The sequence below is a fragment of the Cervus canadensis genome, chromosome 21 (assembly GCF_019320065.1).
Source record: "Cervus canadensis isolate Bull #8, Minnesota chromosome 21, ASM1932006v1, whole genome shotgun sequence".
Lineage (NCBI taxonomy): Eukaryota > Metazoa > Chordata > Mammalia > Artiodactyla > Cervidae > Cervus > Cervus canadensis.
This window is the reverse complement of record NC_057406.1, coordinates 39,435,424-39,579,602: the sequence shown is the minus strand read 5'-3', so window position 1 is coordinate 39,579,602 and position 144,179 is coordinate 39,435,424. Positions and strand designations below refer to the sequence as shown.

Genomic DNA, 144,179 nt, shown 5'->3' with positions numbered 1-144,179 from the left:
ATTAGCTTTTTCTCTGAGTGCCAACGAATTAATGTTTCAAAGTAACAAATGACACAGCCTAAATAAACTAAACCTTATTACTGAAGGTTGCGGAGTCACCCAGTCCGTTTTTATGGCAACGCTGGTTTGAAGTATTCTGCTCCTCTGAGTCCTTTCGGCGGAAACGGTGATTTCTCTCCATCGGACAGTGAAGGATGGAATCTGGAGGTGAGGGGCAGAGGCATGCCTGCACTTCAAAACTGCCCACCTAAGCCACCAAAGGCTCAAGTTCGGTTTAATTGGCAATTCCACAAAGGGCTCTCTGCGCTTTTCGAGTGATCCAAATCACCTGTTCAAGGTCACGCCAAGAGTTACCGGCAGCAATCAGCAAGGTCGCGTAGAGCTGCGGAGTTCGCGGCCGGCCGGCTCTCGGCAACTCAGCGGGCCCACCTGGTGGCCCGCAATCTGCGCAATCGCGGGGAGAACGCGCCCTCTCGCGACGACTTCTAGCCGCAGCTGGGCCTGGCTCAAACGCCCCCGGCCCCGGGCGGAGGCCGGCGGCGGCGGGGCCCGGCACCGGAAGGAGGAGGTGCGCGCGCGTGGGGGCGGGGCGCACCTATATAGGCCCCCCACGGCGTCGAGGGCGGGCCTGGGCTAGAGCGGCTGAGTCGGCGGTGCGCCTGGTGCCGCAGACGCCGCCTGCGAGGGCAGGGAGGGGAGAGGGAGGAGGCGGGAGGAGGAGACACGAGTGCGGGGTGGCGCCGGTCCACCTCCGCAGCTCTCCTGGCTCCCGCCGGCTTTCGAAGGCGGGCCCGGGCTGCGGCAGCGGCGGCGGCGGCGGCGGCAGCGGCGGCAGCGGCCTCGGCGGCCTGCGGAGGTGAAGCCAGGCTGCGGCTGCCTGAGTCGGCGCGGCGGGGGCAAGTGGCCAGCCGGCGAGGGTGGGCCGGGTTGGGCGACCGCTGCCTGGAGTGCAGGACGGCTCGGCATCCTTGGGGCGCGGCTCTGGAGGGCAGGTGGCCCGTGCATCTTACCGCAGATCGGCCTCCCAGAGGCACCTGCAGAAGTGGCCCCGGCCCGCTGCTTCGGCGTCCTGACGACTGTGGGAGGGCGGGGGTCGCTGCCCTCGGGGGGCCGAGGCCCGCCTCGTAGAAGCGCCTCCGGTGCGGGCCTTGCGGGGGCCTGGGGCCTGTTTTGTCCTTGCTCTGGGGATGCTCCTCAAGGGGAGTGGGGAGAAGAGCGCGGATTCGCGGGGCTGGAGGGGGAGCGAGGGCCACGGTCGGGGCGGTGTAAGGCTCGCCAGGATGCGCCCTTAAACTGGTTGACTTGTGAGTGGTTATGGGTTAGTTTAAACAAAACTGAACATCAGCTCGAAGAGGTCGCAGCTTGAGAGTACCTCGCTCCAGTGTCCTGTAGTCCAGTGTCCAGCTTGCCTTGTAGGCCCCAGACCAATCAAAGGGAAGTTAGCATTCTTGTTTAAGAAGTTTCTCCGCACTTAGTGAAAGAGAGCTCTGAAAGAATTGTCTGTGTTTGGGATTTTTTATTAAATGTGGCTGTTAGAGATTGGGGTTGGGGCTGGTGGTGAGAGATAATGTGAAGAGTTTCGAATGGCTGGCTGCCTTGTCCGGATGGGGAAGGCTTATTTTTTGTGTGTGTCATCACTTGACCATGGAAATTATTCAGAATGTGGGTCGCCCTCAGCTCTGAAGCCGCTGTTTGATTAGCAGTTCTTCCTCCCTATGTGGGAAATTGAATTTCTGGAACCATCCCCTATGTTGTAGATTTTTGCCTACGCAAAGGCGCCAGCGCTTGGCACGAACTGCCTTCAAGGTAGTGAAATGAAAGTACATTATTTAAAACAACATTAAGTTTTGAGCTCACTTCTGTGGAAGAGAATTTTGGGGGGCGTGGGTCTAGGCTTTTCAGGGAATTTAAAGCCTGCAGTCGTAATTTAGTTTTATTCCTAACTTTTTTTCCCCCTTCCCTCCTTCAGCCTCATCTGTTTCAATGGTGCAACTCTCTTCATCTCCTTTTGGTTACCAGTCACCTTCAGGCCATTCAGAGGAGGGAAAACAGAGGACAATGAAGTCAGCCAAGCCCCAAGTGAACCACAGTCAGCATGGGGAAAGCCAGCGGGCGCTGAGCCCCTTGCAGTCTGCCCTCAGCTCTGCTGCCTCTCCTTCCCAAGCATATGAGACATACATTGATAATGGACTCATATGCCTTAAACACAAAATCAGAAACATCGAGAAAAAGAAGGTAACTTTTTTCCCCCACCCAGCCCTGTATATACACCATGTTAAATTAGAGTTAAGGAACTTGCATTTTTACTTTCTATCAGGGCTCATAGGTATTCTTCCTAAAGATTTCTTTCCTGAAGATTTAAGTAACCTTGAGGTTTAGCTGACTGAAAATGTACAAGTAGGCTGAACACTGACTGTATTAAACACTTTATATTTGATTTGCCAGAATAACTGAATAAAAATATTCTTCATAGTAAAATTATTGTGCATGCTACTGTTGAAATATTTGAAGAGGTAGCTACTTTAGGTCAGATTAATTCCTTGCATGTAGTGTTAATATTTCTTTGCATAAATGAATAGTATTCTTTTTTTTTTTTTAGCTTGTTTTCCTTGTGACTTTCTGCAGCAGTTGATATTGCAGTATAACTGCTGCAGTCATTGGAAGCTTTTAACGATGGCAGAGCCAGAAGATGTTTTAGCACTGATTTTGTGTGTTGCTAGGTGATTGTTTCAGATTGGTTGGTGAAAGCATTGTAGAGAGCCTTGTAAAGATATGAAGGTTGTAACCAGCCTGATGTGACAGTAAATGCTGATGTAAAGATCCAGATCATTCCTCATTTCCTGAGTCATGTAGCCTGTGAAATGGTACTGCACGTAGCTTTGTTGTGTCATGATTCTCTTTTGCTTGTGATAGTAGGTGAGTTACTATCTAGACTGAGGAACTTTTGAATATTTCTATGCCAAGACCTAGTTAAATCTAGGAAAGTTGCTTTGATGGAGGAGGGTGAAGAGATTTTCAAGAGTTTGGTTGACCCTGTTCCTTTTCGTTCCCATTTCCCCATCCCCCCCACCCCCACACACTCTAGGAAAGTAGTGAAGAAGGGCCAGTTACTGGTAGCTTCTCTGTAGCCTTAGTTCTCACCAGTTGTCTTTTGAATGCATGCAGTTGATCATGAGCATGATAAGGTGAGTGTGCCTGGGTCAGCACAAATCCCCTGCCACTGTGGGAAGTTAGAGTCAAAGCAGGATCTGTTCTAAGCGGGATCTTTTGATAGACTCATTAATGTCTTATCCCAGGTGGAGGAACTACATATATATGTGTAATATATATATAATTATACTCTTCAGCTGAACTAGAGTACCTCTTTAATTTTGAATACCAATCTGGTCAGTACTCATACATTTGTTTCAAGCTTCTGAGAAAGTGTTTTAAAGCTATAAAGCCAACATAGAAGGTGCCTAAAATTGCTTTTAGAATACCATAAAGGGTCATGTCATTATTTGGACAATAAATGCAATTTATTCGTCATTTATTTCCTTAAATATCAGATTTTTTAAAATGAAAAATGGCTTCAAGTTGAGGCTACTATAATTCTAGAAAAAAAAAATATTACATTTCTGTACTTCCATTAGGAAGTTTCATTGGACAAATGTTCACATAATTCAGCAGGTAACCATTTAAGCAGGCCTTCTCAGCCTCACAAACACTATTGCCATTTTGTGCTGGATAGTTCTTTGTTGTGGGGGGCTGTCCTTTGCACTGTAGGATGCACTGGAGCATTCTGTAGTTGCCTGGCCTCTACCCACAGGATGCCCACTGGCACCCACTTCCTCCCTCCATCCCCCGAGTGTGCTGTGATAGCCGGAGATACCTCCAGACATTGTCATGTGTCCTTGGGGGACAAAATTGCCTCTGATTGTGCACCATTGGGTTGGGGCATATGATTTATTTGTTAAACCCCGATGTGTCGTGTAATCTAGTTACAGAGGCCATTAAGAGAAAAAGGGTTTATTACCACTTAACTTTTGTAATTCCAGACTAGTGTTGATTATGTGTAATATTTTTTTTTTCCTGACTGGAACTCATCTATAATTGCCTCTTATCTTGTACTAAAATGTTATTCTTATAGATTGGTAGTTTACTGCAAGAACTTTGTTTTCATGAGAAACAGTCTGGTATTTAGTTTGTTTCAGAACTTTGTATCAGACTGTGGTAAATACAAGTTTCTCTTTTGTAGCTCAAACTGGAAGATTACAAAGATCGCCTGAAAAATGGAGAGCATCTTAATCCAGACCAGTTGGTAAGTGGTTTATGATCCTTTGATCAAACGTATTTTCTTAGTAAAACTTTAGATGAATTTGGGGGAGACCAAAGAGCAGGAGGAGAAGGGGATGACAGAGGATAAGATGGTTGGATGGCATCACCGACTCAATGGACATGGGTTTGGGTGGACTCTGGGAGTTGGTGATGGACAGGGAGGCCTGGCGTGCTGCAGTTCATGGGGTTGCAAAGAGTCGAACACAACTGAGTGACTGAACTGAACTGAAAGATTTGATAGGCTAAAAGGGAAGAGTGAGAGTCCACTGGGTTTTTCCAAAGACTTTGTCTTCACCTATCAGGTCTTATATCTTTGACTTTACTTTTGCACTAGTAGATAGTATATGGATGGGGGTGTGTGTTGTCAAATAAGAGTGAAGATGTAGATAATCACAAAGAGTTAACATATGGATTTAATTAAACTTTCTCTAGAGTGGACTGAAGGAGAAGAGCAGGGAATCACCTAGCTTTCTACTATTTACTCACATATTCTAAACCTGACACCTCTTTGCTCTAAAATGTAAAAGGGTAACTACTACAGCTTGCCTTGGTTTTTTCTAGTTGCTTCTCCTTAATTCCTTTGTTGATATCGCCGTGCTTTTCTATTATGTATTGCTGTGTTCCTTCTTAGGAGGCATGTTTATCTGATAGATATCAGGCCTTTAAATATTCACTGTTTATGACAGTTAAAAATACTCTTTACGTTGCCCATGGTATACCTAGTAATTACAAGTTTTATCTAATGGGATGAAGGAGAGTTTTTACAATATGGAAAATTTTAAAAACGCTTTATTGATGTTTGCCTTTTTGATCTGACCACACTTCCTGTGTGACAGCACAAAATTAAAAGTTATTTCATCTAGCATGTGGATCTATTGTCTTTTATGTTATTTAAAGTCTTTGGTTGTGAATCGCAGGTACTTTTTCCTTGCCATGTTGGCTCTTTGTCACTGACCTAGAATTTTTGTGATGTAGTGAATTACTGTTTTGCTGAGACACAGATTTGAATTGTCGAGTTCTGAGAATGGTGTGCTCAGATGTCTGGTGAAAGGACTTAGCTGGACATTCAGCGTTTCAACACGGTTTTGTTTTTAAGTAGTCATGGTGTGTTCACTAACTTTTAAAGTGACGAAACCTCTATCTAAACACCCTTGGAGAATGTGTTCTGTTACATGTTTTTGTGTTTTGTGTTTGGGGATGGGAATGGGGAGGCTGGTGATTCTCATGGTAGCTCTCTAAGAAATGTTGAGGAGCTCCAGCCAGGTAAACTTTAATCTCACTAGTCTGAGATACACAAGCTGCTATATGTTGCTTCTGTAGTATTAACTTGGATTGCTTGAGGGATACCTGACAAACTCCAAATTTATATTATCAATAGAGCAGTTCTCTGAACTCTAGATTCCTATGTCCAGTTGCCTTTTATTTTGCTCCACAAAACCTGTTCTCCTTTTACCTTCACTATATCAGTTAACAGCCTGATTTACTAGAAGGATGGTATCACTCAAAACCTTGGAGAATTTCTCATTTTTCTCCTCGCACCTTGTGTCTAGCCCATCAGCAAGTGTGTGGTCAATTCCTCCTTCAAAATAAATTCAGAAACAGACCATTTCTCATAAATTCTGCCTCTGCCTTCCTGTTCCACACCGCATCACCTTTCATCTGCATTACTGTAACAGCTTCCTTACGAGTTTTTCTGTTTGTGCTCTCCCTCCAAGTCTGTTCTTAACACAGTAGCCTCAGTGCGTGTGTGCCTGTATGTTCACTCAGTCATGTCTGACTCTTTGCGTCCCCATGGTTGCTGGCCAGCCAGGCTCCTCTGTCCCTGAGGTTCTCCAGGCAAAAATACTTGAGCAGGTTGCCATTTCCTTCTCCAGGGGATCTTCCTGACCCAGGGATCGAACCCATATCTCCTGCATTGGCAGGCAGGTTTTTTACCATTGAGCCACCTGGGAAACCCCAGTAGCCTCTGTAGTTCTGTTCAAAAACGAGTCAGATGTCAGTCCTCTGCTCAGAAGTACCCCCTGTTGGTTCCCATCATGGTGCAGAATGTCCTGTGATGTATAGTAAAGTGTTAGTCACTCGTTTGTGTCCGACTCTGTGCGACCGCATGGACTGTAGCCTGCCGGGCTCCTCTGTCCATGGGATTCTCCAGGCAAGAATACTGGAGTGGGTAGCCATTCCCTTCTCCAGGGGATCTTCCCAACCCAGGAATTGAACCCGGGTCTCCTGTATTGCAGGCAGATTCTTTACCATCTGAGCCACCAGTGAACCCCAGAATGGCCTGTAAGGCCCTACAAACAAGTTATGCTCCCCACTTCCTTTTACATTTTTATTGCATTTCCTACACTTCTCTCTTGCTGGCTTCATCCCAGCAGCACAGGCCTCCTTCTGGTCCTCGCATATCGCAGCCGCACTGCTACTGCAGGGTTTTGCTGTGCTTTTCTTACTGCCTGGGGTGCTTTTTCCCCAGATGTCTAAATGGCTCCATTCCCAATCTCCTTCAGCTTTTTCTTTGAAAGTCATCTCAGTAAGGCCTGTCCGGACAACACTCCTTTGCTCCTTCCCATGCTTTAATTTTCTTAATAAAAGTGCTTCTCTGACAAACTAAAGTTTTATCTCTTCTTCCCTTGCAGTGTCTGAGTTCTGTTAAAGTAGAGATTTTGTCTGCTTACTGCAGTTTTCCTAGTACTAGAATGGTTTATTGCATATGGTAGGTATTTAAATAACTACATATAGATTTACTAAATGTAAAATGATTGAATATTAGGTTTTTAGATGTGATTATATAGTTAGCAGTACTTTTGAGAAATGTCATCTCGTACAAGGAATATATACTTCAGACAGAAATTTAGAAAATGCAGATAAGTCAGAAGAAAAAAAAAATCTATAATCTGAGCCCTCAGATACCTCTTGTCAGTAGTATAGTACTTAATTAAAAAGCCCTTAAGTTTAGTTTTTTAAAATTGGAAGTAATTCACATAGTTTAGAAATTAGGAAATGTTAAAAAAGATGTTTTTTCTTTCACCCTGTCCTTCCTCTGTTTGATACTCATCTTATAAAATAGTGATTCTGATAAATTGCTTTGTATCTGTCCAAAGTTTCTTTAAGCCTATATACAGCTTAGCTTAATATAGGTACTTTCGGGGTCTTTTTTTTTTTTGGCAGTTTTAGATTCACAGTAAATTTGAGCAGAAAGTGGAGAGAGTTCCTTGACCCCACACATGCACAGCCTTTTCCACTATCAGCGTTCCTTACCAGAGTGGTCCATTTGTTACAGTTGAACCTACCTTGACACAGCATCATCACTCAAAGTCCATACATTACGTTGGGGTTCACTCCTTGTTATTGTACATCCTGTGGGTTTTGACAAATATAAAATGGCATGTATACTGTCATGGTAACACACAGAATAGTTTCACTGCCTTAAAAATCCTCTGTGCTCTACCTATTCATCCTTTTTTTTTTTTTTTTAATATGGTGTCTGTTTCCACAATACTTTTAAATCATTTAAAAGTGTTCATTTAACTTGCTCATTTCTGTGATGTAGGTCCTATTGTCTTTATAAGTGCTTGAAAACTGAGATGAGAACAGTTAATGGGAAAATTGCTGGTAAATGAAAAGCTGGAGAAATGGGGGAAATGGAAGTTTAGTGTTACAAAAAACGAGTTGTTTGTAGAGCAGGAGGGTGCCTCTGTGTTGAAATCTTCTGAGAAGTTAACCAAAATGAGAGCTATACAAGATCCACAGGTTTAAAGGATGGGATTGACATCACTGACATTCAGTTCAGTTCAGTCGCTCAGTTGTGTCCAACTCTTTGCGACCCCATGAACTGCAGCATGCCAGGCCTCCCTGTCCATCACCAACTTGCAGAGTCCACCCAAACCCATGTCCATTGAGTCGGTGATGCCATCCAACCATCTCATCCTCTGTTGTCCCCTTCTTCTCCTGTCCTCAATATTTCCTGGCATCAGGCCAGGACAGTTCTGATGGAATGGTGGAAACAATCCAGGTTTATAAGGGCTGAAGAGAAAATGGAGACTGTGTAGACATTTTGAAATTTGTCTGTGACTTGAAGGAAGTGGTTTTCAGAAAGGCACTTTTTATTTTTCTTGTTTAGGTTGGGGGAGACTTGAACTTAAGTGCTGGTTTCAGCATCAACAGAGAGGGAGAGCCTTAAGACATTAAAGAGAGAATCATAGAGTAAGGTCTCCTGTGAATGCAGAATTGAATAGGATCCAGGGCACAGGTAGAAGGATATCTCCTTTGCTGTATAAACAAGGAGAGAGAGAAAGGGTGGATCCACATCTAATGATGGGAAGTTGAGTTAATATTATTTGGGAGCAGATATGAAGGGGTATTGGAGAAGAAAATGGGAGCCCACTCCAGTGTTCTTGCCTGGAAAATTGCCTGGCGGCAGGCTGTCATCCACAGGATCACAAAGAGTTGGACATGACTGAGTGCACACACACACACACACACACACACACACACACACACACACACAAAGGGGTATTCCTTTCTAGTTTCACGTCCCTTTGAGGACTGTTTACTATGGTTATGTTACCTGTGCGTTCTTGGTTCTAATATTTGAACTGCCTGTTTTATTAAGAAATATGTAGTCCATACAAAATACTGCATGTAAGGTACAGCGCCTAATAAGGCAAGTGTCAGAACCCACTACTCAGCTCAAATAGTATATTAGGAACACTATCGAAGCACCTTCCCTGAACTCCTTCCTGTAACCTGACCTTGAACTTCCCCCATTCATTCCCTTCCTTATGTTTGAAGAGAACTTACTGTCCTTAAATCTGTTAGGGTTACTTTTTTTGAAACTTACAATAAATGTTATACTGTATATTTTGCAACTTATCTTTTTTCATTCATTACATTTAAGATTTTTAATTTGAGGCAAGTAGTTATATTTCATTTGCTTTTCTCTACTGGATAGTAGTCTATAAAAGATGGATGTTTGAGTTGTTTGCGCTTATATTTTGGTAGCCTACTTTGATTGGTCTTACACGTATTAGTAAGACACAGGTGTAAGATTTCTTCAGGGTGTATACTTATCATTGGGCTGTAGGGTACACCCGTAGTTAACTTCACAGTAAAAATGCCAAATTAATTTCCTAAATTATTATACCAATTTATGTTAAAACTATGTTATGTTATAGTACACAGGAATTCTGTTGCTCTATACCTTTACAAAGACTTAAAAGTATCAGATTATTTTAAAGACAGCTTTCTTGAGGTATCGTAAATATAACATTAACTCCTTGTAACTGCACAATTTAATAATTTATAGTAAATTTGTAGAGTTATGCAACTATTACAACAATTGAGTTTTATTTACTTTAAAAAATATTTATTATGTTGGCTCCACTGAGTTTTAGTTGCTACTTGTGGGAACTTTGTTGCAGCAAGTGGGTTTCTTCGTTGTGGCATGCATGAGGGATCTAGTTACTCAACCAGGGTTTGAACCTGGCCCCTGCATTGGGAGCGCGGGGTTTTAACTACTCGACAGCCAGGGAAGTCCTAGCAGTGAGTTGTAGAACATTTCCATAACCCTTTCAAGTTCTCTTTTGTGCTGTTATTTGCTTTCTGTCTCTATAAATTTGTCTTTTCTGGATATTGCATAGAAAGTAAAGTCTTGTATCTGTCGTCTTTGACTTACCATTATGTTTTTGAGGTTCATGCATGTTATAGCATGTATCAGTAATTCATTTCTTTTTGTTGCTAGTCAGAATTCCTGTGTATGGTTATAACACATTTTGCTTATCCATTTACCAGTTGCTGGATATTTGGATTGTTTTTATTTGGGGCTGTAATGAATAATGTGCTGTATAAATTTGCCTTCAAGTCTTTAGGTGGGTATATGCTTTCATTTCTTTTGGGTAGATATTCAGAAGTGGAATATTACACTATTTTAACTGTAGAGGCTTTGTAATATGTCTTTATCTGATTAGAGGAGTTCCCCATCTTGTTCTGTTTCATATTGGCCCTTTGTTCTTCCATGTAGATTTGAAGTAAAGGTCATATAAACCTGCCCTTTCTCTAATTATTTACTTTCGTCATCTGAAATTGCAAAGAAAAATTTGCTTCTTTAAATTTACAGGAATTCCCTAGTGGTCCAGTGTTTGTGACTCTGCTTTCACTGCCAAGGGCCTAGGTTCAGTCCCTGGTCAGGGAACCGAAATCTGGCAAGCCACATGGCATGCCCTCCAAATTTGCAGTATTTCTGTTACAATACTTAATTTGTTGTTATAGGTAATTATTTACAAGTTTTTCCTACCATAGTGTAAATTTCTCGAGGTTGCTTCGTCTGTGATTCTCACTGTGCTACTTGTGTAATATATTTGTGTAGTGAATGAATATTGACAGAGGAATCCTATTGGTTCAGTGCTCTTGAAACCCTCAGGCCTCTCCGATATATGGATAGTCAACTTCATTATTATTATTATGGTTCAGATTTCTAGCATAAAAATTGAATTTTTGAATTTAACTTTATGTAGCTTCTACTAAATACTTTCTCCTTACTTTTTTGGGTATGTGTAGTAAATGTGTGCTGAGTCGTGTCTGACTCTTTGCAACCTCATGGGCTGAAGCCTGCCTGGCTCCTCCGTCCATGGAACTTTCCAGGCAAGAATACTGGAGTGGGTTGCCATTTCCTTCTCCAGGGACTCTTCCTGACCTAGGGATTAAAGCTGTATCTCTTGTGTCTCCTGCATTGGCAGGTAGATTCTTTACTATGTACCACCTGGGAAGCCCATGTGTAGTAAATGGCTAGTTCCTAATGTGTTACATTTCTTCTCCTGTTATCAAGGAGCACTTATTTTGACATATTTGTACTTGGAAATTCACAGAATTGATGTTTTCTTATCTGGTTTGGTAGGAAGCAGTTGAGAAATATGAAGAAGTGCTACATAACTTAGAATTTGCCAAGGAGCTTCAGAAAACCTTTTCTGGACTGAGCCAAGATGTAAGTATATACTTTTTTTGCTTTTCTTAAAACCGGCTTAACTACTGATCTTGAAGAAACTGTTAGTGTCTGATAATGGTGCTTCATTATTGTTCATCTAATTCCTGCTGATTTTTAATTCTGGGAGGTGGGGTGGAGGATAGCTACTGAAGAACTGAATACAAATGTTATCTGAATATGAAACATTGTGAATAAAGCATTCATTATTGAATGTATACTATTTCATTATGGAATTATAGAAATCACTGAGAAATGGAATGAAAACTTTGACAGATTCATTTGTAAAGCATTTTACAATGTGGGCTTGAAAATTTATATAATATTGGCTTGTGTGTTTAGCATTATTTGACATATTATGAAACGTAGAATTGGTAGATCCTTCTTGAGAGCATGACAGTTATTACCAGGCAAATTTATGGTTCATAATTTAAATAAAGTTAAGTGTGGTCTCACTGATATAGTTTGAATTATTCTATATTGGCAATTCAAGTTTTTTTCTCCTATAAATTTAACCAGTAATTAATATGAAGTCTTAAGCTTTCATTAATGAGGTATGCTTCATTGCTTTAGAGTCTTAGTTTTAGAAAGATGGACCTTTAGAGATCCTGTTCTAACAACTGAGGAAATATTTTAGTAAATTCATTTTGGGGTAGGGAGAATGTCTCATAGACTTTTCTACTTTTTGGGTCTTGTACAGTGAATTAAAATTCTCTTCTTCATTCCCCTGGGATCAAAAACAAACAAAAAACACAAAATGTCATTCTTAAGTTGAAGACATCTACCATCTTAATCCTTGTATTATATAATTCTGAATTGCTCTCTTCTGGATGTCTGACTTTTAAAAGGTAGTGTGAAATCTAAAATAGCCTAGTATAGAGATACTTCTTTCTGTTTTCTGAATACTTCTGTTCATGCAACTCTAGGATAATATTAGACTTCATGGCATCTGATATCATGATATTAGATATTCATGGCATCCAGTCCCATCACTTCATGGCAAATAGATGGGGAAATAATGGAAACAGAGACTTTATTTTTGGGGGCTCCAAAATCACTGCAGATGGTGACTGTAGCCATAAAATTAAAAGATGTTTGCTCCTTGGAAGAAATGCTATGACCAATCTAGACAGCATATTAAAAAGTAGAGACATTACTTTGCCAACAAAGGTCTGTCTAGTCAAAGCTACGGTTTTTCCAGTAGTCACGTATGGATGTAAGAGTTGGACCATAAAGGTGAGTGCTGAAGAATTGATGCTTTTAGGCTGTGGTGTTGGAGAAGATTCTTGAGAGTCCCTTGGACTGCAAGGATATCAAACCAGTCAATCGTAAAGCAAATCAGTCCTGACTGTTCATTGGAAGGACTGATGCTAAAGCTGAAACTCCAATAGTTTGGCCACCTGATGGGAAGAACTGACTCATTGGAAAAGACCCTGATGCTGGGAAGGATTGAAGGCAGGAGGAGAAGGGGACTACAGAGGATGGGTTGGTTGGATGGCATCACTGACTTGATGGACATGAGTTTGAGTAAGCTACAGGAGTTGATGAAGGACAGGGAAGCCTGAAGCGTGCTGCAGTCCATGGGGTCACAAAGAGTCAGACACGACTGAGTGAATGAAAAGATATTAGCTTTGTTATCCACAGGGCACTTTAAACTCACGTTCACTTTTTCATTACTTAATTTTAATACTTTCTGTTGGTTCCATGTCTCTTAAGTATTTCTAAGCTATTTCATTATATTTATTTTTTTGGCTATACCATGTGGCATGTGGGATCTTAGTTCCTCAATCAGGGATGAAACCCGTGCCTCCTGCATTGGAAGGGTGGAGTCTTAACCACTTGGCTGCCAGGGAAGTTCCTCTAGACTATTTTATTATTTTAAAAACTTTTTATTCCTCTAGGCTATTTTCAATACAGTGTTTTTAAGGTTTTTTTTTTTTTTCCTGATACATGGGATTGTTTTATCCCTCTCCCAATATGTTGAGTTTATTTAGTTTTGGTCCATTGTGCTAAAAGAAAGATCTTTATGTTTACCTTCTGTTTGGAGGTTTGAAGTATTCAGTTCAGTTCAGTCGCTCAGTTGTGTCCGACTCTTTGCGACCCCATGAATCGCAGCACGCCAGGCCTCCCTGTCCATCACAAACTCCCGGAGTTTACTCAAACTCATGTCTGTCGAGTTGGTCATGCCATCCAGCCATCTCATCCTCTGTCATCCCCTTCTCCTCCCGCCCCCAATCCCTCTCAGCATCAGAGTATTTTCCAATGAGTCAACTCTTTGCATGAGGTGGCCAAAGTTTGGAGTTTCAGCTTCAGCATCCAATGAACACCCAGGACTGATCTCCTTTAGGATGGACTGGTTGGATCTCCTTGCAGTCCAAGGGACTCTCAAGAGTCTTCTCCAACACCACAGTTCAAAAGCATCAATTCTTTGGTGCTCAGCTTTCTTTATAGTCCAACTCTCACATCCATACATGACCACTGCAAAAACCATAGCCTTGACTAGATGGACCTTTGTTGGCAAAGTTATGTCTCTGCTTTTTAATGTGCTATGTAGGTTGGTCATAACTTACCTTCCAAGGAGTAAGCGTCTTTTAATTTCATGGCTGCAATGACCATCTGCAGTGATTTTGGAGCCCAAAAAATAAAGTCTAACACTGTTTCCAGTTTCCTCATCTATTTCCCATGAAGTGAATTATATATATTAAAGTATATTTCTATAATACTTAATAATTTCTGTTAACTCTTTTCTCAGAGTTAACCCTATCAAATTTTAATTTTCTACCCAGGTGTTTTTTTCAGTGTATGATGTTCTTTTTAGATTTAAATCTTGTTTTAAACATCATCCATGTGCCAGGCACTATGGAGTTTGACTATTTTTATAATGAAGTATCTTTCAGCCTATTGGATTTTTTTTTTAAAATGAAGTCTTTGTTTTGTTGGGGTTTCCCTGGTGGTTCAGTGGGTAAAGCGTCTGCCTGCAATGCAGGAGACTTGGGTTTGATTCCTGGGTCAGGAAGATCCCCTGGAAAAGGAAATGGCAACCCACTCCAGTACTCTTGCCTGGAAAATCCCATGGACTGAGAAGCCTGGTAGACTACAGTCCATGGGATCGCAAAGAGTTGACATGACTGTGCAACTTCACTTTCTTTCTTTTGTTAGACCTCTTCTGTGAGATAGCCTGTTTGCAGTTTGTGTAACACTTTCTTCTTTCCCTTCAAATTAGAGTTGGGAGCCTTCCTATTCAGTCCACATCTCTCTGTTTTTTTGATATGAGCTTTGTCCTTTGATGGGAATTTATCATTCAGAATCATGGTTCAGAAAATAAATTTTATGGTTTGGTATTATTGGTTGATAATAATTTACTTCATTTCTTTTTAACCGGTCCTCAACTGAAAGAAGATAAGTAACCTGACTTACTAGTTTCCACATGAATAAGGAGAAATCAGCTGCTGTCAGTGGTTTGCATGATATTTGATTATGACCTGCTTGTTGTTCAGCTACTAAGTCGTTCTGACTCTTTGTGACCCTATGGACTACAGCATGCCAGGCTCCCCTGTCCTTCACCATCTCCCAGAGTTTGTTCAAACTCATGTCCTTTGAGTCGATGCCATTCAACCATCTCATTCTCTGTCATCCCTTTCTCTTGTCCTCAGTCTTTCCCAGCACCAGGGTCTTTTCCAGTGAGTCAGCTCTTCATATCAGATGGCCAGAGTTTTGGAACTTCAGCTTCATCATCAGTCCTTCCAAGGAGTATTCAGGATTGATTTTCTTTAGGATTGACTGGTTTGATCTTGCTTTCCAAGGGAATCTCAAGAGTCTTCTCCAGCACCACAGTTTGAAAGCATTAATTCTTTGATGCTCAGCCTTTTTTATGGTCCAACTCTCACATCTGTACATGGTGGTAGTTTACTCGCTAAGTTGTGTCTGACTCTTGTGACCTCATGGACTGTAGCTTCCCAGGCTCCTCTGTCCATGGGGATTCTCCAGGCAAGAATACTGGAGTGGGTTGCCATTTCCTTCTCCCACAACTGTACGTGACTACTGGAAAAACCATTCCTTTGACTATATGGACCTTTGTCAGCAAAGTTCTGTCTCTGCTTTTTAATACGCTGTCTAGATTTGTCATAGCTTTTCTTCCTAGGAGATCTGGAAGACAACATATTCCTTACTTTATTAAATCGATAAATATTTGAGGTCCTGTCACATGTCAGGGTCTATGTTGGGTCCTAGTGATATACTGGTGAACAACAGAGATAGAGTCCCTGTCATCATGGAGCTGAAGCCTAAGGGGGATGCAGTTCTAGAGAAAGATAAACATTTAATGCAGATAGATACTTTGATAGGGAGGGTTCAGTGTGACCTGAGTGTTAAGAACACCTAACCCAACCCTGGGAGGTGCCTAAAGAGAGATCTGAGGTAATCATGTGATATAGTCCCAAAGTGTCCTCAGCACCTTTGTGTTTTCTTATACCATCATGAGTTTGTGTCCAAAGGAATCCCACTGTCTTGGAGAGCTAGAATTACCACCTCTTTTGTTTCTCCCCCTCTCAAGCAGAAACTGAGTTTGATAAGTGCTGTTGAGGTCCATATTGAGGTCTTGGAAAAAGCTTTGCTCAGCCTCTGCCATCCCTTGTTCACATAACCCCCAACCAGTCTATTTCTCACTCTCAACATTTTATCTTCACCCATTGTCTCTTATCCCTGGCGGTAGTGCAAGTCATAGTTGGCGTTCATACCCTGTAGAAAGGAATTAATAATGCCATGATGAATCTTTTTCCTGAGGTGTTTTTTTTTTTAACCACCATCTTAGTTGATTAGGATTTATGAACATCTTTTTTGTAGAGTTCTGAATCAAAGTACTTTAATTCACTTATAGGAAAAAGCGAAAAGATTTTTTTTTCTGTTCTCTAACTTTTCATACCTTGGAGAATATCCAGTATGATGGAAGCATTACAGACAGAAAAACAGTTATGGGGAGAAAAGACCGTTTAGGTTTCTCAGAGGAAATAGATGGTACTTTTTATTGTTGATATTTTATAAATGAGCAGTCACTTTTGGGACCCACATATTATGTCAGACTTTAAAGTATTATAGTTGTGAGCTTTTGAGTAGACTCTAAACTACTCAATCTATACATACACACATATTCATTTGAGGGAAAACTTACATTCTGCTAATTTTCCGTATGTATTTTGTCAACTAAATATTGGAAGATACAACTCTATCCAGATTGACAACATTTGAAAATATCTCTCAGTTTTGCTTAAAAAATCCCTATGTGCTGTGGCTGTTTTTCTGGTATTTGTAAGACATTTTATTTCTGTTTGGTTTTCAATTCTTCATGTTTTAACCAGTCATTTTTGGTTGGTTGAAAATTAGCCACTTTAGTTTAAATATACTTCCCCTGGAAAATGAGATTAAAAAAACAACCTCAAAATTAAACTGAAGCATTTTCTTAAAATACTTAGCCTAAAAAGGCTTGGTATACATGATATGGAAAAGTAAAACCTTGGGATTATATGGACATTAATGGTAGATATTTTGCTTCTCATGATGATGATAGAGGTACTGGATTCAGCCTGGAGTTGGGAGTCACATATTTGGACTTCCTTGGCTCTATTGCACTGAGACAAACCAGTTTAGTACCTGGTGATTTTGTCAGTTTCACAGTCAGTGTTATATATTAGAGATTTATCATCCAATCTCAACTCTTTGGGATTAGACTTTTGTAGACCAGTGGAGGGCTTTCTAGGTAGCACAGTGGTAAACAATCCACCTGCCAATGCAGGAGACGCAAGAGATGCAGGTTCAATCCCTGGGTCAGGAAGATTCGCTGGAATTGGAAATGGCAACCCACTCTAGTCTTCTTCCTGGGAAAACCCCATGGACTGAGGAGCCTGCTGGGCTACAGTCCACGGGTTGCAAAGGGCTGGACATGACTGAAGTGGCTGAGCAGCGCACACACAGCACAGAGTATAGACTGCTAATATGGATTGTGGAGAGTTGCTCGCTTTAATTAACATTTGTTTTAACAGCTACTTAAAGCGCAGAAGAAAGCCCAGAGAAGGGAGCACATGCTAAAACTTGAGGCTGAGAAGAAAAAGCTTCGCACTATACTTCAAGTTCAGTATGTATTACAGAACTTGATGCAGGAACATGTACAGAAAGACTTCAAAGGGGGCTTGAATGGTGCAGTGTATTTGCCTTTAAAAGAACTTGACTACCTCATTAAATTTTCAAAACTGACCTGTCCTGAAAGAAATGAAAGTCTGAGGTAAGTTAATAAAAATGTTTTCCTAAAACAAGACACATGACACTTTAGCTTTTCAGTGTATATGTTCAGCATTGGAAACATTGGCTGTCCAGGCTCTCAGAAGGTTGATAGCCTGTCTAGTAGGAAAGTGAATTTGAATGGTATCATTAACCTGCTTCTTTACTGTAACACTGATCTTTAAAATGTCTTATAGTTTAGCCTTATACTGGTATTAACCATAATATTAATTATGTATACTCGTACACTTTTTTTTGTAATTGTGTCAGACTGTTGTATGACCTGAGAGTCTTTGTCTCCTTACTGCTGTACCTAAGTGGAGGTAAATGAAATTTAACTTGATCAGTATCACTCCGCTGTCAAAGTTAGAATTATTTAGTGTTCTTTTGCTGTGAATAAATACTGAGGAATAAATTTGATAATTTAAAATAAAAAACCAGCAAATTGAGGCATCTCAATTTTTTTCTTCTACAGCTATCTATTTGCTGTTTTTGCTTAAATGGAACATGGAGTAAATCAGCTAATGAGCAGAGCCCTGTGCTTTTGATTTGTTAGATTCAGGTCGTTTCAATGTTGTGTTTGTTAGCCATGCAACAGCAGAGTTAGTTTCAACTGTTGTTAGAAATTACCCTATCAGTTCAGGAAGAAACCTTATAAAACTCTTTTAATTACCTATGTATAGCCATATATTTATTTATTTACTCATTCCTACCCGATAATCTACTCCACAGTCATCATCTATTTGGTTGCTTCCTTCTCACGCTTCATTTTGATAGATCCAGGGAATAAAGCTTACTTTTAATATTTGAAATGTAAGTGAAACCTAATTTGAGAAATGAGCTGCTCCCTTTAAAGTCTGATGTAGCTCTTAATATTTCCATTTCACTGTTCTTTTATCTAGGATGTATACTTGGTAATGAATGATACCATACTGATTGCTTTAAACTCTTTTTTTTGAGTCTATTCCTTAATAGCTGTATTTCTTAAAATCTTTATTTTAGTTGTTTTAAGGAAAAATGCTTATAGAGGAAGTCCATAAATGGGCATTTAGTCATCTTTTATAAAATCTCAATTTTTTATTTCCAGAGAGTAAAAAAACACAAAATGAACATTGAATGTCTTAATTGTTGATGGGTTATATTGTATAAATCGTTCTGTTCCATGTGCCTCTAAAACCACTTTTTCTGCTGCTGTTTTTCCTTGTCAGTGTTGAAGACCAGATGGAGCAGTCATCCTTGTACTTTTGGGACCTTTTGGAAGGTAGTGAGAAAGCAGTGGTAGGAACGACATGTGAGTTTTCTCTACTCTGGACTTATGCAGTAAATACTAAATTTTATGTTAGGAGTTTAGTATGATATCAAGGGCCAGAACTGTGTCAGTCCATCAGAACTTACATGTCTGACAATACTGGATTCATTGACAGAATGATAGCTTTGTTTTATTCTGTTAGAGGCAGCTCTTGTTTAATTGTACTCACTAAAATGGAACCTATGGTGAGTTTTGAGGTGGCAATTCACTATAATTTGGGAACAGAGCTATAGACTAGAGCTTGACCATCTTGGGGTTCACTTCTCTGTTCTGTGTGGTAGTACCCATTCTGTTTAGGAAACTTAAATCCACGCATTGTTAATGTCAAAGCTTATTTACCAGACCTGCTTAAGAAAATAGGAATGATTTGGCTCCATAGTCTATTGAAACATTGTTGTCTACCGATCTGGAAATGATCTGGAGAGAAAGAGTCCTTTCGGCTTTGTAAGTAGGCTTTGACCAGATGACCAAGTACAAATGTCTGGACATGAAGTACATAATTTTATGTACTAGTTTAGGATAATGAAAACTCACTGGAAGCTGGTAAACATTTTTATTACTTCCTTTAAAAAAATATTTGAGTATGGATAACTATCTCAATTTCTTAAGTCCTTTCAAATTTAAATCACAGTTATTTATTGCTTGGTTAGAATTCAAAGTGATACAAATACTTTGGAAACTAGTTTGTCAGCTTTTAATAAAATTGTGTACACTTACTATATCACCAAGTAGTTACACTTCTAGTACCCAAGAGAATTGAAAACATGCATTCATTTAAGTACTTGTGCATGAATGTTCATACCAGCTTATTCCAAAGAGTCCCTAATTGAACCCAGTCTGGATGTACATCAACTGATAATTAATAAACAAAATGTGATATATCCATACAATGAAATCATTTCAGCAGTAACAAAGGGATGAATTATTGATACTTTAGCAGCATGTGTGAATCTCAAAATAAATTATGCTGAATGAAAGAAGCCAGACAAAAAATGAGTGCATAATGTATGATTCCATTTATATGAAATTCTAGAAAAGTCATAATGTGAATGATAGCGGGTCAGTGGCTCCTAGGGAGTAGGGGGAAGAGATTGTTTATAAAAGGGGAGTAAGGGAAATTTTTGAGTTGATTAAAATAGTCTATTGTGGTTATGGTGGAAGTAACATGACTATTACACACTTGCTAAAACTGTACACTTAAAATGTGAATTTTGTTTCTTGTAAATTTTACCTCAAAGTTGATTTTAAAAGAAAGGTAATCTGTGTCATAGTATTCCTCTGAAAGGAATAGTAGACCCAAATCAAGTTTGAGAACTCTGCTTTATTTGGGAATTATGTTTTTAGTGGCTATCAAAAGTGAAATAGACTTTAGATCTGTTTATGATTTTTAATGTCATTTTAAGGTTTTTCTTGATTATCAAAGGGTGATGTGATAGGAGTGAAATACAGCATAATTCAAGAGTAAAATCTTAATCATGGAATTTTGTACTTTGAACATTGTTTAGAGATTGTCCAAGATAGGTTTTACTGAAGATTATGTTTGAGGAACTCTGTTGTTTTACTTCTCCAAAGCCGTAGTTACTTGGAGAAGGTAGAGTAATTGCTTATTGTGATGTCTTGGGGGTGGATGGGAAAATTCTATTTTCTCCCAGCTCAGGGAATACATATGTGCTTTTTTGACATACTAGAGTCTTCAATTGGAATCTCTGATTTTTAGTCATTTTCCAAATGGTGGAAATGGAGGTCCAGAGAAACTTAAGTGACTTGTTAAAACTTTGGGATTCTGACTTTTAAAATTTATATTCATTCAGTAAGAGGTAATGATGGACTGCATATTTCCTTTTTGTAGTATGACCAGTTCTTTAAGTATCCCCAATGTAGAATGTTATAATGACATATATCTAGGATAAAATTACATTAATATTTCTATTTCAAATAATCTTCCATGAACTATTCAGCTTTTGTGATAACTAACTCTTAATCACTTTTTGTTAGACAAACACATGAAAGATCTACTCTCTAAATTGCTGAACTCAGGCTATTTTGAAAGTATCCCAGTTCCAAAAAATGCTAAGGAAAAAGAGGTATCATTGGAGGAAGAAATGCTAATAAAATCGGAGAAGAAAAAACAATTATTGAAGACTGAATCTGTTAAAGAGTCAGGTTTGTTGTGATCTCTGAGATTCTTTATAGTGGTTGCATTTTTAACACTTAACCAAATGAGTCAAATCATCGTAAAATGATTGCTTTGTTTTAATTTTATTTTCTACATACATAGAAATCTTTACTAGTCCCAGGATAAGCCTAGGTTTAGGAAACATCTCTAGGCTTTACTACCATGATTGGCAGAGTGAATCTCAATAGAAACTTTAGGTTACACTTTGCTACAAGAGAGTATACTGTTAAAATGAGGCATTTATGGAATTTGAATGAATCTTTTCATTAAACTATTAGGATCATTCATTCCATTTAAAGCTGTTTAAATGTAGGTTATAGTAGAGATCAATACTGTAGGCCAAGAATATAAATAATCTAAGGTTAACATACTGATCAAAGGAAAAAAATGCCAAAATCAGTTAAAGAAGTATGTTTTTCAAAATTCTACTTTTCTTGGAGAAGAGATACTTGAAGTAAGTAACACGCTTACTAATGATTGTTGAGGCTGGAAAGAAATATTACTTCTAAGAAGGTAGTCCAAGCAGCTTTCTGGTAGCCACTAGCAAGATTGGAGTGTTTCTCATTTATACCCCATGATACCAGAGCTGGTGTTTGTGGGTAAGGGAGGTAGTCCTATTTTCAGTCAGAAATCAGTTTGTAACTGCAGCTTGAATTCAGAAAACTGTCTTGCGTAAGGAGAGCGAGTAGCTCCAACTAGCTTCAGCCCACGTGCTTTTGACCAATACCCAGTAGTGAGAATTAACTTCTTCCATAAATATACTTAATTGTTCCATCCTTTTTCTATTAACTCTTCTGAAATTTGTTTATTAAATGAATTATAGTGTAATCAGTCTGAAAACTTAGGGTTTACCTGGTATTTATTTAATATTTCTTTTATTTTCTCAGAGTCCCTTATGGAACTGGCACAACCAGAGATACAACCACAAGAGGTAAGGTACTAAAAGGCAATTTTCAGTCAACTTTGGGTTTTGAGACTTGTGGGTAGTGTTGTGGTTAGAAACTGAGGCTCTGGATCTAGACTGCATAAGCTTGAATCCTGGCCTTGCAGCTTATTAGCTTAGTGACTTTGGGCGAGATACCTAGCTCAGTTGTGTCTGTTATTCTCCTGCATAAAATGGGGATAATGATAATACCTACCATATATAGTTATTGTGAGGTTTGAAGGATTTCACTTAAATTCTAAGTTACTTACACTTTGGCCTGGCATACAAGTTACAAGTGTTAGCTGTTGCTGTTTTTGGCTCCTGTACTGGAATTTAAAGATGAGTAGGATTTTGCTTTTGCCAGAATTTACTCATATTGGTAACAGAAGAGGGTATTTGTTCTCTTTCTGAAGTGACATTTTAATTCACGGAGGCTGAAAATAATGGAAGAAGCAGAATCACAATATGATTGATACATAGTGGGAATAAAGAAAAGGCTGGTAGTTCAGGGAACATAAGGCTTCAGTATAAAGAGAATAACTTTGTATAGTTGAACTATCCTCTGCCTTAACATTTAAGGGAGTCAGGTGGTCCGAAGGTGGCAGAGGCAGAATAACCTTGGTAAAAGAGCCTGAGTCAAGCAAATGTGGCACCGTGATGTGCTCTGCTTGCCAGTCTCAGGTGAGTCAAATGTCGATCACTGCTTTTGAAGTTTGTCTTTCTGTTAATTGAGGGGAAAGGAATGGACCAAAAAGGAGGAGACTCTCTTCAAGTAGGTTAAGGACAGAAATTTCCTGTTAGCACAGTGGTTCAGACCAGTGGACATAGGAGTTTAGTACTGCCCCCAAGTTCTACAGACTGACTTGAGCACGTTTTCCCTCTGCTTTAGTTTCTTAACAGACGCTACATGACAGAAGTAGATTATTCAAGTAAACAAGATGAAGAGCAGTCTTGGGAAGCAGATTATGCTAGAAAACCAAATCTCCCCAAGTGTTGGGATATGCTTACTGAACCAGATGGGCAGGAGAAGAAACAGGAAACCTTCAAGTCCTGGGAGTCTTCTGTGAAGCACCAGGAGGTATCAAAGCCTGCGGTTTCCTTAGAACAGAGGAAACAAGAGATTCCAAAACTCAGGTCCACTCTGCAGGAAGAGCAGAAGAAGCAGGACGTCTCCAAAACCAAACCGACTCCTGGCCAGTGGAAGCAGGAAGCTTCCAAATCCAAAGCAGGATACGTTCAAGAGGAACAGAAGAAGCAGGAAACACTGAAGCCTTGGCCAGTTCAGCCACAGAAAGAACAGGAGCCAAAGAAGCAAACGCCAAAGTCTTGGACACCATCTGTACAGAGTGACCAGAACATCACCAAGTCATGGACCTCTCCCACGTGTGAAGAACAGGATTCAAGACATCCAGAGACTCCAAAATCCTGGGAAAACAATGTTGAGAGTCAGAAACACCCTTTAACACCACAATCACAGATTTCTCCAAAGTCCTGGGGAGTAGCTGCAGCAAGCCTCATACCAAATGACCAGCTCCTTCCCAGGAAGTTTAATACAGAACCCAAAGATGTGAGTTGATTCGTTTCAGCCTGTTCCTGTCATTGTAGGCATAAATAGAGATTTGTGATAATGATAATTTAAAATTTCTCTTTAGAAAAAAATCAGTAAAACCCATGTTAATATATAAAGTATTTCACTTAACCCTTTAATGCATAGTGTGTTTTTCCTAGAAAATTGGAAGCAGACTTAGTCTGTCTTTTGTGCCTAACCTGAAGTGAAATTTCTATAATTAGAAAATATTGGTTTAATGCTCAAGTTTTAATGACATATATGACATCAAAATAATGATAGTTCAGAGAAGACTATAATGTGAAGTGAGATATGTAAATGCATATCAAAAGGTGGGAGACATTTTTCTGATGCAAGTTACATTTTTCTGTATTCTCTTCCTTCTCTTTCACTGACTTATAGTCTGTCCTCTTTGAATAAGGAACAAATGGACAGGAGAAGAAACAGGAATCTTTGATGTCCTGTTTCTGAAGAAGTAGTGGTTGGGGAGGGAGCTGGATTAGTTGTCTGTTTCTGTTTCAAAATAAGAATTTTCTGCAGATGAAAAGTATAGGTGTTTACCATTCTATAATTAGGTTTTGGAGTATGAGATTTGGTTCAAATATGAGGCCTCATTCTGTTAATAATAAATAACCCATGCTAGTAATATAAGGCTTATAGTGAATAATCCTTAGATAAAGTGCTAGTCTTGTCTTTTATTAAAAATTATTTACCACTATTTCAATGCAAACTTGTTGAAGACTTGTTATCACCTTGTTTGCTAAGAAGTGTGAACTCACCAGTGTTCTCCCTGTCCATCTCGTAGTGTTCCTGAGCTTCCATTCCATTTTAGCCAGAAGTGAAAGTGTTAGTTGCTCAGTCGTGTCCAACTCCTTGCGACCCCATGGACTAGTCCGCTAGGCTCCTCTGTCCATGGAGTTTCCCAAGGCAAGAATGCTGGAGTGGATTGCAATTTCCTTCTCCAGGGGATCTTCCTAACCCGGGGATTGAACCCAGATATATTGAGGACCATGTATCTTTGGTCCTTTAACAGTTTGAAGAATATTTTTCTATGTTGCACAGGGAACTGTACTCAATAGTTTTTAATAACCTATAAAGGAAAAGATTCTGAAAAAGAGTGCACACACATACATATATATAAAACTGAATCACTGTGATGTACACCTGAAACTAACATGATATTGTATATCATAAATCAACTATACTTCAACTAAAAAGTGAGGGGGCAGAAAACATTTTTTTTAGGGAATTCAGATCATTGCATTTTATAAATTATGCCTGCCTCAATTCTACTTTTTGGGAAGAGAATTTTAGAGTTATTTGTCTCCTTTTATTTTCCTTTCTTCCTCTTTAAGTGGTGATGTAATTTTAGCTTCATCCTGACCTTGCAGAAGATTGATAGCCTTATTTCATTAACCAGATATCATATGACAGTAATTTTTACATGATAGCTATCAATATTTTGGGAAATTTATATTTATAAACTAAATTTAATATTTCAATAAAGTTGCTCAAAAAACACAGTTAAAAATTCCAGTAGGTATAACAGTGCTGAGCCTTGACCATATTAAATATTGATACCCTGCTGTTTTTTGAATAGTATTTAAAATCAAGAATGTTTAATTGTAAAGGTCAGAACTCATTTATTGTACCTTATGGCACAGACATCATATATTGAAGTTATAGGGTCTCTCAGTGACTGCGAGGATGTGTGTCTGCATAAACACATATTTGCCTCTATCTACATTGCAATCTCCACTGTCTTTAATATGGCTAAGTACAGTCAAGGGCAAACAAGAGTTCAAAGCCAAAAGACTAGATACATGAAATAAATCACCGAAGTTCATACTTTTCTCCTAAAAGAGCCTTTCATATATTTCCTTAGGGTCTATTAACTATTATTTTATAACACTGTTGACGTAGCTTAGCTGTGCGATTTCTTAGTGAATTAGAAGGTGGAGAGGAGGAGCTGGTAGGGATCAGTTTGCTGATACCTGTAAGAAATCACCATAAACATGAGGTCTGTTTCAGCAATCTTAAGAAATTTAGCTGGAGGGGGACCACATTCTAAACATCAGTTGGCCCACCAAAGTATACTTACTTTATAACAAAATATAACAATGTATTTCCTAAACTCTAGGATATATGTGTATACATTTTTATACCTTAATGTTTCTGAAATCAGATATATATTAAAAATGGGATATATATTTAATGTGATAGTAACTTTTTTCCTTGGAAAAAGGTCATTGAGGTGTTTTATATTGTAGGCAGTGGCATCATATGGCGGACGTAAGGTAACCGATGTCCACAATGAAAGAACTTTTTATCAAGGAAGTTCTGCTGTTATCGGCCTTCCTTTTAAAAAGATGATGTTTAGCAACAGTTCCCATTAAAGTTGTACTGAAGGGGGAAACATTTAAAGTTTGTTTAAATTACTTAGAAGAGGCATTTATGTGGAAATTCTTTACCTGAGATAAACCTATAAATGAACACTGCTATGTATTTTGATTACATTAAGATGCAGTGATAAGCTAAGTTTCCTGAATCAAGCTGTTGAATTTGAACTTCACTCTTACACATTATGGGTTTATCTTGTAGGTGCCTAAGCCAATGCATCAGCCTGTAGGTTCTTCCTCTACCCTTCCAAAGGATCCAGTATTGAGGAAAGAAAAACTGCAGGATCTGATGACCCAGATTCAAGGAACTTGTAACTTTATGCAAGTATGAGTCATGATTAAGTGAATCTTAAATGCTAGTTATGGGGCTACTAGCTTCTGGTCTGAAGCATTAAATGAAGTTGCTAAGAGCATAGATTCTGGTGTTCAGAATGAGATAAATCTCGGCTCTGCCACTTGCTCGCTCTGAGTTTAGGCAAGTTACTTAACTTTCTGCCTCAGTTTCTTTTTTGCAAAATAAATGAGGATAATAGTTCCTGTTCCTGTTTGTTGTGAGTAATGAATTAAACATGTAAGAAGCTTTAAGTGCTCAAACGGTATTGCTGCTGTAGCTCATCAGTAGTTTCTGCTCAGACTGAGAACCTGTACTGTGCTTGGTATTTGGTAGATGCCATTGTGTGTAAATAATCATGACATTGATTGCCCTCAAAGAGTTTATATTTCATTTTATAAGATTGTAAACTTGAGTTAAGTCAATAGTTAAATGTCAAATTGTGTTATACAAACACATGCAGAATTTCAAAATATTGTGATGTTATTGAGCTAGGAAGTAGGCAATAGAGATTTTTGTGTGTTAATAGTGAAAAGATCTTGCTTTGGAGTTAGACCTGCATTTAAATCCACTTCTACCAATTACCAGTTATATAATCTGACAAACTCCCAACCTTCTACTTTTTTATCAAGTGAGAGAACTGCTTACTTCTTCAGATTATTTGATGATAAATAAAGGACCTAAAATATCACTACAAGTGTGTAAGTTAAGTACATTGGAAATATTTCCAGGATAACCAAGATAGGCACATGGGAGAAGAGAATGGCTTCTTGTCATGAAAGTATCTAAGAGCATGAGTTAGTTTAGTGGTTGAGATAAAATAATTAGAACTTCTCATTGGTTATAATAAAAATGAGGGCTCAGTCTATGCTAGGATTAATATTTATGTTTAAACCTTCAAGTGAGGAGTTTTCCTAACTTGGCCTTAGAATTACTCTTAGAGTTTTAATACTTGATAGTCTTAAGGTTTGACAGTTACTTTAGATTTACTTTTAATTTCTTCTCCTAAAAGACAAGTTATTAACATCTTAAGATAGTTATTAGATAAATTCCTATAGCTAATAAGCAGGGGTTTATGACAAGATCATAAATAATTTAATGGTAATAGGTTTACCAACAAATGGTGATCTTTGTTTCCACTCATTATTTAAAATCTTATCTTTAGGAATCTATTCTGGATTTTGACAAACCTTCAAGTGCAATTCCATCGTCACAGCCGCCTTCAGCTACTCCAGGTAGCCCAGTAGGTATGTCCTCATTCTTAAGACTTGTTATACCTACAGTTGTTTGTTCCAATTGTTTCTTTTATAAATAATTTTACTCTTGACTTGCTTCACTCCTTTCAACTCTGTACATCTAGTGTTGAGGCTTTCATCCTGTGAGTGAAATTATATCAGTGGTATTTAGTGCACTGATTAACACTGCTTAACACTGATTAACACAGGCCTGGAAAAGGTCAGTTTTCATTCCAATCCCAAAGAAAGGCAATGCCAAAGAATGCTCAAACTACTGCATAATTGCACTCATCTCACACACTAGTAAAGTAATGCTCAAAATTCTCCAAGACAGGCTTCAACAGTATGTGAACTGTGAACTTTCAGGTGTTCAAGCTGGTCTTAGAAAAGGCAGAGGAACCAGAGATCCAATTGCAAACATCCGTTGGATCATTGAAAAAGCAAGAGAGTTCCAGAAAAACATCTATTTCTGCTTTATTGACTATGCCAAAGCCTTTTTTTTTTTTTTAATGCCAAAGCCTTTGACTGTGTGGATCACCACAAACTGTGGAAAATTCTTAGAGATGGGAATACCAGACCACCTGAGCTGCCTCTTGAGAAATCTATATGCAGTTCAGGAAGCAACAGTTAGAATTGGACATGGAACAACAGACTGGTTCCATATGGGGAAAGGAGTATGTCAAGGCTGTATATTGTCACCCTGCTTATGTACTTCTATGCAGAGTACATCATGAGAAACGCTGGGCTGGAGGAAGCACAAGATGGAATCAAGATTGCCTGGAGAAATATCAGTAACCTCACATATGCAGATGACACCACCCTTATGGCAGAAAGCGAAGAAGAACTAAAGAGCTTCTTGATAAAAGTGAAAGAGGAGAGTGAAAAAGTTGGCTTAAAGCTCAACATTCATGAAACTAAGACCATGGCATTTGGTTCCATCACTTCTTGGCAATTAGATGGGGAAACAATGGAAACAGTGACAGACTTTGTTTTTTTGGGCTCCAAAATTGCAGATGGTGGTTGCAGTCATGAAATTAAAAGACGCTTATTCCTTGGAAGGAAAGTTGTGACCAAGCGAGACAGCATATTAAAAAGCAGAGACATTACTTTGCCCACAAAGGTCCATCTAGTCAAGGCTATGGTTTTTCCAGTAGTCATGTATGGATGTGAGAGTTGGACTATAAAGAAAGCTGAGCACTGAAGAATTGATGCTTTTGAACTGTGGTGTTGGAGAAGACTCTTGAGAGTCCCTTGGACTGCAAGGAGATCCAACCAGTCCATCCTTAAGGAGATCAGTCCTGAGTGTTCATTGGAAGGACTGATGCTGAAGCTGAAACTCCAATACTTTGGCCACCTGATGTGAAAAACTAACTCATTGGAAAAGACCCTTTTGCTGGGAAAGATTGAAGGTGGGAGGAGAAGGGAGGACAGAGGATGAGATGGTTGGATGGCATCACCGACTCAATGGATATGAGTTTGAGTAAACTCCGGGAGTTGGTGATGAACAGAGAGGCCTGGCGTGCTGCAGTCCATGGGGTTGCAAAGAGTTAGACACAACTGAGTGACTGAACTGAACTGACTGAACTGATTAACACTGCACTAACACTGGTTAATCTGAATCTGGTCTGACACTTCAGAGTTCAGGCTTTTTGTTCTGCATTAGTTTATCTTAGGGGTGGAATGACATAATCAAAGCCATAGTTCAGCCGTAGTAAGCAGTATACACCAACGAGAAGATTGGTGCAGTAATTCCTGGGTCGGGTAAGGAGAAGGAAGAGAGAGTAATTAATACAAGTGATAGACATTAACAGGAATAAACCAAACTGAAACTATGTAATTGAAAAATATATTTAATTTACATGATCAAAGAGAAAAAAAAAAAATGAAGAGACAGATGACTCCCCGCAAGGACTTACTTTGAAACTTGTAACAAAAAGTGTATCAGCTAATTACTACTCATGATAGCTCAGATTTTATCTTTCAGATTACAGTTGCTGGTTTTTAAAAAGTCACAGTTCTTTTCTTTTGGAAGCCTTGAAATGCTGCTTTTGTCCATTTAACCATAAAACATTTTAAATATCACAGATGGAACTAGGATCCTTTCTCTCTATAATCCTCTAATTTTTTAAAGTTCTAATAGAGAGGACTTGAGACCCAGTTCTTCTAGATACTGCTTGGTTTTATAAAATATGAACTTTAGTCTCCATCCAGTTGGTATGCATAAACTTTTCTCTTCCCTCAGTAGTTTACTGTTGATTTCACTCTCCACAGCATCTACAGAACAGAATCTATCCAATCAAAGTGATTTTCTTCAAGAGCCATTACAGGTAACTGCTCCAGATTCATCTTTCATTTACTCTTTCAGGGGAAACTCTTGCTTTGGTATGAATAGTCAGACTCACTGATTCTAATATTCCTAACTAAATTATTGAAAATATTTTAAGGATATCTAGTTTTTTAGATCAAGTAAAACTGGTCCTCAAAAAATTCCCTAATGAACATGGGCAAGTCATCTGTTACAACAAAGAAGGACATTTTAGTAAGGAAAGAGCAAGCCTGAAGAATTCAGAGGTACTTTGGGAATCTTACTTTGCTGTTTAAGCTACCGAAGTCACTTAGTATATTGGCATAGTGTAAAGAGTCTAAAGAAAGAAACGAATTTTTCTTAATTCATGGTTAGTCCCTCACCCCACTCCCTGCTTTAGCTAAAGAATTCCACATTATCTGTTCTAGCTATTAGATTTTGTATGAGGCTTTCAGTCAACAAGTTAAAATTTTTTTTTTGATAAACCAGTAGTCTAGGCTAATTGTTCTCAGAAGCATGCCTCTGCAGTGGCTGCATCAGAATCATTTGGTCACTTTAATAAAAATACATACAGTTGACCCTTGAACAATATGGGTTTGACCTGCTCAGGTCCTCTTATATGTGTTTTTTCTCCCACTAAATCCATACAGTACTACATATCCGGGGTTGGTTTAATCTGAAGGTGCGGGACCACAGGTATGGAGGGTCAACTGTAGGGTGTGAGCATCTCCGAATTTTGGTAGCGCAGCGAGTCCTGGACCCAGTCCCTGTGGATGCTGAGAGAGGACTGTATTGTTAATGACCACCTCAGACCTGTGAGGTTGGCATGTTCAGGGGTGCTGTCTACTCATCTATGTTTTTAGTCTGCTCCTTCGGTGAATCTGCACGTTGATTTTTTGGAACCACTGGCCTCCATCATCATGCTTACTCAGAAATACTTAAAACAAACTCTAACTGGTCTACTTAAAGAGCAGTAACTTGGAAGCAAAAACTGCCTTAACTTCTCAATAAATACTAATGTAAAGAATGCTTATCTTTTTTAACCTCTTAACTAAAATTCAAAGTCTCTTAAAGCTTAACTATCAGGTGCGCCAAATTGTCTTAGCTTGGTATCTGTGAATTTTTTGGCAGTTGACTTAGTTGTGTTCCCACAACAGCCAATAGCATTTATCTTGGGTGGTTGTCTCATTGTTTTAAAGAGGAGGCCAGAAGCAAGGCCTAGGTTTAAAAACACTTCTGTTTTATAATAGTTTGGTCAGATCTAAATTATACCTGTTTAAATATATAAAATGCTCTAAAGGATTAAAAAATTTTTTTCATAAGACCTTTTCCATGAGACTTTTTAAACCTGGTCCCCATCTCCTTCCCAAGAAGCAGCATATCATGATGAACTCTTGGAGAAGATGACTGAAACATAACTGCTCTGTTAGCATTGGGTAACCCATTTATTACTTGGGCTTCTGAGAGCTGAACTGAAGCATTTAGATAAAAGGAGTGGATTTACTGACACTTTGGACCTTGTGATTGCTAGAATTTTATGGATTTCTGTTATATTCCAATACCTGTTATACCATAGAATTCTTTCTTATCTGCTTTCATAGTTTTTTTTTATTGGTTACAGTTATCAGACTTAGTTCCTAAGTGCCTTCTCCCAATTTTCATTTTATACATATTAGCTTTAATTTTTGTTAGGATTTTGGTGCCATTGTGATTTATGTAGAGCTTATCCTTTTTATTTATACTTCTTCCTACTCCTTTAAGACACTGAGAGCACTTAGAGGGAAAGATGGTTGTCATGATTCTGGCAGACCCACGCTTGGAGCGTTAATGTACCCTGGGCTCATTGCCCAGGGAGCTTGCTGTAGAGTGCCTGATGGAAAATCTGGCCCCGGATTTCCAGGGCCAAGAATCTTGATAAATGAGGATGGGATTAGATGTGTAGCTTTGGTGACTAGGCCTGGAAAGGCAGTGTAGCTGGCTGCTTGGGTTTGAATCTCAGCTCTACCCCTTAATTTTAAAGTGATCTTGGGTAAATTATTTAACTTTCTTTGGTTCTGCCTGACTATGAATAAAATGGGAATAGTTGTACCTATTGCACAGGGTTATTGTTAGGAGTAAATATATTAATATGTGTTGAAGTGTTAAGCATAGCAGTTGGCACTGCTGAGTGTTCAGTGAGAGTGATGTGTTAGGAAGGCCAGGGCCTGTGAAGTATAAAGTGAACAAATTGTGCCTTTTACAATGTTTTATATCTTCCTGTGTCTAGGCTGCTTCTTCTCCAGTTACTTGTAGCTCAAATGCTTGCTTGGTTACTACTGATCAGGCTTCTTCCGGATCTGAAACAGAGTTTATGACCTCAGAGACTCCTGAGGTAATAAGAGACCAATTGTCTTAATTTCATTTCTGACTTAAAGAATAGCAGAACCAGCTTAACGTGTGAATTACAGGCATGATCAACTTAATGACTGAACATTTATACTTTACTAATGCTTGCTTTCTATTGATGTTGTAGTCCTGGAACTTACACAGGTAACTTTAACTTTATTGTGACTTTACCATATAAATAGACTTAATAGTGTATTAAATAGACTGAAAAGGCAAGTGTATTGCCTTTTCAGATACAATAAATTATATCCAAAATGCTAATATCAGAAAGATGAAAATTTCTAGGTAGGGGTAGGATTAGCTATTAGTTCAAGTTTCTAATTATATTTATATTGAAGGACTCCTTAGGAGAAAAATCTTTGATACATATAACTGAAGACTCAGTAACTTTATAGTGTTAATATTAGCACTGACTCAATCAGAATGAGTTCCATCCTCTTTTCGGCTAATTTTGTCAAAGCATTTTGACAGTATTATGTTTGTACTTTTGATAGTCTTTACTGTGTTTGAGCAAATCCTTGAGATAGATATAGCATGGTAGGTAGATTTTTTTTATTAGTTTAGCAACTCAGGTTTTATTATTATTTCTTGTTAACTATTATATAAGAATATGTATTCATTATATAAGAAAATAGTTTTTATGATATTGATTTGGTCTAAATTTAAATTAAGTGTTTGCCTCCTAATGAGTCACACCTGTCTGCTTCATTCCCTCATTGGGATTGTTTTTTTCCTACCTTTTAAGTATTTGGCTTTATAATCTGTTGTATCAAGGAGTTGCTAATTCCTTTAGTTAAGAGTTATTTACATTAGCTCAGGTTTGGTTTTTTTTTTTAAAGGCAGCTGACTAAGGAATCCACTAGTAAGACTTTGAAATAGAAGAAAGTTAACACTGACTAAGCAGCTCACCCAGGGTTTTTCTTAAGCCCAATTCTTCTGTATAAGTTTGGAATAATATTAGATTCTGAACTAGAAAATATCATTACAGAGTTTGAAAGGGACTAGGTCCTCATAAAAAGTTCAACCCCTCGTCTCTTAGACTGATTAGTAGTAAGATTCTCACTTAGTCAGCAAGCTGTGCAAAGCAAATACTAGTGTGCATGCTCAGCAATTGAGATTTGAAATTGTAAGCAGAAGCTGTTCTTTTGCATTCCTGTGTCCAAATGTCATCCTATAGGACTTGCTGACTTATGCCATCCTGGGGTTTAGTGTAAGTTAACTGCTTGTTGTATGACAGGTGATTGGCTGATACTGCATTTCTCCTCCCTAGGCAGCAGTTTCCCCAAGCAAGCAACCGTCTTCACTAGCTTCTCCAAATCCTCCCATGTCAAAGGGCTCTGAACAGGGCTTCCAGTCACCTCCAGCAAGTAGTAGTTCAGTAACCATAAACACAGCACCCTTTCAAGCCATGCAGACAGTGAGTATAAAACATGAATGATGATTGCAGTTGATTATTCCATTTAAAAAGCTACTGTTTCTTTAATATTGGGTACTATGTGAAAAAATTTGCCTTTTCTATTACTCTTATTTGGACTGATAGAATTTGCATTTGTTCAGTGGAAATATTGTTTGTGGAGGGAGGAGTGTTAAATCCAAAGCCTCAATAATTTTGAATGGATATTTTGTCAGGACATTTACCCTTCTGAAAATTAGTGATAGGCAAAGCTGAGGAGACCCATATTAAAGAAATGAAATGTAAGTGAGAAACATAATTTTCTATAAATAGCTTAATAATACTAACAATTACTAATATCACAGTTCTGGTATTCCATGTCATCAATACCCTGAAATATAGGACATATACTTGTGTGTTCTATTACTGTTGAAACTTTCATTTGATTTCATCTTCATGTATCTCATGCTGGGTTTTGGAGAATTATTCAAGATTTGTATGGTATTTTGAATTACATATTTGTCTACAAGTTGTAGCTTAAAACTTTTTAAGCTTATATTATAACTAAGTTTGTATATTTATTCTCTAAACCTAGAATAAATATAAAACTTTTCTTTAGAAGAATGCAGTCTTAGCCAATAAGTACTCTTCCTGATGGTGCTTAACGTCCCACTCCACATCCTTTTGAGTGACGGTGGTGAGATGGGGCCAGTGACGTGGCAGTGGGAAGCAGACACAACGCAGGGAGATGGGCTGCTGAATTCAGACACATGAATCCACCAATCTTATTACTCCTTGCTTGGCCACCTAGAAAGAGCTCAGTGTCCTTGCTTTCCCTCTATGCCTGTCAATCCATCCTACACAGTATTGTTTTTTAGTTAAAAAACCCAAAAAACCAAGCTACATTGGTTTTACTAAGTTTTCCTTATTCCTAATTAAAAGCGAATAGTGTTCCATTATTAAATGAAATGGAATGTCCTTTACCTGACACTCAGTAACTTTTGAAGCCTGGTATAAATTGCCAGACTAGTCCCCTGGACTTGCCCTGTACATTCTTATCACAAATACCTCTTTTGCTCACACCGGTCTGTCTTCTCTACCTGTTTGGTTCCTATTCAGTACAAATTAGTTATTTGTTCATTTACTCATTTATTCAACAAACAGGTAGTTACAAGGCCAGGCACTGTTCAACAATGCTTGGGTTGTAACAATGGAGAATAGATGGGTCTTTGTGCTTAAGAAGCTTATACTTTATTATGGAGGTGGGAGGGCTAGAGAGAAAAATACTCATATATATATTATATCATATGCTATATGTTTTGAGGAAAAATGGAGCAGGATAAGGGGCTCGAGAGTAACAAAAGTGCTTTATTATACTCAGTGACCAGAGTCTGGTCAAATCACTGTCCTGCCACGTGGTAGAAATTCAGTAAATGGCAGGTTTTTTGATTCATCCTCAGTTTCTAAAAAGTACCCTCTTCCCCTATGAAGTTGTCATTCTCAATAAGCAGCATTATGATAATGTAATATCAGGAGAGTTAGTTTTTGTACTTGATTTAACTTCTGTCAGAAATCAAGTAGGATTTCTTTTTTTTTTTTTTTTTTTGTGGTAAAGTGTGCATAAAGTTTACTGTTTTAACCATTTAAAAATGTATAATTCAGTGGCATTAAATACATCCACAGTGTTGTACAGCCATCAGCACTGTCTTTTTCCAGAACTTTTTCATTATCCCCTTCTCCTTAGCCCCTGGTAACTTCTATTCTACTTTGTCTCTATGAGTTTGCCTATTCTTAGGTACCTCATATAAGTGGACTCATGATATTTGTCCTTTTTGTACCTGGCTTATTTCAGTTAGCATAGTATTTTTAAGGTTCATCCATCCCTGTTGTAGCATGGATCAGAATTTCATTCTTTTTTACGGTGAAATAACATTCCATCGTACGCATATATCACATTGTGTTTACCATTCATCTGCTGATGGACACTTGTTTGTTTCCACCCTTAGCTCTTGTGAATAATACTATGCACATAGGTGTACACATATCTCTTTGAATCTCTGCTTTCAGTTCTTTGGGTGTATGCCTGGAAGTGGAATTGCTGGATCATATGTTAATTCTACATTTAGCTTTTTGAAGAACCACCATACTGTTTTCTACAGTCAGCTGTACCACTTTACGTTCCAGTCAGCATTGCATGAGGATTGTAATTTTACCCCACCCTCAGTTATATTTAGATTTTCTGTTTTTTGTTTTGTTTGTGTTTAAGTAATAGTTGTCCTAACGGGTGTGAAGTGGTATCTCATTGTGGTTTTGATTTATTTTTTTATCTAATGGCTAATGATGTTGGGCGTCTTTTCATGTGCTTATTGGCCATTTATTGTCTTTGAAGAAATGTCTGTTCAAGTCCTTCGCCCATCAGACAGAAGTTTTTGAATGTTGCAGAGTTTTGCCGAATGTCATCCTTCATTATTTTCTATGAAACTTTGCAAATGACTCAGTGTACTCTGTCTTTAAGGTATTTAATGTTAATGCACCTCTGCCTCCACGGAAAGAACAAGAAGTAAAAGAATCCCCTTATTCACCTGGCTACAATCAAAGTTTTACTACAGCAAGTACACAAACACCACCCCAGTGCCAACTGCCAGCTATACACGTAGAACAGACTGTCCTTTCTCAAGAGACTGGTAAGATCTTTGTGTATATTTTGAAGACTTAGATGAGAGCTAATTAAATGGAAAGCAAGTCTGTAGTGACATTTGAGCAGTTCTTTCCCGACTAGTAAGCATTATCTTTTCTCCTGTTCAAGTGCTGAGAAATGCTTAATGCCTTTTCCTCTCTTTAGTTAAGCTCACCTGTTACTTTTAACTTTTGTAGAGGTAGAACTTAGATGGCTGATTTAACCTTGGAGTAGGCTTCAATTTTTAAATCTGATTGCTTTGATTACCATCAGCAGTGGTAGAGGTACATAAGGCACTATGCAGCTGCTGTTATGAAGGTTTTGAAATCATTGTTAACTCTGTGTTAGCACAGACACATGGCTATCTCACCATTTCTCTTTTCTTCTCTTGAAATAGAGCGATGATTAATGTGAAGATATATATTTAACTTACTATGCTTATTCCATCTTTGCTTAGAGATGGGAGGCCCTTTTGGTCTTTCATGCTATTATAATAGGTACATGAAAGAGCAGGCGACTTTGTAGTCATTTCCCAATCATAAGAAGTATTTGTAGATTTTTAATGTTGGTATTTCAGACCCTTGTTGGGTTTCCTAAAACTTAAGCCTGAGCAAACGAATTGAGCGTTCTGAGCACTTGGTTAATTGCAAGAGGTGGTGAATATAAATCCCTGGACCTAGCCACAGATGACCTCCTGTTCTCACCTGTGCTGTGAGAACATGACGGGCAATGTACGTAAAGGATATTGTTTGTCATATGCCTTTTCAATTAAAGTATTAATAAAAGTTCACTTTCTTTTTCTCCATGAGGTGAAATATTTAGCCTGGTTTTTTTTTCTTGTAAAAATATACATAGCAAAATTCATTTAAAACATTTTGAAGTATATAGGTTTTATGGCATTAAACTTAATCCAAGTTGTTGTGTGGCCAGCACCACCATTCATCTCTAGAAATTTTTCATCTTCTCTGTTTGGCACTAACTTCCCATTTCCCTTTGCTTCCAACCCCTGGCAGCCAGCATTCTACTCTGTGAATCTGCTCTAAATACTTATCTTATATAAATGGAATCATACAGTATCTGTTCTTTTGTAACTGACCTGTTCCATTTACCATAATGTCTTCAAGAGTTATCCGTGTTATATTGTAGAGTGTGTCAGAATTTTCTAAGGCTGAATAATGTTTTATTACTTAAACATCTCTCTATATATACACATGCATATCTATGGCACCTATTTTTTTAAAAAAGGGTTGTATTAAAGGTTTGCTCTTCACTGACTTCTAAGTATAAAGAACATTAAATTTTTATTACGTTTAACTCTTGGACTCTAAAACTGTTTCCTTAAGCAGCAAGTTTTCCTGATGGAACTATTCAAGTAAGCAATGGTAGCCTTGCCTTTTACCCAGCACAGACGAATGTATTTCCCAGACCCTCTCAACCATTTGTCAATAGCCGGGGATCTGTTAGAGGATGTACTCGTGGTGGGAGATTACTAACCAATTCGTATCGGTCCCCTGGTGGTTATAAAGGTATGCTCTGAATAAAATTTAATTATACTGAATTATTTTGTCTATGTATTTACTTGACTCAAGCTGTTTTTACTTTACCTTGTTCCTTTTTGTTGTTTCTGTTTATAATGTAGTAGAGAATTCCCTATTTCTGCAAAATACAGTATTTCTAATATATCTTTTGTCTATAACAGAGGAACTTTTTGTATGAAAAACAGATTGATCCTGTGACTTACTGAAGTAAAAGGTTGAACATTTTGTTTTTTTTCCAGGAATTAATTTTGGTTTTCATATTTGAATAATTTCTTTCTTTTGTTAATTGACCTGGCTGGCTCAAAACATGTTATAGTTAAGACAATACCCATTTCCTAGTTTTTTTTGTCAGAGTATACCACAGATGATAACTTTGAGAGTATAATAGTGATACTCTTTTAAGTTAAATATGGTTCCAGGTATTCCAGTCAGTGCATGATATTAGCAAAAGTATGCTAGACCAAGGCTTTAACCACCATCCTTTCCCAACCCCATCTGTATCCCAGCAATAGTAAAATTCTACAGTCGGCTTATTTGAAGTCTGTGATATCTTTATAAATGTGTGTTTTATTGTGGAAATAATATTAAAGAGTTTGCTTAAAGAAGGCATAAATCTAGTGATGGCTTTATAAGATCAGTTTAACTTTTTAAGTGGTATAGAAGAGACTATTTAAAAGATTAGTGTTATTTTGCCCATAATTTTAATGTAAGTTGTTTATTTACTAGGTTTTGATACTTATAGAGGACCTCCTTCAATTTCCAATGGAAATTATAGCCAGCTACAGTTTCAAGCTAGAGAGTACCCTGGAACACCTTATTCCCAAAGGGTAAGAATAATTGTTATAATTGAACAACTGATGTGAAGTACAGTTGATATGAAGCTAGTGATTAACTTATAGCAGAGTAGTTTTGTAATGGCACTTTTATTACTATGGAGAGTTGAGTTGGGAGCTTTTCTAATAACCCAAGTAGGATACTGACAACTGCCTGTTACATGGAACTCAGGAGGTCTTCAGTGTGTTAGTTGCTCAGTCATGTCTGACTCTGCGACCCTATGGACTGTAGCCTGCCATGCTCCTCCTTCCATGGGATTCTCCAGGCAAGATCTCCACTACCCAAGAGGGGATAACCATTTCCTCCTCCAGGGGATCTTCCCGACTCAGGGATTGAACCTGGGCCTTCTCCATTGCAGGCAGATTGTTTACCTTACCCTGTGAGCCACCCGGGAAGCCCAGGAGGTGTTAAGGACTTGATTAAGTTTGCATTCACTCATTTACTTCACCACTCTATAAGGGAAACTGGAGTTCAGAAACAAGTAACTTGTATAAGGTCACTCAGCAAATAAATGGTAGAAATTATATGCAAGTTTCTTAACTCCATGGCCCATAGCCCATTACTATATTGCCTTCAGTTTAACTTTTCTAGATATCTAGTATAGGAAAGTCCTTTTTATTAAAAGTTTAATTTTTTGGTTAATTCTTTTTTTGAATAGTTTAGATATTCTTTACTGTATGTGGTAGAAGATTGATAGGAAGATGTTAGACTTTCACTTTAACAGTCCTTGGAAACTGCCTGTCTCTGATCATATCTGGATATGAATTTATACTACATTAGCATTTTAAGTTTTGAAGCTTTACAAGCCTTCAATTACATATGTGGTATTTTACTGAGTTCTGTTGTTAATATACAAAGGATCTGTACTTGAAGCGCTTACAGTTACATGAGGTAAGATAGATGTACAGAGGCAGTATTAAAGAACACACTTTGGAGAACACACCATGTCACCTGAATGACTTGGGTTTGACCCTTGATCTTATCACTCCTCTTGTTGTGTGACCTTTGACATGTTATATAAACTTTTTGAGCTCTAGTTCCTTATCTTTCTTTTTTTTTTTTTTAAGTCACTCAGTCATGTCCGACTCTTGGCGACCCCATGGACTGTAGCCTACCAGGCTTCTCCATCCATGGGATTTTCCAGGCAAGAGTACTGGAGTGGGTTGCCATTGCCTTCTCCATAGTTCCTTATCTTTTAGATGGAGACTCATCAGTTTGAGTTACTTATATCTGAAGTGTTGAGGATTACTCTGAGAGAGTCTGAGGATTAAATGAAGTGATAAGACATAAGTGCTTTGTATGAAAATGCCAGGCATATATCAAGGATTCAGATACTATTATTACTTGATTGTCAATACTGTGTGTGAAGAGAATATGTTGACTAAAACAAACTTCAGTAATAGCACATTTGTTCTCAGTACCAGTATTCTAGTATTTTTTGGTGCTGTTTTCAGTTTCTTATTGAGGAAACATAAGATATTGGTGATAGTAGTGTTCTTGGGAAGAGGATGAGGAGTTTGGGGTAGAAATATTAATTATTATTTTTATTGTGTATTTTCTTGTCCTATTGAAACTTTTTATTACATGTTAATAATTAATCTAATGACACCATTATTCTTTTCATGAATTGTACGGGGGCTTTTACCATACTTGGGAGTCAGTTTGAAATGTTTTTCGGACATTTTTTTGTAAGGATTCCAGGAAATAATATGTTCATATGTTATAATTCTTACCAATTTCCCTGTCAAAACAAAACCCTTAACACAGTTAACAGTTGTCATCACACTTTGGTTTATAAATAGAGAGACTGAATTAGTCTGTATTTTTGCTTTATTATGTCCTTTTGTATTGAGATGAGGCACAGAGGACAAGGCCATATTTCTGAATTTCCCTCATAACCTAGAATTGTGTCTTTTATGTAGTGTTATCTAAATGCTTTCTTGTTTTTGCAAGTATTAACATATCTAACCTGTCAAGTTAATTAACAGATGAAGATACATGTTACTGTGACCCTTGTTTTGTTTTTCTTGGTGTAATCTGAGCCCCTTTGGTTGTTGTTGGAGAAGTCCAGATCAAAGGCTCAGAGCACTTAGTCTTACAGATTTATTTGCTAGTAATAACTATTTTGCATTTTTTGTGCTGAGGTAAATATTATGTGTTCATTTTAGGATAATTTCCAGCAGTGTTACAAGCGAGGAGGGACATCTGGTGGTCCTCGGGCAAATTCGAGAGGTAAGGATAATTAACTGAGGAATTTATTTGCCCAAAACATACCTCTAAATCTTTCTTTATCCTCTGCCAAGTTGTTCCCAAAGTATGTTGTTTTCAACATTTATCTTTTGAGGTTTTTGGTTTGCTTAAATGTAGTACGGAAGACCCAAGGGAGATATATTGGACTACTAGAAAGACTGTGGAGATCATTTGTCACTTTTAAGTGTATGTGGGTGTTGTATATGTTTTAAATTTGTTTGATACCAGAGCATAATTTAACCTTAGGCGCATATTCACTATACCAACTTGGAATAGTTTTGGGTGATGTTTCAGGATGGTGGTTGTGGAATAATGGGCACTCCTAGATACTCTAATGCCCCTTAGTACACTGATAGATAGGAATAAACAACAATTAAGACATCATGACTTGAACAAAAGCAGGATACTTTAAATACTTCTAAAATGTGAAAGTACAATTAAAAGATTCAGTGTAACTGAGAAAATAAAAAATGAAGATTAACTTTGTCACAAGAAAAGGGAATCTTTTTCTTTTAAGAAAGTAGCCACTATTCACATTATCTTTGCCTTCTATCTGAGCAGTGTTTTTGTACAATACTGAAACATTAAAACTTTATGATATCACATTAACTTAGAAATAAAGAATAAACATTTATTATGGAACTTAGTACCATAACAAAATGTTTGAATGTCTAGTTCTAAAAGTTGCTTCTTTTATGTAATCTCAGTTTTCTTGAGTCCTTCTCTGTTAGATACTTGGAGATTTATCACTGAGGAATTGATAACTCAGAAATATGGGCGAAAGATAAAGAATAGAGTGTTCATTCACATCTGGGTTTTACACTTTGCCAGTTGTAGCTAGTGTTAAGTTATCCAACCTTTGGGGGCCTCATTTTCTTAAAATTAAAAAATGAAGCTACTGGACAAAATCATCTAGGTCCTTTCTGGCTTTAGAATAGTAGTATAAAAACCTATTGTCAGAGAAATCTAGAAAAGTATACTGTAGCTCTACTTTATTGCTTTTTAAAAAAACTTACTATAAAATGCATTTTTATCTGTTTCAGTAGCCGACTAATGTTAAATATTGTGTTCAAAGCTAACTGCTTCATTATGAGAAACTCACTGTTGCTAATAAAACAGCAGGGTGGAGTGATTCTTCTCAGGTGAGCAGCCCAGAAAGAGACAACGAAACCTTTAACAGTGGTGACTCTGGACAAGGAGACTCCCGTAGCATGACCCCTGTGGATGTGCCAGTGACAAACCCAGCAGCCACCATACTGCCGGTACATGTGTACCCCTTGCCTCAGCAGATGCGCGTTGCCTTCTCAGCAGCCAGAACCTCTAATCTTGCCCCTGGGACTTTAGACCAACCTATTGTGTTTGATCTTCTTCTGAACAACTTGGGAGAAACTTTTGATCTTCAGCTTGGTAGATTTAATTGCCCGGTGAATGGCACTTATGTTTTCATTTTTCATATGCTAAAGCTGGCAGTAAATGTGCCACTGTATGTCAACCTCATGAAGAATGAAGAGGTCTTGGTATCTGCCTATGCCAATGATGGTGCTCCAGACCATGAAACTGCTAGCAATCACGCAATTCTTCAGCTCTTCCAGGGAGACCAGATATGGTTACGTTTGCACAGAGGAGCAATTTATGGAAGTAGCTGGAAATATTCTACATTTTCAGGCTATCTGCTTTACCAAGATTGAAAGTCAGTACAGAATCGACAATGAAAGGATATGGTGTTCTAATTAGTGGGAATAAGCAAAAGTAGTTCTTGCCCTTGTGACTGATTGGTTAAGGAAAATGTTTTCATTCCTAGAAGGAGGAGGAGGTCCTTACTTTTTTTTTCCTCCTCATGGTGAAAAATTTCAAGCTGAATGACAATTAGCACTAATCTGGCACTTTATAAATTGTGATGTAGCCTCGCTAGTCAAGCTGTGAATGTATATTGTTTGCACTTAATCCTTAACTGTATTAATGTTCAGCTTACTAAACTAACTGCCTCACGTTCAGGCAAATTATAATGCCTTGTTGTGCCTCAATAAAAAAGTTACCTGCATCTTCAGTGTTCTTATTTGATTAAACATTTAGTTAAGAGGTAAGATGTTTAGTTTTTAGTGTTCATCACTGATATCTCACAGATGGGAGTCTTCATGGGTTCATACTGTTTATTTTAAAATAAGCCTTTTATATATGAGAGCTCCTTTGAGTTACTTTTCTGTTACTATACATATCATTCATCAAAATATTTCATCTGTTTTCCACTGCCCAAACCACATATTCTCCTTGAAGCTACTTTGTAGTAGAGTGTGTTATCCTTTATTTAGCTATCTTCAAGTTCCTACCATATGAATACAAAATAGAGTAGGAGATACATAGATAATACTACTGATCCACTGTCAATAAGGCTTATGCTTTTTAGTGGAGTCTTAATTTGAGTAGGTAAAATATTTAGTCATCAAAAAGCACACATAGGTCTGTGGTCAGGCAGTGCTGGGTTAGAGTGCTGATTTTGCCACTTAGTAACTGATCTTGGGCAAGTTATAGGTCTTAAGATTTTTTAAAAGACCATTTCCCAAGACGTAAAATGGGCATGATAGATCAGCCTCATAGGGCAGTTGTGAAGTTCAACTAAAAGTTTAATGCATCTAGTTTGAATGTATCTAAAAGACTTAACACAGTAACTGACACTTAAGCATTTAATAAACGTTAGATGCTGTGATTGTGTTTTTCTCATTCTGAAAACTTTTGGGTTCTGGGTGTATATGTACTGTTTTGCATGCAGTATAGCCAGAGTTTAGTGTTCATCTGGACATACATCTTCACAGATCTTGATTTGTTTGTAAATGCTTCTTACTAATAGGAACTTGATAATGTTTCTTAGTTACTTTAAAGAATAGTTTTTAAAAATATTTTGATTGCATATGCTAGGGTTTATTAAGGATCAGAGAAAGGGCATTCTTACTCTGCAATCAGACAAGTCACTTGCTGAGGTAGAAAGTTCTTGTTCTGATCCTCCACTCACTCTGTTGTTAAATAATCTCAGGGAGACGGTGTAAGAGCATTAAATCATTATGCTTAATATTTTTGAGCTAGGTGTGGGTTTAGCAATTAAATCCTATGTGGTGTTAAATGTTAGTATAGTACTCTCAAGATGGAGGATGTAATGTGATTCACTATTTAACAGAACTTTTCAACACATGATGTACTTTGTGAGTTAGAGATATCAGTATTCCAGTTAGTTCACAGCTTTTACATCCAGAACACAAACTGAAAAGTATACAGGAAAGCCACAAGGAAAGCCCAAGAATACTGGGGTGGGTAGCCTATTCCTTCTCCAGTGGATCTTCCCAACACAGGAGTCGAACCGGGGGCTTCTGCGTTGCAGGCGGATTCTTTACCAACTGAGCTATGAGGGAGTCCCCTGTATAGGAAAGCAGAAATGTGATTAAATGATTGAGTGGAAAACTTGATGTTTAATAACAGTTGTTGATCAAGTTCAGTGAGGCCTTTCTCAGTCCTTTTTAGCCACTATTTTCTGCTGCATTAGGGTCTTCAGTTTAGTCATTTATCCTGCACCCAATCAATGTTTATTTAAAATATTGTGAATGACTTTATATTTTTTAAGGTAAGTGTCCAACAAGAAGAGATTCATTACCTAGGATATCCCCTCATGAAACTCATGCTTTAGGAGAGTATTTTAAATGAAATACTATTTTTCTAAGTGTAAAGATAATGAACTAGAAAATTAACAATTCTTAGACTTAAGGAATGAATGGACAAGATCTTTCATTCTAAAGCACTATAACTTTTGAAGATACAGTTCTTCTGGAATCTTTTAGTAATAAGTCCAGATGTCTTTACAGAAAGATGTACATTAGCAGATTTTAGATACCTTTTCAAGAGATGGTGGGGATCCATAGATATGCAAAAGCACATTTAGGAACCTTGTATAAGGAACTTATATTTTACCCAGAGGATCTTGTGGGTATGACTGAGGTGGAAAGGCATTCCATAAAGTCATAATATATCTCTGAATATATAGATTGTTACTGGTCTTACTGGAGATAGAGATAGGGGATGTGGTTTTTCTGTTTTCTATAGATTTTTCTATAAATTTACCTCGAGTTTTTTTTTTTTCACTTTAAATCTTTTAGTCTTTTGTTAAATGAATTTTCTCTTAAGAATTGTGAGCAACTGACTCCTGTCTCCTCTAAAGTTATTTAGGGAGTAAATGCAGGTATTTAAAGTGGGAAATATTTTTGAGAGGTTTGCTCACTGGCCTGCCATACCAAGTATCTTGTCAGCCATTCCATTTTTAAATTGAAACTTTCTAAACTCCAATTTGGAGGCTCAGTGGTAAAGAATCCGCTTGCAATGCAGGAAATGCAGGATCAGTCCCTGGGTGGGAAGATTCCCTCGAGAGGGGAATGGCTACCCACTCCAGTGTTCTCGCCTGAAGAATTCCATGGACAGAGAAGCCTGGCGGGCTACAGTCTAGGGGGTAGCAAAGAGCGACATGACAGTGACTGAGCATGCTTGTGCACATACACAAACTGTGATTGCTACAACTTTACAGTGCTTTGACATCACATACTGTGTTTTTATACTTTAATCTTCCCTGTCTGCAAAGTTTTCTTTCTTATTGACTGATGTTCTATTGTGATCTTTGTGATGATACTTTATGTATTTTATAAGGTGAAATAATAATTTTTGGCATGTAGACTAAAGGTTTTTTCACATGAATTCCATTCTGCTCCCATGACAAACACTTCATTTTGGTGAAAGACTTTTGAGTTGTCTCTCTAGGTCCTCCACTTGTTTATGTATCTCAGGGGTATTTTTAATTGCCACTTCAATGATTAGGCCAATACCTTTAATCCTCACTTTTCAGCTTTTGGCGAGTGTTGACAAACTGATAGGGACAGCTCACTTGCTACCACAGCAAGACGCTGAATGCCACATGATAAAATAGTTACCCATTTTCAATATCAGGAAGCCTTAGGCTCACTAATTGTAAGTTTTTTAAGCATTATTATTTTATTCATTTTATTTCAAGGGCCTTAGACTTCCCTGGTGGCCCATACAGTAAAGTGTCTGCCTACAATGCGGGAGACCCGGGTTCGATCCCTGGGTGGGGAAGCTCCTCTGGAGAAGGAAATGGCAACCCACTCCAGTACTCTTGCCTGGAAAATCCCATGGGAGGAGCCTGGTAGGCTACAGTCCACGGGGTCACAAAGAGTTGGAAAGAGACTTCACTTCACTTCATGCTTTGAAATAAGTGATTAATTTAGTCTTTCAAATAGCTGGCTTATCTGATTTGTACCTGACTCAGGGGCTACAAAGATGAATACTCAGACACATCAGTAACAGTTTTATCCATTTCATTTGCTGATTTCTATCACACTTCTGTTTTTCCTGATCTGTATCTGGAAATCTGACTATTCAAAGTTAAACCTCATTGGACCAGTTATTTAATCTTCTCATCTTTTCTCTTGTTTCTAAGTTTCACTTCCTGGAAGATTTCCTTGATTTTTGTCTTCTGACATTTTTACAGAGTTTTAAATTTCTGGTATGTTAAATTTTTAAGTATACTTCTGTTATCTTGAATGTTCCTTACATGTGTAGTCCATTTGTTTTAAGATTGCATTATTGTCTAATTCTAAGGATAGTTTTTCTCTTTAAGTTTTCTTCCCTTTGTAATCTATTTCTTACACTTTGTTTGTCCTAATCTCTTATCTGTGGTGTTATATTTGATCAGAATCTTGTGATTATTGGTTGAGTATTCATATTTAAGAAGTAGTACCTAAAAGTGATTGGAAGCTTTGAACGCAGAGGTGGGGCTTCTTGACTTTTGAGTTCATAGTAGCATGATTTTTGTGGAGAGGACACCAGTGTGGAAGTAGGGAGGAGCTGTCCAACACTGAAGCTGTAAAAGATGGATAAATTTGACATGTAGAATTTATTCCCCTTAAAGTTCTGTTAGGGAAAATAATGTCAAAAGACAAATGACTGCCTGCAGGGGGAGAAAATTAAGAAAAAGATGGCCAACAGAATTGAAAAGTCAGTTCATATGTACTTTAAAAAAATCAGTAAGCATATGTAAAGTTTTAAAGTGCATCTTTTGGCAAGCATGTGGGAAAACAGGCACTCATACTGTAGATGATAATAAAATTAGTACTTTTTGGAAAGATAAAGTATATGCTTTCTGACCCAGAAATTCCACTACTAGTAATTTACAAATAGTTTTGGAATTACGCTGAGATACATGCGTAGAGATATTTGCACAGCATTAATTATAACAGCAGAAACTGGAGAAACAACCTAGACCTCCATCAGTAGGAATTGGTTAAGTCAGAAAAGACTATCCTGCAGTGTGTGCAGTGTCATTTGGGTAAAAATTTCTGAAAGCAAGTATATGTGGTTGAATTTTTTTCCCCTAGTAGTATGTACAAAATGTGATAGTGTTGGCTGTAAGGAAAAGGGGTTGGTTAGTAGGTATTTTTCATTCTGCATATTACTCTGGAACTTTAAATGTACATGTCACTTCTTTGTTAAAAACTTTAAAGGTAAAATGTTAGATTGCTGTGGTACTTACCCTGCCTCGTTTTTGCTTGGATAGAGCTTGAGGGCCTGCTTTAATTATCATGAAGCCTGGGATAACACATGGAAGAGTTTTACCATAAAAACCTTTGACCTTTCACTAATATTTGTATTTCACTTCATGATTTAGAGTACTCTTATATGTGTAATCTTATTTGATCTTCACAGTAGTCCTGGTGAGGCAGATACTTTTTTAGGAGATAAGAAAATTGGGACACTTTGGAGATTGACTTTCTAAGGCCACTAGCAGAAGTGCCGCAGCCAGGCTTTGAGTCCAAGTACAAAGCCGGCCCTTCCTATTCTTGTTGCTCTTCTTTAGTTCTCAGGTGTGGTTTCCTCCACTATATTTTCCATTGTTTTTCTTTTTCTTTTTGCACACGGTTATTTTAGAGGGACTACTCAGCTTTTACTAGGGCAGACTAAACACTGTGAACTGGATAAACTGAACCTGGTTGAGGCTGCCATAAGTTACCATTTTTCATACGTCCTGAATTTGAACAGGATGACTCCTTTTCCAATGTGAAATGTGGAAAGTCTGAGGAAATGAGGAAACACAAGATTTTGAGGAAAAAAACTGATTTGAAAGTACAAATTTCATCTTGAGCCTTAGTTAATACCACTCTTTTTAGCTTCTATGCCTCCCACCACTATCATTTTAGTTTCTTGGAGATGGAAATTTCTGGCTTCTGATCCAAAACTTCCTAACCCTCTGGTACTTTAGCTTATAAATACTGATTCCTTATCAGTATTATCAGTATCAGGTTGGATGGCATCATCGACTCAATGGACATGTCCAAACTCCAGGGGATGGTGAAGGACAGGGAAGCCTGGTGTGTTGTCCACGGAGTCGCAAATAGTCAGACACGACTAAGCGACTAAACAACAATAGATCTTTGTGTTTTAAAAAATTTTATTTTAAAAAAAATCTTATTTAACTAAGAGGTCTGTCAGATTCTTTCAAAAAACTCTATTCAGGGCTTTTGGTTACCTGTGACAGTTCAAAGGAGAGTACTGTGCCACTGACTTTATTATACTAACAATACTGAAGATCTTACATTTATGAGACATATGTATGTACTGTTGCCTGTATTTCAGGTGCTATGATGTAGAGTTCAGCCAGTAGAGACCCTTTTGAAGTAGAGGCATTTAGTAAAAAAATTTATCATACTCACAGTTCATTTGAATGATTTAAGATGATTTAAGAGATCATGTAACTTACAGATAGAGATTTTTGTACACTGAGTTTTGACTCCCATTTTTGTCTTTACCATATGGACGAGATTCAGTCCTGCTAACATAGCAGATGAGCTGCTGCCAACAGATGGGGAGGCCAGCTGTGTGATATTCCATTTAGATGACTGAAATGTTAAATCTTAAAAAAAGGCCACAGTGGTAGTGCTTGGAGTGAAAATTGCTTTCCATAACTCGAGCTGTAATCATGCCAGTTATCCTCTATAGCTGTATTTCTAGGATGATGTCATCTACTTCTGTGGTGTCAACTAACTTCCATACACAGATGACTCAACGGTTCTCTTTACTCCTTCCTGTAACCCCCCCACCCCTGCCATAACTTCCTCTTTCTCACCCAGCTATTCTGTGAGAGCCAGATGTCAACTTCCAGATGTCACTGGAAATCTCCACCTGTATAACCCATAAGCACCTCTAGTTCAACATGTCCAAAGACAAATTCTTCTTTCCTCCAAAATATAGTACTCTTCCCATTTTCCCGAAGGTCATCAAATCTTGATGCTCTATAGTCATTTTTGATTTCCTTTTTGTTACTTTGTGGATCTAATCAGTCACAAATTTCTGTTGCTTCAATGAAGTCACAAATTTCTGTTGTTTTTGTGAAATGTCTAATATCTGTCCTATCTTTTTTATTCTGTGTATATCCTGTTTCAGATGCCTTCTCTCTCTCACATTCACTCATTTATTCATTCAGCCAATATTTACTAATTGCTTATTATGTGTCAGGCATAGTATGGGACTGTGTCTCATTTATCAAAGGTTGAATAAGGTCTCTCCTCTCCTTAATAGAATACAATGATAATAATTAATACTGAGCATTATCTTGGGCAATGTACTTACCTCATTCAGTCATCACAGTAGCTTTTGGAAACAGATGAGCAAACAGACCCAGAAAGGTGAGGCATATGCAAACTACAGTGAGACAATACAGCTCACTCAAATTCTATCTTAAGGTGAATGTGTTAATTTATACAGACATATTGTACATAGTAGTAACAAAGAGGGAACTCATAAACAATGAGCCATGTATAAGCTAAAGATACAGTTTAGGGAAAGCTACTTTAAAACACTTGTGAAGAAATAGGTGCTTATGGGTTGTTTGTGTGTGTGTGTGTGTGTGTAATTTTTGTTGTCTCAGAATTTGACAGCATTATTTTTTAGTAACTTCACTGAGTCTTTTCAAAGCATACACAGTTTTCATGGGAACATCATCTCTTTCTTTAGTTATATATTTTGTAACTTACAATTATTTTGAGATAATTGTAGATTCTCATATAGTTGTAAGAAATAATACAGATGGATCCTGTGTACCCTTTATTCAGTTTCCTTCAATAGTAACATCTTGCAAAACTGTGATGCAATATCACAACTAGGATAATGAGGTTGATGCAGTTAAGACACAGATTATTTCCATTTGCACAACAATCCCTCATATTGCCCTTCTATATTAACATACACTTCCCTCTTGTAGCCATCCCCACTTGAATCCCTCAGAAGCCCCGATCTGTTCTTAATTATTTTATGAATGTCTGTGTGCACCAGGACCCAGGAGAAAGGAGCAGTGACCCCACAAGAGACTGACCCAGACGTGCCCATGAGTGTCCAGGAGTCTCCTGTGGAGTCGTGGGTCAGCAGTGCCCTGCTGCAGGGCTGGGGGCACTGAGTGCAGCAGTGCCTGCATGGGGCCTTTGGAAAGAGGCCATTTTCTTCATTATGTCCACCATAGTTTGGTCTTTTGGAAAGAGGCCATTTTCTTCATTATGTCCACCATAGTTTGGTCTTAGGTCAAACAATAGGGAGGGAACACAGCCCCACCCATCAAAGAAAATTGGATTAAAGATTTACTGAGCACCCCCCTCCCCCCAGTCAGAACAAGACCCAGTTTCCCCCCCACAGACAGTCTCTCGTCCATAAGGCCCTTATCCTTATGAGGGCAGGCAGAATGAAAACTACAATCACCAAAAACTAACCAAACTGATCACATGGACCACAGCCTTGTCTTAATGAAACTAGGAGCCATGTCGTGTAGGGCCACGCAAGATGGATAGGTCATGGTGGAGGCAGCTGACAAAATGTGGTCCATTGGAGAAGAGAATGGCAAACCACTTCAGTATTCTTGCCTTGAGAACCTCATGAACAGTATGAAAAGGCAAAAAGATATGAAACTGAAAGATGAACTCCCCAGGTCAGTAGGTGCCCCATATGCTACTGGAGAAGAGTAGAGAAATAGCTCCAGAAAGAATGAAGAGACAGAGCCAAAGCAAAAACAGTGCCCAGCTGTTGATGTGACTGGTGATGGAAGTAAAGTCTGATGCTGTAAAGAGCAACATTGCATAGGAATCTGGAATGTTAGGTCCATGAATCAAGGTAAATGGAAGTGGTCAAACAGGAGATGGAAAGAGTGAACATTGACATTTTAGGAATCAGTGAAGTAAAATGAACTGGAATGGGTGAATTTAACTCAGATGACCATGATATCTACTACTGTGGGCAAGAATCCCATAATCAACAGAAGAGCCTGAGATGCAGTTCTTGGGTGCAATCTCGAAAACTACAGAATGATCTCTGTTCATTTCCAAGGCAAACCATTCACTATCACAGTAGTCCAAGTCTATGCCCCAACCAGTCAATAATGCTGAAGAAGCTGAAGTTGAATGGTTCTATGAAGACCTACAGGACCTTCTAGAACTAACACCCAAAAAAGATGTCCTTTTCAACATAGGGGACTGGAATGCAAAAGTAGGAAATTAAGAGATACCCAGAGTAACAGGCAAATTTGGCCTTGGAGTACAAAATGAGCAGGTCAAAGACTAACAGACTTCTGCCAAGAGAACGCACTGGTGATAGCAAACACCCTCTTCCAACAACACAAGAGAAGACTCTACACATGGATATCACCTGATGGTCAATACTGAAATCAGATCGATTATATTCTTTGCAGCCAAAGATGGAGAAGCTCTGTACAGTCAGCAAAAACAAGACTGGGAGCTGACTGTGGCTCAGATCATGAACTCCTTATTGCCAAATTCAGACTTAAATTGAAGAAAGTAGGGAAAACCACTAGACCACTCAGGTGTGACCTAAATCATATCCTTTATGATTATACAGTGGAAGTGGCAAATAAACTCAAGGGATTAGATATGATAGACAGTGTCTGAAGAACTATGGACTGAGGTTCATGACATGTACAGGAGGCGGTGATCAAGACCATCCCCCCAAAAAAGAAACTCAAAGAGGCAAAATGACTGTCTGAGGAGATCTTACAAATAGTTGAGAAAAGAGAAGCTAAAGGCAAAGGAGAAAAGAAAGATATACCCATTTGAATGCAGAGTTCCAAAGAACAGCAAGGAGAGAGAAAGAAAGCCTTCCTCAGTGATCAGTGCAAAGAAATAGAGGAAAACAATAGGATAGGAAAGACTAAAGATCTCTTCAAGGAAATTAGAGATACCAAAGGAGCATGTCATGCAAAGATGGGTACAATAAAGAACAGAAATTGTGGGGACCTAACAGAAACAGAAGATATTAAGAAGAGGTGGCAAGAATACACAGAAGAACTATACAAAAAACATCTTCATGATCCAGATCACTATGATGGTGTGATCACCCACCTAGAGCCAGACATACTGGAATGTGATGTCAAGTGGGCCTTAGGAAGCATTACCACGAACAAAGCTAGTGAAGGTGATGGAATTCCAGTTGAGCTATTTCAAATCCTGAAAGATGATGCTGTGAAAGTGCTGCACTCAATGTGTCAGCAAATTTGGAAAACTCAGCAGTGGCCACAGGACTGGAAAAGGTCAGTTTTCATTCCAATCCCAAAGAAAGGCAATGCCAAAGAATGTTCAAACTACCACACAATTGCACTCATCTCATATGCTAGCAAAGGAATGCTCAAAATTCTCCAAGCCAGGCTTCAACAGTACTTGACCCGTGAACTTCCAGACGTTCAAGCTGGATTTAGGGAAGAGAGGAACCAGAGGTCAAATTGTCAGCATCCACTGGATCATTGAAAAAGCAGGAGAATTCCAGAAAAACATCTACTTCTGCTTTATTGACTGCACCAAAGCCTTTGACTGTGTGGATCACAACAAACTGGAAAATTCTTCAAGAGATGGGAATACCAGACCACCTTACCTGCCTCCTGAGAAATCTGTATGTAGGTCAAGAAGCAATAGTTAGAACTGGATATGGAACAACAGACTGGTTCCAAATAGGGAAAGGAGTATGTCAAGGTTGTATAGTGTCACCCTGCTTATTTAACTTCTATGCAGAGTACATCAGGCAAAATGCCGGGCTGGATGAAGCACAAGCTGGAATCAAGATTGCCAGGAGAAATATCAATAACCTCAGATATGCACAGGACACCACCCTTATGGCAGAAAGGGAAGAAGAACTAAAGAGCCTCCTGATGATAGTGAAAGAGGAGAGTGAAAAAGTTGGCTTAAAACTCAACATTCAGAAAACCAAGATCATGGCATCCAGTCCCATCACTTTATGGCAAATGATGGAAACAATGGAAACAGTGAGATACTTTATTTTCTTGGGTTCCAAAATCACTGCATATGGTGACTGCAGCCATGAAATTAAAAGATGTTTGCTCCTTGGAAGAAAAACTATGACCAACCTCAGCATATTAAAAAGCAGAGACATTACTTTGCCGACCAAAGTCCATCCAGTCAAAGCTGTGGTTTTTCCAGTGGTCATGTATGTATGTGAGAGTTGGAGTATAAAGAAAACTGAGTACCAAAGAATTGATGCTTTTGAACTGTAGTGTTGGAGAAGACTCCTGAGAATCCCTTGGATTGCAAAGAGATCCAACCAGTCCATCCTAAAGAAAATCAGTCCTGAATATTCATTGGAAGGACTGATGTTGAATCTGAAACTACACTACTTGGGCCACCTGACGTGAAGAACTGACTCATTGGAAAAGACCCTTTTGCTGGGAAAGATTGAAGGTGGAGGAGCAGGGGACGACAGAAGATGAGATGACTGGATGCATCACCAACTTGATGGTTTGAGCAAGCTCCGGGAGTTGGTGATGGACAGTAAAGCCTGGCGTGCTGTAGTCCATGGGGTCTCAAGGAGTCGGGTACTACTGAGGGACTAAACTGAACTGAACTGATATTTAAAAAATATATAAATATCAAATAGTATGTAACCTTTTGGGATTGGATTTTTTTCACTTGGCATAATTCTCATCTAGGATTCATCGAGTATGTTGTTGCCTGTATTGTTCCTTTCTACTGCTCAGGAGTATTCCATGGTATAAATGTGTCAGATTGTTTAACCACTGTTTTCCAGAGAGGCTGTATCATTTTAAACTCCAGCCAACAATATATGAATGATCCAGTTTCTCTGTATCCTCAGTAGCATTTAGTTGTGTTATACGAAGATACCATATATATATGCATATGTGTGTGTATAGATGTGTGTGTGTATATATATACACACAGTACAGTGTCGGATACCAGTGAGAGGTTTTAAGATGAGAACTAAAATTGTCTCTTGCATATATCAGGTGCACATACCTTAGATAGCAACTAAAGGATTAGTGCTCATTTTTTGTTGGTAGTTTTAGTGGGAGAAATGAAGGCAGAAGCCTAGGAATAACTGATTGAAGCAAAGTAAGGAAGCAGAGACAAGGAATGAATACCATTCTTTGGAAAAGGGTGAACAATAGAGAGTATTACTGCAAAAAGACTTTTTAACTGGGGGAAATATTTTTAGGCTGAGTTTGAATCAGTGGAGAGAAAGAGGTTGAAAATAGAGGAAAAACATTTCACAAATTGTCAACCATAAGTGTAATAATACTCAAAATTCACTTTAATGAAAAATATATAGAATAGAGATTTGTGGAGCAAGGTCCCAGGGGAATGGGAGAAGATTAAGTTCAGATTGGAGGCAAGGAGGTGTAAAGCAGGGTAAAGTGAAAGTGAAGTTGCTCAGTCATGTCTGACTCTTTGAGACCCCATGGACTGTACCCTGCCAAGCTCCTCTATCCATGGCATTTTCCAGGCAAGAATACTGGAGTGGGTTGCCATTTCCTTCTCCAGGGGCCCTTCCTCACCCAGGGACTGAACCCGGGTCTCCTGCACTGCAGGCAGGCTCTTAACCATTTGAGCTACCAGGGAAGCCTGGTAAATAGGCTTAAAGCAGGGTAAACTGATTAATTTGTGTTTCAGTGATTGAGCCTGGTGGTTTTGTCTTTGCAGGGCTCTGTGGAAAGAGAGGGAATTTGAGAAGAGTCTTGAGGGTTGGAACAGTTGCTGAGGTGATGCTGAGCAAAGGAAAGGAACAGGATTTTGGGGCCTAAGGAAAGAACACACATTTGTAATGGTATCAGTTTTCACATTGGGTCAAGGGAAGACTTGAGAAAGGATTGAAAAGTAAGATTGAGTTGGAAAATAGGTGTAAAGTTATTAAGGGAGACAGAGATGGAAGAGAAGGTCCTAAACTGAAAAGAAATTGGAGTTAAGATTCCAGAGGTCAAGGAGTTTTAGATTCATGAAGTCCAAGAAAGTAGGATAAGGAGATAGTGTGAAGATGAAAGGCACTATGTTTCATGAAACCTTGAGTGGTAAGGAGTTTGTAGTTTGTATTTTATCTTGATATTGATGAGAAATCATCAAGGAGGGAACATGACAGTATTAATCTGTAAGAAACACAACTCTATGGAAATTCAGAGAATGGGCAAAACTGGAAGCAACCAGAGACATATTAGGCACTTTTGCACCCAGCTGAAGGACGTGATCCCATTTACAGCCCCTGTAGAGGGGAGAGCGGTCAGGCTGCCAAGTTTTCTACCACAAAATTTCTACCTTCTTGATTGAACCCAGTTAACTGAATCATTCTGTTTCAATTATCTGCTCTGGGAAAGATCCACCTCTTCAGATGTATTTCACCCACAATCATCTTTACAAGTGTAATTAAACTTTTTCTGAGTAACCTCAGGAGCAACTAGCTCCTTAATATTTTCATGCCATTGAAATTTTGGGCCCAGATATGGCCACAGTGGGTGGAGACAGCATGACGTTTCTTGCCTTTCACTACTTTTCTGAGAAGATTTGGAAAATTTTCAGAAACTTTAGGCATATAGTTTCTCTGATCTGTAACAGTTACTTTATATTTTTTTGTTTATATTTGTCTCTTCTATCACACTGTAAGTTCCTTCACAGTAACCTGCATTGAATTAATTTTGTTATAATGTGGTACCTAAGTATCTTGGTACTCTCTGGCTGAAAAATACATGTTTAAAAAACATTCAGGATATGAGTGAGTAACTGAATGAACGAATGATGGCTCCCACAGAGAGAGCCTTGCGCTACTGGTAAAGAACCCGCCTGGCAATGTAGGAGACATAGGAGATGAGGGTTCAATCCCTGGGAGGGAAGATTCGCTTGGAGGAGGGCGTGGCAACCCACGCCAGTATTCTTGCCTGGAGAATCCCAATGGGCAGAGGAGCCTTGTGGGTACAGTCCATAGCGCCGCACAGAGTCGGAAACGACTGAAGCGACTTAGCACGCACGCAGATGATCTCTGTCGTAATACCCAAAGAATTTTCAGACGAATAAAAAGTGCCATTCCATCCATATATGCTTAATTTGGAAGCAACTGTAAACAGACACCTTGCGAGCTCGGTTCCCCCGAAGGGAAATGGCAGGCAGTTCTTTTCCGTGGGGCAGCACGACGACCGCCTGCTGGAGCTAGTGAGCCCGGTTTCCCGGCTGGGAAGACGCCGAGACCACTTTCCGTACAGCAGCATGGTGGCCGCCAGCGGGGGCGGCCATAGCAGCATGCCCGGGGGAAGAGGCCGCCGTAAAGGAGGCGCCGTTTCCTCTTCTTACTTCTCCCGCCTCCCACCGGCTGTCGTAAAAGGGTGAATGGAGAGCGAGTTGTGGGGGGTAGAAAGGGAGGACAAGGGGCGCGGAGTCAGAGTGGCGCAGCAAGTGGCTGCAGGTGGCGACGGTGGCGGGGGGTGAGGAGTGAGGTAGTTCAGGGGTCGCGGAGGAGGAGGCTGAGAGGGTCAAAAGACAAACTAAAGCGGCAGTCTGGCCTACTGGTCCGGGGGCCGCGGAGCCCCCGCCTGGGGAGATGGACCTCAACCGGATCATCCAGGCGCTGAAGGGCACCATCGACCCGAAGCTGCGGATTGCGGCCGAGAATGAACTCAACCAGGTGAGGGGCGGGCCCCCGGCCGCCTCGCCGGGCTCTCCCTCTTCGGCGCCCCTGATCTCCACCCCGACCCGGGCCCCCGACCCGGGCCCCCGGCCCCCGGCCCCCAACGCGGCTCTCGGCCGGTTCCGCCCCCGCCCCCGCCCCCGGGGCCGGTGGAGCCGTACCCCCTGGATCTTTCTCAACGGCTCACGCACCTGTTGGCCACCTTTGCATCTTTCCCTGTCGTTTTCCTTCCCGGTGCCGTTTGTTCAGCTCGCCTGGTCCGCAGAAAGCAGCTTTAGCAAGCTTTGCTAGTGTTTTCGAGATGTAATTTCTTTTCCTTAAGTACGCCGAGTTGGTGGGAAAATTCACTTAAAATTCAAACCTGAGTTCTTTTTTCTGCAGACCCAGACCTTTTTAGGTGTTGTTGTGGGAAACCCTGTCCGTTCGCCTGCTTCTGTGGGGTTGGCAGGGCCGCTTAGACACCGAGTGGCAGAGTTTGCTGGAGCGCTGGGGAAATGCTGGCGAAGAGTGCCTTGGGAAGAATAGGCAGTTTTTATGGTGGTGGTACTTTGCGAAAGCCACGCCGAATAGTAAGAGTTTGTAGAGGTTTTTTTAAAAAACGGTAAAATGTGTGAGACTTTCTTTTATTCCCTTTCCTTTATTCTTACTAACTAGCTTTGACCTTGTTCCAGCGATATCACCGACATTGCTAAATTGAATGATCCCAAACTCTAGGTTGTATTTTCCTCCTCACCTGTAAGAGTGAATCATAAACTTATCACTGCAAAGTACGAATTAAGGTCTACCTCCAGGATAGAGTGACAGGTTTGAGGTTGCAGTAATCCTTAAAATGTAAAGGAATATACCTGAATTAGTGGTTCTCAAAGCGCTGCCCAGAATGAGCAACGCCAACATCATTTGGGAACTTGTTGGAAATGCAAATTTTGGGGCTTCACTCTAGACTTAAGGAATTAGAACCTCTGGGGATGGGGCCCAGCTGTGTTTTAATTAACTAGCTGGGTGATTCTGTGCTTCCTAAAGTGTGGGAATGACTGTCCTAAGTAAGTGTGTCATAGGTTTTCCCGGGATGGAATTGACTTTGAAGTGCAGATATCTCTTGTGAATCTTGGAAAGGGATTGTTTTAATGGGAAATCTGGGTGGAGTTAAATGTGAATCCAGGATGAGAGAGTGAAAATAACTGACTCTGGAGAGAAGGTTGAGTTCAACTGATGCCCAAGGGAGTGTATTGGTGCTTCAAAGAGAAAAGGACTCTCTCTCAGAATAGGGGAAAGTTAAGGTCAGTACCTGTCCCAGGCTTTGCAGAGTAAAAGTACTACGTGTTGCTTAGTTGGAAGAGTAGTAATCCAGGCGTTGGCTAGGAGCAACAAAGCAAGAGCTGAACTTGCATTCTGCTAGTGTGAACAGGGGAGTTGGCCTGTTTATGACCCCCTTCTCTTCACAATGTGGCCAGATGTTATTTTGATAGTGTGGACAGGGATCGTATCTTTTCTCTCTTGTTGTACTGCTCTGCCTCTGTTAGCCTATGCTTGTGTTGTTTCTGAGTCATCAGTACGTAAGTGCAGCTGACTTTATAGAAGTGGAAAGGGAAGGTGGAAAACCTGCAGAACTGCAAGAGATATTTAGGATCCCATACCCTTTTCTTCGTGGTGTGTTCATGCTTAGTCGCTCAGGCCTGTCCGACTCTTTGCCACCCTATGAACTGTAACCCACCAGGCTCCTCTGTCCATGGGATTCTCCAGGCAAGAATACTGGAGTGGATTGCTATGCCCTCCTCCAGGGCATCTTCCCAGGGATCAAAACAGTGTCTCTTAGGTCTCCTGCATTGGCAGGTCAGTTCTTCACCACTAGTGCCGCCTGGGAAGCCCCTTTGTTCGTGATATTTCAATCCAAATCCATACCTACCTAACTCTGCCCTGCCCCATATCCACCCAACTCACTACAGACCACAGCTACCTCTGCAACTTCTGAAAGTAGCTTATTGCTGTGTCACTCATTTAGCATTTATATTTAGTATAATATAATGTTTTGGATTGTAATATGCTGTAAGTATTCTTTTGAATTGTAAGTAGAAGACCAAAATATAATGTCACATAACCTTTTAATAAATAAGGCTTTAATGTCGGGTTTTGTATGCTTTATCCTTTACCACCTCTGTAACATCCTTCTTTGTTGGATAAACCGGTGGGTAACCTACCACAGGTGATTAGGGTCCAGCTCATTTATTTTAGTGACTGAACAACAAGAGTAAACTTTTGAATTATCTTATAATTGTTCTTCTTTTCATCCTCTATAAACCACAGAATCTTAAATTTTTGTATATGAAGTAAATTCTTTATCTATAATTGAAGCCACTAAGTTGTGTCTAACTCTTTGTGACCCCAAGGACTGCAGCACGCCAGGCTTCCCTGTGCTTCACTGTCTCCCAGAGTCGCTCAAATTCATGTCCATTCAGTCGGTGAGGCCATCTGACCATCTCATTCTCTGTCACCCTGTTCTTTTACCTTCAGTCTTTTCCAGTGGGTCGGCTCTTCCCATCAGGTGGCTAAAGTATTGGAGCTTCAGCTTCAGCTTCGGTCCTTTCAATGAGTATGAAAAGAATCAATATTTTTTTTTTTTTTCTTTTTTTCATACATTGATATGAATCAGCCATGGATTTACATGTATTCCCAAGAGAATCAATATTTTAAAGATGCCAATTGTCTCCATTTTTTTTGGTTGAACATTTATCTCAATGAATGTTATCAAAAATAATAGGAAAGGTGATAAATTTAAAAAAAAGGAGTGGTGTGCATAAACTAGTGGTGCACTGAAAGGGATGCCACCATAGATCCAGGCTCTAGGGAGGAGGTAAGCAGAACAGACTCTTTGTGACATTGTCTGGCTTAGCCTCACTGAGAATTTATGAGTCTTTTCTGGGAATGTCAGCAGGCAAGGCCAAGTGTAAGCTCCGGGAATGTGGCAGGCCTGTAATGTGGTCCAGGTACTAGACATCTGGAGGGAATATGATCAGAAGGAATAGGCTGCTTGCTCTCTCTTTTTTTTTGCATCTATAGTCACGATGGCCAAGCTCAGGAGTAGGTCAGAGTAAAACATGTCTGTGGGGAGACATGGCCCAGGCAATAGGCACCTCATCAGCGCAGGCTCACTGGGGCACTGCTAAGTTTAAAAGATGCTCTGGCAGTGGAGGGCAGCTGGTGACAAGAGCTCTCAACCCTGTCTCTTGAGATACCTACATTGTTGCAATCTGGACTGGCTTATGCTCAGCCATTGTTCATTTTCTCTGTTGGATCTCCCATTTTCTGTAGCCCATGTTTTCTTTTCATCAAAAGTACTAACAAAATTGAAGTACAGATAAGCTGGAAGGAAACACTTGTATAAGTCACTCACCTGGAAAACCGCATTGACAGAGGAGCCTGGCGGGCTACCGTCTATGGGGTTGCAGAGTCAGACATGACTTAGTGACTGAGCACAATGTATGAGTCAAATAAAAATTTGAAATTTTAAATTCATAAAATAGCTCCTAGAATTGATTAAGAATAAAACAAATATTCCCATTACAGAAGATGAGGGGAATAAAGAATTTGTGGAAGAACACAAATAGCCAACCAATAGGAAAAAAATTCAAGCTAGAATAAGTGTAATTTAAAATATGAATAAGGATGAAAAGTTTTGAAGGAATGATAATGCTAGTCTTTATATTAGATAGATGGGCACACATATAATCTACTATCGGAAGCATAAGTTGCCACACCCTTTCTGGAGAACATTTTGACAATATGTATCTAAAAAAACATAAAAATGTTCTTACTCTTTTATTCATCGATTTATTCTAAGTAAATTTTTTTGTATTTTAGTAATCTTCATTTTGCTTTGGAGAGTTTCTTTTCCTTTAAAAGTTTTTCTTTTGTTTGGACAGGAATGTATTCAGGAACAGGTGCTGACAGTTATTCACTTGTATTGCCCTATTTTTAATATAATATTTCTTTGTAATTTCAGTCTTACAAGATTATCAATTTTGCCCCCAGTTTACTTCGGATTATAGTGTCTGAGCATGTGGAATTCCCAGTGCGCCAGGCAGGTGAGTTGTTTTTTTTTTAAGTGCTTTATAAGATTATTTATGGGTAAAACTAGAACTAGAGTTTTATTTCGTTTCTAAATATCTGCTTTCTTTGAAAACATAGGAAACATACATGAGGTATTTCTCATGGCTTAAAAACTGACTCTTTTTCCCTGGAAATTTAGAGGTCCATATGGAGCTCTAAAATCTCCCATACCTTTTTCTGTCCTCTTCTCCTATCTAGCTATTAATACGTTTCCTTTTTCTCTATTACTTTGGCATTTTTCCTCTTAGCTTATTCAGTTTTAATAGCTTTATCTCCCTAATTTTTAATGATTCCTGGTGGCTTTGCCTTTAGACCCATAGATTAACACCATGAATTTATGTATATGAATTTGGCTCCATTCCATGTGTCAGATCATGGAGGGGGAAGGTTTGCACAGGTGTTCCTAACTGCATGATGGGAAGCAGAACTTTTATTATAAACATGAACCTTGCTTTTGGGTCTGTGGATCTTAGAGTAGTTCCTTGATGTTTTTTTAATTATTCTTCTTCCTTTTTTAAATGAACTGGTCATTAGAAACCAGAAGGTTAAAAATGGAGCATGAAAGAGTCCTGGAAAGAAAATAATTTCAAGTGAAGGGGATAAAATGACAGTAGCTAATTTATAAGTATATGATTGAAGAGACTTTTTAAAAATTACGTGACGTACACTCATAAATAAATTTGGCAATATAGAAAAATACTCAGAAAAAAGTAAAAAAATTACCCTGCATTCATTACTCAGAAATGGCCATCATTAACATTAGGTGACCATTACTCTGTGCATGTGTTCAGATAGAAGAGGCTAGATGAACAATTTTATAGAAATGGAATTATACTCTACATGCTGATAAAAGCATTTAGTTTTACTTGAACATAACAGAATAAATTAGGGAATCATTAAATTTTGGAAATATATGTATGATTTCCTAAACGATCCCTTTGTGGTTAAATTATCTTATGAAAAAATAAATTTCTTATGAAAAAACTATGGAAAAACATTCATGGTGGAATTATTTTTACTTTAATAAGGTTTGTGAGACTTCAGTGTAAGTTTTTTGAAATCACAATTTTCAGTTTAATGTTTGTTTTATAAAATAGGGCTGTTTTGAAACCACATTTTGCTAAATGGAACTTACTTTAATAACCTAAGTTGTTTATAGGGCCATTGTGAATTTGCTATAAAGCTTTGCAATGGAAATAGTATTTTTAAGGATCTTAAAGCAGTTTATTAAATTAATAAGTCTTATTTATATAACATACAAATAAACAGAATTTATATTATTAGATTGCTCTTGAACCTACCCCGAGAGATAGCTACTATCAACTTTGGTGCTTGGTTCTCTAATTCTTTTTCTTTTTCTGTAGATATGCTGGTTTTAAAAAGTAATAAAAATCTGTTTGTACTACACATGCTATTTTGTAATTTCCTTTTTTTTTCATTTAACCATATACCCTTGGGAGATCATTCCATGTCAGTGCACATAACATATACTTCATTCTTTGTAACAATTATTTAGTATTTTTTTTTTTTAAAGAGAAAGTATATTTTTGAGATTTCCATACTCCCATTCCTCTATATATTCTTTTTTTTTTTAAATTTATTTTTGTTTGGAGGATAATTGCTTTACAATGTTGTGTTGGTTTCTGCTGTACAATAACATGAGCCAGCTGTAAGTATACATATATTCTCTTGAGCCTCCCTCCCACCCCTTCCCCATTCCACCCTTCTGCGGTGTCATGGAGCACTGGGCTGAGCTTCCTGTGTGACAGCACTTCCCACTAGCTCTCTGCCTTATACATGGTAATGTATATATTTCAGTGCTGCTCCCTCAGTTTGTCCCATTCTCTCCTGCTGTATTTCTTTGAATTAGAACTACCGTAGTGTATTTAAGCAATCTGATACTGGTGGGCATGTCCCTTATTGCCCCCTTTTCTTGTTTTTGTTAGAGGTAACGTTAAAATGAACATCCTTGAACACATATCTCTGGATACTAGTGGGGATATTTTCATAGGATGAAACAAATGGAAATGCTAGGTTAATGATGTTAACAATATTAACATTTACAATTTTGAATCTTATCACCAAGTTGCATTTGCTTACTTGTTCTATCAACGGTGCATTAGAATGCAGAGTTTTCCATATCCTCACCAGTTCTATACAACTTTGAATCTTAATAACTTAGGTAATTAAGTTTTGATATAAAATGTAATTAGCATTTAAAAGCAACTTTTATTTATAATTTACGTAGATTTTAAATCTGTTAGCCACAGGACAGAGTTTCTCTTGGTTGTTGATCATGTCCTAATTTATTAGGACAACTTTTTACTTTACAGCATCCATTTTATTATACAGTCTGTGTATATACTGTGTAGAAGTCTACAGTATAACTATCCTAAATTTAAGTGCCATTTATAAATTTTCTTTTCTGTTTAACCTATTATTAGAATACAAAGATACCCCAAGAATCATGGTGACCCTCGGACAATTTATCATTTTAGCATGACCTTTAAAACAGAATGTTGTGATCTTTGATTTTAAAAAATCAGCCTGTTTATATAAAGTGTAAAAGTTATGCTATAATATTAAGTGGAAAGACATGGTTCTGTGAAATATTCAGTTCTTGATTTTTTTTGCTTGTGGGCAGTTAATATTCTTGCTATTATCAAGAAAGCTTGTTAGTGAGTGTCCTTTATTACTTTACTGGTAAGAAATAGGAAATAAATGTAATATTTTGATATTGGCAAGCTAAACAAGATAAATTTGGATGTTTGCTCCACTGTTTTCCTTTTGATTGGTAGGCTTAGTAGCATTATCAAGGTGTTGACCTCATCGTTTCAGAATACACAACCTAGAAATTAACAGGAAGTTGCCTCTGATTAGTCCAGAAGCACTTCAAGATGCTCTTTTGTTAAAACTCATGTATCTTATTTGTAGGAAACTCTATGGCTCTTACTCAGAATCTATTTAATCTTGTTTTAGATATAATTTACACACTTCATTACCTTGTTTCTTGGCCTTTAACAGATTAAAGTAATAACAAGAGAGAAGAGGAGAAGGGCTACCACATTACTATGAAAAATAGAAAAACTTAGAAACATCAACTCAAAAAGCATAGCATTCCGCTTCACTAAGTTTGCTTGCATCCTTTCCACTTTGATGTTATAGAACCCATTTGATCTGTGTTTTGATGGCTCTGGGTCCAGAAGATAGAGCGTATGTGATGATTCATTGTGTTTCAAAAGGGGAGAAATGCGTGTATATTTTAAAGTTAATTTCAAACTTAAGATGCTTGAAGTTATAAGTAGATTTTGCAGAAAAACAAATTTTAATACTTAATTTTTTTATGAATGAATTAAGATATTTGTATTTACTTAGCTCTGGCATATGGTTAGATAGACATTTGAATTAAATGATTAAGGGGATATTTTTAGATTATTGGTAGAGTTTCAGTTATTTTTGGTATTTTCCCTTCATTATCTTTAGTAATCCGTGATTATAAGCATGATTAATATTCTATTTTCAAATTATTACATTAAATTCAGTTTTATTTTAACTAACTGCATGTTTCTTGCAACCTATACAGTTTGTCAGTGTCTTTTATATAGGCCATCTCTTATGGTGTTCCAGAATAAAAATATTTTTAGTTATAAAGTTAATAGCATTTAATGAATAAATTATGAATAGGTCCATGATTTTACCATGTCTGTATATTTGCTGTCTGAAAGTTGCTTTTTATTTTCAAGACTAGTTCTGTAGGTATTAAAATGGCATTGTGATTTTTCTTTTTGCAAAGGTTAATCTCATGAAATCAGTCTGAACTGCTGACAGGTTGGGCCATATTCTTAGATCATTTATTCATTTTTTCCAACAGTTTGTGTATTTTTATTGCCAATGACGGTTACATAATAAAATAAGTATACTGGGGTAAATGATGGTACTTAGTCCAGAGCCTGTGTGGTCTGACTTAAAAAGAGACAAAAACCCAAACTCTCACACATAGACACATTTTCTTTCTCTGTCTCCCGCCTCCCTCCCTTTCCTTTTCCCTCCCTTCCCCGCCCCCCCCCGCCCCTTTCTCCCTTTCCCTCTCTCTTTCACTGTCTCAAATAATTTTTGTTTTTATCCTAAAAAATGAAAGTCTTAGGTGAAATTGTCTTTTTCAGACCTTTGTTGAATCAAAACTAATGAAAGAGGAGCTTATAGGATATCAGGTTCATAATTTCATTGGATTTCTATTGTATTACAGCCAATGTAGAACATGTTTTGGTTTGGTCTTTGTGGTATAATGCTTTTAGGAGCCAGTTTAGCTTATGTTAAAATTGAGATGAAGGGAGGAGTGGGGAAGAAGGGAGAGGAGAAACTTGAGGGAAGACAGTTACAAGCTTTGCAGGTCATCTGTCTTTATTTTTATATTTTATGTATGGGTAAGAATATGACATCATAAAAACATATGTATTCCCAGTGCTCAGCTGGGTTGGTGAGAAAGCTTTGCATTCCCTGTCAGAACTCTGTAGCAGTATATTAGCTTCTTTCAGAAGTCTTTTGTTAAATGTTGAAGATGATTAAAAAAAAATAGAAACCAAATCATTCATGATTGTACTTTGATAGAAATAAGCAGATAAGAGATTTCCTGAGATTTTCCAAAAATATTTGAAAGCTAATGTTCTTTTCTCTATTGTTATATTTGAAAGTGGCAAATATTTCTGAAGGGTTAGATAATAATTACCAATACTATAAAAAGCATACAAATTTCAAAATGGTAGTGTGGGATAATAATAGCCAGTGAAAGACAGACAGAAAAAGCAATCTATGTGAAGGACTGTAGAGTTTCACCTGTTGTCAGTTCAGTATTGGGCATTATGAACAGTATGACTCTCATGATCTGAAAATTTTTTGGTAGAGTTGCATTTAGACCATTTTGTATTTATTTAGTATATAGGTACATACTTGAGTTCCTAGGTCATTTTTCTGTCATGTAAACTCTGGAGCTTTATTTAATGAGGTTTTTTCTGCTCAGATTTACTTTACCAGCTAAAGAGAAACTTTAAATTCTTATTCATTTTCCCTTCTCCACTTGGCTATTTATAAGATTTTCCGTTTTTGCTGGGTGTCATATTTAGCATTGAAGGGTTTAGCCTTTCATGCTCTGCAAGGCTAAATGAAAGCCATCTTTTCAATACTGCTACATTAGCTTTTTTTTTTTTTCCTCTTTAACTTAGCTGCCATTTACTTGAAGAACATGGTGACACAGTACTGGCCGGACCGAGAACCTCCACCAGGAGAAGCAATATTTCCATTCAACATTCATGAAAATGATCGCCAGCAAATACGTGATAATATTGTGGAAGGAATAATTCGGTCTCCAGATTTAGTGAGGTACATTATACTATATCTGTGTGCTTTGTGGGAAGCACAGACTATGTGGATGGGGGAGATTAGATTTAATCATCAGCCTCAAGTTTGTTTTTTAAAAGAGATACAAAGTAATGAAGGTGGTCATTCAAAGAATTCAGTTTTAATTATTTGTTTTTGCATTTGTAATTCTTTGCTTATATATATATATATTTTTTTTTTTTTTTTTTTTGGCTGCACCATGTGGCATGTGGGATCTTGGTTCCCTAACCAGGGATCAAACCCATGTCCCCTGCAGTGGGAAAGGAGGAATCTTAACCACTGAACCACTAGAAAGTCCCTGCCTCAAAATATTTTGGAAAGGATTTAGTTGCTATAAGTAGCCGTAAGAAAAGTTAAGGCAAACATGTAACTAAAATTGTTGTGTAGATCCCTGTATGTAAATAACCTATGTTCTCATTTAGAGCACTTGACTTTTCACTATTTGCTTTTCTTTTCCCTGATACAGGGAAATTGACTTCTGGGGGTTTTAACTTAGCACTTTTGTAATACTATACCTATCTTTTTATTCATTTTTGTGAGCTGAGCATCTGTTCCTTTGAAGAAGATAGGATGGAGAAAGTATAAACTAGAAGTATCTCTGGTTTTTTAAATTTAGATTAGCTGTGTAGAGTCCAGTAGATTTTCTGCGGTAATGGAAATCTTCTGTATCCTTACTGTCTGATCCTTAGTCATGTGGCATAGAAGCCAGTGGAGTACTTGAAATATGGCTAGTGTAACTGAGGAACTGAATTTCTAATTCAATTGCATAACTGGTGGCTGCCCTTATTGGATAGCACAACTATAGAGTCAAAAAAATTATGCAGTCTTAAAATAGGAAAAACAAATTCTTTTCAACATGAGAGAGTGATTAGGTTTCTTTAGAAAAGGCAGGAGGGAAATAGATGAATCTGAGGTAGGGAAATGAAGCTAACTTCAAGAGATTAGATATAACTTTATCCCTGAGTGTGACAAACTTTGAACTCCTCTTTGTGCAGTTGTTTCATTAAAAGGAGAAAGGAGGTGTACTGATGAAAGAAAATAGTCTTTATTCTTTTTGGTTGCCCACATGCCTGTCTGGCACTGGCTTCCCTGTGGTACCATCATGTGTCCATTTCTTGGCAAAATCTTTACATTTTTAAATCTCTCTGAATCTTGCAAGCAATGCTTCTACACAGTAATATATGAAAGGATGGCTGTTCATAGACATCCTTTGCTTGGCTTGGAATGAGAAAGGATTAAGAGGGTCAACCTGAAGATGAAATTAAAAAAAATGAAAAGTTTCAGTTTTATTGAATACAGATATGATCTATTGGTTGTTTAGGAACAGCTGCTGGTGGCATAGGATGTTATCTTTATCTTTATTATGAGACAGTTCTTTGTGGCTTTGCTTCTTTTATGTCCTGAAGGCTTAACTGTAACCACTCTTACATAAATATTCTCAAAGTTTATTTGAAGTACTGCAAAGGATCTTTTGCAGATAGATTTGGAGACACAAGGAAAAGGCATTATTTTGTTTGTTTCATTTCAGTGAATTCAAGTTATTGGCTGTTGAACTGAATACGTATCTTTTTCTTGGCATGGTGGAATCCTAATTTAGCTTGATTCACTTTCTGACCATTTGCAAGTGACCATGTAAGGACACACTGGGAGTTTGTAGGAGAGAAATTTTTTTCCCTCACTTTCTGTTCAGTTGTGACTGGGATCCAGTTGAGGAAATGATTACTGACCTAAGCGTTATGAGATCACATCTTTTATCACTTAACTTCGTGGTTTTATTGAAGATATGTCCTTTTTTTTTTTTTTTTTCTGTTTTATGTCTTGCCTGTTGCTTTTTTTTCTATGTTTCTTTGGAAATAGCTGTTAACATTCCCCTTCAAGAATTTCCAGCTAGTACTTGGTACTTTGTATAAAATTTAGGATCTAAGTAAGCTTTGATAGGTGCAAAATACTGCATGGCTGGAACTGCTGATGACTGATTCCAGACTTTGGCTCATGGAGATGCTTCCCACTGTTACGTAGGCTTCCATTTTACTTACTGTGACCATATTTAGGTTAAGTTTGTCCAGTTGAAATAATAATGTACTTTTTTGTTCTGTTTCCCTGTAGGATATGATAACCAAAATACAAAATATGACAAGGTGGGAAATTTTATAAAGAGCTGGGGTTGAGTCATTTTTTTTTTTTTTGGAGAATTTTTAATGAATTTATTCATTTTTTTTTTTTTTTTTTTACAAAGCTTATCTTTAGGATAAGACCATTTGAAAGATTTGATACATTTTAGGCAATCACTCATTCTATTTATTTTCAGTAAGTTTAAGTTACTGAGGAGGTGTTTTTTAAATAGGACCACTCTTTTTCTTATCATCCTAGATAAATAACTATATAATGTAGATAAATAGGAATCAAAGTGCTTTTGTGTACAGTACTAGAGGTCTTTGAAGCCTGATATTTATAACTACTTAGATTGTGGACTTTTTTCCCCCCACCTTATAGAGTCCAGTTAACAATGTGTCTCCGTGCCATCATTAAATACGATTTCCCTGGTCACTGGCCAGCAGTAGTCGACAAGATAGACTATTACTTGCAATCACAGAGCAGTGGAAGCTGGCTTGGCAGTTTGTTATGTCTGTATCAACTGGTGAAGACATATGAGTAAGTTGATTTCTATTGGCTGAAGATACCAGCCTTGTGTTACTTAGAAAGAATTACATTGCATAGAGGGGTCTGCTGTGGGTATTGTGCAGAATCAGGTTAGTTTGGGAAATGTTGGATTCAACACAAATGTGGTAATTTACTACAGTTTTTCAAAGAATCTTTAATCTGCTAATGTGTTAATCTTTCAGGTAGTGCTTCTCAAACTTATTTGTTAGTTTCAGAGGACTATTTATTTAACAACTTTCCTTGGAAATTTTGATGGAGAGGTACCTTAACATTTGTCTTCAAGTGAACACATTATTAAGTAAACCGAAACATTGACCTTTTTGGGTACAAGGTAGAAAATGCCAGTTTCTTTGCTAGTGAGTTTCGTTTCTATAAGAATTGATTGGAAGGTGTGGGACTAGTCACGTTTAATAGCATTGCTTTCTAGTTTCAAATTGCTGCTCCTGCATACAAAGTTCTGTAGTCCTCCTTTTAAAATGATTTTTAGAGGATATTTTAGTGATCTAAGAGCACATAAATTTGTAAACTATTTTAACTTCTCAATATAGGGTATAGACAACTGTTTTTTCCACCACATTATTTGTTATATAATAGGAATATCTACTTACGCTGGCATATCAGCCTGTATTTTGTAGCAAGAATTGTGGTATGATGAAAATTAATCTAAGTACTAGAAAAATTGATTTAGGAAAGTTGCAAAGCTGTTTTTGATTATTTTGAATTAGTCCAACTCTTCCTAAAAAGATTTTAGGTATTCTGCCTGAAACAGGGATGTGCTCTTTCAGTTTCTCTCAGGTTCATTCCAACAATCCAAAGTGAAATGTAATACAGTGTTTAGAAAGTTATTGTTTTAGTTTTATATAGTTTAGAAATACTGTTTTTCATTCATCGTTTATAGCTCTTTTGTGGGGGGAGAAATTATTGTTTTCTTGTTTTGTCTTTGCTCATGTAGATATAAGAAAGCAGAGGAAAGAGAACCTCTTATAGCAGCAATGCAAATATTTCTGCCTCGTATTCAGCAACAAATTATGCAGCTCCTTCCTGATTCCTCACACTATTCTGTATTAATACAGAAACAGATTCTGAAAATCTTTTATGCACTTGTGCAGGTAAGTTTCTATAGCAGAAGACAAATTTGATGCCATGTATTTCTGCCTGGCACATCGAAAGTGCTCAGTAAGTGTCAGTTATTGTTTATTGTTAAAAATTACATATTATATATTCTCACATGTATTTCTTTAAAAAAAAAATCCTTAGGAGAGAACAGACTTAGGTCAACTTAATTGTCCAAGGTTATCTGAGTGGCAGAGCTGAGATTCAGTGGCCATATGTCTTTCACCCCAGTGTCTGAAGTCTGAGTATGGAAGAAAAAAGGTAGTTAACTGTCCTAAAACCTGATGATTTGACTAGTCTGTCCATAGCATTCTGCCCGTAGATTAGTTACGATTATAGGAGAAGAGAAAGGAAAAGAAGAGAGTTCTTTTTTTATTGAGAAACCATATTGATGGTAGTTTGTTTGCATTTGACCCAATTTAAAGGTAACAAATGAGACTGAGTGACTCATTTACCTTCATTTAAAAATTTCCCTTTTCTTATTTGAAAGCTATAATGAACATTAATGTAGAATGTTTTAAATATAAAAATATTTAAAATTTAATCCTCAAAAGGCTTGGGTAAGATATTTAGATCTGGGTGGAGAAAGAATAATTGCTGTCAGTTTAAACTATTTGAGTGATGAATGGATTAAAGCTTTATTTCTTGCTTTCTTGTTAACTTAGTCATGGCAAGAGGGTAGTTTCATCAAGCTAGAGAGTCAGGATAGTTTGGTTTTGTTCTTGGCTTCTATCTGACTGAAGTACTTTTATATTGTTCTAGAATATTTCACTTTAATAAGATTTATATTTTTAGCCTCACCTTTTAAACTTTTAATAGAGACAGTCCAGGGAGGATTTTTGTGTTTTTTTCAGCTTTGCCTTTTTTGGGGCAGTGGGAAGGGGAAAGGCCGCACCTCTGAGAAAAGAGAAGAAACTAGAATACCAAGAAAACATATTCCTTCACCTTTTTTTCCTTTTTTTAAAAGTAATAAAGCAGGAAGATGTATGATGCTTTTGTTTTTGTTTTTCTGTTCAGAAATCTTTCTCAGGAGAATCACTTTGGGGCAAACATTTTTTATTCAGTGAGATGTCTTGCCATTAGACATAGTAATATCCCATTTATTCAGAGCCAGACTTCCCTTTCCCACTGGGAGAAGCATAGCCAGGAACTGTAAGTAAGACACAGGATAATGAAATAGTTTTCTTAAAGTCTCTACTTCTACTTGGTTTGCTAAGAGAGCAAAAATCTAATTTTTTTTTCTTACATGTATGTACTAAAGAACTGAAAAATCTGGGGGAAAAAAACCCTCATCATTTTAAACCATTTCAGTAATTTATTATGTGCTGATATAGTGATATTCTTCAGTGAGGAATCCTGGAAGCAAAACTTTAGAAGGCTTTAGGTGGCATAGTTCCAGTGTTTATGTAAGTAAAGAGTGATTGTCTATAAGGGAAAAGGCAGAAAAATTTATGTTATAAAAAGTATGATATAATGCAATTGATTTTGTCTAAGCATTTATTAAATATTTATTGTGTACAGGGCTCTTGAATATTTCATACATATTTCAGAACTCATTTGTCCAGAAGTGAACTCATTACTATCGTTCCCCCAACCCTGAACCTGCTCCTCCTCTTTACTCCATCTTAAAACCAATTGACTGCCCGCTGCATTTAGAATAAAGTGTTAATTTCGTCACATGGCCTATAAAACCTTTCATCTCTCACCTCATCTTATGCTATACTATCTTATACTATCTCACCTCATCTTATACTATCTTATACTATATTTAGCTTTAGCTTTGTTCTTTACACTCCAGCCATATGGAAATTCTTTTAGCTTCATGAGCAGGTCATGTCCGCTTGTCACTGCTGAGCCTTTAAGGCACCGTGTAACCTGGAGCACCCTCCTTCCCCTTTCTGCCCTGGTTCATTTGTACTCCTTCTCCATGTCTCAGCTTGCATATCACTTCTTCCACGGAAGTTGTCTCTTCTGTTAGTAGGCTGCATTACATGGTCCTCATGGGTGCTCTTATCAACACTGTAATGCTTGTTTATCACATCATGTTGTAATTTCTTGTTTAAATGTTTTTTCCCCCTCAATTAGAATGTAAGCTTTACTTACTATTATATCCTTAGCAGGTTTTGGAATGCATGGATGCAGAGATTCTAAGCCTCATCTCCTGTAGCTCAAGGTGTAGTAGGGAGGGGAGTTGTACACTGTAATATAGTGTAGTGGACTGTGATGTCATGCCACAGTGTAGACAAAATTAATTGAAAAAAGTGTTTCTTGAAGGAAAGATTTTCATTAAAGTCATTAAAATGAGTTTGCATCACAAAAAGATAATTATGGGAGGAGAAATTAAGGAAACATCCCTATTTACAACTTCATCAGAAATAATAAAATGCTTTGGAATAAGCTTATCCAAGGATGTAAAAGACCTATATTCTGAAAGCTATAAACATTGATGAAGGAGTTTGAAAACAGTACAAAGAAATGGAAAGATATTTTGAGTTCTTGGATTGGAATAATTAATATTGTTAAAATGTCCATACTATCCAAAGCAATCTGTAGATTTACTGAAACCTCTATCAAAATATTGATGACATTTTTCACAGAAGTAGAACAGATAATTTACCAAAGACCCTGAATTGCTAAAGCAACCTTGAGAAAAAAGAACAAACTTGGAGATATCACGCTCCCTGACTTCATACTATACTGCTGCTGCTGCTGCTAAGTTGCTTCAGTCTCTGTGTGACCCCATGGATGGTAGCCCACCAGGCTCCGCCATCCCTGGGATTTGGGTTGCCATTTCATTTTCCAATGCATGAAAGTGAAAAGTGAAAGTGAAGTCGCTAGTCATGTCCAACTCTTAGTGACCCCATGGACTGCAGCCTACCAGGCTCCTCCATCCATGGGATTTTCCAGGCAACAGTACTGGAGTGGGTTGCCATTGCCTTCTCCTCAGACTACACTACAAATATACAATAATCAAAACAGTATCATACTGGCACAAAAACAGGCTTATAGATCAATGGAACAGAACAGAGAACTCAGAAGTAAACACATGCACATATAGTCAATTAATCCATGACAAAGGAAGCAAGAATATATGGTGAAGAAAAGACAGTCCCTTCAGTAAGTGGTGCTGGGAAAACTGGACAGTCATATGTAAATGAATGAGGACATTTCCTCATATCATATACAAAAATAAAGTCAAAACGGATTAAAGACCTCAATGTAAGACCTGGAAACCATAAAACTCCTAGAAGAGAAAACATGTAGCACATTTTGACATAAATCAGCAATATTTTTTTTTTATATTTCTTAAGACAAGGAAATAAAAACAAAAACAAATGGGACCTAATTAAGCTTAAAAGCTTTTGCACAACAGAGGATACCATTGACAAAACAAAAAGACAGCCTACTAAATGGGAGAAGATATTTGCATATGATATTAGCAATAAGGGGTTAATATCCAAAATATATAAACAGCTATATAGCTCAATGACAACAACAAAAAACCCAATTAAAAAATGGGCAGAAGACTTGAATAGACATTTATCCAAAGAAGACATATAGATAGCCAACAAGCACTTGAAAAGATGCTCAACGTTGCTTATCACCAGAGAAATGTAAACCAAAGCCGTAATGAGCTACCACCTCATACCCGGTCAGAATACCTATCATGAAAAAATCTTCAAATAACAAATCTTGACAAGGATGTGGAGAAAGGGGAATCTTCATACACTGTTAATGGGAATGTACATTGGTACAGCCATTATGAAAAACTATATGGCATTTCCTCAAAAAACTAAAAATAGGACTACCATATGGTCAGCAATTCTACTGCTAGGTATATATCTGGAAAAAGTGAAAACACTGAGTCAAAAGATATATACACCCCAGTGTTTGTAACAGTATTTTTCACAATAGCCATATTATGGAAGCAACTTAGTTCAGTTCAGCTCAGTCATGTCCAACACTTTGCGACCCCATGAATCGCAGCACGCCAGGCCTCCCTGTCCATCACCAACTCCTGGAGTTTACTCAAACTCATGCCCATGGAGTCGGTGATGCCATCCAGCCATCTCACCCTCTGTCGTCCCGTTCTCCTCCTGCCCTCAATCTTTCCCAGCATCAGGGTCTTTTCCAATGAGTCAACTCTTCACATGAGGTGGCCAAAGTATTGGGAGTTTCAGCTTCCGCATCAGTCCTTCCAATGAATACCCAGGACTGATCTCCTTTAGGATGGACTGGTTGGATCTCCTTGCAGTCCAAGGGACTCTCAAGAGTCTTCTCCAACACCACAGTTCAAAAGCATCAATTCTTCAGTGCTCAGCTATCTTCACAGTCCAACTCTCACATCCATACACGACCACTGGAAAAACCATAGCCTTGACTCGATGGACCTTTGTTGGCAAAGTAATGTCTCTGCTTTTTAATATGCTATCTAGGTTGGTCATAACTTTCTTTCCAAGGAGTAAGCGTCTTTTAGTTTCATGGCTGCAATCACCATCTACAGCATTTTGGAGCCCCCCAAAATAAAGTTTGACACTGTTTCCACTGTTTCCCTACCTACTTCCCATGAGGTGATGGGACCAGATGCCATGATCTTAGTTTTCTGAATGTTGAGCTTTAAGCCAACTTTTCACTCTCCTCCTTCACTTCCATCAAGAGGCTTTTTAGTTCCTCTTCACTTTCTGCTATAAGGGTGATATCATCTGCATATCTGAGATTATTGATATTTCTCCTGTCAATCTTGATTCCAGTTTGTGCTTCTGCCAGCCCAGCATGTCTCATGATGTACTCTGCATATAAGTTAAATAAGTAGGCTGACAATATACAGCCTTGACGTACTCCTTTTCCTCTTTGGAACTAGTCTGTTGTTTCATGTCCAGTTCTAACTGTTGCTTCCTGACCTGCATATAGGTTTCTCAAGAGGCAGGTCAGGTGGTCTGGTATTCCCATCTCTTTCAGAATTTTCCACAGTTTATTGTGATCCGAACAGTCAAAGGCTTTGGCGTAGTCAATAAAGCAGAAATAGATGTTTTTCTGGAACTCTCTTGCTTTTTTGATGATCCAGCAGATGTTGGCAATTTGATCTCTGGTTCCTCTGCCTTTTCTAAAACCAGCTTGAACATCTGGAAGTTCACAGTTCATGTATTGCTGAAGCCTGGCTTGGAGAATTTTTAGTATTACTTTACTAGCGTGTGAGATGAGTGCAATTGTGTGGTAGTTTGAACATTCTTTGGGATTGCCTTTTTTTGGGATTGGAATGAAAACTGACCTTTTCCAGTCCTGTGATCACTGCTGAGTTTTCCAAATTTGCTGGCATATTGAGTGCAGCACTTTCATAGCATCATCTTTCAGGATTTGCAATGGCTCAGCTGGAATTCCATCACCTCCACTAGATTTGTTCGTAGTGATGCTTCCTGAGGACCACTTGACTTCACATTCCAGGCTATCTGGCTCTAGGTGAGTGATCTCACCATCGTGATTATCTGGGTCATGAAGATCTTTTTTGTACAGTTCTTTTGTGTATTCTTGCCACCTCTTCTTAATATCTTCTGCTTCTGTTAGGTCCAATCCATTTCTGTCCTTTATCGAGCCCATCTTTGCATGAAATGTTCCCTTGATATCTCTAATTTTCTTGAAGAGATCTCTAATCTTTCCCATTCTGTTGTTTTCCTCCATTTCTTCTCATTGATCGCTGAGGAAGGCTTTTTTATCTCTCCTTGCTATTCTTTGGAACTCTGCATTCAAATGGGTATATCTTTCCTTTTCTCCTTTGCTTTTCACTTCTCTTCTTTTCACAGCTATTTGTAAGGCCTCTTCAGACAGCCATTTTGCTTTTTTGCATTTCTTTTCCACGGGGATGGCCTTGATCCCTGTCTCCTGTACAATGTCACAAACCTCCGTCCATCAAGCACTCTATCAGTTCTAGTCCCTTAAATCTATTTCTCACTTCCACTGTATAGTCATAAGGGATTTGATTTAGGTCATACCTGAATGGCCTAGTGGTTTTCCCTACTTCCTTCAATTTAAGTCTGAATTTGGCAATAAGGAGTTCATGAACTGAGCCACAGTCAGCTCCCAGTCTTGTTTTTACTGACTGTATAGAGCTTCTCCATCTTTGGCTGCAAAGAATATAATCAGTCTGATTTCTGTGTCAACCATCTGGTGATGTCCGTGTGTAGAGTCTTCTCTTGTGTTGTTGGAAGAGGGTGTTTGCTATGACCAGTGCGTTCTCTTGGTAAAACTCTATTAGCCTTTGCCCTGCTTCATTCTTTACTCCAAGGCCAAATTTGCCTGTTACTCCAGGTGTTTTTTGACTTCCTACTTTTGCATTCCAGTCCCCTATAATGAAAAGGATATCTTTTTTGGGTGTTAGTTCTAAACAGTCTTGTAGGTCTTCATAGAACCATTCAACTTCAGCTTCTTCAGTGTTACTGGTTGGGGCATAGGCTTGGATTACTGTGATATTGAATGGTTTGCCTTGAAAACGAACAGAGATCATTCTGTCGTTTTTGAAATTGCATCCAAGTACTGCATTTCAGACTCTTTTGTTGACCATGATGGCTACTCCATTTCTTCTAAGGGATTCCTGCCCACAGTAGTAGATACAATGGTTATTTGAGTTAAATTCACCCATTCCAGTCCATTTTAGTTCGCTGATTCCTAGAATGTCAGTGTTTACTCTTGCCATCTCCTGTTTGACCACTTCCAATTTGCCTTGATTCAGGGACCTAACATTCCCCGTTCCTATGCAATATTGCTCTTTACAGCATTGGACCTTGCTTCTATCACCAGTCACATCCGCAACTGGGTATTGTTTTTGCTTTGGCTCCATCCCTTCATTCTTTCTGGAGTTTTTATCCACTGATCTCCAGTAGCATATTGGGCACCTCCCGACTTGGGGAGTTCCTCTTTCTATCATTTTGCCTTTTCATACTGTTCATGAGGTTCTCAAGGCAGGAATACTGAAGCAGCTTAAGTGTCCATCAATAGATGAATGAATGAAGAGATTGTATGTTTATGCACATGCATATACATACAATGGAATATTACTCAGGCATAAAAAGAATGAAATTCTGCCATTTGCAACAATGTGGATGGACCTAGAGTGTTTTACACTTAGTGAAATGTCAGGCAAAGAATGACAAATACTGTTATCACTTATGTGTGGAATCTAAAAAATAAACAAGTGTATGTAACAAAACAGAAACAGATACATAGATACAGAGAATAAACTAGTGATTAACAGGAGAGGGAAGTGGGGAGGGTCAAGATGCATATGGGATTAAGAGATATTAACTACTATGATAAAATAAATGAGTAACAGGATGTGTTGTACAGCACATAGAAATATAGCCATTATTTTGTAATAACTTTAAATGGAATATAGTCTATAAAAATAGTGAAGTTACTTGTATACCTGAAAATAATATAATATTTTAAATGAACTACATTTCAAAAATAAAAAGATAATTATATGAGGTAATGGAAGTATTGACTAACATTGTTATAAAAGTAATTTAACAATATATATGTGTATCAAATAATCATGTTGTGTACCTTAGACTTATGTAGCGTTATATATCGATTCTATTTCAATAAAGCTGGAAAGATGAAATTTGACACCCAAAGTGGTAAATGTTAAAAAATCACTTATCTAGAGTCTCATGCTGAATAAATGACCTCTTTCTGTATTATTTTTATTATTTTTTACTTAAAAATATACCAGGGACTTCGTTGGAGGTCCAGTGGTTAACACTCCATGCTGCCAATGTGGGGGGCATGGGTTTGATCCCTAGTTGGGGAACTAAAATCCTGGATGATGCACAGCAAGGCTGAAAAAAAGGAGGAGCTCAGAGAAATAATTTATGGCATGTATATTTTCTAGATTTTAAAAATTTAACTTACACACGTAGAGCTGTTTTAAGTGAAATTTTAGGTTGAATCATCTGAAATTACTGTTTTCATGGTCTAGTGTTAGCCGTTCCATGTATTTCAACCTTTTATGTAGATAAGTTGCTGATTATTTAGAGGGGAGGAATTGTTGTCTGATATTGTTGTCCTTTGTTTTCAGTATGCGCTGCCTCTTCAACTGGTGAATAACCAAACCATGACAGCGTGGATGGAGATCTTCCGAACTATTATTGACAGGACTGTTCCTCCTGTAAGAGAGGGCTTCTGTTTCTAAGAAGAATTGGGAAAAGTTGGATTTGGGTTGTTTGTGGTAGACTATTATCCCAGCCTGCTATTTGGAAAAAAAAAATTACTGTAATAAAAATAATTTATGATACATACTCAGCTATAGAAAATTCAGATAAACAAAATTAATAAAATAACAGTTTAATCCTACTAAAAATAGATAGCCATTTTTAAAACTTGATAATCATTCCTCTTTTTTTCTCTGCATTCATATACAACATATTTTTTCTTACCGAAAATACTTTATAGGAAGAAGTGATTAAAAAGGGTATACTGACAAAATCTTATTAAAAAGTGATTAAAAAAGGTATACAGGAAAAGAAGCATTAATGGGATCTGTCAGGAGGAACAATTATATTTTATTTGTAAAAATGGTATATATAGATGGCTGTGTGCATGCATGTGTGCTCAGTTCTGTCTGACTCTTGCGACCCCAGGGACTGCAGCCCATCAAGCTCCTCTGTCCATGGCGTTTCCCAGGCAACAGTACTGCAGTGGGTACTGTTTTGATATTAATTTTCACTTAAAATTTTGTAGAAATATTTTGTATGATTTTGAATTTTTTTGTATGGTACATTTTTGCTTAATGCTTCATTTGCTAGATATTTAGCTTGTTATAGGTTTAACTATAAGGATATAGTTAGATTTCTATGCATATACATGATTATTTTGTTTGGATGACCTCCTTGCTGTGTTAAGGCTTTGACAGATCTTTAGCTAATTAGTAAATTAATTAATTGAAGTCGAGTTGATTCACAATGTTATATTAGTTTCAGGTGTTTGGCATAGTGATTCAGTATTTTTATAGATTATATTCTGTTAAAAGTTAGTAGAAAGTAATGGCTTAATTTTCTACTTTGACAGATATTGAAAACAGCTTTCCAGAAAGAGTGTATTGGCTTATACTTTAATAAGCAGTGACTGATACTGTTTTGTTCAATTCTAAGTTTGCCAGTTTGATAGGTGAAAGATGGTGTCTCATTTTTATCTGCAATAAATGTGATACTATATTTCATATATCAAATTAACTCAAATAATCAGATTAACTAAATTAAAATATATGAACATTTAAAAATTATATATAAAATTATATCAAATATATATTATATTAAACATTATATTAAGATAGAAAATATTTTAAAAATATAAAATTATAAAAATTATAAAATATTTAAAATTTTGAGCTTGTCTCCAGATGTTGTCTCCAGATGTCTCAATATTCCTTCCTTTGTCTATATCTTGGGGCAAATTATGTTGAGATTTAGTTTATACACATTAATGCACAGAAATTAATGAACAGTTCAGTGAATTTTGACAGACTGACACTTGTGTTACTGTCTCCCAGATCAAGTTATAGAACTTTTCTGGTATCCTAGAGAGTTTCCTTGAGGGATGTGACGTTTTGTATTTTGTTTTCTACTTTTTTGGGCCTTTCAAAGATAGATAAATGTGAACAATAACACTAGTTAGTTGAAGTTTTGCTTGTTTAATTCCTACCTAGCAATCTGTAAAGTAAGAACTTGTATTTGTATGGCAATCTGAATTCACATTTAGTATTGCTTAATTTATGTCAACATTTATTCTGCCTTTGTTGGTCACGCAGACCCTTCCGTTGTAGGAATTTTATTTGGGTGTTTTGTCCCCCTAGGAGACTCTGCAGATTGAGGAGGATGATAGACCAGAACTGGTCTGGTGGAAATGTAAGAAGTGGGCGCTGCACATTGTGGCTCGTCTCTTTGAACGGTAATTCTGGTTATTAGATTTACCATCTGTGGTTAGTATCTCAGTACTGGGTATAATAAAATTGAATAGGTCCCCTTGATGCTGTATGGTATGTGATTATTTTTCTTTAGAGGGCAAAAAGTTATCCTGCACTTGTTTTAAAGCAGGCTTCACTGTGATCATTGGCTTTGATATCATAATGAGGTGAATGGTCTTCCCTGGGTCTTCCTAGTCTCTGTCAAAAAGGATGGAGATATGATATTTCTGTCTGAAATTTTAAGTATGGCCTGGACTCGAAGTGTTGCTTGTCATAGTTTTACTTCGGTGCTTGTGAATAAAAGGGAAAGTGTTAGTTTTCTGCCCCAGTAGAATGTATCTATGAAAAATTATTTAAACTAATGAGCATGTTTTGTTTACAAAATTCTCAATATTTAAACATTTTCTCTTTGTGTTTTAAGATATGGAAGCCCAGGAAATGTCACAAAAGAATACTTTGAATTTTCTGAATTCTTTTTGAAAACTTATGCAGTGGGAATTCAGCAGGTAATAAACTTTACATTTTTAAAATAAAAGGATGGTTACTACTGCAAGTAGTTAAAGTCGCTTTTATCATTTAAAAGTAGTTTATAAAATATTAATTAGTACATTACCTATTTTTAAGGATGACATGGCAGCTCTGGGAATCTAATGCAATGCAGTCAGTTTTAGAACCAAATGTACTAGGGTAGCTACTGCAGGAGTTTCCCTCCCAGACAAACAAACAAAAAAGAATTTCGCACCGTGACGCTGGGCTCGGCCCTTTCACGTGTGCTGACTGATGATTGTGCACTAGTCACCAGTGGTAGACTATGTTCTGCAGGTAACTTTCTGACCTCATATCAGTGTCTACCCTCTATTTCTTGAAGCCTGCACATCTTTGTTTTAAGTTTTTGTATCAGAAGATTTAGGTAATAGGAATTGATCTATTTCAAGAGGAGTTGAACTCAGAAGTTGACTTTCAGCTGAGAGCTTACACATTTTTGTGGAAGTTTGGAAACTTTTCTATACAGTGAAAATTAGGAACTCTTAAGAAATAATCCAAGTTGATGTTAATGTTTACAAACTACAAAGGATAGATGGACATGAAGACTGGATTATCTGTATTACCATTTGAATTATGAAATTTTTGTTTCTATTTCAACACATGAAATTTAATAATGATTGAGCATTGGCTATATCAGGGCTGTATTAAGGAAACAGATTAATCAGACGTAGTAGAAGGCTTTAATGATAAAGTGTTTCTAGATTTTTATCAGTCTCTGCATATTAGTCTTTATTGTCAGTGATAGAAAGTTAAATACTTAAAACCTGACATCTTAGATGGAGTAATTCCTTTTATGGATTATCATTTCTAAAAATTACCTTTCAGTGTTTGAGGAAAGCTATGGCTATAATTTTCTTACAAATTATTTTATTGGCCCATTAAGTTCAGTTCAGTACCTCAGTTGTGTCTGACTCTGTGACCCCATGGTCTGGAGCATGCCAGGCCTCCCTGTCTATCACTAACTCCTAGAGCTTGTTCAGACTCCATGTCCATTGAGTCATTGATGCCATTCAACCATCTCATCCTCTATCATCCCCTTCTCCTCCTGCCTTCAATCTTTCCCAGCATCAGGATCTTTTCTATTGAGTCAGTTCTTCACATCAGGTGGCCAAAGTATTGGAGTTTCAGCTTCAGCATCAGTCCTTCCAATGAATATTCAGGACTGATTTCCTCTAGGATTGACTGGTTTGATCTCTTTGCTGTCCAAGGGACTCTCTAGAGTCTTCTCTGACAACACAGTTTAAAAGCATCAGTTCTTCAGTGCTCAGCTTTCTTTATGGTCCAACCCTCACATCCTTGCATGACTACTGGAAAAACCATAGCTTTGACTAGATGGGACCTTTGTTGGCAAAGCAATGTCTATGCTTTTCAATATGCTGTCTAGGTTTGTCATAGCTTTTCTTCCAAGGAGTGTGCGTGCGTGCTAAGTTGCTTCAGTTATGTCCGACTTTTTGTGACGCTATAGGCCATAACCCACCCGGCTCCTCTGTCCGAGGGATTCTCCAGGCAAGAAAACTGGAGTGAGTTGCCATGCCCTGATCCAGGTGATCTTCCAAATCCAGGGATTGAACCCACATCTTTTATGTCTCCTGCATTGGCAAGTGGGTTCTTTACCACTTGAGCCACCTGGGAAGTCCTTCCTGCAGTCACCATCTGCAGTGATTTTGGAGCCCAAGAAAATACAGTCTGTCACTGTTTTCATTGTTTCCCCATCTGTTTCATGAAGTGATGGGACTGGATATCATGATCTTAGTTTTTTGAATTTTGAGTTTTAAGCCAGATTTTTCACTCTTCTCCTTCACCCTCCTCAAGAGGCTCTTTAGTTCCTCTTCGCTTTCTGCCTTAAGGCCCATTAGACAGTTTGTATTTCAGATCCTAAAAGATGATGCTGTTAAAGTGTTGCACTCAATATGTCAGCAAATTTGGAAAACGCAGCAGTGGGCGCAGGACTGGAACAGGTCGGTTTTCATTCCAATCCCAAAGAAAGGCTTCAAACTACTGGACAACTGCACTCATTTTGCATGCTAGCAAAGTAATACTCAAAATTCTCCAAGTGAGGCTTTAGCAGTACGTGAACCGAGAACTTCCAGATGTTCAAACTGGATTTAGAAAAAACAGGAACCAGAGATCAAATTGCCAACATCTGTTGGATCATCTTAAAAGCAAGATGTTTCCAGAAAAACATCTACTTCTGCTTTATTGACTATGCCAAAGTCTTTGACTGTGTGGACCATAACAAACTGGAAAACTCTTCAAGAGATGGGAATACCACACCACCGTACCTGCCCCCTGAGAAACCTGTATGCAGGTAAAGAAGCAACAGTTAGAACCGGATATGGAACAGTGGACTGGTTCCCAGTTGGGAAAGGAGTACGTCAAGGCTGTATGTTGTCAACCGCTTATTTAACTTATACGTAGAGTACATCATGTGACATGCCAGGCAGGATGAAGCACAAGCTGGAAACAAGATTGCTGGGAGAAATATCAATAACCTCAGATGCACAGATGACACCACCCTTATGGCAGAAAGTTAAGAAGAACTAAAGAGTCTCTTGATGAAAGTGAAAGAGAAGAGTGAAAAAGCTGGCTTAAAACTCAAAGGTCAAAAAATGAAGATCATGGCATCCGGACCCATCACTTCATGGCAGACAGAGTGGGGAAAAATGGAAACAGTGCCAGACTTTATTTTCTTGGGCTCCAAAATCACTGCAGATGGTGACTGCAGCCATGAAATTAAAAGATGCTTGCTCCTTGGAAGAAAAGCTATGATAAACCTAGACAACATGTTGAAAAGCAGAGACATTACTTTGCCAACAGTGGTCCATCTAGTCAAAGCTATGATTTTTCCAGTAGTCGTGTAAGGATGTGAGAGTTGGACCATAAGAAAGCTGAGCACTGAAGAATTGATGCTTTTGAACTGTGGTGTTGGAGAAGACTCTTGAGAGTCCCTGGACTGCAAGGAGATCAAACCAGTCAATCCTAAAGGAAATCAGTCCTGAATATTATTCATTGGAAGGACTGATGCAGAAGCTGAAACCCTAATACTTTGGCCGCCTGATGGGAATAACTGACTTCTTGGAAAAGACCCTGGTGCGGGGAAAGATTAAAGGTGGGAGAAGAAGGGGACACCAGAGGATGAGATGGTTGGATGGCATCACCAACTCAATGGACATGAGGTTGAGCAAGCTCCGGGAGTTGATGATGGATAGGGAAGCCTGGCGTGCTGCAGTCCATGGGGCTGCAAGGAGTCGGACACGATTGGGTGACTGAACTGTACTGAAATATATACTTCATTTTGGATACCAGGATAATCAGGGAGCTGGTCAGCTCTCTCTCTTCTCTTTCCACTGCTATTAAAGTCCCAGTAAGCATTCTAAAATTGATGCCTTCTTATAGTGTGTTCAGTAGAGGTTTTCCAGTGTCACATAAACATGTGTAAATACACATTTAAATTTCATGCTGTTGCATCCATGCCATGGAAGCCCTTCACAATATGGTGCTCACGACTGAACAACTAAACTGAACTGCATCCATGCCATAAACTGAACCTTGGTTATTTAAGGTATATATTCCTGATATTTTTTAAAGTTTTTTTTTTTTTTTTTTAAAGCAAAAGCTGTTCCGTTCCTACTGTCTCATCTGCTACCACCTGCACTTCGTGTGAACCACAGCAGTATTAGGAAGAGCTGTGTTCAGTAGCGTCCCTTTTTAGCCTGAATTCCAGAAAGAGTTTCTTGGTGATAGGTCTTCTGACAAATTTTATAAACCTGAATTTTATGTGACTTGAACTGAATTCATGTTCTGAATTTATAAATTTTGCACGTGTTTTAAAAGAACACTTTAATTTATGCCGCAGTTCAGAGATAAGCTTGCCGTGGGGAAGGACTCTGGAGATCAGGAACCGGAATACTTGGCTGTGTGGCGGTGCAGCCTCCAGCATGGGTCATCGCAGTGGCTTTGGGCATGGTTCCTTCCTTAGAAACAGTCTTTTTTTAAAAAAAAAAACTTAAAAACTCAGTTTTGTGTTATTTCTACCAAGACTTTCCATGATCTGAGATTATAAAATAAAAAATTTCCACACTCTTTTAGTTATTCTATGGTTTCATTTTTTGGTTGCTGTTGAAATATTTTCCGCATCTGGAATTTATTTTGGTGTGAAGTTTAGTTAGGGAGCTACATTAATTTTTTAGGAGCTACCTAGTCAACTATCCCAGTACTGTTTTTTTTTGAATGACCTTGTTTCTCTTCCAGTTGAAATGCACCTTTTATCAAATGTTAAAAATCTGCTTATGGTGTCTCTCTAAATGGATATAGTGTTTTCAGTGTTCATTTAGTCACGTTTATTATTTCACAGTAGTTTTAATTTATTTGAAGAGCTAGTATGTGGAATAGAATATAGACTTATTTTGAATACTTCCACAGGTTAGAAGTAGGGTAAATGGCAGAAAATCACAGCGAGTTACCTTTCAGTTCAGTAAGCTCATGTGCTTTCTCACAAAATATTTATTTCTCTAAAAATCTGTTAGTTCTTTTTTATCTCTGTAACCTCTGGCTTGATTTTATGTCATGCCTAAAATGCCCCTCCTGTTAACTTTTGTTTTCCTATGTTTTCTCTTCCTGTTTTCCTGTAGGTACTACTAAAAATTTTAGACCAGTATAGGCAGAAAGAGTATGTAGCGCCCCGTGTTCTTCAGCAAGCTTTCAACTATCTCAACCAAGGAATTGTCCATTCTGTGACCTGGAAGCAGATGAAGCCACACATACAGGTTAGTGTCAGTGAGCAGGTCTCTGAAATAATCCTCTGGTGAAAAGTTTTCTAGACAAGGTCAGTATTAACTAATCCAATATTTTATATTTAACATTTTTGTTTTCATTAATAATTTCAGAAGAGTATCTTATGTTTCATATAAAGAGTTTAGAAGTTTAAATATTTGAGAAGAATGAGGCCTTCAAGTTAAAGGAGTTGATCTTGGTTGGAATCTCATTTAGCCTCTGTTTTTCCTCTGATGTGTCAGATAGTATTTTTCTACCCTCCTTACCTGCAAATTGCTAGGATCAATTGAGGTATTTTGTATAATAGCATTTTGAAAACAGTCGCCAGGGCTGTAGTTAAGGTAGTGTTCTTTTGTAGGAAATGCAGCCTGATACATGACCATTTTCTTTTGTAGGTTTTTATTTCTCTTTTTAGGTTGTTAAATTCTACAGCAAAAGTTAAAGTTTTCTGTTTGTATCAATTTTACTTAAAGGTAGAATTCAGCATTGTTATTAAGTAACAAATCAATGAAAAATTAGGACCATTGATAAAGTAATATTTACATACAGATAACTGGATAATTTGAAGATGTTAGGAAATAAATTTTTCCTCTCAAAGTGTGCATTCTTTAATTCTGTAATCTCTTAAGATGGTAGATGAAAAGTAAAGCAAATTCTTTTACTTTATCTTTGGTGTCTAGGATAGATTTTGTTTAGTGTTATTACAGATCTTAAAGATCTGTTAGAAACATTAATATGACAGTTTGGAAAACTAACTTACTAAAGCCTTTCATTATTGATATTCCCCAAATGTGAATACTCTATATCCATTTATTGGTTTGTTTTTTCTCTTAGAATATCTCTGAAGATGTGATTTTTTCTGTGATGTGCTATAAAGATGAGGATGAAGAACTGTGGCAGGAAGATCCATATGAGTATATAAGGATGAAATTTGGTAATTGAGATGATTTTAATCCAATCAGTTCCTGGTTATATGAAGTAGTATAACTAAATTTATACTTTTAAGTAGATTTATTACTTTGTGAAATTCCTGAAGTTCTGCTTTGCATGATAAACTCCAAAACTCGTGAAAGTTTGATATTCTGTTGAGCCAGTGGTCTTGAGATGAGAAGCTACTTTACTCATCTAACCCTCTCAAGGATGCTGAAGCAGTACCATCTCTATACAACTCTTTCTCTTGTGATGCTGAACTGCAGAGTCCATTCCTTTCTGTGCCTTTTGGGCTACTCATTTGGGTTTATTCTTGCTCTGGGAGATTCTTTGCATTTCTGCATATTTTAGGAATGCCCCAATATAGTTTGTGTCCTTATCCTAGGGACTAAATATTCCTCAGGGGAATGAAATTACTTATGTTGACACCAGTGTGTGGCCCTGTTCTCTGTGGGTCCTTTTAGCCTTGCATCTTCCTGGAAGCTGCTGAACTCTGTAGGTTGCCTGAGTTCATTCCCCCTTATTCCCAGTATGAATTAATCACTTCATGTATACTCAGGCAGTTAGTATAGTATATGTGTACCTCTGTTTCTCCCACAGTGAAGAACCTATCTGAGGGCAGGGACTATCTTCTGTTCAGTCCAGTTCAGCCGCTCAGTTGTGTCCGACTCTTTGCGACCCCATGGACTGCAGCACGCCAGTCTTCCCTATCCATCACCAACTCCCAGAGCTTGCTTATACTCATGTCCAGTGAGTTGGTGATGCCATCCAGCCATCTTATCCTCTGTCGTCCCCTTCTCCTCCTGCCTTCAATCTTCCCTAGGATCAGGGTCTTTTCCAGAGAGTCAGTTCTTTGCATCAAGTGGCCAAAATATTGCAATTTCAGCTTCAGCATCAGTCCTTCCAATGAATACTCAGGACTGATTTCCTCTGGGATTAATTGGTTTGATCTCCTTGCAGTCCAAGGGACTCTCAAGAGTCTTTTCCAACACCACAGTTCAAAAGCATCAATTCTTCAGTGCTCAGCTTTCTTATGGTCCAACTCTCACATCTTTACATGACTACTAGAAGAACCATGGCTTTGACTAGATGGACCATTGTTGGCAAAGAATGTCTCTGCTTTTTCATATGCTGTCTAGATTCGTCATAATGTTTCTTTCAAGGAGCAAGCGCCTTTTAATTTCATGGCTACAGTCACCATCAGAAGTGATTTTGGAGCCCAAGAAAATAAAGTCTGGTACTGTTTCCATTGTTTCTCCCTCTATTTGCCATGAAGTGATGGGACTGGATGCCATGGTCTTAGTTTTCTGAATGTTGAGTTTTAAGCCAACTTTTTCACTCTCCTCTTTCACTTTCATCAAGAGGCTCTTTAGTCCTTCTTCCCTTTCTGCCATAAGGGTGGTGTCATCTGCATATCTGAGATCATTGATATTTCTCCCAGCAATCTTGATTCCAGCTTGTGCTTCATCCAGCCTGGCATTTCACATGATGCACTCTTGACTATAAGTTAAATAAGCAGGTTGACAATATATAGTCTGGACGTACTCCTTTCCCAGTTTGGAACCAGTCTGTTGCTCCATGTCTAACTGTTGCTTCTACCTGCATACATATTTCTCAGGGGGCAGGTAAGGTAGTCTGGTATTCCCATCTCTTTCAGATTTTCCACAGTTTGTTGTGATCTACGTAGGCAAAGGTTTTGGCCTAATCAGTAAAGCAGAAGTAGATGTTTTTCTGGAATTCTCTTGTGTTTTTGATGATCCAGCAGCTGTTGGCAATTTGATCTCTGATTCCGCTGCCTTTTCTAAATCCAGCTTGACCATCTGGAAGTTCTCGGTTCACGTACTGCTGAAGCCTCACTTGGAGAATTTTGAGCATTACTTTGCTAGCATGTGAATGAGTGCAATTGTGCAGCAGTTTGAACATTCTTTGACATTGCCTTTCTTTGGGATTGGAATGAAAATTGACCTTTTCCAGTCCTGTGGCCACTGCTGAGTTTTCTAAATTTGCTGACATATTGAGTGCAGCATTTTCACAGCAGCATCTTTTAGGATTTCAAATAGCTCAGCTGGAATTCCATCACCTCCACTTGCTTTGTAGTGATGCTTCCTAAGGCCCACTTGACTTCATATTTTAGGATGTGTGGCTCTAGGTGAGTGATCACACCATCATGGTGATCTGGGTCATGAAGATCTTTTTTGTATAGTTTTTCTGTGTTTCTTGCCACATCTTCTTAATACCTTCTGTTCTGTTAGGTCCATACCATTTCTGTCCTTTATTATGCCCGTCTTTGTGTGAAATGTTCCCTTGGTATCTCTAACTTTCTTGAAGAGATCTCTAGTCTTTCCCATTCTATTGTTTTCCTCTATTTCTTTGCATTGATCACTGAGGAAGGCTTTCTTATCTCTCCTTGCTATTCTTTGGAACTCTGCATTCAAATGGATATATCTTCCCTTTTCTCCTTTGCCTTTAGCTTTCTTCTTTTCACAGCTATTTGTAAGGCCTCCTTAGACAACCATTTTGCCTTTTGTATTTCTTTTTCTTGAGGATGTTCTTGATCACTGCTTCCTGTACAATGTCATGAACCTCTGTCCATAGTTCTTCAGGCACTCTGTCTATCAGATCTAATTCCTTCAGTCTATTTGTCACTTCCATTGTATAATCGTAAGGATTTGATTTAGGTTATACCTGAATGGTCTAGCAGTTTTCCCTATTTTCTTCAGTTTAAGTTGGAACTTGGCAATAAGGAGTTCATGATCTAAATCATAGTCAGCTCCTGGTCTTGTTTTTGCTGACTATATGGAGCTTCTCCATCTTTGATAGCAAAGAATCAGCCCATCTGATTTCAGTATTGACTGTCTGGTGGTCTATCTTACTTGCTTTATTTTGCATTCTCTATCCCTTCTACAGCCCTACACTACTTTGCAAATTCTTGGCACTAGTTTGCGTTCAGTGAAATGTTGAAATAAATAATGATAAGACTAGCATTACCTAAGGCATGCTAAAGGAGCTGTGACCACAGTGCTTTCCTGTTCTTGGGACATGTGTTTCTGGTTACCTGAGTTAAGCCTACTAGTATAGATGCCAGATTGTTTTCAGTGTTGTTTTCCCAGTGCTTTATGTTTAGTACTATTTGATTCAGTAAGTGAGGAGGTGCCTCTTTCCCTTGGAGACAAAGTACAGGAAAAGCAGAAGTATGAGAAGAGTAAATACAGAAGTATTCGCCACTGGTTTGTCCTCCGTTCTCTCATTTGCTTTTGGAAGTCATGATACATATTGTCGGCTTTATTAATTCCCCTTCCTAATGCCTTAGTGGGCTTCCCAGGTGGCGCTGGTGGTAAAGAACCTGCCTGCTGATGCAGGAGACTTAAGAGACGTGGGTTCGATCCCTGTGCTGGTTTTCCTCTGAAGGAGAACATGGCAACCCACTCCGGTATTCCTGCCTGGTGAATCCCTTGGACAGAGGAGCCTGGTGGGCTACTGCCCATAGGATTGCGTAGTCAGACACAACTTGAAGTGACATGCACAGTGCTTTAAATAGCACAGAATTATCTGCCAATCTTTCTTCTGTCTTCTTTAAGGCATTCTTTTTAGTGTTTGGCTTTTCTATACCTGTGAATTTTTATAAGTGCAGTGTATTTATTTAGCTTTCAGAAAACCACTATATTTTACTTATTCTTCATACTAAATAAGGAAGTACCTCAGGTTTTGGAAAATATAATAGTTAAGAGCTCTGTGTGTTACATTTTATTGATTAAAAGAGAGTATGGATAACTCAAGACTAGGTTAAGTGTCTTTTTTTCATTAATAGTTTCCTTCTGTGGTCTGGAACGCAGTGGCTATTGTGTGTATTTTACTTTTAGAAAGCTATTGGGGAGAACAATTACTAGCCTCCTTTTTATATTTTTGTCATGTGCAGTTATTTAAATGAACAAAATACTGCTAAGTATATTGACTGATACTAATAATGGTGTTTATAGATTTGGTAAAAACTGAAGGAGAGGGACTTATCTGCTGGTCCAGTGGCTAAGACTCCATGCTCCCAATGCAGGGGGCCCGGGTTTGATCCCTGGTCAGAAAACTAGATCCTACATGCCATAGTTAGAAGATCCCACATGCCCCAACACAGATCAAAAATCCCACGTGCCACAGCTGAGACCCAGCACAGCCAAAGAAATAAATAAATATTAAAAAAAAAAAACAGACTGAAGGTGCTCAGGCCTTGATGTTAAGACCGTCTGGATGTGAATACTGGCCCAGACGTTTACTGTGTAACTGTGGACAAATTACTTAACCTCTCTGACATGCAGTGTTTTCAGCTGTGCTGTCTTGGTGCATTTGTGTGTAATCAGTTTGTTTCTTTCTCTTATTGTGTAAGCAACATGAGAACCTTTTTTGATATTTGTATCCCCAGAGCTTAGAACAGTGCCTGGCATACAGTAAGCAGTAAATAAATTTTTATTGTTTTCCGATAGAGGTAAAGCATTTTTCCTATCCTCAGTGGAACTGTATTGTTTGTTTTAATATGATTATTTAAAAGGACAACCTATAGAGTTTGATAAATATTGTTGTGTATGAGAGCAGTCATGATATGTTCTTAGCTTATAACCAGTGTTATATATGGACTGTTCTATTTCTTGATTTTGGAATAGTGGTCAGTCAGGTTTAAACTCTATAATAAGTAGTTGTATTTTTGCTCACATGGTTTAAACTTTTAAAATCTAAAATCTTAGATATTTTCGAAGATTATGCTTCTCCTACCACAGCAGCCCAGACTCTCTTATATACTGCTGCAAAGAAAAGAAAAGAGGTATGTAGTTATTCTTTTTAAATACAAAATTGAAAGGTGACCTGTGTTGATTTGACGTTCTAACGAATGCCCCTTGTAATTGAAAAATTATGTTAGTAGTTATAATCAGTAACTTTAAAAAATTTTTGTGTCCTCGTAAGGGAAAAGGAATATTTTTTCTTAATTGTAGTTGCTTGATAGAACACAATAAAATGTCTTTATTTTTGAAAATTTGTACATCATTTTTAATATGATAGTAAAGCAGTGGAAGCTCATGTAGACTAAAGTGGATTCTTCTATTTCTTTAGGTGTTGCCAAAAATGATGGCATTCTGTTATCAAATCCTAACAGACCCGAACTTTGATCCTAGGAAGAAAGATGGAGCCCTGCATGTGATTGGTTCCCTAGCTGATATTTTACTGAAGGTTAAGCTACTCAAATTTAATATACTTAATAACACTGTGAAGCATAGGCAAATGAGATAATATGAAAATTATGGATAATTTAAAACTGCTGACTGCATAATTGAGTTGACTAAATATTTTTCTTTCTGTCATTTTTGTTTCTTAAATTTAAAATGACTTTTTATTTACTTTTTCAGTATGAAACTGTTGCTATATAAAAAAGATGATACAAAATAAGTTTAGTGTTGTTTCTAGACAGATCAGTAGATACCAAGTTTCTATCTAAAGACTATTTCTCTCTTGTTTTAAAACATGCAATATGTAGGTCAATAATTTCTCAAAATTTAAATAGAAATATATTAAGTGTAAATCATAAGAAACATGCTTTATTAGGAAGTGATTTTTACATATGAGAAATATGTATGAGAAAGACATTAATAAGTTAAACTCAATTTCTGTTTCCTAACAGAAGAGTTTATTCAAGGACCAAATGGAGTTATTGTTGCAGAATCACGTGTTTCCATTACTGTTGTCTAACCTGGGATACCTTCGAGCCAGAGTAGGTTTTTCCATATTTCATTATAGTGTCTCGAAATCTTCATTTGTAAGTTAATTATTGAACTAAATACTTTTGGACAGATTTATCTTTTACCACACCTGGGACAAAATGAAGTCAGTGAGAATGTCTTTTATAGTCATAAAAGCTGAATAAAGAGCAAATTAGTAAAGAAAGGGATGTATAGATTTTAACTCCAGCTGCCCTCTGCCTTGCCTCACTTGCTGCATATGCAGAACATGCTGTGAGAGGGCTGAGGCTGCAGCAGTGGTACCATGTAAATTCATAAGCTGGTTAATTTTTAGTGTCCAAAACAGCATGGAAATTATATTTTGGCTAAACTCTTTATTATGATTTCCAGTGTAATAATTAGATACACTTTAATAATGTGGAGAAAATAATAAGCCATGTAAATTTATTTGTATTCTAGATATATATTATTTATAGAAGCAATATATTTTATGGAGAAATAAAAATAGAACTTTTAACAGTTTAGTGCTTATTTTTTAACTATATCAACACAACAAAATATCTTGCCAAAACCAATATATGTTAACAATGCCTTGTACACACCAAAGCATTTTATAAATGGAAGACAGGGGCTTCCCTGGTGGTCCAGTTGTTAAGACTGTGCTCCCAATTCCAGGGGTCTGGGTTCAATCCCTGATCAGGAAACTAAGACCTGGAGCAATCAAATAAATAAATAAATAAAAATGTTTAAAAAGAGATAATAGTCACTAGAGAAATATTTGTGTGAACGTAGGTTAGAAATGTAGAGGGTGCACAAGTATTTTTATAAGTAGGCTACTATTTTTACAGACTGTTAATTGTATGTCTCTTGCAAGTCATTAGTTATTCAAATTATTTACTGTCAATTGTATTTTATGCAATAGAGATTTTAAAAAAATATGATTTAGTGGCCTAATAGTTTAAAGTTTGGTAATTTATACAAGGTTAAATTTTTTTTTTTATCTTCTGTGACTGAAAAAGTCAAGTTTCTTAAACTGATTAGTGTAAGGGAAAATAATATTTTATTCATTTGCTATGAAGACCAGTAAATGAATGTCAACACTAGCTTGTAGTGCTTTTGCATATAAATAATAAGTTGTGAGTCATAATATTTTTTAAAGCATTGACAGGATTTTTTTTTTTAGAGACACTTAAGTTTGGCTCTGTTTTACCTTTCTTATGAATAATGATATTGCATAAAGTTAATTTAGAAGTAATAAAATTGCCTTTCTTATAAGAAGTATGGAATCCTGAAGTTAGCATCTGAGACTAATATGTTTCCCTCCAAAAAACAAATAAATAAATAGTACATGGTAGGATTAATGATGTTTTACTTAGTGAGAAATTTTTATATTCATTATTACATAAAACCATAATCCTAATAGTTTCCTACTGACTTTTTCCTTATAACATAGTCCTGTTGGGTACTTCATGCATTCAGTTCTTTGAAATTTCATAATGAGCTCAACCTAAGAAATGCAGTTGATCTAGCAAAGAAGAGCCTGATTGAGGACAAGGAGATGCCGGTCAAGGTTGAAGCTGCCCTTGCTCTTCAGTCATTAATTTCTAACCAGACACAAGGTAAAGCCAAAATTATTATGAAATTAAAAAAATTTAAAATTTAATTTAGAATAAAAATACAGTTTTTAGAGGGTATTTTTAATTAAATAATTATTTTGATGTGGGCTTCTCAAATAGTTTTGTTTACTTCCTTCCCTAACGGAGATAAGTCCTTAAGTCTTAAAGTTCAGAGTTTGGGTTTTTGAGCTTTTGCTCCCTCAGAATTTTATAGGCATTTATTCTTGCCACTTTTAGGAATGTCTGTTAACTGTAGTTTCCAGAAAAATTTGAGATTAGGAAACAAGTTGATGATTGTTAAACATTAGGGTAGATGGGGAATCAAGAGACCTAGGAGTCTATTTTTGATTGAACTCCTGCCTTGCTGTCTAGACCTGGGCAAGACATGTGATCTGTCAAGGCTTAGATTGCCATATATTTAAATTTAGGGGGATTGGACTAGATGGCTTCAAGATTCCTTTCAGTTCTAGGATTCTTGATTCTGCCAGTTCTGAAAGTAGCAAGTCACATTTGTTGTGTAGAAGAATGCTCTGTTCAAAATTCAGATAAACCTTTGAAAGTAAATTTTGCATTATGAAGAACATTAGCCTTTATCCCTATGCAACACTGTTCCAATGGAAGGCAATATTAGATAAACACATGTGGGGAGAAGGGTGGTTAGAGATGGGGTGAAAGAGGGAATGAGCATCATCAATGTTAGGCATAGTCTTTATGTAAATGATTTTTACACTTGTATCATGCTGTCATATTCGTGTTTGATAAGTCATGCTGATGACAGAGGACATGTGTGATTCAAATTTCTGAAGGGAGCTATTGGCATTTGGGGCAGGAGAGTTCTTTACTGTGCAGGACTAGTTGTCCATGTGTGTTACTCATGGGAAAATGGATACATTGGTGAACACTATTTTGGTACAACTTTATAACTTACCATCAGACAAATATGTGTCTGGAACCTGTTACCCTGTGTCATTTACCTTGTGACCAAGTAACTTTCCTTCACCACTTGTGAATGGCTAATATTTTTTACTGAGTTTGTTTTTTATTGCATTAGCCAAGGAATATATGAAGCCACACGTAAGGCCTATTATGCAGGAGCTGTTGCACATTGTTAGAGAGACAGAAAATGATGATGTTACTAATGTTATCCAGAAGATGATATGTGAATACAGCCAAGAGGTAGCCTCAATTGCTGTGGATATGACTCAGCATTTGGTAAGACTGGGCACAGTTTTATGTTAGTTTGGTATAAAGGCTTTGAATTATCTAAGTAAATTAAACTCCAAAATTTGAAGTTTAGTTTGTATGTAACTGAAATGCTAATGTAAAACTATTTGCTCTAATAATTCTGACAGTTAATAATTTCTATATATACTTTCCAGTTTTCCTAGATTTTGGATTGATTTATTTAATGGCAACCAGAAGTTAATTATTTGCTGTTTGATTATAATAGCTAATATATATTCCACTTTAGTGACTAGATAAGGGCAAAATGGCTATATTTAAAACATGACAGTTTCTATCATCGATATTCACTTGGCAAACTGCATATCTTAAAGTTTGAGCATTGGTGGCATTTGGAGATGTGACACTGTCCTTTTGCTCACTTCTCATAGAGAAGCGTGTAGCAGTACTAATTGTTGAATGTGTTTGCTATTTTTGTAGGCTGAGATATTTGGCAAAGTTCTTCAAAGTGATGAATATGAAGAAGTTGAAGACAAGACTGTAATGGCTATGGGAATTTTACATACCATTGATACTATCTTGACAGTTGTAGAAGATCACAAAGAGGTAGGATTTCCTTGTGTTTTATGATGTAATTATAGTAAGTGAAATTTATATTATCATTGGTCATGAATTTTAAAGTCTTGACCTTTAAATTGCTGTTTATGTTGCTGGATTTTAAAAATTACCCTCAAATCTTAAAGAAAAGTATTCAAATGATTGAAGGGAAATGTTGCATGTGGTTTTAAAGTATATCTCTTTTGCTAAACTTAGTTTAGTTCATCACATCTGCTATGTGCCAGGGTAGGCTTGGGGGAAAACCAAATTTAATAAGACATAAGCCCCGCTGTTTGGAATCCACAGTCTGGTCTTCTTGGTAGAGAGAGACTGCCATTCAGTTACAGAGGCAAATTTTAAATAATAGAACAAAATACTGATGTAACAAATACCTGAGAATGGAAGGGAAGAGAGCTTAAAACATCATCTTTCCTAGGCTGAATTCCAGAACAACATTGGATTAAGAATTTGCACAGATGTTTATCAAGCACTCTCAGATCTGTTCTGTTCAGTTCAGTTGCTCAGTAGTGTCCAACTCTTTGTGACCCCATGGACTGCGGCACGCCAGGCTTCCCTGTCCATCACCAGCTCTCAGAGCTTGCTCAAACTCACGTCCATCGAGTCAGTGATGCCATCAACCATCTCGTCCTCTGTCTTCCCTTCTCCATTCGCTGATAAAATGTTACCGTGTCGCCCTGCCATAGAGCAGGTAGTGGTGGTGCCCGTTTGCAGAAATAGAGCTCAAGGTTTAGGTAGTATCTCATGTTCACGGAGTTGGGAATTTGTAGATTTAGAGTTGCAGTCACTTGATATATCCTGATAATGTATCAATTATTGCCTACCTAAAACCTTCTGCTCTCCTCCCCAAGTATTATATATTATATAGTCTTTACTTAAATTAGATTTGTGTTCATTACTTCTGCCAGCACAGTTGACTTGTTTGGCAATGATGGCAGCTCTCGTTTTATACAGTGGGACTTAGGAAGCAGGTGCTGGTTCTTTAAATAGCATTGTTAAACCCTGTGGCTGTTGACTTATCCTGTGTTTATCGCATACTAATGGATGCTTACCAGGTTCTTAAAAATGGTTCAATTTTCTTCTCCTAGGCAGGCCTTTCTTTGCCTAAAAGACTTAATGTGAATTTTTGTTTCCATATTCATTATTGTATTGCTGTGTCCTTGTTGAAAATATATGGGCCTCTCTGTAATGGTGAGATTTTCAAGTTAAATTGCATGTATACTTAAGGATTATTCTTTCCCCTTATATGTAGGACTTGTATTTTAAATTTAAAGAGAACTTAGAAATCGTCTTGTCATGTTTTCCCAAATATGTTTTTCTGGAGGATGGGCAGTAGTAGGATAAGCATCAGGATTAATTTGAAAAAAAAAAACAACAAACCCCACCATTTTATCTGTTTTAATTTTTTAATTCTTGATATTACTTTTATTTTAAATTTCAAATAAAGTTAAAGGAGCATGTGATCTTATTGTGATTATCAAAGGAGGAATGGGTTAAAGTTGAGATACACTAATCAAATCTAGCTTCCCTAACCTACAGATGAAAAATCTTAAAGCCTTTAGCTAGATGGCTTTGCCAAGGTCATAGGTAACTAGAGGCAAAACAAGGACTGGAATCTTGGTCTCCTGACTGCCAGTCTTATGGTTTTGAACTTTGACTTACTAAAAGCAAACTTTGAAAACAAGATTTCCTTAGAAGGAATATTTACATGTGTACAAATACTTAATGTATGAAGAGTAAAATTAGAAATCTGAAAAAGATGGCTAGTATTTTTATGGCTTAAGTATTCACATTGAAGTCCTAGACATATTTGGAATTAATTTTGGTATAAAATATGAGATAAGGAATTAATTAAACTTATAATTTTATTATGATTTTAACCCACATTTCCATCATTAGCCCACTTTTCAGAATTTCCTGGTTTTTCTTTCATGTTTAATTTTTCATATGGAGTTTAGAATTAACTTCTTAATTTCTCTTCTCAAAAAGGTCCTATTGGAAAAAAATTCCTATTGGTATTTCTATTGGGATAATATTAAATTTATAGATTAAATTAAGGGTTATGATGAATTTTAAACTAAATGTTTAAAATTTGTCTTTAGGTTACTCAGCAGTTAGAGAATATCTGTCTACGGATCATTGATCTTGTTTTACAGAAACATGTAATTGGTAAGTTCTAAGACAGAATAAAAAGGTAAATTGAGGCTATTTTTAAATTTGATGAAAAATGCATTTTAGCCCTTCAAATTCAACAAGATGGACAGTTTTTAGAAAGAGAAGCTTGCCTTCTATTCAGTTTTTAGATATACTTTCTAATATTAGATTTCTAGATTTTCATTTAGAGGTAAGCTTAACATACCCAATTAAGAATTGTTGTTGTTGGAGTTTTTAAAGAACAGAGATTTTAAATTTTTTTAGAAAGGAAGAACTAAGATGAGGTTCAGGTGAAGTTACTTTAGGATTGAAAAATATGAGATGATAGGCATATATTCTATCAGAAGTGTGAATTAATTGTTATTCTGTTATGTTATGGTAAATGACTTCTGAGTAGAGTCAGTAGTTAATGTTGGATGTTACAGATTGACTGGGATTTGTAGAAGAGGCAAGTTTTCATAGTATCCAAGCATTTTGAAGATACCAGCCACAAGTCTTGTGGGTAGAAGAGAAATGTAGCCTGTATAGTGTAGGAGATAGAAAGATGGAACAAAAGCAGGTTACCACATTAGAGCAGCCGTCTCCAAACTTTTATCATTCATACCATTAGTAAAAAGTTGAGCATGTACTTCTAATGTATGTGAATAATACTCGAATATATATTTATATGCAATATACATGTTACTGTGCTACATTTACTTACATAAAGAGAAATGTAAAACATCAGATTAAATATAAATGAATATGTTTATCTCTAAGTGTTCTAATACATTCTTCTCCCATTTTAGAGGATTATCCTCTACTTTGCCAAAGTAGTCCTTACTTTTGAAATCATCACTATAAAGCAGTAGTTCTCAAACTTTGATGTGGATAAGAATCACTGAGGATCTAGTTAAAATGAAACTTCCTGGACCATAACGTCAGAGATTCTGATACACTCAGAAAGAATATATTCACTTATGTCCTTATTTGTGAAGAGATTGCAACTGAAAATTCTCCATTAAAAATTTCTCTTAAGGACTTCAAACATGTGAATATTGTATTGACTTACAATATTGTATTAGTTTCAGGTTTATAACATAGTAATTGGATATTTTTATAGAATATGCTATATACAAAGTTATAAAATATTGACTATATCCCCTATGCTGTGCATTACATGCTTGTAACTATTTCAGGTCAAGGGGATTAAGAGGTACAAACCACTAGGTGTAAAATAAATAAGTCACAAGTATGTAATCTCCATTGATATTTAAAGTAAGTAGTCTTCAGGAAAAAACTGTGAAGTAAAGCAAAGTGAAGTGGTTTATACCAACTTTCTGTGATCTGCCTGTGCCAGATTTGTAATTTGGGCAATTAAAACATCAGAAAAAAGAAACAAAAAGCATCAGGATGTTAAGAAAAGAAAAGGGGCCTATTTCTTGAGTGTGGTGGGCAGAGAAGAGTTTCAATCGCCGCCTGTCTCCTCTAATCTCATCTCTAGTGCCAAGGTGATCTCTCTTGTGTTTTTAGCTGTGATGTATGAACTGTTAATGGCCCTTTTTTTGAACCAATATTTAGTCATGTAAGATTTTAGGTTAAACAAAAAACCTAATTCTAGAAGATATTGTGGGCTGTTAGTACAGGACCCCACCATAGCAGTCTGACCATGTTTATGTCCATGGTCCAGTCTTTTTCCACTGTCCTCCTTTTGCCTCCTTCTTTTGCCTGTTTTTATTGCTAATTTACTCATGAACTTCATGTATTATTAAAAGCTAGGCTTATCCATTACTGATTTAACTGCTCTATCTTATGCAGTAAGTCAAAGTTAGTACAACTATCCTACCCTAATAGTCCATTGTCTTGGCTGAGACTAAATGAAAAGGCTTCTGGTTAATTTAAACATAAATGGAATTGGTGGAAGGATATTGGTAGCTCACCAAAGCAGTGGGAAGGCTGGAGTTGGCCAGAGTCAGCCAGGATTCTGACTTGCTCAACACTGGGTCCTACACTGCTGCCCACCATAGTCCAGACTCCCAGCACAGACTGTGATCCTCCTAATTCTTCCCCACCCCCCACAAAAAGAACTGGAACAGCTTTGTGCCTTTTAGTTTCTCCCTCAGACTCATAGTCCTGGTCTGGAGCATCTTGAGTGGCCTGGTAAAGTACACAGGCTGCAGCCATCAAGAGCATGAAAGGAAATACTGGACCTCTCTTCTTTCTTTCAGGCTTCACATTAGGAAGAGGCATTTGCTTTCCTGAACAGAACTTTCAGAAATTTTTTATTCAGGCCATTGGTTGTATTTCAAGTGATTGTCTTTCATAAATTATTTCCCAGTATCTATGATTTCCATCTTATTTTGCTTTTGGTAAGGCAAATATCTATATTGCTAGCTTTTAAATATATTAAATTTTGAATAATGTTACAGAAAAAATTTTTATTCAAGCTTCCAGGATGAATATTGGTTCCCTTGAATAAAAAGAAGGAAAAAAAAAACCCAAAACTTTGAAGTTAGACTTTTTTGTTCAGTGACATGGTAGGAAATTTTTGAAATTTTTGTGTTGAGGTTTGTGTTTTCTGATTGTATGTTTAGATATAATTTCCTTCTGAATGAGGGTAAGAATAATAAGTATATGTACAAATGCAAGAATATTCCCTTTGGACTCTTTTAATAGTAAGTATAATTATCTTGAAGTAAGTTGAAAAATATTGTACTAATTTTACAATCTTTGTAAATTGGCAAAATATATTCTGTCTATAGTTTGTAAAAAGATACATGTGGCAGATGGATATTTTCGCCTAGATAAGAATTAAGTTCTCTGAAGAACATTAATTGTTTGTGAATTTAAAATCCTGTGCATGAGAGATATACAATAATCTGTTCCTTCTTGTATCATTTCTAATATAGTTATATATATAAACTTTATTTTCTATATTACAAAACACAAAAAATATAACTTTTCAGTATTGCAAGTAAGTTTAGTAAAAACAAATCTTTGCCTTATCTTGTTGAGTAGGGGGCAGATCTTAGTGAGAAATGGAAGATGGCAAATATTAATAGAGGTAGCAAGAGACGGGAGCTGAGAAACAAATGCTCAAAAGTATGTTAGATATAAGATATGTGTGAGTATATAGCCTAAATCCTCTTCTGTGTGGTCTTTGTGTTTAATATTTGCTATTTCCTAGGATTCTAACAAGAGATTTTCTTCTTTCTAGAATTCTATGAAGAAATTCTTTCATTGGCTTACAGTTTAACTTGCCATGGTATTTCTCCTCAAATGTGGCAGCTTCTAGGTATATTATATGAGGTTTTTCAGCAGGATTGTTTTGAATATTTTACAGGTATGACTTTGACCATGTAACATTTTTGCTGTTCTGTGTCTAGATAGGTATTATTTCCTTTGACACTTGACATAAAGACATATGATTCCAGTACTAATCAGAAAATAATTGTTCTTCCTTTCCTGTTGAGTGGTGCTGTTGTAGGATTGTTTTTCAGCCCTAGGCATAGAGGTCGTAGTAGGAAGGCTATATTTCCTACTGAATCTTAAATTACTTTGCAGTCAAAGTATATATCCATATATTAATTAATATTTTCTGAATGTCAACTATATTCCAAGCATTGTTCTAAGCTCAGCAGTACCTCAGAGAACAAAATAGACAGCCCTTGCCCTTTTGACACTTCCATTCTAGTATGGGGTGGGAGAGGCTAGGAAACACACAGACAAATAAGCAAATAGAGTGTCTCAGATGGTAATGAGTGCTATGGGGAAAAAGAAGAAAATTCATAACAATCACTACAGTAAATGATGAGAATTTTAATCTTTCTGATCCACATTTCCCTCATCAATAAATAGAGCCAGGTGTACCATTTTAGTTTCTAGCATTTTGTGGTTGCAAGGGAAGATAGTAATGTGTGCTTTCAGTGGTAATAATTTGTTTCTACTTCTGTTACTCAAATCTCATTGAGAGTTTGAATTTTTTTCCAGACATGATGCCTCTTCTGCATAATTATGTGACAATAGATACAAATACTTTACTGTCAAATCCAAAGCATTTAGAAATACTTTTTACAATGTGTAGAAAGGTAAGCATGTCCTAATCATCTGTTGTAGTGATTCTTACTAATATTTACTGACTAGGGTTGTATTTTACTTCAGATATTCTCTCAATTTATTTCTTATACATTTAGTTGTATATTGCTCTTATGAACATATATTTGTCATTTTGTAAATTTCATATTGTGTGTTATACTTAATACTTCTATAGCTGTGTACTTCACAATGCTTAGGTAAATAATTTTCCATGTATTTTTTCTTTCAAAAATACAGATTTACTACTTGATTAAGGAAGAGTGCTAGGAAAGTATCACAGTTTGTCAATTAGTGATTTTTCTTTTAATTGAATGTATATATTGGAAAACACTAGGTATAGGTAATTTGAACATAAACAAGACAAAAAAAATTGGACTAGTTGGAAAGATAGCATCATTTAACTCAATACAGGGTAGTTTGTAAGCCACATAATGACTACTGTTGTATTTATGCACAAGCATGATTGTCTACTATGTTATCTTTGTCACAAATGCCCCCTCTTGGTTATATCTAGGAGTGATTTATGACTAATGCTTTCCTCCTTTTTTAGGTGAATATGTGTATATTCATAAATATAAAACTGTATTACATAGAGATGGCAGATTTTAGAAAGTTCAAATAGCCAGAAACCTAAGTTTGACTTTGGAGTTGGGAGTAAGATAGCTAGTGTACAGTCTGTTTTCCTTCCTAGAAGAGATGTGTACCAGCCTCTGTTAAGAGTGCTGAACTCATAATCAGTTTATCTAATTTAGGTCTCAGTTCAGTTTTAAAGAGCTGGGGAGATTTGGGGAGGTCACTGTTTCATCACATATAAACTGCAGGAGTAGAATCATGATTTTTGAAGACTCATATAGCTTCTGTAGGAACCCAACTTGTTAGGGCATAATCACCTGCCTGTCCTCAGGTTTTTGCTGTTATAGAGATAGCTGCTAGTGAGGAAAAGGGGCCGAGAAAGCAGCAAGTAGACAATTAACTCACAGCTGCTCTGTATTGTAGCAGATAGAGTAACAGTGATGTTCCTAATGATATCCTTCTTAGCAAGTAGATAAAATTTATTTCTTATTGTCTTATTAGTGCACTCTGTATATCAGGTATTTCCTAAGCATTTGTATACATTAATTTGTTTAATCTTTTCAGCATTATATCACCTTTTTATCAAAGAGGAGAGAGGCATTTTGCATTGTGCTTGAGGTTTAGAAAAATGACCTAGGTCATATAAGCAAAGAGGAACTAAAGAGCCTCTTAATGAAGGTGAAAGAGAAGAGTGAAAAAGCTGGCTTAAAACTCAGCATTCAAAAAACTAAGATCATAGCATCTGGTCCCATCACTTCCTGGCAAATAGATGAGGGGAAAATTTAAACAGTGGCAGTTTTTATTTTCTTGGGCTCCAAAATCGCTGGGGACAGTGACTGAAGCCGTGAAATTAAAAGATGCTTGCTCCTTGGAAGAAAAGCTATGACAAACCTAGACAGTGTATTTAAAAGCAGAGACATCATTTTGCTGACAGATGTCTGTCTAGTCAAAGCTGTGGTTTTTCCAGTAGTCAAGTATGGATGTGAGAGTTGGACCATAAAGAAGGCTGAGTGCTGAAGAATTGATGTTTTTGAATTGTGATGCTGGAAAAGACTCTTGAGAGTCCCTTGGACAGCACGGAGATCAAACCAGTCCATCCTAAAGGAAATTAACCCTGAATATGGGGGCTTCCCTTGTAGCTCAGTTGGTAAAGAATCTGCCTGCAGTGCAGGAGACCCAGGTTTGATCACTGGGTTGGGAAGATCCCCTGGAGAAGGAAATGGCAACCCACTCCAGTATCCTTGCTGGAAAATCTCATGGACAGAGGAGCCCTGGGGGTCTGCAGTCCATGGGGTCGCAAAGAGTCAGGCGTGACTGAGCGACTAACACAACACACTTATTCATTGAAAGGATTGATGCTGAAGCTGGCCACCTGATGTGAAGAGCCGACTCACTGAAAAAGACCCTGATGCTGGGAAGGATTGAGGGCAGGAGGAGACGGGGACAAATGAGATGGTTGGATGGCATCACATACTCAATTGACATGAATTTGGGCAAACTCTGGAAGATGGTGAAGGATGGGGAAGCCTGGCGTGCTGTAGTCCATGGGGTCACAAAGAGTTGGACATGACTGGGCGACTAAACAACAAATCTAGTTCCAGAGCCCATTTTTTAACTACTGCACTGTATTTTGCTTCTTTTCCTTTTATGGAAGGAAGAGAAACAAAACCTCAAACCAGCAAACAAAGAAACCAAGTAAATGCAATTTGGGATAAAGGGACTGATTTTTTTTTTTTTCTGTACCATATGTTTTTACAGATGGGAACAGTAAGGCACAGAGGTGAAACAGCTTATCTAAAAACAGCTCATAAATGGCAGAGCTAGGATTTAGACCTAGGCATCTGGTCCCAGAGTCCATTCATACTTAGAATCTAGATCTAGAAACACTGCCCTAGAGGTGGAATTTTTTTATATAAATAGGGTTGATTCTTAGTTTTGCTAGCTACCTGTTTACAGTTCAGCTCCCTGACCCATCTGTTTTCCAGCTTCCATAATTTTATAGCTGTCTCTTTTTCCTTTTTTTTGTCTTTGTGGATGTATGCCTCTAAAATATGTTTATCTTCATTTTAATGGCCTTTGGGAAGGGATAAAATTGAATGGGGATGTTCATATCTGTCATCTTTATCTGGAAAGATTTAAAATTCAGCTTTCTTAAATCATATTTGTCTAGGAAATTATCCAATTCATCTGAGTTTAAAAGAATATAAAGAATATAATATTCTTCATAGTATTTTCATTTTTAATCTTTCTTTTATAGGTATTTATATCTTTCATGCCTAACATTTTTTAAAATTTTGCTTTGCTTTTTAAAATAATTTTGAAAAAAATACATTTGATAGAAGTTGCCAAATTATTAAAGTCTTTAAAAAAATGAATCTAGTTTTGATTTCTCTTTGTTACCTATTTTTGTTTTTTATTCCTAATTTCTGTCTCACCTTTATTCTTTAAGTCTGTTCTTTTTCTTATGTCTTGTGTTTGAACTCATTAATTTTTTCGTATTTCTTAATTTCTAACCTAAGTGTGCCTGTACTCTATAAATCTCTCTTCTGTGAACCGTATTATAAGGCTGTCCTATTCTTTGTATGAACATGTGCTTTCTATAATTGTTCATTCAGTGAAAATACAGAATTGTCATTAGGGGAACAGTCTGGTAAGCTTTGTTATATTCATCTTCTGTAATACTGTTTAGTCCTAAAAGGTTTAATATCTTTGGAAAGTACTTCAAGTTATAAAGTCCAAGTGAGGAAATTAAATGGTATGTAATATTATATTTATGGTTTCATTATGAAAAACTGGGTGGATATAGACAGGAATTCAAAAAGAACAGAAAAATAGGAAGAATACAGGGTTTGTTTCATTGTTTAAGAAGGTTTTTGTTTTTGTTTTTAATTTCATTGTATCATTTTATTGTTTTTGGTGCCTTACTTAAAGGGAAGCTTTATTTGTCTAGACAGGTAGCAGCCTACTTTTTAATCCAGAGTTAAATAAAGTGAATTATTACTCATATAAGGAATTAGAGTAGATAAAAAAGATAGATGGACTTTATTTTGAACTTCCTTTTTTTGGGTTGGCAAGGTAAACTCATGATGCAAACACCATGATTCTAATGGCTGTTTTTTACGTGATATTTAGTTTATGTAAACTTGATTAAAGTTTTACAGTGCTGTTCACTGCTGAGTGAAATTTTAATTACTGTAGGTACTATGTGGAGATGCAGGAGAAGATGCAGAATGTCATGCAGCCAAACTTCTTGAAGTCATCATTCTTCAGTGCAAAGGAAGGGGAATTGATCAGGTAATATATGTGTAGAAAACATCCTACTTGATGTTTAAAATTTAAAATTTACATGCCTGCTTGACATTTTGTTTATATTATGATGAAAAATTATAAAGATAGCCTATAGTTTGTATTTACTGGTACAAATCTTATAACAAAAATACCCATGCAATTTGGAAATTATTCCTTGCATTCTAGATACACAGAAAAATATGTAATAATTTAAAGGACTAACAAGTAAATCATGAAGGAGATAAGTGTACAAATCCTGCTGTTTGATCCCCAGAGAGTTGCTTTTTTTGTTTGTTTTTGTGTATGCTATTGAAATATTCCCAGATATCTTTTTCAGTCAGAAATGAAGGTGCAAAAAGGAAAAAAATTTTTCTGTATTGATATAAAGATATTATATATTTTTAACAAGATTAATTCAGTTTTTGATACAACTGTGGTGTGATATTCAGTTACTGAGAAAAGTGTTCAAGTATAAGTGTAGAGGTTTTTTTTTTCAATTCTGTAATATTTATTCCATATGTTTTTGTATAACAGCTTTATTGAGATATAATTTATATATCATCCAGTCAGTCATTTAGAGTTTATGCTTCTCTGGTTTTTAATATAGACACCAAATTGTGCAACTATTATCACAGTCAGTTTTCATAATATTTCATCACTATCTCTGAGAAAACTCTGTGCCCTTTAGTAGTTATTTCTCATTTCACCTAAATAACCCTCAACCCTAGGCAACCATTATTCTACTTTCTTTCTCTACAGATTTGCCTATTTTAGACATTTTATATAAATGAAATGTGGTTCTTTGTGAATGACTTCTGTTACTTAGCACATAATACTTTAAAATATACCTTCCTGTTATAGCAGATATCAGTACTGTATTTCTTTTAATTGATAAATAATTCATCATGTGATTATATCACATTTATTTTAGCTATTCGTCAATTGTTGGACATTTTTCTTATTTCCATCTTTTGGCTATTGTGAACAATGTTGACATGAACATTTGTATGCTGATTTTTGTGTGGACATTACTCTTGGTATATATATCTATATATGTATATATATAGGAGTGGTAATTCTGTGTTTAATGATTTGAGGAACTGCCAAACTTTTCCAAAGCAGCTGCACCATTTCCTGTTCCTACCAGTAGTGAATGAGAGTTCTAATTTCTCCATATCCTCGCTAACACTTGGTTGGTCTTTTTGTCATAGCCATCCTAGTAGTGATATTTCATGGTTTTGGTTTGCATTTTCCCAGATGACTTACGATAGTGAGCATCTTTTCATGTGGCTGTTTGTATTTTTTTGAAGAATGTTTATTTGGATTTTTTAGCCTATTTTTAATTGGTTTATTTATTTTTGAGTTGTAGGGATTCTTTGTATATATTCTAAACTCAAGTTCCTTATCAGATATATACTTTGTAAAAGTTTCCTCCCAATTTTTGTTATCATTTTCTTGATGATGTCCTTTGAAGCACAGGAAAGTTAATTTTGTTGATGTCTAATTTATTTTTTCTTTTGTTGTTGTGGTTGTCATCATATTTAAGAAATCATTGCTAAATTCAAGTTTACAAAAAATTTCCATTTTCTTCTAAGAGATTTATGGTCTTAGCTCTAACATTTAAGTCTTCAATTCATTTTGAGTTAATTTTTGTAGATGGTGTGAGGAAAAGGTACAAAGTCATCATATTGCATGTAGATGTCAAGGTGTCTAGGAGCACTATTTGTTGAAAAACTATTCTTTCCCCGTTAAAATGTCTTGGCAAACTTGTCAGATATATTCACTATAAATGTGAGGATTTATTTGTGGACTTTCATTCAGTTTTGATGAATTCTTTTGTCCTTAATCCAGGATTGCACTATTACTGTAGCTTTGTAGTAAGTTTTTGAAATTAGGAAGTATTAAGTCCTCCAGTTTTCCTGTGTAAGATTCTTTTAGCTAATCTGGACCCTTGAATTTCCATATGAATTTTAGGATTGACTTGTCATTTTAAGGAAAGAACACAGCTAGGATTGTGATAAGCATTGTGTTAAATCTTTAGATCACATTGGGAAGTATTGTCACTCTGAGAATACTTCAATCCCTGAACATGGGATGTCTTTCCTTTTCCTTTTATTTAGGGTATCTTTAATTTTTTTCAAAAATATTTTGTAGTTTTCAAGTACATTTCTTTTGTTAAAATCTTCCTAAAATATTCTATCCTTTCTAATGCTGCTGTAAGTGGTATTGTTTTCTTAATTTTATTTTCAAGTTGTTTATTGCCTGTGTTTAGAAATACATTTTTTGGGTATATTTATCTTGTTTCTTGCAACCTTGCCGAAGTTGTTTATTAGTTTTAATAGAGTTTCAGAGAATTTCTTTGGATTTTCTGTATACAAGGTCATCTCATCTACAGATAGAGCTTGCCTTTCAAACCTGGGTGCTTTTTATTTTACTTTTCTTGCCTAGTTGCCTTGGCTAGAACCTTCAGTGCAATGGTGAATAGGTATGGTGACACCTTGTCTTGTTCTTAATCTTAGGTAAGGAAGCATTCCTTTCACCATTAAGTCTAGTGTTAGCTGTGGGTTTTTCATAGCTGTCTATTATCAGATTGAGTGTGTTCCTGTTTACTCCTGGTTTGTTGAGTGTTTCAATCATGAAGGAGTGTAAGATGCTTTTTTGCCTCTCTTGAGATGATCATATGGTTTTTGTTCTTTTAATGTGGTGTATTTGTTGATTTTCAGATGTTAAATCAATGTTGAATTTCTGGTATAAATCCTACTTGATCATGGAATATGATCCTTTTTATATATTTCTAGATTCAGTTAGATGGTATTTTTTATAACTATTTTTGTGTATATTTATAGGAGATATTGATCTGTAATTTTTTTTCTTGTGGTATCTTTGTCTAGATTTGGAATCAGCGTTAGGCTGGCCTCATGGAATGAGTTGGGAAGGACTCCCTCATCTATTTTTTGGAAGAATATATGAAAGTTTGTGTTTTTAAAATGTTAGAATATAGCAGTGAAGCCATCTTTGCCTGAGGTTATTTTGTGGGTAGTTTTAAAATTACCAGTTCAATCTCTTAATTGTTATAGGTCTACTTGTATTTCTATTTCTTTTTGAGTTAATATGGGAGTTTGCATCTTTCTTAGAAGTTGTCCATTTCATCTAAGTTAACAACTAATTAGTTGGCATGCAGGTTCATAATATTTTGTTATCTTTTTGTAGGTCAGTGATATTGACCCTGTTTGTTTTTGATTTTAGTAATTATCATCTTCTTTCTCTTTTTTTCCCTTTTGTTATTTCAAGTAAAAATTTGTTAATTTTGTTCATTTTTTCAACAAACCAATTTATGATTTTTCTCTCTCTTGTTTTTCTGTTTGCTATTTCATTACTTTTTGCTTTAACCTCATAATTTATTCTTTTCTACTTTCTTTGAGTTTAACTTGCTCTTCTTTTCCCAGAGTCTTGAGGTGGAAATTTAGATTATTAGATTGGGATCTTTCTTGCTTTTTATTATAGAGATTGATAGCTATAAACTTCCCTCTAACTGCTGCTTTAGCTACATTAATAAGTTTTGGTATATGTTCATATTCATTCATCTCAAAATATGTTCTTATTTCCACCTTAGATAATGCTGATATAGAGATGTGTCTTGAGGTAGAAAGAAGGGATGTCAAAACTTAAGTCCAATGGCTTTATCTTCTTAGTTAGATAGAATTGTTAAGAAATGAAGAAAGTTGAAATTTCAGTTTGGAGAAGTTTAGTAAGTCTAGTAAAGAAAGATTGAGTAGAGGAATTGCTTTTAGTTGGATAGACTCATTTGAAGTTAGCAAATAAGAATTTCAGGTGTAATACTGTGGATTTCTACTTCTAAAACTGGATTGTTAGAGGGATTGTAAAGTTGGTATCCAAGCATTTCTATGTCAGAAAGTTGAGTTAGCTCACTGTCTAATGTTAGTGAGGTTACCACTACTGTGCTGAAGGATTATAACACCTTGGAATGAAATTGCTCAGTATTTCCTATAAATTGGTAGTTATATCTAGATATTTTGGTAAGATTTATTTGTGATTTTTTTTGGTAAGAATGCTTCATAGGTGGTGGTGTGTGTTCCTATCAGGAAGCACAGGTGTCTGGTTGTCTCTCATCTTATGATCTTAGTGCTGGTGGTGATGATATTTTAATTCTGTCATTCTTTCTTCATTTATGAGTAGAAATATTTCTATGAAGAGAAGTGTTTTCTCATCAATTTATTAGGTTCCTCTGAGGAACGGTTTGAGTATTTCCCTTTATTTGTCATGACTGAGGCAATAAGTTTGTTGCCTAGCGTCTTCCAAAGAAGACCAGTGAGATGTTTTGGGTTTTTTTTTTTTTTTTTTTTTGGTTTTTAGTATTATTTGAACTTACAGATTCAACTTTATTTGACATGTTTCATTTAAATCTGTAAGTTCAAATAATATTAAAATAATGCTTCAGAATGTTTCAGGTACACAGAGGTCTTTCAGCCTTGGTTAGTGGGAGCCTCTTGAGTTTGCCATATGAGTGCTTTTGACCTGACTCTAGTAGTGTTTGGAAATTTTCTGCTATCTGCTGTGTCTAGATGCTCCAGGTTCACATTGTACATTTCCTGCCCTACCCTGGGAAATGGTATTCCAGAACTATAAGCAAAAGGGATAGCCTCTGCTATTGAGTTGGTCATTATTTCCGCAAAACAGAACCAGGAAATACATATTATGTTATTTTGAGACGAATGCAATATTAGAAGACATGGACATTTCCAGTTCAAATTCAAGACTACATTATTTTTATTTAACCAAATTGATCCTAATCAATATCCCCTAAACCCAGAATCCTTGTCCTCATCATAATTACTCATTTACTTTATCCCACTAATATGTATTAATATATAGAGTCTCATAAAGGATTAATCTCTGAAATATACAAGCAGTTCATACAGCTCAATATCAGAAAAACAAACAACCCAATTAAAAAATGGGAAGAAGACCTAAACAGACATTCTCCAAAGAAGATATACAGATGGCAAATAGACACATGAAAAAATGCTCAACATTGCTTATTTTTAGAGAAATGCAAATTAAAATTGTGATGAGATATCACCTCACACCAGTCGGAATAGCCATCATCAAAGAATCTACAAAGTGTGACTGCTGGAGACAATGTGGAGGAAAGGGAACACCTTTGCACATTGGTAGAAATGTAAATTGATACAGCCACTATGGAGAGTATGGAAACTTAAAAAACTGGGAATAAAACTGCCCTATGACCAGCATCCCACTACCAGACATACCCTGTGAAAACCACAACTTTGTACCCCAGTGTTCATAGCAGCACTATTTACAATAGCCAGGACATCAAAGCAACCTAGATGTCCATCAGCAGATGAATGGATAAAGAAGTTGTGGTACATATGTATGATGGACTATTTCTCAGCCATAAAAAGGAACAAATTTGAGGCAGTTCTAGTGTGGTGGATGAACCTAGAGCCTTTTACACAGAGTGAAGTAAGTCAGGAAGAGAAAAACAAATATTGAGTATTAATGGATATATATGGAATATAGAAAGATGTACTGATGAGACTGTTTGCAGGGCAGTGGTAGAGACACAGACATAGAGAACAGACTTGTGGACACAGTGGGGGAAGTACAGGGTGGGATGAATTGAGAGAGTAGTATTGAAACATAGATTACCATATGCAAAGTAGGTAGCAGTGGGAAGCCGCTGTGTACCACAGGGAGCTCATCCTGGTACTCTGCGACAATCTAGAGGGACTGGACAGATGGGAGATGGGAGGGAGGTTCAGAAGGGAGGGAACAGTGTATACCTGTGGCTGATTCATGTTGATGTATGGCAGAAACCAACACAACATTATAAAGTGATTATCCTCCACTTAATAATAATAAGTATATACACAGTGTCAGTGTAGTTATACCAGCATGGCCACAAACATGTGATTACATTGTCTTAAACATATGTGTTGAAGGTTTTTTAGTAGCTCTTTTTGTCTCAAGGGTATATTCATATGCTAGGAATATTTATAGCCAAACATGTGAAGTCACAAATTTTAAAGTAATTTAAAATAATCCCTGTTCGATTATTCATTTTATTTTAACAACTAGGGATTGCTTAAATTTTTTTATGAATAAACAAAACATATGCATAGTCTAAAGTCTGATTTACAAAAAACAAGGTATATTCAGAAAAACCTAGCTTCCATCCCTGTCCACTCTACCATTACTCTTTCCCCATTTCCACCTCCCCCCACCCCCAGTGTTTAGTTTATACTTTCATTTAAAAAAATAAGCAAATAGTTACATTCATTATCTCCTCACCTTCTTAAGTAGTAACGTTGTTATTCTTTTGCTAAGTTGTGTCCAACTCTTTGTGACCCCATGGACTGCAGCATGCCATTCTTCCCTGTTCTTCAGTATCTCCTGGGGTTTGCTTAAACTCATGTCTGTTGAGTTGGTGATGCCATCCAATGGTCTCATCCTCTGTCTCCCCCTTCTCCTCCTGCCCTCAATCTTTCCCAGCATCGAGGCCTTTTCCAGTGAGTCTGCTCATTGCATCAAGTGGCTAAAGTATTGGAGCGTCAACTTGAGTATCAGTCCTTCCAGTGAATATTCAGGACTGATTTCCTTTAGGATTGACTGGTTTGATCTTGCTGTCCAACGGACTCTCAAGAGTCTTCTCCAGCTCCACAGTTTGAAAGCATCAATTCTTCAGCACTCAGCCTTCTTTATGGACCAACTCTCACATCTGTACATGACTACTAGAAAAATATGGCTTTGACTATATGGGCCTTTGTTGGAAAAGTGATGTCTCTAGTTTTTAATACACTGTCTAGGTTTGTCATAGCTTTTTTCCCAAGAAGGAAGTGTCTTAATTTCATGGCTTCAGTCACTGTCTGCAGTGGTTTTATAACCCAAGAAAATAAAATGTCACTGTTTCCACTTTTTCCCCGTCTGTTTGCCAGGAAGTGATGGGACTGCATGCCATGATCTTAGTTTTTTGAATGTTGGGTTTTAAGCCAGCTCTTTTACTCACCTCTTTCACCCTGATCAAGAGGCTCTTTAGTTCCTCTTCACTTTCTGCCATTAGAGTGGTATCATCTGCATAGCTGAGGTTGTTAATATTTATCCTGGCAATCTTAATTCTAGCTTGTGAGTCATTCAGCCCAGCATTTCACTTGATGTAACCTAGACAGCCTATTAAAAAGCAGAGATATCACTTTGCCGACAAAGGTCCATATAGTCAAAGCTATGGTTTTTCAAGTAGTCATGTATGGATGTGAGAGTTGGCCCATAAAGAAGATTGAGTGCTAAAGAATTGATGCTTTTGAATTGTGGTGCTGGGGAAGACTCTTGAGAGTCCCTTGGACAGCACAATCAAATCAGTCATTCCTAAAGGAAATCAACCCCTGAATGAATATTCACTGGAAGGACTGATGTTTAAGCTGAAGCTACAGTACTTTTGCCACCTGATGCAAAGAGCTGACTCATTGGGAAAGACCCTGATGCTGGGAAACATTGAGAGCAGGAATAAAAGCGGGTGACAGGATGAGATGGTTGGATGGCATCATTAACTCAATGGACATGAGTTTGAGCAAACTCTGGGTCATAGTGAAGGACGGGGAAGCCTGGGGTGTTGCAGTCCATGCAATTGCAAAGAGTCAGACACTCCTTAGTGGCTGAACAACAGCAAACCGTGTGTATGTTATATCCCTGTGACTTTTTTAGGAATTTATTTTCCTTAAGAGAAATTCTGATCACATCATGCTTATTCTAAGTCTCTCTCTTTTTTTTTTTTTCACTTCATTCTTGAGCAATGCAGGAGTTAGAGGTGCAGTTAGAAATCTGTGTATAACTTCTAGTTGGCCCTCTGTATACATGGTTTCTCCCTATCTGGATTTAATTAACCATGGATAGTGTAGAACTATAGTGTTAATTGTTGAAAAAAATCTGTATTTAAATGGATCCATATAGTTGAAACCCATTTTGTTCAAGGGTCAAGTGTATTTCCAATTTGACTTACCAAAGAAAAACTCCATCCTAGTCATTTTGACTTAAACATGGAAGTGCCTGAGTCTACATTTGGATTATTGCAGTTTTTTTGATTGTGTACTCTTGGAGGACAATCTTCATCTAAGTGTAATCTTCAGTTAAAAGGAAAGGAGACATTTTGGTACTGCTCTAGGACCTTTTTTGGCCATTTAGTCTCTCTGAGTTTTATAATTCTGAAAATGATTTAAAGTAGCAAGTTCTACTGTCTTTAAGAGTATCTTATTTAATGATTACACTTTACCAGCATTCAGCTTTCTGTAAAAGTTACTTGATTTCTCTTTTTCTTTTTTCCTCTAGTGCATTCCACTGTTCGTGCAACTTGTTTTGGAGCGATTAACCCGAGGGGTCAAAACTAGTGAGCTTCGTACTATGTGTCTTCAGGTTGCAATTGCTGCCTTGTACTACAACCCAGATTTGCTGCTACATACTTTAGAACGAATTCAGTTGCCTCACAACCCTGGACCTGTAACTGTACAATTTATAAATCAGTGGATGAATGATACAGATTGTTTTCTTGGGTCTGTGTCTTTTTGATTTTACACTGCATTTCTATTCTTGGAAAGTTGACTTTTAATATGCATGTATAATAGCATATTGAAAGATAGTTTTTATATCTAAGAATTTTTTAGTGTATTAACATAATATTAAATTTTTAGAGAATTAAGAATGTGTTTCAGGAGTATAATCTAGTGGAAAAGAACACAGGCTCTTAAAATTAGGTTTATTATGCTCCCTCACTTGTTTTTGACTACATGTATCATTATATGTCTTGTCAACAGAATTAAGTGTTTACTTGGGTTCCTTGACTTTAAGTGTCTGTGAGTAACAACACTCTAGATGGATTAATGTTTCTAAGGAAAGTACTAGTCTGGTAAAAATATGAAAACCTCAAGGAAGCCTGTTCTCAAATGTGAAATCAGAGGATTGTTAGCTATAGTCCAGATCCTATCCTGGTAGGAGAGTTTGGCTTTGTGTGAAGCACTCTCCTAGCTTTCCAACATAGGAAAAGTGAGATCCTAAGTCATAGTCAGATAATCACAATGGTGTGATCACTCACCTAGAGCCAGACATCCTGGAATGTGAAGTCAGGTGGGCCTTAGAAAGCGTCAGTACGAACAAAGCTAGTGGAGGTGATGGAATTCCAGTTGAGCTATTTCAAATCCTGAAAGATGTTGCTGTGAAAGTGCTGCACTCAATATATGAGCAAATTTGGAAAACTCAGCAGTGGCCACAGGACTGGAAAAGGGCCACTTTCATTCCAATCCCTAAGAAAGGCAATGCCAAAGAAGGCTCAAACTATTGCACAATTGCACTTATCTCACACGCTAGTAAAGTAATGCTCAAAATTCTCCAAGCCAGGCTTCAGCAGTACTTGAACCGAGAACTTCCAGATGTTCAAGCTGGTTTTAGAAAAGGCAGAGGAACCAGAGATCAAATTGCCAACATCTGCTGGATCATCGAAAAAGCGAGAGTTCCAGAAAAACATCTATTTCTGCTTTATTGACTATGCCAAAGCCTTCAACTGTGTGGATCACAATAAACTGTGGAAAATTCTGAAGGAGATGGGAATACCAGATCACCTGACCGGCCTCTTGAGAAACCTATATGCAGGTCAGGAAGCAACAGTTAGAACTGGACATGGACCAACAGACTGGTTCCAAATAGGAAAAGGAGTAGGTCAAGGCTCTATATTGTCACCGTGCTTATTTAACTTCTATGCAGAGTACATCATGAGAAACGCTGGTCTGGAAGAAGCACAAGCTGGAATCAGGATTGCCGGGAGAAATATCAATAACCTCAGATATGCAGATGACACCACCCTTATGGCAGAAAGTGATGAGGAAATAAAAAGCCTCTTGATGAAAGTGAAAGAGGAGAGTGAAAAAGGTGGCTTAAAGCTTAACATTCAGAAAACTAGGATCATGGCATCTGGTCCCATCACCTCATGGGAAATAGACGGGGAGACAGTGGAAACAGTGTCAGACTTTATTTTTCTGGGCTCCAAAATCACTGCAGATGGTGACTGCAGCTATGAAATTAAAAGACGCTTACTCCTTGGAAGGAAAGTTATGACCAAACTAGACAGCATATTAAAAAGCAGAGACATTACATTGCCAACAAAGGTCCGTCTGGTCAAGGCTGTGGTTTTTCCAGTAGTCATGTATGGATGTGAGAGTTGGACTGTGAAGAAAGCTGAGCGCTGAAAAATTGATGCTTTTGAACTGTGGTGTTGGAGAGGACTCTTGAGAGTCCCTTGGACTGCAAGGAGATCCAACCAGTCCATCCTAAAGGAGATCAGTCCTGGGTGTTCATTGGAAGGACTGATGCTGAAGCTGAAACTCCAATACTTTGGCCACCTCATGCGAAGAGTTGACTCATTGGAAAAGACCCTGATGCTGGGAGGGATTGAGGACAGGAGGAGAAGGGGACGACAGAGGATGAGATGGCTGGATGGCATCACCAACTCCATGGGCATGAGTTTGAGTAAACTCCAGGAGTTGGTGATGGACAGGGAGGCCTGGCGTGCTGCAATTCATGGGGTCGCAAAGAGTCGGACATGACTGAGCGACTGAACTGAACTGAACTGAAGTCATAGTTATATACCCACCTCAGGTGACCAAACACATATAAGTGACCCTGTCGTGTTAGAATTTGAGAGACTGCTGATGAATTTAGAAATAACTAGTGTACTTTTTACGTCTTAGATATCATTTAGAAAAATTTACTGAGGGGAAAATAATTTCAGCAGGAGTAGTTAGAATATTACCAAGTGGTAGGGAGATGGTGGAGGCCTGAATTAGGATGGTGGAAAAGAATAGAAAAACTTACTTAAAAGCTGCTATGTGTATTTTAATTTTTCTACATATAGGAGACTAGAATTTGTCCCAGATTTAGATTTCTTACTAATACTTTGAAAGGAAGAGCATACTTTAGAAAGAAATTGTACTTAGTTATATCTGACAAAGGTTTACAGAGTAGAGATTTAGTCATTCACAGTTATAAAGTTGTTGTTGCTTAGTCTTTTAGTCATGCCCAACTCTTTTGCAACCCCATCGACTGTAGTCTGCTAGGCTTCTCTGTCGCTGGGATTTCCCAGACAATAATATTGAAGTGGGTTGTCATTTCCTTCTGCAGGGCATCTTCCTGACCCAGGGATTGAACCCACTTCTCCTGCATTGGCAGGCAGATTCTGTAACACTGAGCCACCAAGGAAGCCCAGTTATACAGTTAGTAGCATATATAAGTAATTTTCCAAAAATAGAAGGTATCTCAGCAATTATATAGATTGGGCATGCATCGATTGTGCTCCCTTGGATTCTTCAGAGCCCCACTCAATAATCATCTTTTGTACTGTAATCCATTTGACCCTTGGTGTACACTACTAGGTAGAGGCTACATTAATGAGAAAGTCATCAGGTCAAGCACAGTACCTATTATAGTATACTACTTTGGCATTAGTAACTTGAATCAAGCAATGGAAATAATGAGGAATAACAGGAGCTATATTTGTTGTTAGGTTTGTTGTATATTGAGGAGCGCATAGTATATATTGGGGCTTTCTTGGTGGCTCAGACAGTAAAGAATCTGCCTGCAATGTGGGAGACTGGCATTTGATCCCTGGGTCAGGAAGATACCCTGGAGAAGGGAATGGCTTCCCACTCTAGTATTCTTGCCTGGAGAATCCCATGAACAGAGTAGCCTGGTGGGCTACAGTCCATGAGGTCTCAAAGAGTTGAACATGTTTGAGTGACTAACACTTTTCACTTTTTTGGTTGTATATTTTGTTTTGAATTACTGCCAGTAAATTTTTTTGTTCATGCCTGTGTGAATGTTACACTAATACAGTAAGCTTTTCATTCTTAATATTTTTGAACAGTTTAGAAGCATTCATGTAAAAGTCTTTGTAATGTATATTGTTTATTTGCTAAATCAGCTTCAGTTATGTCTGACTCTGTGCAACCCTATGGACTGTAGCCTGCTAGGCTCCTCTGTTCATTGGATTCTGCAGGCAAGAATACTGGAAGGGGTTTGCGTCTCCTCCTCCAGGTGATCTTCTGAACCCAGGGACTGAACCCAGGTATCTTATGTCTCCTGCATTGGTAGGTGAGTTCTTTATCACTAGTTCCACCATTGGTCAAACTTCTTTCCTTCAGAATTAAGTTTTCTTTATCTTATTTTATAGCACAGGACATTTAATAGATTTACTTGCAGCTATTAAGTTCAACAGGACTTTCCAGGTGGTGCAGTGGTAAAGAATCCACTTGCCAGTGTAGGAGGCACAGGAGACCTGGGTTCCTTCCTGGGGTTGGGAAGATCCTCTGAAGCAGGAAATGGCAACCCACTCCAGTATTCTTAGCTGGAATGTTCCATGGACAGAGGAGCTTGGCAGGCTACAGTCCATGGGATCTGAAAGAATAGGGCATGACTGAGTAACTGAGCATGCCCACATTAAGTTCAGCTTATTAGACGTTGAGATTTTTAGACTAGCTTTTGGCACCTGGGGGGTTAGTATACAGTATAGTATACCTTGTAGACCAGTGCAATGAATCAAAGTCTAAGGAACTTCTCTTTTTTCACTGGATAGGAATTTTATGCTGTCATATACAGGTATTCTTGCTTTAATAAAACTTGTTTTGTCAAGGCCCAGTTGCAGCCTTTGTATTTCATAAATTGATATCACAGCAAGATTCATTATATCAATTGCAGGCTCCCAATAGGTCTTTGATGATGATAATTGGTTTGCAAAACTTGATTTACATAGGAATTCATATAGTATGAAATAGTTTTACCTCCATGTAGCTCCAGTGAATGAACCTTAGAGCATAACTTGGATGTTCCTTTTTGTAATTTCTTCAGAAATTTTTCTTATTTCTCATGTGCACACTTTTTTCCCTTTTATGATTTGTAGGCATCATGATCGGAAGATGTGTATAATAGGACTGAGTATCCTTTTGGAATTGCAAAATCGACCTCCTGCAGTAGATGCTGTGGTGGGACAGATTGTGCCCTCAATCCTTTTCCTTTTCCTTGGACTGAAGCAGGTCTGTGCTACCAGACAACTGGTAAACCGGGAAGATCACTCAAAAGCAGATAAAGCCAATATAGAAGAAAATGGTAAAGTGTTCTAATTGCAGTGAATGCTAGAACTGATTTTTTTGAGTATGTGTTTTCTTTGAGTTTTAGTCTTTTAGAAACATTAAATAGATTTAATTTCTTGGCCTCCTACATGTTTAACAAATATTTTGAGTTTGATTGACTGAATTATAGTAGTCCCTTCTTACCCCAATTTTGATTTTATGATTTCAGTTGTCTAAAAATGTTAAATGGAAAATTCCAGAAATAAACAGTTCATAACTTTATTTATCTATTTCCCATTGAAGTATAGTTTATCTACAATATTAGTTTCAGATGTACAGCATATATAATGATTCACTGGTGTTATAGATTACACTGTTAAAAGTTATTGTATTAACGTATTCCCTGTGCTGTTCAATGTATCCTTGTAGCTTATTTTTTTAAAACTTAATAGTTTGTACCTTTTAATCTCCTACTCTTGGCCCTCCACTTCCCCCTTCCCAATGGTTACTACTAGTTATTTCTCTGTATCTGTGAGTCTGTCTTATATTCATTTGTTTCTTTCATTTTTTATATTCCACATTTAAATGTAACATACAGAACTTGTCTCTCTCTGTCTGATTTACTTCATTAAGCATAATATCCTTTAGATCTATCCCATTTTGTTGCAAATGGCAAGATGTCATTCTTTGTTTATAGCTGAGTACTAATTCACTGTATATCTCACCACATCTTCATTATCCATTCATTTGTTGATGGACATTTGGGTTGCTTCCTTATATTGGCTATTGTAAATAATGCTGCTGTGAACATTGGGGGTGTGTGTATCTTTTTGAGTTATTTTTTTATATATGTATATATACCCAGGAGTGAAATTGCTAGATCATATTTTTAGTTTCTTGAGAAACTTTTCATATAGATTTCTATAATGGTTGTACCAATTTACATTCCCACCAACAATATGCAAGGGTTCCCTTTATATCCTTGCCAACATTTGTTATTTGTTGATAGCCATTCTTACTGAGAGGGGTGAGATGTTATCTCATTGTGACTTTGAATTGCATTTCTCTAATGATTAGACATGTTGAATATCTTTTATGCTTATTCAGGTCTTCTGCTCATTTTTTAATTGGGTCATTTGGCTTTTTGACATTGAGTTGTATGAGCTATTTATATATTTTGAGTATTAACCCCTATCATATTGTATCATTTCTTGCACTTATTGGTTGTCCTTTCATTTTATCAATGATTTTCTTTGATGCCCCAAAACTTTTAAGTTTAATTAGCTTCCATTTGTTTTTGTTTTTGTGTCCTTTGCTTTAGGAAACAGAACCCCCAAAATATTTCTGCAATTTATATCAAAGAGTGTTCTGTTTTTCTGTTAGTAGTTTTATGGTTTCTGGTTATATGTTTAGGTCTTTAGTCCATTTTGAGTTTATTTTTATCTATGATGTGAGAAAATGTTCTAATTTCATTCTTTTACATGTAGCTGTCCAGTTTTCCCAATACTGCTTATTGCTGAGGAAATTTATATTTTCCATTGTGTATTCTTGCTTCCTTTGTGGTAGGTGAATCAACTCCAAATGTAGAAGTTTATTTCTGGGCTTTTAATTCTTTCCCGTTGATCTATGTGTCTGTTTTTGTGCCATTACCATACTGTTTTGATTGCTATAGCTTTATAGGATAGTTTGAAATTAAAGCACATGATACCTCCAACCCTGTTCTTTTTCATCAAGATTGCTTTGACAGTTCAGGGTTTTTTGTTGTTCCATATAAATTTTAGGACGATTTGTTCTAATTGTGTGGAAGGTGTCATGGGTATTTTGATAGGCATTAAATCTATAGATTGCTTTGGTAGTATGGACAGTTTAACAATATTAATTCTTCCAATCCACAAACACAGGATATCTTTCCGTTTTTTTATATTTTCTTCCATTCCTTCTTCAGTGTTTTATAGTTTGTAGAGTATAGGTCTTTTCACTTCCTCATTTAAGTTCATTTATAAGTAATTTTCTTTGATATGATTTTAAGTAGATTTGTTTTCTTGATTTCTCTTTCTGTAACTTTACTAAATTCATTTATTAGTTCTAAAAGCTTTTTGGTGGAGACTTTATGGTTTTCTATATATAGTATTATGGCATATGAAAATAGTGACAGTTTTACTTTCCTTCCAATTTGGATTCCTTTATTTCTTTTTCTTGTCTGATTGCCATGGCTCACCTCCCAATAGTATGTTAAATAGAAGTGGCAAGAGTGGACATCCTTACCTTGTTCCTGAATTTAGAGGAAAATCTTTCAGCTTTCACTGTAGCATAGATGTTAGCTGTGGGTTGGCCATAAACAGCCTTTATAATGTTGAGATATGTTCTATCTATACCTACTTTAATGAGAATTTTTGTCATGAATGGATGTTGAATTTTGTCAAGTGCTTTTTGGTAGGTATTATGATTATCATGTGATTTTATCCATTTTTTATGTGTTGTATCACATTGATTGGTGGATATTGAGTCATCTTTGCATTCCTGGAGTAAATCGCACTGGATTGTAGTGTATGATCCTTTTTATAAGTTGTTGAATTTGGTTTGCTGGTTTGCTAATAATTCTGTTGAGGATTTTTGCATTGATATTCATCAGAAATAATAGCCTTATAATTCTCTTCCTCTTGTTTTTGGTAGTGTCTTTGCTTTTTGTGGTCCTGTGGAATGAGTTTGGGAGTGTTCTCTCCTCTTTAGCTTTTTGGAATAGTTTGAGGATAGGTATTTGCTTTTCTTTATACATTTGGAGGAGTTTTCATATTAAGCCATCCAGTCATGGACTTCTGTTTGCTGGGAGTTTTTTGATTATGAATTCAATTTACTAGTAGTGATCTTTTTATTCAGATTGTCTGTTTCTTCCTTATTCAATTTTGGAAGGTTGTGTATCTCTAGAAATGTTTCCATTCCTTCTCAGTTGTTCAGTTTGTTGGCTTATAACTATTTGTAGCATTCACTTATGATTTTTTTTTTTTGGTATCTCTGTGATATCAGTTGCAATTTCTTTTATTTCTTGTTTTATTTATTTGAGTCCTCTTTTTTATTTCCCCCGCTAAAGGCTTAATACATTTTGCTTATTTTTCAAAAAGCAGTTCTTGATCTTTTCTATTTTTTTTTTTTTTTGGTCTATTTTGTTTATTTCCCCTCTAAACTTTTATTATTTCTTTCTTCTGACTTGGGGCTTTGTTCTTTTTTTTTTTTTTAATCCTTTTAGATGGTTGGTTAGGCTGTTTATTTGATATTTTTCTTGTTTCTTGAGGTAAACCTAAATTTTGCAGTGTCTGTAAATTTTGGAAAGTTGTGTTTTTGTTTTCATTTGTCTCAAGGTATTTTCTGGTTTCTTTTATGATTTTTTCATTCATCCATTGGTGTTTTAGTAGCATGTTGTTTAGTCTTCATGTGTTTATGTTTTCCATTTTTCTACCTGTGATTGATTTCTAGTTTCATAGTGTTGTGGCCTGAAAAAATGCTTAATATAGTTTCTATCCCTGTACATTTGGTGAGACTTGCTTTGTGGCCTAGCATGTGTTCTGTCCTGGAGAACGTTCCATGTGCACTTGGAAAAAATATGCATTCTGCCATTTTGGGATGTAATGTCCTGTAGATATCTGTTAAGTTCAGCTGGTCTAGTGTTCACTTAGACACATTAGAAAAACTACCAAATTACATTTCAGTCTGTGTGTCTTTAACCCTGAAATTAGTTTCTTCAAGCAATCAGAATTCTTTTTTTCCAGTATGTTGCATTCTTTCTAATTTCTTACTTTGGTCTCTCTTGGCTTATAATTATTATGACTTGAGGGAAGATTTTTTTAGTAATACCCCAGACTTTCTCATTGAATTTCCTACTAAAGTGTATGATGATTAACCAACAAAGGTATCTCTTGCTGTCTTGTTATTATCCTTTATATATAGTTTTTTTTTTTTCATGTATGTGGTAAAAACTAGGGTTTCTCGCCTTATCCCTAAAATTATTTTGCAGCTTAATCCAAGTGCTTCAGTATAGTATGTTTTATAGAACTAGATTTAGATTAATAATGCCTGGTTTAAGTTTACTCCAGGTTTTTTCTCTTAGATTGATTTTGCCCTGCTTTTACTATCTTCCAGTTATTTACAAGACAGACTAGCCCTGAAAATAGAAACTCAATCTATGGAGATACACAGTTCAGCTGTCAACCTTTTAACCCATGTGTAGCTAATTATTTTTCCTTCATATTTCTAAATTTTTCTGTTTCTATTAGCAGAAATGACCTCTTCATTTGAGCATTTCCAAGCAATTGGTAATTATTAGGATCTTAGTTAATTGTTAAGAGACTCACATTCTCAATGGGAGGTCATTGTTGTTTAAAACACATGCACTGAATACAGAATCATTTTATGTCTTTTTTTTACGAAAAGGTTAATTTGGGAATCTGACTAAATAGTATTTTTATATTAATGGCTATGAAGCAGCCATAGTAAAACAGTAATAACAGTTCATTTAGATCATAGATTTAGAGATAGTTAGAAATCATTTTAAATGAGGAGGATAAAGTCATTTTCAATTTAGCAAGCTATAGTAAAGGTAAGGTTTATTTTTATAATTTTACATAAAATTAATGGTAGTTTTTCCATTTCTAGAATGTCACTTTCTAATCTTTGTTTTCATTTTGATTTATCTTTTGTCCTTATGTGATTTGATTCCTTTTGAATAAATAATGGATTCACAGAAGAGATTTCAAGTGATGAAGAGGAGACTAATGTCACTGCTCAAGCAATGCAGTCAAATAATGGAAGAGGTGAAGATGAGGAGGAAGATGATGATGACTGGGATGAAGAAGTGTTGGAAGAAACTGCTCTTGAGGGATTCAGTACTCCACTGGACCTTGACAATAGTGTGGATGAATATCAATTTTTTACACAAGCTTTGCTGAGTATGTTGTTACTCCCTGAATCATCAGATATGTTTTTCATTTCAACCTTTTAGAAGTTATTTTGGGGTCTACCCCAAATTGGTTTAGGATTCCCTGTAAAATTTGTATTTATTTTTAATACTAGAAATCCCCAAACATACATAAAATGAGAGCAGATAGCATATGTCAGGGTAAGATTGCAGGATATCCTCATAAAAGTAATTTAAGGCAAGAGTATCTGTGTATATTGTTCATCCTCTAGGTATAAACAAAGATTTTTACAGAATGAAGTATCTCACATATGTTGCTTAAAAATTGTGCCCATAAACTTATCAGCAATTCACAATCCCCATGTGAAGGAATGGAGTCCATAAGAGAGTAAATTTTTAACTATATAAGGAATATACCAATTTTGTACAGCAAAGGACACTAGAAATACAGTTAAAGTACTCATAAAAGATTGGAAGAAAATACTGTCATGTAAGATCCACAGATTATAGAAACCTTCTATAAATGAATAAGACAAATAACCTAGTATAAGAATGAGATATATAAATAGAAAGCTTACAGAATTAAAAATAAGTAAGAAACCAATGAGAGTATTTGGAAAATTATAAACAAGTTATAATGAAAAGAAATCCCACTATATGGGTTGCTTGATAGTTACATTGTATTTCTATGGCAGTATCATAATTTAGCTTATTTCCACCATTGTTGGACATACAGGGTATTGGCTTTACCTTTGAGTAAACCGTTTATGCTGCCTAATTTAGGAGTCTTGTTGAAGAATAAAAGGGGTGACTGCTTAGTGTAAATGACTGAAGTTAGCCATCGTTTCTCCCTTCTTATCTGTGACTTCTATCAAACATTGTTTCTTGGCATGTTAGAACTAGTGTCGAGTTGAATTTGGCACACTGATTTATCTCCAAAGGTGATGGTGAATCTGTGGAATTAAGGGTCTGTGATCTAGAAGCGTGTTTCTTTTGTACCCTGGTTACTTGCCTCCCACTTGTCTCTTGGAATAAATTTATTTCTTTGGAAAAATTGAAGCTACCCTGTTGATATTAGGCTAAATATTGTAGGGAGATATACTGAAAGGGATATTACTGGAGGGTTGAGTTTTCATGGCTCTGGAGTGTATTGTTCATCTTCATCATCATGTTCAGCTCATCATCATGAGCAGGAGTGTCAGCCAGTCCAGACAGGGAGGGCCTCACTATTTCCAGTTTTTTGTTTCTTTGCTGTTATAAAGAATATTAAATTGAACATCCTTGTTCAATTTGAACACCAACCCTAAAATATTGTTAATACCAGCAAGGTAGTGGTAGCCTAATATACTGGCATTATGTAGTATGCCAATATATTGTTTATTACAAATACCATTAATGAATCACCTCTGTGTTTTATTGAAATTTAGCAGGAACAAGAGGTAGAGTCCAGAGAATGATATTCCAAAACATGAGGAAGATAAAGAGCATTAATGTGGAAATTGGAATGCAGAGGGTGTGCTCTAAGGCAGTTGCTACTGGACCTGGGTGTTCACCATAAGCAACAAGGAAGCTCTTTGATCTTGAGTGGGATCTCGGGATATGTATTTTGAAAATGCTTCTCAAGAGACAGGCAACTAGCTTTGGCTCAGTCAGCATATATGGACCACTGCTTAAGTCTCTGTGAAGTGGTAAAATTGTACTAAATTATACCAGCCTTGGATTCTGGACTGAGGTTGCCTTTATCCCATTGCCTTTATCCCATTGCCCATTAGAGTGTTGTTGAATGTTTTTGTATAAAGAGGTGATCTTGGGGATGTTGTAGTTTCTTTCAGGGGTATTATCTATTGATAATGTCCAAAAAAAACTGAAGTGGGCTAGACTTGGGAACCAAGTGTTAGGAAATTTCTTTATTAAGTAAGTAGGGCCCTCTAGAGAAAGGATGACATTTGATGAAAAAAAAGCATATAGATGAAAACCATCAAGAAAGCAGCACAGAATTGGATGTGGAGAGGGCATGATAGTGGTTGACTAGGATACTGATAGAACTAGTGATGGAAACGGGGAGATCCAAGGAGAGTTTGAGAGGTAAAATGTTAAAATTGGTTATAGTTGTGCTGAGTTGCAGGTGACCTACCCAATGTAAAAGTCCAGGAAGTTTAGGGAACAGTTTTGCCTAAAGGTACAAATTCGAGTTTTTGGTGTAGATGCAGGTAGCATGTGGCATGTGCTGGAAGCATGAAAACTCCTGAGGAAAATGATAACAAGTGAGTAAAGTGTTTGCCATGATCTGGATTTTAGGGAGCTATCATGGTTAGTGAAACCCCAAGAAGAGAAGGAGATGGCAGAGGAGGCAGAGAATTAGGCAAAGGAGAGATTTGTGATGTTCCAACCCTTTCACAAGGGGCTTCCCTTGTGACTCAGCTGGTAAAGAATCCACCTGCAATGGGAAGACCTGGGTTCGATCCCTGGGTTGGGAAGAGCCCCTGGAGAAGGGAAAGGCTACCCACTCCAGTATTCTGGCCTGGAGAACTCCATGGACTCTATATAGTCCATGGGGTCGCAAAGAGTCGGGCATGACTGGGCGACTTTCACTTTGCTTCAACCTCCCTTTGTAGCTCCACATAGGTTGAGTACTAAAGTGAGTACTCAGGAGTCATCCTTTGTTGGAATAAGTTTTATCGCTTATTGTCTGTTATCATTTCATTGTAATTTGGTTATATCATTAGTTATTATCTGAAATAATAACTGTCACTGGACTCCCTTATCATTCCTTCTCCCCTGAAACGCCCCCACATTACAACAGCTGTGCAGAATCGGGATGCTGCGTGGTATCAGCTGCTGATGGCTCCGCTCAGTGAGGACCAGAGGAGGGCCCTGCAGGAGGTGTACACACTGGCCGAGCACCGGAGGACAGTGGCAGGTCAGCCAGCACGATTTTCTGATCAGAGCGCGTGTGTCGGGAGCCGGCCTTTATTTTTACCAGCTGGTGGCACTTAAATACTGTTCTAAAATTTGTTTTTAGAGGTCAACCTATCAAGATAATAAGAAATTATCATTGTTTTATGATCTTATCACTTACGATAGCTTTGCAAAACACCACGTGTTAACATCTATCTTTAATAGTGTTCTTATTCACTCTCTTATCCTATTTTGGAGCCAAAGGTAAGACATAAAGGTTGGGATGAATCTTGCTGAAGGAGAGTTAACCAGCTGGGTCACCCACCTAACCATCTGAACAATGAATCGAAGGCATTTTATGAGTTCTTGCAAGGACCTTATATTTCTAGAAATGAAATACTCTCCATTTCTTTTTGTTGGGCTTTATGTAGAAGTTGGTGATTCTTGTTGATTTTCAGTTTTTGAGCTGGAGAAATTATTTTATGCAGACATTATATTATGGTCACTTCTGGAAAATTAATGGAAGATTTTGTAATTACAGAAGTATTTTAGTGGAAGACATATGGAATAGGAATCTAGAGTTTAGAACCCAGGTTCTTCTGCACAGACTTTAGACTTTGGTCCTGCCCAGATTCTGTATCATCCCTTCTGATGGGAGAAGTGTGTGCCCTTTTAGGAGTAGACACTATGGCTTTGAGCCTTGTTTTTATCTTGCTCAGTTTTAGCAAACAGTTTTTCCGAAATGGAGATTATAATTGCTGTCATTCCTCAGTATCTTCAGAGGGGATTGGTTCCTGGGCTCCCCTCAAATACCAAAATCCTAGGATGCTCAAGTTCCTTGTTAGAATGATGTGGTTCAGTGGGCCCTCTATATCTCTGGGTTCCATATCTGTGGGTTACACATCCCCAGACACCTGGACGATGGTACTTACTGACATGGGTTTGTTAAAGGCTAGTGTTCAGTTGGGTATAATAATTAATACCACGATTCACATTCCTTCACAGTGCTAACTCTAAAGAATCTGGCTCCTTTGAGGATATTTCCAACTTTGTCACCTTAAATACTCTTCTCTTTTCCCTGCTTTCTCTTGCAAATTCTAGAGGCAAAGAAGAAGATTGAACAACAGGGAGGCTTCACCTTTGAAAACAAAGGAGTCCTCTCTGCATTTAATTTTGGGACTATGCCTACCAACAACTGAAAGAAGGAACATCAGCTGGCCAAACGTCGTGGTTCCATTGAGCGTCAGCCGGAAGGAGAGGGTCAGCAGGGCTGGGGAGGGGCTGCTCTTCGCGCCACCGGCTGTGCCAGTGACCGCTTGGCGTCCGGCAGCACCTTTCTCTGCCCCCGCGTCCCCTTTGATCTTTCTCACCCTGAAATATATATTTTAAGCAGCTACTGTAATGTATGAAATTAAAGAACAACAAAATCATAGGACTGAAAAGGACAAAGCATATGCTCCAAAGGATGAGTGACCAAGGTGGATTTAGAGGACTGGATGGAAATGCACGTCTCAGGTTTTGCCATGCAGAATCAATGGATTTATGCGAATAACAGTGCCTTCTGTTGTACATGAATTATCTGAAAAAAATTTTTTTGGAGTGTGTTGCAGTTTTTTTTAAAGCATAAAACATATTTCTAGATAAATGTAAACCTTGGCTATATGTTGATTTATTCTGTATTTTACTATGTGAATTTCCTGTTAGACAGTTAGCTACAAGTCACTCTGGTTTCAAAATCATCACTGCTCCCCTTGATCCCCCTGCTGCTGGGGTCTTTCTTCAGGGGTTGTACAATATGCACTGGCTCTGGTTTTTCATAATGTGTTTTTTCCTAAAGATGTGGCTTTCCTAAGAAGTGTCTTATTCTCTCTTCTGTCATATTTTTCAGCCCTGAAAGGGGTAGTATTTCTTTTGAATCAATCTATATGAGTATCGATTTTATTCATAACCTGATAAGTTCAGGACTCAAAAATTTCTTGGCAGCAAGTGGCAGGGACTCCTTAGTCACTGGAATTAACAATAAGTCCCGAGTATTTTTTGAATCATGTACTTAATTATGCAGTTAATTGATAATTATGCTAAAGCACATTGAACTTCTAAGAGAAAGGTGCTGCATAAGCATGCTGTCTTTCTGGATGGGGGCTTGCATTGTCAATAACTTATCATTCCAGCTGTGTTGGACCTGGGTCCAAAACATTTTGTAACAGTATTTTTTATCTAGGAAAAAGACCCAAGTAAATCTAACATCTTGCTTTCTCACACATCTGACTTTTCCCCTATCTAATCTGAACTGAATCTGTTTATTTTAGCTCAGTTTGGCTTCTTATATTTTTCAGGGATTGGGATATTGGTCAGCTGCACTCTTACATTGTAATGATGCAAGATAGCCCATGAGAAATATTACAGATAGAGGTTACAGCTGTTTTCTGAACTGATTGAGTGCCAGAACATGGGTCATAGTGTTTTCATTCTGTAAAGTGAAAGTGGATTTTCAGAACTTAATATATTTCTGGATATGATACAGTTGTCCTTTTTTATGAAATGTTTGCAGCTTATATTTTCCATCAGTGACTGGAGGAATTTCCTCCAGGTGCTTTCTAGATTACCATCCGTTGTTAATATGAACTCTTTTTAGAATTTTAGGTTATTTAAGTAGATTTTACAGAAGTAGCCCAGGAAGCCATGAGTTTCAGTTAAATAATCCCCTGCTTTCCTCTGCCCCCCTCTTCCCAAGGCACTGATACTGAGTGTGCCAGCTGGGAGTTAGAAAGATGGCATTGGGGGAAATTGTTAACATCTTAAGCTTTGAAACTCTTCTTCTTCTCCTTATGTCGCAAATGGTTTAATTTTAACATAATATGCCTTCACACTGGATTGTAAAAGGCATGTGATTTTATTTTTGTGATGTATTGTCTCCTGCAGTATTAAAGGGAAAGAAGTGTTAATGTGTATCATCCTATCTTGTTTTTGAAGCCAGGGTAGTTGTACAGTTTTGTTACCAGCAGTGCTAACCTGAATGTGATCTGATAACCTTGGAAATGCAGGAACTCATGAATGTAAAATAAAATGCGGGCTGATTCCCAGGATCCTGAACTCCTCTGTGTGAAATATTTTCTGAAACACCCATCAGATGTTTTCCTGACTCCTGGGGACCTGAAGCAAGGTGGGTGTAGGTTGGGGAGGGTAACGAGGGCTCATCAGAAACAGCTAAAGAGTGGGGAGTATTTGGGGACAAGAGCCCATCTTATAAACCAAGGTGTCCAAATGAGAACTGCAGATGCTCTGAAAAAGCAAGATCATTCAACCACATCAGGACCCTGAAGAACAGGAAAAGATGCCTGTGGTGGAGCCATTTTCTGATGTGTATGTGCATGCTCAGTCATGTCAGACTCTTTGCAACCCCATGGACTGTCGCCCAGGTTCCTCTGTCCATGGGATTTTTCAGGCAAGAATACTGGAGTGAGTTGCTATTTCCTCCTCTAGGGGATCTTTCTGACCCAGGGATCAAACCCAAGTCTCTTGTGTCTCCTGCATTGGCAGGCGGATACTTTACCACTGTGCCACCTGGGAAGCCCCAGTTTTTTGATGGACGGCCATCAAATTAGGAGCAGTTGAAACTGAGTGGAGTGGTAAGTGCTGGCCTTTTGATTCTCAAATATTTACCTAGCATGACAGTAAGCTTCTCCTCCCTACCTCTGATTTATGTTAAGACTGCACTGAACCAGTAAATTGTTAATCAGTGAAAATTACAAAGAAAGAAAACAAATTAGGTTATTTGTTTAATATAGTGAATTACAGTCCAGTTTTCTGTTCAACAATGAAGATTGAAAATTGCAATACATTTATGGAGGAAATAAAAGGAAACTTCTCCAGAGGCCGCCAGTTTGTGTGTGTGCGTGCACACATTTCATCTGTTTAAAGAAAAAATCAGTTCAGATAAGCCTTAAATGGAAATCCATCCTGCTCCTGTTTCACTCTGTCCACTGAGATCAGTGTACAAGTGGGTTGGAAACATCTCAGGCAGTCCATTAGTGACGAAGACCACAAAGTCAGTGTACAAGTGGGTTGGAAACATCTCAGGCAGTCCATTAGTGACGAAGACCACAAAGTCAGTGAATGAAGGGTTGGGATGTATTTTTAAGAAGAAACACAAACACCAGTGCAACCATGGCTGATTCTGTAGCTAGGAGAGAGGTTGTGTATGCAACAGTGGGTTGAGTGGCAGGAGAGTCTGGGGCAGACAGCAGTGCTGGCAGAGAGAAGAGAGGGCTGTGTTGTGAGAAGGTCTGCAAGACTTCCATCAAGGGTGGAGGTGAGTGAATGCACATGATCCCTGTAGAGCACCTGAGAGGAAGTTCACCTTGGAGATTGTCCAGTTTGAAAAAAAGATTCAACCAGTATGTGGATGCCTCTCAAAAGCTAAGAATCAGAGGCTTCACAAAGGGTCTGGAATATACCTGGAGCTAAGAGCAACTCAGGCAGGAGTGACCTTAGAGAGCATGCGTGATTAGTTGCTCAGTTGTGTCCAACTCTTTGTGATCCCATGGACTGTAGCCCACTAGGCTCTCTGTCCATGGAATTTTGCGGGCGAGAATATTGGAGTGGGTTGCCACTTCCTACTCCAGGGATCTTCCTGACCTGGGGTTCTAACCTATGTCTCTTGAGTCTCCTGCATTGGCAGGCGGGTTCTTTACCAGCTGAGCCACTGGAGAAGTCCATCATTGGTACCAAGTCCCCCCAAAGAAGACTAATAGCTAGACTGGAGAATTCAGGGGGACTTGAAACATCCCACCTAAAATTGAATTATTTCCTTGCTTGGCTGCAGTGCAACAAATATTTATTTGTCATACCTCTCAGCTTGTTGGATCTTAGTTCCTTGACCAGAGATTGAACCCAGGCCATGTCAGTGAAAGCACCATGTCCTAACCACTGGACCACCAGTGAATTCTCAAACAAATATTTAAAGAAGGTTAATAATTTGATATCCCCTTTAACCTAGTACTGTTTAAGTGTTCACTCAATATTTATTTGGTGAAGTTGGGGAGAAGTTTTTTATTAATAAATATTGTATACAAATATTTTCAAAATAAGAGATTTCTATACATTTATTACACAGAGTTCCCAAGCCAGATAACCCAATATTGGTCATTCCCAATAACCAAAACTACAAACTCAATTTCTCAAATTTTAGCTTCCTGCAGCTGCTGATATAAGACAACCCTCAGCTAGGTGGTGCCAAGATTAGGGAAATTTTCTACATGAGACAGTGTTCAACATCAGTAGGTACCAGCAGGAAGTGTTTACTTTGGTGGGAACAAAACTGGTTTTCATTCCACTAGTTGATAAATGAGGAGCTGTATTTGGAAACCATCATCAGCTGGCACCCTGTTTCCTGGGCGTCCCAGTGAGGTCAGCCCTCCCGACAGCTGGAGTTTCAGGCCACACCCTCTGGCCAGCCCCTTCGTGGGGCTGTGGTTGGGCACTTTCATCAGAGATTCTCTGAGGCAGTGACAAGTTAAATAAGCAGATTGTTTACTCTCTCAATATGCCACATCTGACAGGCCTTCATTCTTCCCTTCCAATCAAGTTTTGATGAATATGGTACAGCCCGGACTTTGGATCTAGAGAGCTGTGTGACTCCAGATGGAGTCTACTCGCTGTGGTAGCCAGCTTCCATGATGGCCCACAATGAGCTTTGCTATCTCTTGGGTTGCTCCCTTTCAGATTGTTCCACAGTTAAGCTGTGAGAGCTATAGCATGTAGAAGTTATGGTGTGTCACTTCCAAGACTAGGTTATAAAAATCTGTGACTTACATCTTGGGTGTGTTTTCTCTCTCCCTCTCTCCAAGTGCTCTGGTGGGAGCCATGTCATGAGTGGCCCTATGGTGAGGACCATATGGTGAGGAGCTGAATGAAGCCTGCCAGAAGACACAGGCATGAATTAGGAAGTAGATCCTTCAAGCTTGTCAAGTCTTCAGTGATCACAGGCCTGGCTGACAGCTTGACTGTAATAACCTCATAAGAGACCCTAAATCATAAGCATCCAACCAAGCCACTCCTAGATTCCTGATTCTCAGACACTGAGACAATAAATGACTTGATTTTAGCTGTTAAGTTTGGTGACATTTTGTTATGTTGCTGCAAATAACTAATACACTGTTTACAGAAACTCTCCTATACTTTCTACTTTGAATAAATAATACACCCTGGATTGCCAGGAAATAGAATGCTGACATCTGAGACTGACGCGCTGCCCACTGAGCTAAGAAGGCTGACAAATGCTGACATCTGATATGAGGCAGCACTAGGTGTTTTCCAAGATTTCTCCCCACCCCAAGATTCTATAATAGTTTGAAACTGAAGACTGACTATAATAACTGAATTTCCCTAAAATAATCTAGATTTTCTACTTTCAAACTGAACTGTATCTTAAAACAGATATGACAAAACCTGCAGGTTAGATTCAGTTTATATCTTGTTTATGGATGTTAGGCATTGTTCTCAAGTACTATCATTTATTTTAATTTTTAGTCAGCTTTATTGTTTAACATGTGAAACCTTCTAGAAATAAAAAGGCATGGTGCAGTTTATAGGCTATGTTTTTATTGTCATGAAGTATCATTTGAAACTATGACCGAATTAATTTTTTTTTGTATTCAGACATTATCTTGAGTCACACTGACCCCGTGGGTCAGCTGTACACACTCACGCAGTCCAGGCGGTTTGTCAGTAGATCACGTTAACGTGCATGGTGATCTTGCATCGCTGTGGAGCTACTTCTCACTCTCTTTCAAAAGATTCACAAGTTTGGACGCACGTCTCTGCCCCTGGGCTCTATTTTACTGTGTCCTGTTTATATTCAACTTGGAAATCTGGTTTTCAGAGACATCTGTGTTTAGAATTGACTGTGGGGCTTAAACACTAGAACAGAATTGCTCTTGTAATATGATAACACAGGCACTTGCCTCCCTAGGTCTTTTGTTGAGCTGTCACTTGCTGATGGCTATTTGGTGACACTGTTATTTTATTCTGCCTTGTGGAGAACCACTAAATTAGGGTAATGGATTATGCTGTCAATCAAGTTTGACAGACCCTCTATGAGAATTTGTAATGGGATGAAAGCAACATGGTCCAGTTGTTCTAACTGTGATTAGCTACGTACCTTAATAACGGAAGTAGCCCTTCAGTTATTGAATGCTATAAAGTGCATTTCGTTATGGTGGATCTAGCTTCCCACTTCATGCTTCTATAAGATTGTACGTGTGGTACTCAAGGCAGTTTTTAACCTGTGACACTTTTATTTTTTTTATTTTTTATTTTTTAATTTTTTTATTAGTTGGAGGCTAATTACTTCACAACATTTCAGTGGGTTTTGTCATACATTGATATGAATCAGCCATAGATTTACACTTAATCCCCATCCCGATCCCCCCTCCCACCTCCCTCTCCACCCGATTCCTCTCGGTCCTCCCAGTGCACCAGGCCCGAGCACTTGTCTCATGCATCCACCTGGGCTGGTGATCTGTTTCACATAGATATGTATACTGTTTTCTTTTGAAACATCCCACCCTCACCTTCTCCCACAGAGTTAAAAGTTGTTCATGTATTTCTGTGTTCTTTTTCTGTTTGCATATAGGGTTATCGTCATCTTTAAAATTCATATATGATGTGTTAGTATGCTGTATGTTTTTTATCTTTCTGGCTTACTTCACTCTGTATAAGGGGCTCAGTTTTCATCCATCTCATTAGACTGGTTTCAAATGAATTTCTTTTTGACGGCTGAGTAATATTCCATGGTGTATATGTACCACAGCTTCCTTATCCATTCGTCTGCTGATGGGCATCTAGGTTGCTTCCATGTCCTGGCTATTATAAACAGTGCTGCGATGAACATTGGGGTGCATGTGTCTCTTTCAGATCTGGTTTCCTCAGTGTGTGTGCCAGAAGTGGGATTGCTGGGTCATATGGCAGTTCTATTTCCAGTTTTTTAAGGAATCTCCACACTGTTCTCCATAGCGGCTGTACTAGTTTGCATTCCCACCAACAGTGTAAGAGGGTTCCCTTTTCTCCACACCCTCTCCAGCATTATTGCTTGTAGACTTTTGGATAGCAGCCATCCTGACTGGCGTGTAATGGTACCTCATTGTGGTTTTGATTTGCATTTCTCTGATAATGAGTGATGTTGAGCATCTTTTCATGTGTTTGTTAGCCATCTGTATGTCTTCTTTGGAGAAATGTCTGTTTAGTCTTTGGCCCATTTTTTGATTGGGTCATTTATTTTTCTGGAAATGGGAGCTGCAGGAGTTGCTTGTATATTTTTGAGATTAATCCTTTGTCTGTTTCTTCATTGCTATTATTTTCTCCCAATCTGAGGGCTGTCTTTTCACCTTACTTATAGTTTCCTTTGTAGTGCAAAAGCTTTTAAGTTTCATTAGATCCCATTTGTTTAGTTTTGCTTTTATTTCAATATTCTGGGAGGTGGGTCATAGAGGGTCCTGCTGTGATTTATGTCGGAGAGTGTTTTGCCTATGTTTCTCCTCTAGGAGTTTTATAGTTTCTGGTCTTACATTTAGATCTTTAATCCATTTTGAGTTTATTTTTGTGTATGGTGTTAGAAAGTGTTCTAGTTTCATTCTTTTACAAGTGGTTGACCAGTTTTCCCAGCACCACTTGTTAAAAGAGGTTGTCTTTTTTCCATTGTATATCCTTGCCTCCTTTGTCAAAGATAAGGTGTCCATAGGTTCGTGGATTTATCTCTGGCCTTTCTATTCTGTTCCATTGATCTATATTTCTGTCTTTGTGCCAGTACCATACTGTCTTGATGACTGTGGCTTTGTAGTAGAGTCTGAAGTCAGGCAGGTTGATTCCTCCAGTTCCATTCTTCTTTCTCAAGATTACTTTGGCTAATTCGAGGTTTTTTGTATTTCCATACAAATTGTGAAATTTTTGTGGTCTAGTTCTGTGAAAAATACCATTGGTAGCTTGATAGGGATTGCATTGAATCTATAGACTTGCTTTGGGTAGAATAGCATTTTGACAATATTGATTCTTCCAATCCATGAACATGGTATGTTTCTCCATCTGTTTGTGTCCTCTTTGATTTCTTTCATCAGTGTTTTATAGTTTTCTATGTATAGGTCTTTTGTTTCTTTAGGTAGATATACTCCTAAGTATTTTATTCTTTTTGTTGCAATGGTGAATGGTATTGTTTCCTTAATTTCTCTTTCTGTTTTTTCATTGTTAGTATATAGGAATGCAAGGGATTTCTGTGTGTTAATTTTATATCCTGCAACTTTACTATATTCATTGATTAGTTCTAGTAATTTTCTGGGTAGAGTCCTTAGGGTTTTCTATTTAGAGGATCATGTCATCTGCAAACAGTGAGAGTTTCACTTCTTCTTTTCCTATCTGGATTCCTTTTACTTCTTTTTCTGCTCTGATTGCTGTGGCCAAAACTTCCAACACTATGTTGAACAGTAGTGGTGAGAGGGGCACCCTTGTCTTGTTCCTGATTTCAGGGGAAATGCTTTCAATTTTTCACCATTGAGGGTGATGCTTGCTGTGGGTTTGTCATATATAGCTTTTATTATGTTGAGGTTGTTCCTTCTATTCCTTGCTTTTTTGGAGAGTTTTAATCATAAATGAGTGTTGAATTTTGTCAAAGGCTTTCTTGCATCTATTGAGATAATCATATGGTTTTTATCTTTCATTTGTTAATGTGGTGTATTACATTGATTGATTTGCGGATATTGAAGAATCCTTGCATTCCTGGGATAAAGCCCACTTGGTCGTGGTGTATGATTTTTTTAATATGTTGTTGGATTCTGTTTGCTAGAATTTTGTTAAGGATTTTTGCATCTATGTTCATCAGTGATATTGGCCTGTAGTTTTCTTTTTTTGTGGCATCTTTGTCTGGTTTTGGAATTAGGGTGATGGTGGCCTCATAGAATGAGTTTGGAAGTTTACCTTCTTCTGCAATTTTCTGGAAGAGTTTGAGTAAGGTAGGTGTTAGCTCTTCTCTAAATTTTTGGTAGAATTCAGCTGTGAAGCCATCTGGTCCTGGGCTTTTGTTTGCTGGAAGATTTTTGATTACAGTTTCGATTTCCTTGCTTGTGATGGGTCTGTTAAGATCTTCTATTTCTTCCTGGTTCAGTTTTGGAAAGTTATACTTTTCTAAGAATTTGTCCATTTCATCCAAGTTGTCCATTTTATTGGCATAGAGCTGCTGGTAGTAGTCTCTTATGATCCTTTGTATTTCCGTGTTGTCTGTTGTGATCTCTCCATTTTCATTTCTAATTTTGTTGATTTGGTTTTTCTCTCTTTGTTTCTTAATGAGTCTTGCTAATGGTTTGTCAATTTTGTTTATTTTTTCAAAAAACCAGCTTTTAGCTTTGTTGATTTTTGCTATGGTCTCTTTAGTTTCTTTTGCATTTATTTCTGCCCTGATTTTTAAGATTTCTTTCCTTCTGCTAACCCTGGGGTTCTTCATTTCTTCCTTCTCTAATTGCTTTAGGTGTAGAGTTAGGTTATTTATTTGGTTTTTTCTTGTTTCTTGATGTAAGCCTGTAATGCTATGAACCTTCCCCTTAGCACTGCTTTTACAGTGTCCCATAGGTTTTGGGTTGTTGTGTTTTCATCCTGTGACACTTTTAAAACAAAGTTTAAACATGCTGTTTAAAAGCATTTGATTATATGTACATATATATATATAGCGTGTGTATGTATGCAAATGTTACTGGAGCAACATTTATGGCATAACAGTGTATTGAGGAGGAAAAGCTTTTCCTCTGCTCTCTTAGGTTCAGTAACTGTGGTCTTGAGAATTAACCTAAGAAAAGAAAACAGAAAAAGTACAGTGTTTTATTCATATTCATGTGCATAAGATTTCACAGAAGCAAAACTCAAAGAAGTAGTGAGAAATTTAGAATAACTTCTAAAAGTCAACAAATAAGAATATGGGAGTTAGCTGGACCATATGGCCAGCTTCTGCTTTGCCCATGCACACTGGACAAGCAAGTGACAGGCCATCAAACTATCCACCTTCAGCCTGTGGCCACCTTCATTCTCTATCACCAATACCAGGCAGAGAAAGGGTGCCTTTTCTTGTTCCCAGAATTCTAAAAGCTATTTTTGCCCACACAAATTTCTTTCTTTTTCTCTTCTTTTTTTGGTCATGCCAAGTGGCTTGCAGAATCTCAGTTCCCCGACCAGGGATTGAACCCAGGTCACAGCAGTGAGTCTGGAGTCCCAACCACTAGGCCACCAGGGAAACCCTACCTCCCACCCCCTCACCCCCCCCACCACACAAATTTCTTGATACTCTGTAAAACACTCTAGAATTCTTGATGCTTGATACAGATTTTCTTGCCTTTAGAAAAAACACTTATGGGCCAACATTCTGTTTAATGGTCATTGACTCTACTTTTGGCACACTTTTATGCCTCATCTTTCTCATTTATTTTCCCCTCTGGCTTATAATTTTTCTTTAGATTCTTTTTCATTTCACTGTACTCTTATCTGAAAGTTTAGTTTGTATTAGGAAACCTGGGAAGTCTATATGCCAAGTTCATTAAATACCTACTAGGGTTTTAGAGATGGAATGATTTTTCAGTCTGGTTCACACTGAATTTGTATATTTTTTTGCCATGTCTCATGGTATGGGATCTCAGTTCCCCTACCAGGAATTAAATCTAAGTCTCAGCAGTGAACTCAGCCCCTCCCTCTTGGACCTCCCCGCCTCCATCCCATCCATCTAAGTCATCACAGAGCACCCAGCTGGGTTCCCTGTGCTATAGAGCAGGTTCTCACTAGCTATTTATTTCACACAGGGTAGTGTAGTATATTTATGTCAAACCTAATTTCCTAATTCAACCTACCCTCCCTTCCCCGACCCTGTGTCCACATGTCCGTGTTCTACATCGTCATTTCTATTCCTGCCCTGCAAATAGGTTTATCTGTACCATTTTTCTAGATTCCACATATATGCATTAACATACGATATTTGTTTTTCTTTTTCTGACTTCACTCTGTATGATAGATTCTAGGTTCATCCACATTGCTACAAATGATCCAATTCCACTTCTTTTTTTATAGCTGAGTAATAGTCTATTATATATATGTACCACATCTTCTTTACCCATTCAAGTAGATGCTTTTCAAGTAGGTGAAAAAACAAGATGAAATTTTGAAAGTAGTTGCCTGAGAAACTGCTGACTGGTTCTTGGGGTGGAGGTGGCCATCACTGTGATTTTTGATTAGGTTTTTATGCTCCTAAACCGCTATCATCTCTTGTTCAGAATATGATCCCCCCGCCACCCCCCCACCTTACGCTAAGCTATGTAGAGAGAAAGGAATTTGGAAGGGCAATGTGAGCCTTGTACCTGAGGCAGGGGGAAGTTAAAAGCTGCAAGAACTCTAGGTAATTGGTATGTTACAGGAGGGCAAATGGGAGATTGGGATGAGGGAAATTGACTGTTTCCTCTGCCCCTAGTTCTAAAATGCACTTAGGGAAAACTCTGTATAGATCCTTTCCTTACCAAGCTTCTCTACTTATTTGTTTCTCTTGATAATTAGTCATATGGTTCTTTGCATGCTGAGGAATTCTTATTTAATACTGAAAACTTAAAAAAAAAAAAAAAAGATGCTTGGGACTTCCCTGGCAGTCCAGTGGTTAAGACTCCACAGGGGGCACGGGTTTCATTCCTGATCAGGGAACTAAGATCCTGCAAGGCCAGAAATAAAAGAGGCTCCACATGATGATGTCTTTCCATGGAGAAAGTTCAAAAATTTCCCTAAGAAAACAGAGTTGGAAGAAGGGGAAACATTTTAATAGTATCAGTGACTGGGCTGTTTTGAGGTTAGACTGCAGTTCTGGAAAGATTCAGTCTACTCCTCGTCCCTTGTACCTAGGGCTTGCCCTTCAGGATTTCAGTTAAGAGATTGGTAGGTCTGGGTCTCCTTAGCTCCGAGAACTATGGACATTTCTGCCCTGCTTTTCAGTGGTTTTCAGAAACTCTCTTTAATCTCCCATTATGCACATCTTTGGAATTAGCTAAATGCCTTGATGGCAGAGACCAGGTCTCAGATCTCCAGCTTTGGCATTTCAGTCCTGAATGCCCACCAAAGCTCTGTGAGTTACTTTTGTCTTCCCAGAAGAGACCTGTCTGGACCAAGCTCAGATCCTCAGTCTCCAGCCCATGCCCAGAACTGGCAGATACCTCCTTGGAAAAGTCAACTGCCAATTCTCAACAACTTTGTAGAAGGTTCTGTCCGTTAGTCTCTGGAATTTTAGTCCCTCTAGTACTGTTTGCTTTCGTATCTCTCTGTTACCTTAGAAAATTTAAAAGGTTTAAAAAGTTTATCTGGATTTTGTAGTTCTCAATAGGAGCCTTTTCCTGTCATGAATTCCGTCATATCCAGAAGCAGAAATATGCCTTTTATTTTTTGTCGGTTTGATCTGATGGGGACTGAGAGAAATGAAGTAGCCTTCCATTACTGTTTCCATCTGTTTCTGTTTGTGCTTGCAATAGTTTCTGTTTTTATCAACATTGTTGCTACATTGTTTACTACAGAGGTATTCATAGTTGTTACATCTTCATTTTGGTTTGTATGCTTTGACACTGTGATGTGCCTTTATTATTGCTTTTTGGCTTGATTTCTACCTTCTCTAATATTTTATTACACTAGCCACTTTCTTTTTGTTTTGCTTTTTCTGGTATTTTTTGTTGTTGTTCATCTTTTTAACTTTTCTGGATAATTATGTTTTCAGTGTTACTCTGTATTATAGCCTAGGAATTGGGTATGTGACCTAAATCTGTGAATCAATCTGAAAATCAATATTTTTCTTTTATAAGGTAAGTTAAACCTACACATATTGGTATGATTAATTTTAGACCTATGATATGTGTAACATTTTAAAAGTCTCTTCTATGCAGCCTCTTTCTTTCTGATAGTAGCTACATAGTTATATCTTTATTTAATACTTTTATTCTCTTTTTTTTCTTTAGAGTAATATGTAGAATTTTCCTAACATAAGCAGCATTAAAGTTGCTTGTATTCTCTTCTTCCCTTTCATCCCTTCCTCTCCATCCCACAGTTCTGGTAAGTAATGTTATCTTTCTTAGTGTTGACTTTTGTACCGTCAAATATGTTTTACTTCTAAAACTTGATTTTTCAACTTTAAATATCTCTTGGTTTCTTGGTAGTATAGATGAAGCAATCAGTGAGTTTATTCTTTTTTCTGCTTTCCCTCTTTCCATTAAAAAATTGTTTTTAAATTGTCAGGTTATATACCACATATATTCTATTCTGTCACTCTATTTTTCCCCTTTTAAATTTTATATCTGTTGGTAGATATATTTACTGCCATTGAGAAGTCTTTTATCGGAGGCTTCCTCAGTCATCCCTTGGCTGATTACAGTTTTTCCTCTAGTAGTTTCCTTGAGAAGAATACACACAAACATTAATCCCTGAATTCTGGAATGTTCAAGGCAATTTGATAGTATTAACCACTGGAAGGAATGTGACTAAAAGCTCTGTTTCTGGCAAGAGTATAAATTGGTACAACCACTGGAAAGCAGGTTTGCAACAACTTATCAAGTTAAGCATTCACTACTCTATGACTCAGAAATTCCATGTCTACTCAGGGACAACTCATGCACAGATTTTCAGAAGTCACATGAGGGCTGTTCATAACAAAATTCTTTATAACAGTAAAAATTGAATGACCACAAAAAAGCAAACGACGAGTAAATCAAGGTATATTTCTCAAATTTTATACATCATTCAAAATGAATAATCTATAGCCACATTCAACAGTATAGACAAAATCTTAGCAATGTGCTATATTTTACTAATTCTTATCCTTGTCATTTTAACACATGTAAAACTGTGATATATATTACAATTAATGGTATGTCATTGTTTAATTAGAGGATATTTTTTCTTATTATATAAAATAACACTGTATCTTGCAGTGTCATGGGGACTTGTATTCAAGGATGTATAGTAATAATGTGTGACATGATGAAGTGTCAGAAGATTACATTCAATATGGTGCCCTTTGTGTAAGGCTGAAACAACTAAAACTAAGCAATTTTGTTTATGAACATGTATATATGACAATACTATGTGTGTCCAAGGGGACAATAAAAAAAAGTCAGGATGGTGATTCCTTCTGGTGGGGGAAGTCAAATTGATGAGATATGAAAGAAAGGTAGATGAAAGTTACTGATTGAGTTCTCATGTTGGTTTCATGGATATTTAGATTATTATTTAACATTTCTTATTTTAATAATCAATAACATAAATTATCATAAATCAAATAAATATATGTATAATACATAAATGAGGACATGTATGGACTAAGAATGAAAATATGCTCTGAGCCAAGAATTCTGACCAGTTTTATACACCCTGAGGTTGAAACTTTATATTAGAAGTAAAATTTGGCTGGTTCATACTGACTGACCTTGAGTTTAAGTGTTAAAACTACCTTCTGACATTGAAAGTTATTTTTGAGGCATCTGACATCTACCATTATCCTCATTTTTGTTTTCTTTTTCATAAATGATGTCATCTTTTTGCTTGGATTTCCAAATGATTTTCTGATTCTTTAAAGATAGTGGATTTACTAAGATATGTCTGTTTTGTTGGAGGCGGATCAAGTTTTCCTAATATACAGTGTGCTTTTTCAATAGGTAGGCTTAGATCATGTATTTCAGAAATATTTTCTATAGTTGTATTTTCAAATATGCATTCTATTCTACCATTTTGACTTTCTTCTTTTGGACTCTGTATGTCTAAGATACACTTAACTTGTCTTCTGTATCTATGATTTTATTTCTAACCCTGTTGATATTTTTCTCTATTTTGGCTTAATTTTGCTTGCTTTTCTCATTTCTTTCCTGCCTATCTCTTATTGTGCTTTCCATAATATCTACTTTATATACGTATACATTTTGCTTCAACATCCCTCTCCTTGCTCCTCCCTTGTGTTATTATTAATTATGTATGCTGCTGCTGCTGCTAAGTCACTTCAGTTGTGTCCGACTCTGTGCGTCCCCATAGACTGCAGCTCACCCGGCTCCTCTGTCCACGGGATTCTCCAGGCAAGAATACTGGAGTGGGTTGCCATTTCCTTCTCCATTAATCATGTATAATGGACTATTATCATGAAGTGTAAGTGAAGCGAAAGTCACTCAGTTGTGTCCGACTGTTTGCGACCCCTTGGACTATAGAGTCCATGGAATTCTCCAGCCCAGAATACTGGAGTGGGTGACCCTTCCCTTCTCCAGGGGATCATTCCAACCAACCCAGGGATTGAACCCAGGTCTCCCACATTGCAGGCAGATTCTTTACCAGCTGAGCCACCAGGGAGACCCATTATCATAGTGATTATATCTTTATTATTATAAGTACATCAATATAGCTATATCATTATTATTTTATACAGTTGTCTTTTAAATCAAGTAAGAGAAGAAATAAGTAAAAAATGCATTTATATTATGTTATACATTTACCTATGTGTGGTAGACAGAATAATGACTCCCCAAAGATGTTCATGTCTAATCCTCAAAACCTGTGATTATGTTAGTTATAAAGAAAAAATTAAGGCTCTAGATAGACTATTCAGCTGCTGACTTTAAGAGAGGGGAGACTATTCTGCATTAGCCTAGTGGATACAATATAATCACAGTGTTTTTGAAAGTGGAAAAGGGAAGCAGAAGAGAAAATCAGAGTGATATGAAAAGGACCCAACCCACCATTTCTGTCTCTCAAGATGTAGGAAGAGAACCACAAGTCAAGGAATGCAGATAGCTTATAGAAGCTGAATGAGAGAACTTAGTGGATTTCCCCCTAGAACTACCAGGAAAGAATGTAGACCAGCTGACACCTTGATTTTAGCCCAGTGAGATCTGTTTTGGACTTCTAAACTTATGAGATAGTATTTTTGCATTGTTTTAGGCTACTAAGTCTCTGGTAATCTGTTAACTAAAGCCATAAGAAACTAACAGACTATGTAATTATCTTTTCCATGTTCTTTGCTTTTTCATGTGAATGTATTTATTTATTTATTTTTCAGCCAGGGGGACGTCTTTTAGAATTTATTATAAAAGTAGATCTGCAAGCAACAATTTCTCTGTCTTTTAAAAATCTGGGTATGTCTTTGTTTCACCTTCATTTTTGGATAGTTTTACTAGAAATGTACTTTTTAGTTGACTTTTTTTTCTCTTAGCATTTTGAGTATATCATCCCACTTTCTTCTGGCCTTCACTGTTTTGATGAAGCTGTTCATCTTACTGAGGGTCCTTTATGGTGAATTGCTTTTCTCTTGCTATGTGGAAAAACTTCTTTTTGTCCCTCAGCAGTTTGAATATGATATGTCTAGGTATGGATCTGTTTGAATTTATCCTACTTAGGGTTTGTTGAGCTTCTTGGCTGTGTGGATTAATGTTTTTCATCAAATGTGGGAAGTTTTCAGTCATTACTGTGTGTGTGTGCTAAGTTGCTTCAGTTGTGTCTGACTGTTTGTGACCCCATGAACTGTAGCCTGCCAGGCTCTTCTGTCCATGGGATTCTCTAGGTATGAATACTGGAGTGGGTTGCCATGCCCTCATTTAGGGCATCTTTCTGACCCAG

At 37.4% G+C, this 144,179-nt stretch overlaps 2 protein-coding genes and 1 pseudogene across 22 annotated transcripts; 2 read left to right on the top strand and 1 right to left on the bottom strand.

Moving 5' to 3' along the window:
* The window catches only part of LOC122423158, a 27,727-nt pseudogene extending 27,546 nt beyond the window's left edge, over window positions 1-181 (bottom strand).
* Window positions 182-547: 366 nt separating this feature from the next.
* CAPRIN2 (caprin family member 2) lies at window positions 548-42,925 on the top strand. 21 transcript variants are annotated; one of them, XM_043440056.1, is made up of 19 exons: window positions 548-568; window positions 1,970-2,235; window positions 4,238-4,300; window positions 11,207-11,293; window positions 17,326-17,564; window positions 18,769-18,851; window positions 20,865-21,032; window positions 21,933-21,976; window positions 22,860-23,537; window positions 26,139-26,261; window positions 27,433-27,514; window positions 29,774-29,829; window positions 32,074-32,178; window positions 33,463-33,609; window positions 36,101-36,269; window positions 37,606-37,788; window positions 38,527-38,627; window positions 40,803-40,866; window positions 42,004-42,925. In XM_043440056.1, exons 2-19 carry the CDS (start codon window positions 1,984-1,986, stop codon window positions 42,570-42,572), a joined length of 3,213 nt encoding a protein of 1,070 aa, XP_043295991.1. In that variant the 5' UTR covers window positions 548-568; window positions 1,970-1,983; the 3' UTR covers window positions 42,573-42,925. The 21 variants fall into 21 exon arrangements, with proteins under 21 accessions (XP_043295991.1, XP_043296002.1, XP_043296003.1 ...); XM_043440067.1 differs by lacking the exon at window positions 548-568 and adding an exon at window positions 624-856; XM_043440068.1 differs by lacking the exon at window positions 548-568 and adding an exon at window positions 648-896 and having other exon boundaries at window positions 37,666-37,788.
* Window positions 42,926-56,583: 13,658 nt separating this feature from the next.
* IPO8 (importin 8) lies at window positions 56,584-129,625 on the top strand. The gene is made up of 25 exons (XM_043440079.1): window positions 56,584-56,892; window positions 60,893-60,974; window positions 66,219-66,375; window positions 68,887-69,045; window positions 70,007-70,163; window positions 78,239-78,328; window positions 80,012-80,106; window positions 80,544-80,628; window positions 85,300-85,434; window positions 86,276-86,375; window positions 91,102-91,178; window positions 91,466-91,582; window positions 92,031-92,120; window positions 93,542-93,707; window positions 94,756-94,916; window positions 95,367-95,492; window positions 97,604-97,670; window positions 100,852-100,977; window positions 101,625-101,722; window positions 105,501-105,596; window positions 113,952-114,172; window positions 118,564-118,769; window positions 123,469-123,672; window positions 126,445-126,561; window positions 127,641-129,625. The coding sequence occupies exons 1-25, from the start codon at window positions 56,809-56,811 to the stop codon at window positions 127,736-127,738; spliced, it is 3,114 nt and encodes a 1,037-aa protein (XP_043296014.1). The 5' UTR covers window positions 56,584-56,808; the 3' UTR covers window positions 127,739-129,625.
* The last annotated feature ends 14,554 nt before the right edge of the window (window positions 129,626-144,179 follow it).

Excerpts from the sequence above, each read along its gene's own strand:
- CAPRIN2 (XM_043440056.1), top strand. The coding sequence starts at position 1,984 with ATGGTGCAACTCTCTTCATCTCCTTTTGGTTACCAGTCACCTTCAGGC. Across the intron at positions 27,515-29,773 it reads TACTCCAGGTAGCCCAGTAG|CATCTACAGAACAGAATCTA; the intron begins GTATGTCCTCAT and ends CACTCTCCACAG. Across the intron at positions 33,610-36,100 it reads CCTTTCAAGCCATGCAGACA|GTATTTAATGTTAATGCACC; the intron begins GTGAGTATAAAA and ends TCTGTCTTTAAG.
- IPO8 (XM_043440079.1), top strand. The coding sequence starts at position 56,809 with ATGGACCTCAACCGGATCATCCAGGCGCTGAAGGGCACCATCGACCCG. Across the intron at positions 60,975-66,218 it reads ATTCCCAGTGCGCCAGGCAG|CTGCCATTTACTTGAAGAAC; the intron begins GTGAGTTGTTTT and ends TCTTTAACTTAG. Across the intron at positions 126,562-127,640 it reads GCACCGGAGGACAGTGGCAG|AGGCAAAGAAGAAGATTGAA; the intron begins GTCAGCCAGCAC and ends TGCAAATTCTAG.